Source organism: Salmo salar, chromosome ssa08 (assembly GCF_905237065.1).
Source record: "Salmo salar chromosome ssa08, Ssal_v3.1, whole genome shotgun sequence".
In the NCBI taxonomy this organism is placed as follows: Eukaryota; Metazoa; Chordata; class Actinopteri; order Salmoniformes; family Salmonidae; genus Salmo; species Salmo salar.
The window spans coordinates 320,794-464,972 of NC_059449.1; the positions used below are offsets into that span (position 1 = coordinate 320,794).

At 41.7% G+C, this 144,179-nt stretch overlaps 3 protein-coding genes and 1 pseudogene across 7 annotated transcripts; 2 read left to right on the plus strand and 2 right to left on the minus strand.

Annotated features, from left to right (window-relative positions):
• Positions 1 to 28,498: 28,498 nt before the first annotated feature.
• On the minus strand, positions 28,499 to 29,559 carry LOC123744164 (caspase a-like; annotated as a pseudogene).
• Positions 29,560 to 46,622: 17,063 nt separating this feature from the next.
• On the plus strand, positions 46,623 to 56,815 carry LOC106610030 (protein TBATA). Of its 2 annotated transcripts, XM_014209144.2 has the most exons (11): positions 46,623 to 46,860; positions 47,188 to 47,246; positions 49,798 to 49,855; positions 51,566 to 51,789; positions 52,033 to 52,254; positions 53,212 to 53,283; positions 54,165 to 54,259; positions 54,596 to 54,677; positions 55,142 to 55,298; positions 55,847 to 55,884; positions 56,006 to 56,815. In XM_014209144.2, exons 1-11 carry the CDS (start codon positions 46,760 to 46,762, stop codon positions 56,239 to 56,241), a joined length of 1,344 nt encoding a protein of 447 aa, XP_014064619.2. In that variant the 5' UTR covers positions 46,623 to 46,759; the 3' UTR covers positions 56,242 to 56,815. The 2 variants fall into 2 exon arrangements, with proteins under 2 accessions (XP_014064619.2, XP_045578587.1); XM_045722631.1 differs by lacking the exon at positions 49,798 to 49,855.
• A 1,539-nt stretch (positions 56,816 to 58,354) lies between these two features.
• Positions 58,355 to 109,732, plus strand: LOC106609996 (microsomal triglyceride transfer protein). 4 transcript variants are annotated; one of them, XM_014209081.2, is made up of 18 exons: positions 58,355 to 58,370; positions 58,547 to 58,650; positions 60,813 to 61,003; positions 62,279 to 62,422; positions 65,377 to 65,484; positions 69,897 to 70,153; positions 70,509 to 70,659; positions 71,056 to 71,213; positions 71,567 to 71,735; positions 78,395 to 78,502; positions 79,307 to 79,531; positions 82,788 to 82,999; positions 94,960 to 95,057; positions 99,672 to 99,793; positions 104,343 to 104,570; positions 104,944 to 105,068; positions 108,029 to 108,199; positions 108,343 to 109,732. In XM_014209081.2, exons 4-18 carry the CDS (start codon positions 62,399 to 62,401, stop codon positions 108,488 to 108,490), a joined length of 2,304 nt encoding a protein of 767 aa, XP_014064556.1. In that variant the 5' UTR covers positions 58,355 to 58,370; positions 58,547 to 58,650; positions 60,813 to 61,003; positions 62,279 to 62,398; the 3' UTR covers positions 108,491 to 109,732. The 4 variants fall into 4 exon arrangements, with proteins under 4 accessions (XP_014064556.1, XP_045578588.1, XP_014064554.1 ...); XM_045722632.1 differs by lacking the exon at positions 58,355 to 58,370 and having other exon boundaries at positions 58,424 to 58,650; XM_014209079.2 differs by lacking the exons at positions 58,355 to 58,370; positions 58,547 to 58,650 and adding an exon at positions 58,697 to 59,002.
• Positions 109,733 to 114,496: 4,764 nt separating this feature from the next.
• On the minus strand, positions 114,497 to 137,070 carry LOC106609998 (uncharacterized protein C4orf54-like). The gene is made up of 2 exons (XM_014209083.2): positions 132,079 to 137,070; positions 114,497 to 117,223 (listed from the first exon to the last, which is right to left on the minus strand). Exon 1 carries the CDS (start codon positions 136,689 to 136,691, stop codon positions 132,099 to 132,101), a length of 4,593 nt encoding a protein of 1,530 aa, XP_014064558.1. The 5' UTR covers positions 136,692 to 137,070; the 3' UTR covers positions 114,497 to 117,223; positions 132,079 to 132,098.
• Between the last annotated feature and the right edge of the window lie 7,109 nt (positions 137,071 to 144,179).

Here is a 144,179-nt window from a genome sequence, read left to right on the forward strand (position 1 = left end):
CCCACTCACCAAGGTCTTCCTGAAATACTGGTGGTGGCAACTTCTTCCATCACTCTCATTCCTTGGGAAAACAAAGTTAGGTGGTGCCTCACTTGGTCCTCTGCAAACTAGTTGTGTCCGAATTCTGTCAGTCAATACTGAAGGCCAGTCAGCAGGGTCTGTAGACAGTGGGTCATCCTCAGCAGCAGGATTTGGTGGGGATGCTGCTACAGGTATTTCTAATGGAGAGCACATGGGCATTAGTTTACACACGTTATTCACAGCATGTATAGTGGTGGAACATCCCACACACATACCCAGTAATAATAAAATCATCATTATTACCTACAATATGGAAACTTAAAACTTTGCAAAAGGGAAACTATTTCTTTTGTTTATGTTATGCAGGGATGCACACAAACACATGTGCGTGTACCCACACACACGTGAAGAATCCTGCTGGGGAGAAGTGGAAGAAATCCTATCCTCAGGCTCAGACAACATTTGTGAAGACACCTGTGTGGCTGAGGAGGTGGATGGCTCTTTATTCTGGCCAGTGCCAGAGGGTGCTCCAAAATATTTCAGAAGTGCCCCTGAATTTGAATTGAAATACAGTATGTAAATACAACAATATGTCTGTGAAACTATATATTCACAGTATTATGAATGAATTGTGGTTTATTTGGTAGCATTTCGTAGTGTGACTGATTTGACTAATTGCATTAGTACTGTACAAAGTTAAAGGCGTGCTATTTGTTAGATTCCCCTGCTCCCCTACCTCGGACTTCCAGTGGGGAGACCTAAGGTCAACCTACCCCTGCCCCCCTCCCCATCTCGTACTTCTGAGTGGGAGACCTTCCCAGGCCTAACTAGCTCACAAACTATAATCAGGGCGCCCACTCCGACAAGGTTAATTGGTTGGTGCTTATGTCTGCATAATGAGGAAGTAGCAAAAAAATGGCAACTTCTGACTCTTTCTAGTCTAGCGTTTGATGTCAACTGAATACACTGCCCAGCCTTACGTAATTACAAAGAGCAGATTATCGTGATTAAAAATCTAAATATAAACATTGCGAGATATTTGGTGAAATATACCAGCATGCCTCTCCATAGCAAAACAATGGGGGGAGCTCAGCGTTCCAAAGACAAAAGGTATTTCGGGGCTAGCATTTGATGACAGCAGAATACACTGCCCAGCATTACATAATTAGAAAGAGGAGATTCTCATGATTAAAATGGTGTCCAGTTTAAAAAATATATAAATTTACACATTGCGAGATATTTGGCGAAATAGACATACATACCTATATTTCCCTATAGGAAACAATGGGACGACCTCAGAGTTCCATGAGTAATTTCTAGTTGTTTACATTTTAACTACAAACAACGTCGGCAGGTCTCCATTGCCAACAACAGCAAAGTAGGCATTGTAACGTAGAACAATAAGCTGGGAACTAAACGTTCGGAAGTTGAGTTGTTCCCACGGTGCTCAATAGAACTAATAGGAGCTGGCAGGGTGAAAAATGCCCTAAAATGAGGCCTGTTTTTTCGTGATTACTTCAAAACTACAGCAGGCAGCTGAGACATATGGTAATATTATGAAACTGGGCTCCATGGCGGATGCAATAGTTTTCAACAACAAAAAAAGCATTGTTAAAAATGTCATGTGTCCAGCCTACTTGTGTGCTTGACTGCAGTTGTGATGGTCTGAACACTCAGATCAACCCTACTCCTCGGCCAGAGCGTCCAGTGTGTGCTCCGAGAGGGAAACGCTCTGAATTTACGAACGGAGGTATCCAGATTGAATTTATGAACACAACCGAAGTCGTAAAATGTCTAGCTAGTAATTTGTTATGCTAACAAGCTAACAAGAGGTTGAATAGCAACAGCATCAACTTCCGGAAGACAAGCGTAGCGCTGGAATGTTCGACTGAAAAGATACCGTTTGTTTACAGTACACTAAAATGAACTAATAGTATGTAGTATATACTCATTAAGTATGTAGTATACAGTATGTTAGTATGGGTATTCGAACACAGCTCTTTTATTGTTGTTATAGCATATACTGTAAGTTGGCTATACAGTATTTGTGCTTTTGACAACAAGAAATACCACTGTCTCTCAATAGAACATAAGAAAGAGAACACTGTTAGTATGGTTACTAAAAGTGTTCCGGATGCTGGAGTGAGTGGTCGTGCTGCACCTCGCTCCGCGGGTAATATTACATTTCATTACATTACATTACATTGGAACGATTTGATTAGTGTGTTGTTAGCTAGCTACATAGTTACATAGTTGTATCTGCTGTCTTTGTATCAAGGATAAAGGTGTAGCTCTGAGGAAATAACAAGGTTAGCTAGCCAGCTGCATTCGTTCGTTCGCGCCGTTTTCGAAACGGCGTCAACACCATAACACCACAGCCACTGCTAGCTAGCCAACTTTACCAATTAGCAGTACTGTAGAAACTATATACATTACAACGGAACGATTTGACTAGTGTAATGTTAGCTAGCTACATAGTTGTCTTTGTATCAAGATAAAGGCGTAGTACAGAGTAACTATCGAGGTTAGCTAGCCAGCTACATTTTCTAACAGTCTACAACGCGCCCACTGCTAGCTAGCTAACCCTACCAGCTAGCTGTATCATTTTTAGTCAATAAGATTTTTGCAACGTAAGCTTAACTTTCTGAACATTCGAGATGTGGAGGCCACCTGTGTAGCTAGCAGGACTGACTTTGTGTTAGCTAGCCAACGTTTAATTACTTCTGCGTTATGAACTAGACACGGACACGAATGATCCATTGGTAGCTTGTTGTTACCAAGTATTGGTGCTAACCGTGTGTTTATAGGATGCTAGCATGCTAGTTAGCTAGTTAGCTACGGCGTCATAGGACACGGTGCACTAGGTGGGTTTTCACGGAAGAATACTGTACCAAGTTATCTAGCGAAATAAACTAAGTTTGAGCCTATTCCTGGAAACATTGAACCACTGTAGTTTACATCAATTTTAATTTCTAGTGGTAGCTAGAAAAGTTATATTTTAGCGTTTTAGTGTTTCAGTGAATGGTTAGTGAGGGAGGCCCTGCTCTCTCGCTTCCCCAGTTGTTTAGTTCATTTTCATGCCAATCTCCTTTGCATTAGCGTAGCCTCTCCTTTAGCCTATCAACTATGTGTCGGTCTATCCCTGTTCTCTCCTCTCTGCACAGGCCATACAAACGCTTCACATCGCGTGGCCGCTGCCACTCTAACCTGGTGGTCCCAGCGCGCACGACCCACGTGGAGTTCCAGGTCTCCGGCAGCCTCTGGAACTGCCGGTCTGCGGCCAACAAGGCAGAGTTCATCTCAGCCTATGCTACCCTCCAGTCCCTCGACATCTTGGCGCTGATGGAAACATGGATTATCACAGAAAACACTGCTCTCTCCTCGTCTGACCACGTGTTCTCGCATACCCCGAGAGCATCTGGTCAGCGGGGTGGTGGCACTGGAATCCTCATCTCTCCCAAGTGGACATTCTCTCTTTCTCCCCTAACCCATCTGTCTATCTCCTCATTTGAATTCCATGCTGTCACAATCACTAGCCCGTTCAAGCTTAACATCCTTACCACCTCTCACCGTCCCCCCCTACTCACAAGGCAGGCAATACGCTTGACCTCATCTTCACTAGATGCTGTTCTTCTACTACTAATCTCACTGCAACTCCCCTCCAAGTCTCCGATCACTACCTTGTATCCTTTTCTCTCTCGCTCTCCTCCAACACTACTCACTCTGCCCCTACTCAGATGGTATTGCGCCGTCGCAACCTTCGCTCTCTCTCTCTCCTGCTACTCTCTCCTTTTCCATCCTATCATCTCTTCCCTCTGCTCAATCCTTCTCCAACCAATCTCCTGATTCTGCCTCCTCAACCCTCCTCTCCTCCCTTTCTGCATCCTTTGACTCTCTATGTCCCCTATCCTCCCGACCGGCTCGGTCCTCCCCTCCTGCTCTGTGGCTTGACGACTCATTGCGAGCTCACAGAACAGGGCTCCGGGCAGCCGAGCGGAAATGGAGTAAAACTAGCCTCCCTGCGGACCTGGCTTCTTTTCACTCCCTCCTCTCTACATTTTCCTCCTCTGTTTCTGCTGCTAAAGCCACTTTCTACCACTCTAACTTCCAAGCATCTGCCTCTAACCCTAGGAAGCTCTTTGCCACCTTCTCCTTCCTCCTGAATCCTCCTCCCCCTCCCCCCCTCATGCCTCTCTGCGGATGACTTTGTCAACCATTTTGAAAAGAAGGTCGACGACATCCGATCCTCATTTGTTAAGTCAAACGACACCGCTGGTCCTGCTCACATTGCCCTACCCTATGCTTTGACCTCTTTCTCCCCTCTCTCTCCGGATGAAATCATGCGTCTCGTGACGGCCGGCCGCCCAACAACCTGCCCGCTTGACCCTATCCCCTCCTCTCTTCTCCAGACCATTTCCGGAGACCTTCTCCCTTACCTCTACTCGCTCATCAACTCATCCTTGACCGCTGGCTACGTCCCTTCCGTCTTCAAGAGAGCGAGAGTTGCACCCCTTCTGAAAAAACCTACACTCGATCCCTCCGATGTCAACAACTACAGACCAGTATCCCTTCTTTCTTTTCTCTCCAAAACTCTTGAATGTGCCGTCCTTGGCCAGCTCTCCAGCTATCTCTCTCAGAATGACCTTCTTGATCCAAATCAGTCAGGTTTCAAGGCTGGTCATTCAACTGAGACTGCTCTTCTCTGTGTTACGGAGGCTCTCCGCACTGCTAAAGCTAACTCTTTCTCCTCTGCTATCATCCTTCTAGACGTATCTGCTGCCTTTGATACTATGAACCATCAGATCCTCCTCTCCACCCTCTCCGAGTTGGGTATCTCCGGCGCGGTTCACTCTTGGATTGCGTCCTATCTGACAGGTCGCTCCTACGAGGTGGCGTGGCGAGAATCCGTCTCTGCACCACATGCTCTCACCACTGGTGTCCCCCAGGGCTCAGTTCTAGGCCCTCTCCTATTCTCGCTATACACCAAGTCACTTGGCTCTGTCATATCCTCACATGGTCTCTCCTATCATTGCTACGCAGACGACACACAATTAATCTTCTCCTTTCCCCCTTCTGATAACCAGGTGGCGAATCGCATCTCTGCATGTCTGGCAGACATATCAGTGTGGATGACGGATCACCACCTCAAGCTGAACCTCAGCAAGACGGAGCTTCTCTTCCTCCCGGGGAAGGACTGCCCTTTCCATGATCTCGCCATCACGGTGGACAACTCCATTGTGTCCTCCTCCCAGAGTGCTAAGAGCCTTGGCGTGACCCTGGACAACACCCTGTCGTTCTCCACTAACATCAAGGCAGTGACCCTGTAGGTTCATGCTATACAACATTTGTAGAGTACGACCCTGCCTTACACAGGAAGCGGCGCAGGTCCTAATCCAGGCACTTGTCATCTCCCGTCTGGATTACTGCAACTCCCTGTTGGCGGGGCTCCCTGCCTGTGCCATTAAACCCCTACAACTCATCCAGAACGCCACAGCCCGTCTGGTGTTCAACCTTCCCAAGTTCTCTCACGTCACCCCGCTCCTCCGCACACTCCACTGGCTTCCAGTTGAAGCTCGCATCTGCTACAAGACCATGGTGCTTGCCTACAGAGCTGTGAGGGGAACGGCACCTCCGTACCTTCAGGCTCTGATCAGGCCCTACACCCAAACAAGGGCACTGCGTTCATCCACCTCTGGCCTGCTGGCCCCCCTACCTCTGCGGAAGCACAGTTCCCGCTCAGCCCAGTCAAAACTGTTTGCTGCCCTGGCACCCCAATGGTGGAACAAGCTCCCTCACGACGCCAGGACAGCGGAGTCAATCACCACCTTCCGTAGACACCTGATACCCCACCTCTTTAAGGAATACCTGGGATAGGATATAGTAATCCTTCTAACCCCCCCCCCCCCAACAAAGAAATATATAGATGTACTATTGTAAAGTGGTTGTTCCACTGGATATCATAAGGTGAATGCACCAATTTGTAAGTCGCTCTGGATAAGAGCGTCTGCTAAATGACGTAAATGTAAATGTATGTTCTATTGAGAGACAATGGTATTTCTTGTGGTCAGGCTGAATTGCTGTGAATAGCTTAACGGCTGTAGGGAGATAACTGGGTTTCAGGTGAACTCTCCCTCTGTTTTCAATTGACCTCAGGGTGAAATTGTGTTTCAAAACATCCTGCAACTATCAGATAAGTTTGATTTCTGCAAGAGGGCGATGTTTTCTTGTTTTGAAAGAACCAAGACCATAATTTGATAAAGGAAAATTTTGGGAAAATGATCTAAGTAATAATATAAAAATGAATAACATGAGTATGGGGGAGTTGAGGAGCTCTGGGTGTCTGCAAATGTGTGTCTGAAATATCACCCTATTCCCTAGTCACTGCTTTTGACTGGAGTTATAGCAATTTAATTCATTGCCAAATAACACACCACCTGAAGTCTACCAGTAACACCTGTTCTCAATAGCCCTATATATGATCAGATGTTGTCTTAGTACGCCTGTTAACCTCTCTAGGGTCGGCGGGACGAAATCGTCCCACCTACGTAACACCCAGTGGAATCCTGTGGCGCGTTATTCAAATACCTTAGAAATGCTATTACTTCAATTTCTCAAACATATGACTATTTTACACCATTTTAAAGACAAGACTCTCGTTAATCTAACCACACTGTCCGATTTCAAAAATGCTTTACAACGAAAGCAAAACATTAGATTATGTCAGCAGAGTACCCAGCCAGAAATAATCAGACACCCATTTTTCAAGCTAGCATATAATGTCACATAAACCCAGAAGACAGCTAAATGCAGCACTAACCTTTGATGATCTTCATCAGATGACAACCCTAGGACATTATGCTATACAATACATGCATGTTTTGTTCAATCAAGTTCATATTTATATCTGTCACGTCCTGACCAGTAGAGGGTGTAGTTGGGTCAGGATGTGGCAGAAGGGAGTGTGTGTTTTTTATTGTTTCATTGATTTTGGCCGTGTGACTTCCAATCAGGCACAGCTGTAGAGGGTTGTGGTTGATTGGGAGTCACACATAAGTTGCCTACGTTTCCTTTGTGTTTCGTGGGTAATTGTTCTTGTCATTGTGGTTGCACCTGACAGGACTGTGTTGGCTGTCAGTTTTGTTGTTTTTGTGAATTGCATAGTGTTCGTTGAATTAAATATGACGAACCCTAACTCCGCCGCATTTTGGTCCACTTCTTCCTCAGACAGCCGTTACAATATCAAAAACCAGCTTTTTACATTAGCATGTGACGTTCAGAACTAGCATACCCCCCACAAACTTCCGGTGAATTTACAAAGAATTTACTAAATTACTCACGATAAACGTTCACAAAAAGCATAACAATTATTTTAAGAATTATAGATACAGAACTCCTCTATGCACTCGATATGTCCGATTTTAAAATAGCTTTTCGGTGAAAGCACATTTTGCAATATTCTCAGTAGATAGCCCGGCATCACAGGGCTAGCTATTTAGACACCCAGCAAGTTTAGCACTCACCAAAGTCCGATTTACTATAAGAAAAATGTTGTTACCTTTGGTGTTCTTCGTCAGAATGCACTCCCAGGACTTCTACTTCAATAACAAATGTTGGTTTGGTTCAAAGTAATCCATAGTTATATCCAAATAGCGGCGTTTTGTTCGTGCGTTCAAGACGCTATCCGAATTGTAAAGAAGGGTGACGAGCACAACGCATTTCGTGACAAAAAAATTCTAAATATTCCATTACCGTACTTCGAAGCATGTCAACCGCTGTTTAAAATCTATTTTTATGCCATTTTTCTCGTAAAAAAAGCGATAATATTCCGACCGGGAATCTGCGTTTAGGTAAAAAGACGAAAGAAAATAAAGCATGGGGTCGACTCGTGCACGCGCCTAAGCCCATTGTCCTCTGATCGGCCACTTGCCAAAGGCGATAATGTGTTTCAGCCAGGGGCTGCCTCGATATCATTCCGCTTTTTTCCGGGTTCTGAGTGCCTATGGGAGCCGTAGGAAGTGTCACGTTACAGCAACGGTCCTCAGTCTTCAATAAACAGAGACAAGAAGCTCAAGGAATAGTCAGAGAGGGCACTTCCTGTAAGGAACCGTCTCAGGTTTTTGCCTGCCATATGAGTTCTGTTATACTCACAGACACCATTCAAACAGTTTTAGAAACTTTAAGGTGTTTTCTATCCAAAGCCAATAATTATATGCATATTCTAGTTTCTGGGCAGTAGTAATAACCAGATTAAATCGGGTACGTTTTTTATCTGGCTGTGTAAATACTGCCCCCTACCCCCAACAGGTTAAAAGGCACTGTGTTGGTGAGTTTGGAGGTAGGCCTTGAAATAGATTCACAGGTACACCTTCATTTGACTCAAATGATGTCAATTAGCCTATCAGAAGCTTCTAAAGCCATGTCATAATTTTCTGGACTTTTCCAAGCTGTTTAAAGGCACAGTCAATTTAGTGTATGTAAACTTTTGACCCACTGGAATTGTGATACAGTGAATTAATCTGTCTTTAAACAATTGTTGGAAAAATTACTTGTGTCATGCACAAAGTAGATGTCCTAACCGACTTGCCAAAAGTATAGTTTGTTAAAAAAGGATCGGTGTCCCGCTAACGGGACAACTTCCGGTGAAACTGGAGGGCACGTAATTAAAATAAATTCTAATAGTTATTATGGATTTTAAACATTTAGTTACATATATGTCTTATGTCGACTGAAAGTTTAATTTGTGTTAATCTAACTGCACTGTCCGATTTACAGTACCTATAACAGCGAAAACATGCCATGTTTTCGCCCACATCAAAATATTTTTCCACCGGCACAGGTTTCATACATTCACATATAATGAAAAATATTTTTTTATATCCCAAAAAGTTAGTTTAGTTGGCGGCATCAATTTGAGTAGTCCACTCGTTCAACTTGCAGAGAAAGGATTCCAAAAATCTACCCCTAAACTTTGTTTCAGCAAGTCAAAATACGTTTCTATTTACTCCTCAGACACCCTAAAATGTAATCAAACTATAATATTTATTTCGGAAAGAAGTATGTTCAATAGGAAACCCATTTTAGCAGGTGCACAACTTCATCATGGCGCACAAAGACACGGATTTCCAAGACTGTGTCCTCATACATTGTTTTTTACATTTGTTATTCATTTTTGAAGTTACAAGCCTGGAACCTTGAACATATACTGATGACACCTTGTGGAAGCCATAGGAATTGCATCCAGGGAGCTATTTTACAATATGACCTTTCTCTTGCATTTCTAAGAGGATGGTCTCTCAACAAAATAAATATTCCGGTTGGTTTTCTTTGGATTTTCTCCTACCATATCTATTGTGTTATATTCTCCTACATTATTTTAACATGTCTACAAACTTCAAAGTGTTTGCTTTCCAATGGTATCAATTATATGCATATCCTGGCTTCAGGGCCTGAGCTACAGGCAGTTTATTTTGGGCAAGTCATTCAGGCGGAAATTGATGAAAAAGGGGCCTTGCCCTAAGAAGTTTTAACAAGCAATATGTGGAGGGGTTGAAAAACGAGTTTTAATGACTCCAACCTAAGTGAATGTAAACTTCCAACTTCAACTGTACGTACAGTCAATGTGGGGACGACGTCATCAATGCATTTATTGATGAAGCCAGTGACTGATGTGGTGTACTCCTCAATGCCATCGGAGGAATCCCGGAACATATTCCAGTCTGTGCTAGTAAAACAGTCCTGTACCTTAGCATCTGCTTCATCTGACCACTTTTTTATTGACCGAGTCACTGGTGCTTCCTGCTTTAATTTGTGCTTGTAAGCAGGAATCAGGAGGATAGAATTATGGTCAGATTTGCCAAATGGAGGGCGAGGGAGAGCTTTGTATGCATCTTTGTGTGTGGAGTAAAGGTGGTCTTGAGTTTTCTTCCCTCTGGTTGCACATTTAACATGCTGGTAGAAATTAGGTAAAAATAATGTAAGTTTCCCTGCATTAAAGTCCCTGGCCACTAGGAGCGCTGCCTCTTGATGAGCGTTTTCCTGTTTGCTTATGGCGGTATACAGCTCATTGAGTACGGTCTTAGTGCCAGCATCGGTCTGTGGTGGTATGTAGACAGCTACGAAAAATACAGATGAAACTCTCTAGGTAGATAGTGTGGTCTAAAGCTTATCATGAGATACTCTACCTCAGGCGAGCATAACCTTGAGACTTCCTTAGATATCGTGCACTAGCTGTTGTTTACAAATATACATAGACCGCTACCCCTTGTCTTACCAGAGGCTGCTGTTCTATCCTGCCGATACAGTGTATAACCCTTCAGCTGTATGTTATTCATGTCGTCATTCAGCCACAACTCGGTGAAACATAAGATATTTTAATATCCCGTTGGTAGGATATATACGTGCTTTTAGTTTGTCTAATTTATTATCCAGCGATTGTATGTTGGCCAAGAGTACTGATGTCAAAGGCAGATTAGCCACTTGTCGGCAGATCCTCACAAGGCACCCCGATTTCTTTCCGCGATATCTCTTCCGTCTTTTTTCTCCTGTGAATGACGGGGATGAGGGCCTGTTCGGGTGTCTGAATTTCATTAAACAAAAATTCTTCGTCCAGTTCAAGGTGAGTAATCTCTGTTCTGATTTCCAGAAGATCTTTTCGGTCATAAGAGACAGTAGCAGCAATATGATGTACAAAATAAGTTAGAAAAAATTTGAAAAAAACTAACAAAATAGCATTGTTGGTTAAGAGCCCATAAAACGGCAGCCATCCCCATCTTTCTTAGTAAGTAAGAGTGTCCATGATTGAGTCTTTGAATTAAGAGAATGAGAGAAAACTGTCCAGTTTGAGTGTTTGTTGCAGCTCGTTCCGGTCGCTAGCTGCAGCGAACTGAAAAGACGAGCGACCCAAGGATGTGTGTGCTTTGGGGACAGGCAGAATGGGTGTTGTATGTGAATGATGACGGCTGCAGTAGATAGCTCAGATAGAGGGAGTGAGGCCTAAAAGGGTTTTATAAATAAGCATCAACCAGTGAGTCTTGCGATGGGTATATAGAGATGACCAATTTACAGATGAGTATAGTGCAGTGATGTGTCCTATAAAGAGCAGTGGTGGCAAATCTGATGGCCGAATGGTAAAGAACATCTATCTGCTCGAGAGCACACTTACCTGCCAATCTATAAATTATGTCTCCGTAATCTAACATGGGTAGGATGGTCATCTGAATCAGGGTTAGTTTGGCAGCTGGGGTGAAAGAGGAGCGATTACGATAGAGGAAACCAAGTCTAGATTTAACTTCATGCTTTGATATGTGCTGAGAGAAGGACAGTGTACCATCTAGCCATACTCTCAAGTACTTGTATGAGGTGACTACCTCAAGGTCTAAACCCTCAGAGGTAGTAATCACACCTATGGGGAGAGGGGCATTGTTCTTACCAAACCACATTGGAGGTGTTCAGAACAAGGTTAAAAGGGCAGAGAAAGCTTGTTGGACACTAAGAAAGCTTTGTTGTATAGCGTTTAACACAAAATCTGGGGATAAAATCCAGGCATAAATTTACAGTTCCCCCCATTCACACACACATGTCCCCAAACAACAATTTGACAATTGTTCAGATTACATAGTTCCAAAACAATTAAACTAATTTAGTCAAGGAAAAAGGGGGAAAAAAGAAGCGTTGCTTAGGAGTGCTAGGGCAAATCGAGTTTTGCACACAGTACTTCACAGAGTAGGCGTTCTCTTACGTAAATATGCAAATAATGCTAGAACGCCCCAATAGGATCTCGCTAGCTGGTGCTTGGCTCTGCCCCCCTTCCTAATTGTTCTGCCAACTATGACTAATTTGTTCCCACTGGAAACGACAGGCTGTGATCTATCTTGGGTTAGTTATAAACATATCTGGTATAGATCTATTGCCTCATTCAAAATAACTGGGAACTCGGAAAAATACAAGGTAAAATCATGACGTCAGTGAACTTCAGGTCAGAAAGTCGGAGCTCGAGAAAAAGGAATTCAGAGTTGGATGACCGTTCAAATCGATTTTCCCAGTTGTTTTGAACGCACTGAAGTCAGAAGTCATAGATTTCCGAGTTCCCAGTTGTTTTGAACGTAGCATATATATAGTGTTGCACGAAGTCCGTCCTAGTCATGACAGGAAAAACTCTCGTTGGTCAGCGGACACGTCTATCAAATAACAGCCATGTCTAGATCATGGACTAGACTTGAAAAACGAAAGGTTTTAATCTGGTCCGGCTCATATACTGTATGGTGGAAAAATATATATAGGATACGACATTCTATATTTGTTTTAAAGTAGATAGTTTGTGACCCTACGCGTGTCAAAGAGGAAGCAAGATGTTGAACAATTGTCAGAGCATTTCTATTGGTTGAACCGTTAACTGCGGGTTTTACGAAACGATCTGCCGAAACCAAACCAGATTGGATAAGATTTAACCCTATTCTGGTGGGCGACATTTGTAAATACTAGCCAAATGATGTCCAGAAAGCATTTCAAGGCTCATGAAGTCAGTTGCTCTATCAAATATTTCATATTTGGGCAAGTAAGTGCTATATGACGTTTTCAGTGTCTATCATCATATTGAAATGCTTTTCAACCTTGGCCTGTGTTTCACATATGGGGGCAAATGGGCAAGGAATTTGTATCATTCATGTTTTTTATGTCTTACATCAAGGGATACAATAAATAAGAGAATTGAAATCTGAATGCAGTGCACATTAGGTTATTGGTCGACCATTATTAACATTGATACGGGACTCCAATAGCCGACTCGGTGGTAGGTGCAGCAATGTTGAACTGAAATAGTAGAATTATGGTTTATTTTGATTAACGCGGGGTACGGACCTATATAGGTGTAACAGTGTAGGTTCCGTCCCTCTCTTCGCCCCAACCTGGGCTCGAACCAGGGTCCCTCTGAACACATCAACACTGACACCCACGAAGCATCGTTACCCATCGCGCCACAAAAGCCGCGGCCCTTGCAACGCAAGGGGAAACCCTACTTCAAGTCTCAGAGCGAGTGACGTCACTGATTGAAACGCTATTAGCGCGCACCACCGCTAACTAACTAGCCATTTCACATCGGTTACATAGGCAGCATTCCCCCTGCTGCTCGTTGTCATTATAAGTATCCATATGTGATTACGTCATACTGATATTTTTAGGGTCATTAAATCTGTAGGTCCTACTGCTCATGGCCTTCCTTCAATTAAATGCAAGCTATAGCAGCTTACATCAGATAACAATGAATTAAGGTTGCCAACTGTCTCGTATTAGATTACATTTACATTACATTTAAGTCATTTAGCAGACGCTCTTATCCAGAGCGACTTACAAATTGGTGCATTCACCTTATGATATCCAGTGGAACAACCACTTTACAATAGTGCATCTAAATCTTTTAAGGGGGGGGGTTAGAAGGATTACTTTATCCTATCCTAGGTATTCCTTAAAGAGGTGGGGTTTCAGGTGTCTCCGGAAGGTGGTGATTGACTCCGCTGTCCTGGCGTCGTGAGGGAGCTTGTTCCACCATTGGGGTGCCAGAGCAGCGAACAGTTTTGACTGGGCTGAGCGGGAACTGTGCTTCCTCAGAAGTAGGGGGGCCAGCAGGCCAGAGGTGGATGAACGCAGTGCCCTTGTTTGGGTGTAGGGCCTGATCAGAGCCTGAAGGTATGGAGGTGCCGTTCCCTTCACAGCTCCGTAGGCAATCACCATGGTCTTGTAGCGGATGCGAGCTTCAACTGGAAGCCAGTGGAGAGAGCGGAGGAGCGGGGTGACGTGAGAGAACTTGGGAAGGTTGAACACCAGACGGGCTGCGGCGTTCGGGATGAGTTGTAGGGGTTTAATGGCACAGGCAGGGAGCCCAGCCAACAGCGAGTTGCAGTTCTTCCAGACGGGAGATGACAAGTGCCTGGATTAGGACCTGCGCCGCTTCCTGTGTGAGGCAGGGTCGTACTCTGCGAATGTTGTAGAGCATGAACCTACAGGATCGGGTCACCGCCTTGATGTTAGTGGAGAACGACAGGGTGTTGTCCAGGATCACGCCAAGGTTCTTAGCACTCTGGGAGGAGGACACAAGGGAGTTGTCAACCGTGATGGCGAGATCATGGAACGGGCAGTCCTTCCCCGGGAGGAAGAGCAGCTCCGTCTTGCCGAGGATTATATTAGCCGGGATTCACAGTATAGCGCAAACGCGGCAATTCCTGCAAAGTAATGTCTGTTGTTCGGTCGGTTTGGCATATCAAGGAAATATGGATAAACCTGCAAAAAAGAAAAGACTGCAGCTACAACAAACAATGGGAAGCAAAAAAGACGTGGGTTAAGCCCGTGGTAGTCCGTCTTGAATTCTCAATTGGCCATGGAGGGGAGAATGACCTAACTCAGCATGCATCCACAGAAATGCACAAGAAGGCCACGCTAGCTAAATATCGGTGCATTCTTCGTAACGTCTACTGTGGAAAATGACAAAATCGTGGCAAGTGAAGCTCTGTCCTGTGGCACTGAAGAGTATGAAGAAAAAACGGAAGCTGCTGAGATTTATCTGTGCTTTTTCCACAACGTGGGGTGTGTTTTTGACCAACTCATAAAAAAGCTGGAGGAAACAACGCTCTGCATCAGATGTTGACGAGGAAATCTAAAAGTTTAAAATGAAGATGCTTCAGCGGAAACAGGACAGCTTTTTTTGGATACCAGACCAAGCAGCTGATGGACAAACAACTGTCAGCACAAAGGTCCAAGCAGCAACAGGACTTTGAAGTTCTATGACACTGCCATTACATACATTGACAAGTGGTTTGATTTCTCACCAGAATATGTAATGGTGAAACTGAAACCAATCGTCCTCTATGAGGAGCTCTCCTTCACTGACCTGGAGCAAGGTGGTGGTTGCCCTCAAAATGACAGAGACAGTATGAACCAACTCTATGAAGAGTTTTGTGCTAGCTGGGAGGAAATACAGAAAGCCAGACAGGGTACCACAACATCCACCTGAGAGAAGTGGGTGGCAGTTTTCCAAAACCTTGGGAAAGCCAACTTGATCAACATGTTCAGGATTGTCTCATTTGTCCTTAGCGTGCCAGGCTCAAATGCCTCTGTAGAGAGGATTTTCTCTCTGATGACCACTAAATGGTCAGACTCAAGAAACAGATGCAGCACAGAGCTGATCAAAAATGAGCTTCAAATATCTGTGAACTGTGACTTGTCATGTAAGGAATTCTCTCTGGCTATGCAAAGGGACAAAGGACTACTTAAATCAGTCAAGAGCAGCAAAAAATATCCATAGAAAAAGTAGACTTGGTGAGTGACTCATGCACTTCTTTTCCTGTTTTGCATTTGAATTGTTTAAAAAAAATGTAGCTGTAAAGGTCCAAATTGTGATTTCTTTGATCATTTATTTTGAGGTTTATTCACATAAGTTTACATAATGATACAGTTTTATTAAAGCTATAGACTAAATGGAATATAAAAATGTTTTGCCTTTCCAATTGAATAAGAATATGAATATACACTGTATATTCATTCACACAACACCATACCCACACCGCCATGGCATTGTGCACTGGCACGCCACCTTTTGTCCCTTATTTGGTAGTGAGAAAGTTGGCAACATCACCGTCCATGACAATTATGTCAACATGCAGGCTATTGAGAAAAATAACTACTTTATCTGATACAATGTTTCCTTCTGGCCATACATCTAATCAATTGTCAGTAGGCTGTAGAATACATGAACTGAGGCCTTGCCTCCAAATCTGTGAAAATGAATTGCATTCTCCACTGAACCCTATAGCCATACTGCATAAGGTCCTATATGTAATTATGGCCTAGAGTAGATATACATTCACTGGCCAGTTTATTAGGTACATCACCCCGTTCATGAAAATTGATTGCTCCTACAGACAGAGTCAAGTGGCCGTGGCTTGCTATATAAAGCAGGCAGACGGGTATCGAGACATTCAGTTACTGTTGGATTGAACATTTATAATTTTATTTAACCGTTATTTTACCAGGTAAGTTGACTGAGAACACATTCTCATTTACAGCAATGACCTGGGGAATAGTTACAAGGGAGAGGAGGGGATGAATGAGCCAATTGTAAACTTGGGATTATTAGGTGACCGTGATGGTTTGAGGGCCAGATTGGGAATTTAGCCAGAACACTGGGGTTAACACACCTACTCTTACGGTAAGTGCCATAGGATCTTTAATGACCTCAGAGAGTCAGGACACCCGTTTAACGTCCCATCCGAAAGACGGCACCCTGCACAGGGCAGTGTCCCCAATCGCTGCCCTGGGGCATTGGGATATTTTTTAGACCAGAGGAAAGAGTGCCTCCTACTGGCCCTCCAACACCACTTCCAGCAGCATCTGGTTTCTCATCCAGGGACTGACCAGGACCAACCCTACTTAGCTTCAGAAGCAAGCCAGCAGTGGTATGCAGGGTGGTATGCTGCTGGCAGAATGGGCAGAACAAGCAACTTTGAGCGTGGTATGACAATGCCAGGAGCTCTGGATCCAGTATTTCAGAAACGGCCGTCCTCCTGGGCTTTTCACGCACAACTGTGTCTAGGGTTTACTGAGAATGGTGCGACTAACAAAAAACATCCAGTCAGCGGCAGTCCTGTGTGCAAAAACAGCTTGTTGATGAGAGAGGTTGAAGCAGAATTGCAAGAATCGTGCAAGCTAACAAGCGGGCCACAAACAGACAAATAACATTGCAGTACAACAGTGGTGTGCAGAACGGCATCTCGGAACGCACAACTCTTCGATCCTTGTCACGGATGGGCTATTGCAGCAGACGACCATACCGGGGTTCCACTCCTATCAGCAAAAAAACAAAAATAAGCATCTCCAGTGGGCACGCCATCACCAACACTGGACAATTGAGGAGTGGAAAAACATTGCATGATCCTATGAATCGTGGTTTCTGTAGCGTCATGCTGATGGCAGAGTCAGGATTTGGTGTAAGTAGCATGATTCCATGGACCCATCCTGCCTGGTGTCAACGGCACAGGCTAGTGGCGGTGGTGTTCCGCTGTCCAATCTGCAGCAACTGCATGATGCCATCGTGTCAGCACGGACCAACATCCCTGTGGAACGTTTCCGATGTTCCACAGGGATGTTGGTCCGTGCTGACACGATGGCATCATGCAGTTGCTGCAGATTGGACAGCGGAACACCACCGGAATCCATGTCCAGAAGAATTCCGTCTGAGCTCGAGGCAACTGGGGTCCAACCCAGTACTAGATGACTGTACCTAATAAACTGGCAGGTGAGTGTAGGTAGGCTACAGTGTAACTGCAATATAGGTAGGTTTACCAACGTTTTCAACGTACATGTTTGCAACATGCAACATTTAAAATGTAATGTTAACATGTAATTACTCAAGTTGTAGTCTACTGTGACAATACTCTATCATATTAATATTTTTCTCTACGGTAATTTCATTGTGCCTGCCTACCATGGCAGCAGGTTGCCTAGTTGGACCAGTAACTGGAAGATTGCTGGTTCAAGCAAAAAAGTGGCAACTGAACTGGGAAGTATACTGGCAGGTCCCAACAGCTGCATTTGTGCATCTGAGCAAGGCATTTACACTTAAACTGCTCTCCAGCTCTGTGGCTGACACTGCACCTCTCAACATGTGTGTATATATACAGTATATGGGGGCAGGTTGAGATATACAGTATACAAATTTCAGTTTCTTATGAAATGGACAATAGTGAATCTATTCTATTTAAATCTATCCTAAGGGACAATAGAGAGAATAAAGTGGACGGCATCGGTCAAAATCGTGATTTATGACCCTATGTCCGGCTGGGGCGTACATGCCCAAATAAGGGCATCCGGTCTGGACATCCTGGCAGGAAGGTGTCACGTGGTTAGGGTCATATAGTTTTATCCTGTTCTGTCACGTGTTAGAGTGTGTGTTATATCTATATTGCATCTCTTTGAAGTTGTCATGATGATTGATGTGTAGGGCCCTCATTGAACTGGGGGGGTTGTGTTTGAACATTTCAAAGAGGATGACCCCACACCCCCCTATTTTATTGCTCTTAGTGTTGTTGTCTATGAATTAGGAATGTCCGGGGGGTTATGTGTTGGAGGCAGACGTCTTATAAATACGCCCCAGACACACATGCGGCCCCAGAACACTAAACAATATTTTAAAAATAAACATGGATTTTGGTAAAGCAGTGATGACCGTAACAACGGAAGCAGGACCGCGGTTGAAACATAGAGAAAAGACCCAGTATAAAGCAACAATATATGACGCTCCAAAAAAGCGGTTTCTATGTGTGTGTAGAACCCAAATATCGCCCGCAACTGCACTGAAAGATCAAGTGATGATGTCTAATGGACAGCACTGGGGGTATCAGTTTGATTACCCGGCCCGTAGAGTGAAACTCTATACTGTAGCCGAAGGTGGAGAATATACAGACCAGACTTTAGGAGTGGACTATGGGGCTGAAGACTGGGCGGTTTTTCGCAAGGTTTTGTGTCCTGAACTGAGAGTTATCACCAAGGGGTATAGCTTGTTCACGGGCTACAAGACCCGTTGGGAAGGTACCCCAGACTCCTCAGGAAGAGTATTTCACAGGGTGAAAATACAGAGAAAGAATGGACTTCCATGTGGCTGCGTGGAGTTCTGTATCAGCAACGAGGAAACCCGCAGCCAAAACATTCGTGATGGTGGCCTGACTGGGGATTTCAGGTTGCGCATGCTTATTCCTTTTAAAAGTTGGGATCTAATGGAATTGAGCATGTTAGTTGTTGGACGTTCTTTTTGTACAGAGCCAACAGTGGCAGAGCATTGTTCGGCTAAGGAAGTGCATAATATATACGAATCCTGAGGATTATGATTCAAAGGAATCCCAAGAAGGGTCATCCTCAGAAGGGTCAGCCCCCGAAGAAAACTAAGTACGCAGCTGCGTTAACCATGCCCTGACCCCCCCCCAAAGGCCTGGTTCTACAATAAAAGGAGGTCCCTTAAAGCCTCCACTTCTTCATTTCAGCATATACCATGGATATTCCTACAACATACCTGGACTCTGATACGTCATGGGGGCCAGACCCTAAGGACTGTATGCCTTGCAGCCAACCATTCTACTCCCCCCAGCCAAGACCCTCGACACCCCTACATGTCCACAGCCTGAGGATGTGTTTGATGGGGTGGTCAGTACTATTTTTGTGGACACCATCAAGGCCACTGTAGCCACACTTTTAAACGTGGTGATTGGAGAGTATATACGTGAAAAATGCATCGGTTGTGAGATCAATCACCCCAGCCAGCGTCGGCATCCGTGTTTATACGAGCCCCCAAAATACTACTTCTTCAACCATTTTGAGGAGCTGGTGAAAAGACTGTGGTCCTGCAGGTTTATACCTGCGCTGGTCAGAGCCCTGGAGTCTATGGGTCTTGTGCCGTCTATTCCCAGAGTTTACGGGGTAACCGAGGCTTTCCTACATGAACTGAAGGAGGCGATCTACATCCACGAGAAACTCAAAGAAATCCGACACACCCTGGTGGACGACAACAAATACCGGGAAGCTGTGGTGGAGGACGTGATGACTTTCTGGCTCAACAAAACCCCAGAGACCGAGTGACAATACCTATTTGTTATTTAGATGTAAAGCAATGGGGAACTACATACATACGTTCTTAGAGAGAATAAATACGTTTTTTCTTTTGAGAGAACTTACAAATGCGATGCATCAAATTTTTGAAAATAGAGTGAACGATGTATCAATCGACACAATCCATAATACCTGGGCTAATGTAGAGCGTGTGCTAAAAATGGAGCAAATCATGAATCATGTACGACATACGGGCGAGAGTATGCAATGGACACAACTGGTCTCCCGTCTTGTGGATGATTCTGAAGAACTAGAAACAAACTTGTCTAAGATTTTACTTTATTTGTTTGAAACACTGTTTAATTGTAACATGTATCACATTTGTTGTTTATATACTTATATAGCTGATGTGTGTGTTTAAAAATTCAGCGACAAAAGCCTGTAAATCTAAACCAAATATACAGGGTGTTGCATGCTGGGATCGATCATTGAGAAAACAGGGACAAGTATCCTGCAACGAATCCTAAATTGTCTGTATATGTAATACATGATGTTTGCAAAAATAAAAATACAAAAATGAAACTGAAATGTTGTCGTTATTTGAAAGTGGCTCATTAACGTTATTGTACCTCAGAGAGGCAGGAAGGATGGCGGAGCAGATGTTGAAAAACGTGTATTACACCCCCTCTAACCCTGGGTCTTATGGGGGTAAGGAGCGTGTACAGAGAGCTTTGGCCGAGGGAACAGGTAGCCGGTTAGGCGTTGCTCAAGTGGATGATTGGTTCGCCGCGCAGGATGCTTATACTTTGCATAAACCTGTACGAAAACAATTTCCAAGAAATAGAGTTTTTTCTATTCATCCCATGTCCCAGTTTCAGGCGGATCTATGTGACAAATGATGGAAATCGATACATGCTAACGGTTATAGATATTTTCTCTAAAATGGCCTTTGTAAGGGTCTTAAGAAATAAGAGTGGGGCAGAGGTGACCAGGGCCTTTGACTCTATCTTGAAGGAAGGAGGAGTCCCCAAGAAAGTGCAGACTGATGGCGGAAAATAATTTTTTAATAATACTTTTCAGAAACTCATGAAGAAGCACAATATAGTACATTTTGCTACAGGCTCGGATTTGAAAGCTTCAGTTGTCAAACACTTTAACAGAACTCTGAAGGAGCGGATGTGGAGATATTTTACAGCTCACAACACGCATTGATATATCGATATAGTTCAAGATTTAGTAAAGAGTTACAACTACAGCTACCATAAGAGTATAAGGATGAAGCACGCAGAGGTCTCTTCTGAAAACTCTTTTCAAGTCTTTAAAAATCTGTATGGTTTGTTCCCCCTTCGCCGTAAGAAAAAAATTGATTTTAAATTCATAGTGGGGGACATGGTACGTATATCAAAGTTGAGGGGTGTTTTCGACAAGAAATATGAGCAAGGTTATAGTGACGAAGTGTTCACCGTTACCGAATGTCTACCTCGCATACCCCCTGTCTACAAATTAAAAGATTATGACGGGGAGCTTATAGAGGGATCGTTTTATGAGAAGGAACTACAGAAGGTACAGGTAGTTAAAGACAAAGTCTTTCACGTGGAGGAAATTCTAGATCATAAGAGAGAAAGGGGTAAAAAATGGGTCTTGGTCCGTTGGAAAAACTGGCCCCAAAAGTTTAACAGTTGGGTTTTAGAGCAAGATGTGGTGGAGGCATCGGGGGTTAACTTAAACCCTCAGGCATGATAAATACAACGTCATTCGCGTGTACACAGGAGTGCATCATGGAACACAGCGGCTTCTACCTGACCCTCCCCAGTAATGCGTCTGCACACATATATCGTAAGAACCAAAGTTCTAATTATACAACCAATTTTCCAAAGCCTATAGAGTTATCCGAGGCCTGGGAAGTAGGTCTCAGCGAGATTACATACCCCCACAGCTGGTATAATTGTCACGTCCTGACCAGCAGGTGGAGTAGGTGTATAAGTGTTGGTCAGGGCATGGCAGAAGAAGTTGGGTTTTCTTTGTTCTGTCTAGGTTGGGTGTTTCTATGTAGAGGTAATTGGGGTGGACTTCCAATTGAAGGCAGCTGTGTGGTGTTGCCTTTGATTGGAAGTCCTATATTAGTTGGGTGTGTTTGTCTGTGTGTTTGTGGGGAATTGTTGTGAGCACTGCTTTTTTTTGGTTTAGCCTGCTACACTGTCGTATCGTGAGTACTGTTCATTGTTTTGTTTATTGTTTTTTCAGTGGATGCTTTACTCCTTTTTTTTAAATAAAAAATATGAGCATCCATATTCCCGCTGCGCCTTGGTCCTCCTTTCAACAGCACGATGGATTATGTGACAGAATTCCCCACCAACACAGGACCAAGCAGCGGAAGAAGAATTCTGGCGAGGACTGGGGAACACGACGGGTAAGGGAGACCAAGAGGCACCCCCAAGAATTTTTTAGGGGGGGCACAAGGGCTGTGTGACGGGGCAAGATTGGAGACCCAGGCCAGCGCCCCGTACCCTTGTTAAAAGTAAACAGACTGGACAGGTCCCGTGCTTTGGGGTAGGTGCCATGGTAGGCTCAATACCAGCACCCCGCACGTGCCAGGGGAAAGTAGGCATCGAGCCAGCACCGGAGATGCCAACCCTGCGCTTAAAACTGCCAGTGCGCCTCTACGGTCCGGTGTTTCCCGTTACACGCACTAGCCTTGAGGTGCGTGTTCCCAATCTGGTACGCCCAGTATGAGCACCACGCACCAGGCTCCAAGTGCGTAAACCCAGACTCGCCAGTCACCGGAGCTGCCCGCCAGTCAACAGTCGTCGGAGCTGCCCGCCAGTCAACAGTCGTCGGAGCTGCCCGCCAGTCAACAGTCGTCGGAGCTGCCCGCCAGTCAACAGTCGTCGGAGCTGCCCGCCAGTCAACAGTCGTCGGAGCGGCCCGACCGCCCTGAACTGCCGGAGCGGCCCGACCGCCCTGAGCTGCCGGAGCGGCCCGACCGCCCCTGAGCTGCCGGAGCGGCCCGACCGCCCTGAGCTGCCGGAGCGGCCCGACCGCCCTGAGCTGCCGGAGCGGCCCGACCGCCCTGAGCTGCCGGAGCGGCCCGACCGCCCCTGAGCTGCCGGACCGGCCCGACCGCCCAGACCGTCCCGAGCCGCCGGACCGCCCAGACCGCCCGAGCCGCCGGACTGCCCCGAGCCGCCCCGAGCCGCCGGACTGCCCCGACTGCCTGGAACGGCCAGAACCTGAGCCGCCTCCAACATGGGTGGGTTGGGGAGGGGGGGTGTAGCACAGTGCCGTCGTTGACGGCAGCCACCCTCCCTTCCCTCCCTGTAGTTAGGGGGAAATTTTCGGGTTGTTTTGGGTGTTTTGTGTTTTTTCTCTTGAAGGTGCATTCGGGGTCTGCAACTTTAGGGGGGGGTAATGTCACGTCCTGACCAGCAGGTGGAGTAGGTGTATAAGTGTTGGTCAGGGCGTGGCAGAAGAAGTTGGGTTTTCTTTGTTCTGTCTAGGTTGGGTGTTTCTATGTAGAGGTAATTGGGGTGGACTTCCAATTGAAGGCAGCTGTGTGGTGTTGCCTTTGATTGGAAGTCCTATATTAGTTGGGTGTGTTTGTCTGTGTGTTTGTGGGGAATTGTTGTGAGCACTACTGTTTATTGTTTTTTCAGTGGATGCTTTACTCCTTTTTTAAAAATTAAAAATATGAGCATCCATATTCCCGCTGCCCCTTGGTCCTCCTTTCAACAGCACGATGGATTATGTGACAATATCAAAGAGAAGGACCGGGATTTTTATTGCAAAAGGATATCGGAACCTACGAAACTTATAAAGATTAAAAAGGGTTCTATAGAACCGTCGACAGGATCGTCTCAGATTTGAATTAACTCCTAACCCAGAACAATACGGAAATACTCTTGAGCTACAACCCTATTCATAAACGTGTACAAATCTCAGGGACTGCGGATAGGGGTATAAAGACCATGGTAGTCTGTCAGGTACTCAGCAGGAAGGTCTGATTTCTCTATTGTTAAAACAAGACCCAGATGGCAAATATAAAGACCCAGTCTATCTAAAAAACTGGAGGCCCCTTACACTTCAATGTTGTGATGCAAAAATACTAGCAAAATGCATAGCACTCAGAATTAAAAGGGTTTTACCAGGTATTGTTCATCCTGAACAGACAGGTGTTTTACATGGACGATACATTGGAGATAATATACGACAACTACTAGAAATAATAGAACATCATGAAACATATAAGAAGCCAGGAATGGTATTTATAGCGGATTTTGAAAAGGCATTGGATAAAGTAAGACTGGATTTTATTTATAAACGCCTGGATCTTTTCAATTTTGGTAATTCTCTTTTAAAATGGGTAAAAATAATGTATAGCAACCCCAGGTGTAAAATAGTAAATAACGGCTACTTCTCAGAGAGTTTTGAATTGTCAAGAGGAGTTAAACAAGGGTGTCCGCTGTCCCATATCTATTCGTTATGGCCATCGAAATGCTAGCTATTAAAATCGAATCCAATAACAACATTAGAGGATTACAAATCCAAGGCTTAAAAACAAAGGTGTCCATGTATGCCGATGACTCAAGTTTTATGTTAAGTCCGCAAGCTAGATCCCTGCAATGTCTCATTAAAGATCTGGATAACTTTTCTGTACTCTCTGGACTAAAACATAATTATGATAAGTGTACAATATTACGTATTGGATCCTTAAAAAATAGAACTTTTACATTACCCTGCAGCTTACCTATAAAACGGGCTGATGGTGAAGTAGACATACTCGGTATTCATATCACAAAAGATATAAATAAGCTCTCCACAATGAATTTCAATAGAAACTTGTAAAAATAGACAAGATCCTGCAACCATGGAGAGGTAAATACCTGTCTATTTATGGAAGAATTGCCCTGATTAACTCCTTAGTCATATCTCAGTTTACTCACTTATTTATGGCGCTGCCTACTCCTGATGATTAATTTTTCAAATCATATGAGCAAAAAATATTTTGCTTTATCTGGGACGCTAAACCAGACAAAATAAAATGAGCCTATCTATATAATGAATATGAATTGGGTGGGTTGAGATGATTAAATATAAAAGCACTAAACCTCTCTCTAAAAGCGTCACTCATTCAAAAGTTTTATTTGAACCATAAATGGTTCTCAAGTAGATTAATAAGAAAAGCTCATCCATTGTTTAAAAATTGCCTTTTTGCCTTTGTGCAGATTGCCATGTCTCATTTTTGATTAATTGAAAATGATACTTTTTTCAAAGTATCTGTCTTTTTCAAACAAGCATTGCAGAGCTGGCTACAATTTCAATTTCATCCCCCTGAAAAGATACAACAAATATTATGGCTGAACTCAAATGTGCTGGTTGATAAAATACCTGTATTTATGAGAAAGATGTTTGAAAAGGGTATTTTGTTCTTAAATTATATTGTAAATTGTAATGGTAGAGTTATGTCCTTCATGGAGTTATCAGAATTGTACGGGAAGGTCTGCTCAATCCAAGAGTACAACCAATTGATAACAGCATTGCCCTAAAAATGGAGGAGGCGGGTGGCAGCGGGAGGAGGTAGGGAACTGGTCTGTCTGCCCAATATAAAGGTTCAAAACTGACGGAGGAATAAAAATAGCATAAATAGGAAAGTATACCAGTTTCATTTGAGGACCAGGATGTTGACAACTGTGCCATACAGATTGCAAAATAGTTGGGAAGAGATTTTTCATGTACCGATTCCATGGTACAGGGTGTATGAGTTGATATATAAAACAACGCAAGATTCAAGACTTTGTGCTTTTCAGCTAAAATTATTATACAGAATTCTTGCCACCAACAAAATGTTGAATATTTGGGGCATAAAATCATCGAAGCTCTGCAGATTTTGTTGTGAGGATACAGAATCAATAGACCATTTATTTTGGTATTGCCCTCAGGTAGCCTGTTTCTGTTCTCAGGTTCAGGAATGGCTGAAAATGCATAGCATTGATCTAAAATTAACCCTAGAAATAGTACTGTTAGGAGATCTGGAGAGACCGGGGTCAGTCAATTACTAATATACTAATACTCTTAGTAAAAGTATTTTTCTTCAACACGCAATCTGTAGATTCTATTCAATTAGATAGATTGAAATTGTACGTTAAACATCATAGCATAGTTGAAAGATATGTGTTGCGTAGAAACACGAAGTGGGTGGCCAGCAGAGATAGATGGGATGGGCTTAGGGTTGGTATGTGGAATTGGAGACAAGTGGGAGTGGAGTTGCTGTGTGAGAGAGAGAATGATGGTCAAAAGATAAAGGGAGAAAAAAAGTCAAAATAAAAAATAATAAAAGTACATTCGAATGACACTAAGTGACAGTGTTTTTACAACTAATGCCGGTTTGCCTGAGGCTGATGCCGTGCAGGTGTTTGTACACATGCATATACACACACTCTCATTCAAATAAACACATACAAGAACACACACATACTGTAACGGCTGTCTTCGTGAAGAGAGGACCAAGGCGCAGCGGGTTGCGTGCTCAACATTATAATTTATTAAATGTGAACACCAAAAACGACAACAGGAAACAGTTTTGCATGCTACACCAACACAATGCAAAAACAACAACCCACAAACCCCAGGTGAAAAACACACTCCTAATATATGACTCCCAATCAGGAACAACGAGAACCAGCTGTTCCTGATCGGGAGCCACACAGACCAACAAAGAAACAGACATACTAGAAAAACCATACAACACAAACCCTTCTGCCACGTCCTGACCAAAATACTAATACAATACTCCCTCTGCTGGTCAGGACGTGACACATACATGTAATAGTGCCAGACATGCACACAAACATATAAAGTAGGCATTGCTGTTATGATTTTAGTTGTCCTTGATGTCCTTTGTTTAAAATTGTTTTTTTTGCAATGTTGTTTGCTGTTTTCTTCTGTCTTTCCCTTTTTTCTCTTTAGTTCATTCTCTTGGTTGTTGGTGCATTGGGGGGTTCTTGGGGGTGGGGAATGTAATTTAATTGTATTTAAAAAAAAAAAATGTTTCGGGGGGAATGTGGGAGGGGTCTCGAATGGTTGAGGGACAGCTATTGGGGAACTGTGGGGGGGATCTTGGAGGGTTCGGGTTTCACAAAATTGTGATCATGAAAAAGGAAACTATGACAAATATTTTATATCACTATCATGCACACGCACCCTGACACAAGGATGGCTCTGTTGTGGAAAGACTGATACATGTTTGATAGTGTCTTGATGCTGTATTGTTTGTCCTTCATGTTCTAAAACTTTAATGTTACCCCTTCCTTGTGGTTTTTGTAATAAATAATAAAAAATAATAATAAATAAATAACAAAAAATATATTAAAAAAAATTAATTATGTTTACATATCTTGCATTACTCATCTCATATGTCTATACTGTATTCTATACTATTCTACTGTGTCTTAGTCTATGCCGCTCTGACATTGCTCGCCCAAATATTTATATATTCTTAATTCCATTACTTTACTTTAGATTTGTGTGTATTGTTGTGAAATTGTTAGATACTACTGTTAGATATTACTGTTAGATATTACTGCACTGTTGGAACTAGAAATACAAGCATTTCGCTACACCCGCAATAACATCTGCTAAACACGTGTATGTGACAAATAAAATGTAATTTGATTTGATTTAATGATCATGCTGTTTACACAGCTTCTTGATATGCCACACCTGTCAGGTGTATGGATTATCTTGGCAAATGAGAAATGCTCACTAAGAGGGATGTAAACAAATTTGTGCAGAACATTTGAGAGAAATAAGCTTTTTGTGTGTATGGAACATTTCTGCGATCTTTTATTTCATCTCTTAAAACATGGGACCAGAACTTTACATGTTGCATTCATATTTTTGTTCACTATAATTTACCCGAGTGGAAAATTATAGTGGCGCAGTGGTCTAAGGCACTGCATCTCAGTGAAAGAGGTGTCACTACAGTCCCTGGTTTGAATCCAGGCTGTATCACATCCGGTGTGATTGGGAGTCCCACAGGGCGGCGCACAATTGGCCCAGCATTGTCCAGGTTTGGCTGGGGTAGGCCGTCATTGTAAATAAGAATTTGTTCTTAAAACTGACTTGCCTAGTTAAAAAAAAGGTTAAATTACATTAAAAATTATAATAATAATAATTACTGCATGGTGAAGTCACCATGGATGGCTAAAACTCCTTTAAACCAAAACAGGCTAAAATTTGAGGCAGTCTTTTCAAACAGCTCTTACACTAAAAAGGAATTATCATCATGTACACAATTTGATTAGCCGAATTATGTGTGTTAGAGCAGGGCTGGAAAGAAAAGCCTACCGAGGCTACCCAGTATCTCCAGGAGGATGTGTTTCATTTTGATAATAATACATAATTTGCTTTTGATAAAATAATATGTAAAAAAGTTCATTAAAATAATAAAATCAAAGCATACTAGTGATGGTATTAACAGGAGAGTATACATAACACTTTATTGTGCTCTATGGTTTCATAGGGATTACAAAACAAATGCACTAAACCAATGTTCCTCCTTTATTCCTCCTTTGTGAATACAGTACAATTCATCAATTATCACAGATTCTCAGAGGCCCGGGAAGTCCTTTGTTAGAGTGGTTGACATCTGGTTTGGGATTCTCAGAGGCCTGGGAAGTCCTTTGTTAGAGTTGTTGGCATCTGGTTTGGGATTCTCAGAGGCCTGGGAAGTCCTTTGTTAGAGTGGTTGACATCTGGTTTGGGATTCTCAGAGGCCCGGGAAGTCCTTTGTTAGAGTGGTTGACATCTGGTTTGGGATTCTCAGAGGCCCGGGAAGTCCTTTGTTAGAGTGGTTGACATCTGGTTTGGGATTCTCAGAGGCCTGGGAAGTCCTTTGTTAGAGTGGTTGATATCTGTTTTTGATTCTCAGAGGCCCGGGAAGTCCTTTGTTAGAGTGGTTGACATCTGGTTTGGGATCTTGTTCAAAGCGATGCATGACCTGCGTGGGAGGAAATAGAAACAGCATATCTAGTTATTTTGCTTTAAAGGGATAATTCATCCCTGAAGACAAAGCACTGTTACCTGGTCTCTTTTCAGATACTTGCTTTTCTAAACAATTCATAAATATGATCCTCACAGGCATAGATATTATTTATTCTTATTTTAAATGCCTCCATGATGAGCTGTACAAACAATGTGCTATGTCTATGTCTGTAGGACTTAGTATCTGAGGTGGGAATAGAATGAGGGTTTACACTGATTTAAAAACAATATAATGCATGTTAATGTGACCCACTAATCTGGTGTGCAGGACAGAAGGGAGATGAAGCTCTTCTCTCTGTGTTACCTCCTGATAGAGTCATTCTCTTAGCCCAGACACCACATCACTGACCCAAACAGACCATTCCTTGACTGAAACAACAAACATGCAAATCATCTGTAGGCTTTCTACATAATTATATCAAAAACAGTGAATGTTTACAAACATTTTTGAAACGCTAAAAGAAAATGCAAGGATCACTTCCCCTGCAGGCCTGAATGAGAATGACTTTGGATTTGTTGCTCAAGGCTTTGCAGTTCAAATGTGTGAATATGTTGTTGATGGGGAAGACGCCAGGTTTAGGGTAGTTTATCTTTAGTGGACAAGGATGTTTCCCAGCTCCCCTGGGACATGGCGATCACGAAGACGCTGTCCGACAAGGACCACTCCTCACGTTTAGAGAAAGCTTGCACATCTCATGCAAGAGCACACTAAAACTCAGTCACAGCGGAGACAAACCTTTGACTACTAAACATATAGACATTCTTCTAGAAGCAGGAGAGATGCTTTACCCCTTGTGTACCTGGCCAGACAGGTTCCTGTGTGTCCATGTTCACCTAGTCCTTCTCCACCACTCTCCTCAGCATGTTGTCATCATCAAACTCCACATTGTTTATGAGCAGGGCCAGGTGCTTCCAACCAGATTAATGAGGATAAATCTGATAGATGACAGATGCAAAGGTTATTTAACGCCTCGATCACACCTACTGTACAGATTTATTGGGCAAAATGGTGCACAGTATCATCTGGATATGCGTGCAACAATAGTTTAACATTCACCTTCTGCTCCCATTTCTGTCAAGCCGTCTATGCATACAATTTGATGCATACGTTCAATATATCCTGCTTTACAAGTGGTGCTAAAACCACTGTGTAATAACATTGTTACTCAGTTATTGCGGTTTGTCAAAATTTGATGGTTTGTTTACACTGTTGGACTATCCTTTCACGGCAAGATGATATATACTGTATATACTTTTTATGACTTTAGATTAACTGAAATGATTGTGTTCCGTAAACACAGGTACCCCCAGGGGTTCATATGTAAGGTCGTTGGTCTAATATGATAACTATAAACAGAGGCTGGAAATTATTTTGGGGCACTCTGATATGGTAGCCAGATAAGAAATACTAGCGGCAGCCCTGATTAATTTGATTCAATGCAATTCAATCTTTGACGACTGCAACCATTGAAATACAATTTATTTATGCCAATTAATAAGCCATTATCAACATCAAATCTATGTTTATTTTGTGCACTGTCAATTGCTCACTGTCACCCTATGTTTACATATTATTGATTTCACACAGAAAAATGATTTGTTTGCAAATGCAACTGGGGCCATGTAAACAACTGTTAGGCTACTCATTTTGAATCAACCGGTGTGACCCTAAAAGTCTGTGTTCGACCGGGCACAGTAAATTGATTTGGTTGCAAAAGTTACTGGCCTGCCCTACACATTAGAAGGCCTTTCACCATATATGCGGTAAAGAGGTCAATCAAACTTGACCAAAACAATGGAATTGCCATGGAATTGCCTTGTGGGAAAGATCCCAAGTCTCCTCATTGACCCCCAGCAAAATCTGCCTACATTTTAGTGTATTTCACACTATGTTGAGGTAAAAATCGGAGTATAATGCTTGTATGGATGTCAATCCCAACACATGTTCATGTCATCATTACTATTCAACTGCATTACAGTTAAAAATGACTTTGACTACCACTTAGCTGGCGACTGCAATAGCCGGCGACGTGTAAGCATTTTAAACTTGTAACCTTGAGATGTTTGTTTAAAACACCAGGATGGGATGCAACGTTCCATCGCTCATGGGAATTAAGACATACCGGTCTTACCAACCGCTCTGTACTTCTGACGGGACCACCCAAATAGCCTGCTTTGAAGGAGAGTGTCTAACTGTGTTTATTATACCCACACCTGGATGATACGGCACTCTTGATACCCCTGAACATGAAGAACCTCTGGCAGAAACAATGTGGTTTTATGGTACCTGTCACACCCTGATCTGTTTCACCTATTACTGTGATTGTCTCCACCACCTCCAGGTGTCACTTGTTTTTCCCAGTGTATTTATCCCTGTGTTTCCTGTCTCTCTGTGCCAGTTCGTCTTGTATGTTTCCAAGTCAACCAGTGTTTTTCTCCGTTCTCCTGCTTTTTGCATGATCCTTTTTCTAGTCCTCCCGGTTTTGACCCTTGCCTGTTTCTGGACTTTGTACCTACTTGCCTTGACCATGAGCCTGTCTGCCACTCTGTTCCTCCTGGACTCTGATCTGGTTTTGATCTTTTTGCCTGTCCACGATCATTCTCTTGCCTACCCCTTTGGATGAATAAACATTAAGACTCCAACCATCTGCCTCCTTTGTCTGCATCTGGGTCTCGCCTTGTGCCTTGATAGTATCACCGTTCTGAGATCCGGCCCACGCCTGGACGATACGGCACTCTTGATACCCCTGAACACGAAGAACCTCGGTCAGAAACAATGTGGTTTTATGGTACCACCGTTCTGATATCCGGCCCACACCGGGTTTGGGGACTTTGGCAACCAGTAACTTTCCCCCACTGACCGAGCCACTTGGGAGCACTGTTGTCACAGTAAGTGCTTGGGGAGGAGGGCCCCGAGAACACGGCCCCTCCCCCGGCCTCCAGCTAGGATCGTGAGGTCTGCTTCTTCCCCCGCTCCGCAGAAGAATCTGCTTTCACCCCGTTCTCCTTTCGACCCAGCACAGCGTCTGTACCAAGATGTCCGCAGCTGTCCAGAAGCACCAAGATGGTCAGAAACCAAACCTCAAAGCCGCCCCATGGCCCGGGGCAACCCGACTCTGGCCTGGACCCTTACCTTCATGCCTCAGGAACTGCCGGCGCTAAATATTTTCGTGGGAAAAGGACCCGTAGTGCTGCGTCCAAAGTACACTTTGTCCAGCTGATCTGTCAAGAACCGGCACTGTTTATTCTGAAAAACTGTGCTAGGGTTAGCCCCCTTGTTTGAGCGAAGTAACTCACTAGATTTCCCTACACCGACGGTGTGCAAACGAGCATAAAATGTAAGAAATTTGGTGCAAAATTGTTGGAGGAGATCCTCCTGCAACTAGAATGCTTAGCATATTATAATATATAAATGGAGAACCACCCCATGGGCACACACTGGTTGAATCAAGATTGTTTCCATGTAATTTCAACAAAATTACATGGAACCAACGTGGAGTAGACATTGAATAGACGTCTGTGCCCAGTGGGACTGATCTATCCTCACACTTCCCTCGAATATTGTCCACCTTAAACTTTGGGGTGATGAGGACATCAGGCGCTCCTCCTGCTGTGATATCTGGGGCAATGATGGTGCTGCAGGGAAAACACAGCATGTTACATTTCATTTGCGGTATCTGCTAAGTTCTTACTAACTCTTATCAAGTCCTAGAGAAGTTTGGGACTGTGACAGATGTCACTGAATGTTCACGCAATCATCTGGGCAGGATGCCCGGGGGCCAGACCCGATTTGTAATGGATCGCTCTCCTGAACTCAGGCAATCATCTTCTCAATGGCTGTGCCCCCTTTCTTCCGCACCTTAAGTATGAGGCCTGATCTGCCCTAGCGCTGTTCTCTGAAACTACATTTCCATTAATTTGTCCAGTGATTTTTTTGTGTCCCGACTTCCGCCGAAGTCTGCTCCTCTCCTTGTTCGGGCGGCGTTCAGTGATCGACGTCACCGGCTTTCTAGCCATCGCCGCTCCATTTTTCATATTTCCATTTGTTTTGTCTTGTTCCATACACACCTGGTTTTCATTCCCTAATCACACTGCATGTATTTAGTCCTCTGTTCCTTTCCATGTCTTTGTGTGAAATTGTATTTATGTTATGTGGGTATTGTTACGCGCCATACTTTTGTCTATTCTTCTTTGTTTGGGCACATTTATGTACTTTTGTGCTTTCATTGGACCGGAATAAAAAGTGTGCCTGTTCTCTACACTCTGCTCTCCTGCACCTGACTTCGCCTCCAGTACACACCCTTTTATTTAATTTTTATTTGTATTATTTTTTTAGGGGAGGATCAGCTTAATATTGCGGAAAGAATATTGCTTCCATCGCTGTAATTGTCTGCATCATTTCCAATCCCCCATTTATTTTTGGGGTAAATATATATATCCATACACGCATGCATACATATACACATATATACATACACATACCTATATAGACATACATACTTTTTTAAAGAATATACCTTTATTATTATTCCCCGCAAACCCTACCGCCCAATTGGAGTAAACTAATAAACACTTCGGCTTTTACCTTCAATTTATTCATCTTATACACAATAGTTATTTTTTGTTTGTTTTTAGTCCTTCCTCTATTTCTGATGTCCATCCAGTTTGATTTCTATTTGTAACTGTGCTATATCACAAAAGTTCTGAACCTACATACATTTTACAGACCCCGTATGTTTTACATTGTTTATCTTGTTATTAGTCCCACCCTTCAGCTCCATTCAACCCCTCCCATCTATCCATCAACATCATCCATTTCGGATTTCTATTTGCCATATATTTTTCAACTGTGCTGTGATGCTTCACAAAACAATTGAACCTTTCTATTCTCATAGGTTCTACAGATTGTAAATTAAAAAATAAACATTTTTGCTAAAATAATTATTATATTATTGATTGATTGACTATGGTTTTTCAAATCACCCAGTATTGCTATCTGCAGCATTAGTTCTAGGCAAATCTTGCAATTCTTCAGCCATTCCTTGACCTGTGACCAAAAACGAGCTACATATGGACAATACCAAAATAAATGATCTAATGACTCTGTCTCCTCACTGCAGAATCTGCAGAGCTGGGAAGATTGTATCCCCCATATATATAACATTCTATTAGTTGCAAGAATTTTGTATAGTAATTTAAGTTGAAAAATTCTAAGTTTTGAATCCGCCGTTGTTTTGCGTATCAATTCATAAACCATGTGCCATGGAATGGGCACATCGAAAATCTCTTCCCAACTATTTTGCAATTTATATGGCACAGCTATCAGTTTTTTGGTCCTTGAATAAAATTGGTATATGTTTTTATTTATCACACTTTTCTTTAACCATTTATGTTCTTTAATACAGGACCGACATACAAGTTCCTTACTTTTTTCCCCTTCTACTTGCCTCTTCCATTTTTGTTGTAATGCTGCAATTAATTGGTTGTAATTTTGGGTAGAGCAGACATTTCCATATGTCTGTGTTAGCTGCATGTGACATTACTCCGCCAGTCCCATTTATAATATCATTCACTAAAATTATACCTTTTTTTAAAATTTCTTCAAAAAATACAGTTTTTTTAATCAATGACTATATTTGAATTTAACCACAATATTTGTTGTATTATTTGTTCTGTCTTTTCATGTGGATAAACTGAAATTGCAACCAACTTTCTAAGGCTTGTTTAAAAAAGAAAGATATTGGGCAGGTGTCCAGTACACACCCTTACATTTTGTCTAATATTTAGAAAGTTTGCATAGTAAATAGAAAACAATTGCCTTCTAAGGTGTTTCCAATGAACTGTCTTGTTGATAAAAACAGCTGGAACGAATGAAACACATTAAAAAAAATGTTGAATAAAAAGTGGTTGAAGTGTTTCCATTATCCATTTAGGCAGGAGTTGCTTGATCACTGGCTTCGAATGTCTTCTGAGGCTTGGACAGCTCCTTGTTTGGTGAAGGAAATACGATTTAATCAGAGCAATGATTTAAACGTTGTTGAAGTGATTTCTAAGTCTTATGCATTTGCTTTGTGCATGGATGTGCAGTCCATTTTAAGTTGTAATTACAAATGTATTCAGGATGTAAGCAAAGATTCCAAGAAATAGATAATTTTGGGGATCATGCCTTACATTACTAATGTGTTCTGGCAGTATGTGTTTGGGAGAACTGATGAGAGAGAAACAAATTACATTTACATTTTTACATTTTAGTCATTTAGCAGACGCTCTTATCCAGAGCGACTTACAGTAGTGAATGCATACATTTCATACATTTAATTTAATTTCATGCATTGTTTTGTACAAATAAAGTATCACATGCGCACACACACACACATGATCAAATTAACTGTTCAGATCGAATACAAATCGAGGTTGATGGTGCGTCTCCTGCGTAGGTATTGGTTTTGAGGGCTAAAGTGAAAGTTGTAGGCCTATAATCAGGGTTGGTAGCTTACTTTCTAAATGTAATCCATTACAGTCACTAGTTACCGTGATTTCCGGACTATTGAGCGCACCTGAATATAAGCCGCACCCACGGAATTAATATATATATTTTTTTTAACATCAATAAGCCGCACATGTCTATAAGCCGCAACACCTCGGCCGTCTGCTCTCTGTGTGTTGACCCAGTTTTCGAGCTCATTTTCTAGTTCGGGCCATCTGCTTTTTCTTCCCTCTGAAAGCTTTAGTTGTCTTTTTGCACTGAGTCAATTCCTCACGCTGCTGTTTTCAACGTCTTATCATCGACTCATTAGCCTCTATGGGCTAGGCGGGACGAATTCGTCCCACCTACGTAACAGCCACTTGAAGCCTGTGGCGCGATTTTCAAAACCTTAAAAATCCTATTACTTCAATTTCTCAAACATATGACTATTTCACAGCTATTTAAAGACAAGACTCTCGTTAATCTAACCACACTGTCCGATTTCAAAAAGGCTTTACAACGAAAGCAAAACATTAGATTATGTCAGCAGAGTACCAAGCCAGAAATAATCAGACACCCATTTTTCAAGCTAGCATATAATGTCACAAAAACCCAGAAGACAGCTAAATGCAGTACTAACCTTTGATGATCTTCATCAGATGACAACCCTAGGACATTATGTTATACAATACATGCATGTTTTGTTCAATCAAGTTCATATTTATATCAAAAACCAGCTTTTTACATTAGCATGTGACGTTCAGAACTAGCATACCCCCCGCAAACTTCCGGAGGAATTCGCTAACATTTTACTAAATTACTCACGATAAACGTTCACAAAAAGCATAACAATTATTTTAAGAATTATAGATACAGACCTCCTCTATGCATTCGATATGTCCGATTTTAAAATAGCTTTTTGGTGAAAGCACATTTTGCAATATTCTAAGTACATAGCCCAGGCATCACGGGCTAGCTATTTAGACACCCGGCAAGTTTAGCACTCACCATAATCATATTTACTATTATAAAAGTTTGATTACCTTTTGTTGTCTTCGTCAGAATGCACTCCCAGGACTGCTACATCAATAACAAATGTTGGTTTGGTCCAAAATAATCCATCGTTATATCCGAATAGCGGCGTTTTGTTCGTGCGTCCCAGACACTATCTGAAATGGTAAATCAGGGTCGCGCGCATGGTGCAATTCGTGACAAAAAAAATCTAAATATTCCATTACCGTACTTCGAAGCATGTCAACCGCTGTTTAAAATCCATTTTTATGCCATTTTTCTCGTAAAAAAGCGATAATATTCCGACCGGGAATGTCCATTTAGCTAAACTGAGGAAAGTAAACAAAGCTTTCGGTCGACGCGGGCACGAGCCTGAGGGTCACAGTACTGTAACCAGCCACTACCCAAACGCGCTACTTTTTTTCAGCCAGAGCCTGCAAAGCCACGATTCCGCTTTTTGCCGCCTTCTGAGACCCTATGGCAGCCGTAGGAAGTGTCACGGGACAGCTAAGATCCTCACTCTTCAATAAACAGAGACAAGAAGAACGACACCTTGTCAGACAGGCCACTTCCTGCCTGAAACCTTGTCAGGTTTTTGCCTGCCAAATGAGTTCTGTTATACTCACAGACACCATTCAAACAGTTTTAGAAACTTTAGGGTGTTTTCTATCCATATGTAATAAGTATATGCATATTCTAGTTACTGGGTAGGAGTGGTAACCAGATTAAATCGGGTATGTTTTTTATCCAGCCGTGCCAATACTGCCCCCTAGCCCTAACAGGTTGACCAAGTTCCCATGCAGCAGCTCTATTTCCTTTTCCAACAGCCAGATCAATCGCCTTCAACTTGAAAGCTGCATCATATGCATTTCTCCGTGTCTTTGCCATGATGAGCGTGACAAAATGACTACCGTAATCAGAATGATGGGAAGTTTGAGAGCGCTCGATTTAATCTAAACAGTAAACAAAGAAGTTGTTTGACCATAACCCGTTCGGCAATTTCATTGGTCTAATAAAAGCTTCATGCCGCCAAATAACTGAGCACGTCACAGAATGTGTTTTTTATTTTTTATTTATTTGAAAGCGGGAAAAATCCATATATTAGCCGCGCGTCATTGTTTAAGCCGCGAGGTTCAAAGCGTGGGAAAAAAGTTGCGGCTTATAGTCCGGAAATTACGGTACCTGTCCAAAATTGTAATCATTAGTAACAACTTTTGGATTACCCAAACTCAGTAACATAATTTTCTCCTTAATTTAGCAAACTTAAAATGTGCGCCTTTTTTCAATGCTCAATTGAATGTCATTGAGAAAACAGAAAGGTGCGACATGTATAATGGAAACAGTAGATATGGGACACATTTTCAAAAGAAATTGATCCAAGATGGCGTAGCAGTCAGACATCTTTGTCCTCATCTTGTCGTGTCCCATGTATATATCTTTTTATATCTTTTTTCTTCGCATATCTTTTTTATATTTTTCTAAACCTCAAATTCAGAATACTCTCCTGCAACCTGCCTCACCCAATCCATCGTGGATCTGCTTTTTTCTAAAGTATTTTTCTTTACTTTTGAACCGGAACCCCAACAGAAGCTAGCCAACTAACTAGCTACTAGCTAGTAGTCAGCTAACCACTGCTAGCGGTCATTAGCTAACCTTTAGCTCGGAAAATTCTCACCAGTTTGCACAACGCGATTCAAACCAGAGCATACCGGACTTATTTTCTCTCCATATCCCCGGATTCCTACCGCAAGCTCTGAATATTTTCAACTGGATCATCGCAGCTAACTAGCTGCAATCCGAATGGCTACTCCTGGCTAATGTCGCTGTCCCGAAGCAAGCACCAATTAGCCTGGAGCTAGCCCATGCTAGGTCCATCTCCCATCTAGCTGAAGAGGTCCATCAGCCACTCCTGGTCTACAATACCTATTTTGCCAATTGGCCTGGACCCCTTTTACTGCCGGTTTGGAGCCCCACCGATCCTTCACGACTGGACTACCGACATAATCTGCCCGAGGGGGTTCTTCAACTGGCTACAACATTGCAACATCCCCTGAATGCCCATCTGCTAGCCTGCTAGCCACGGCCCGCTAGCTGTCTAGAGCATATCAGACTGTTAGCTGAATAGGTCCATCGGCCAATTTCTTTGGCCACTATACTTATTTTGCCAATTGGACTGGACCCCTTTACTACACAGAACCCTACTAATCCATCACGACTGGTCTGCCAAAGTAACCGCACGAGGAGGCTCCGCACGAGGAGGCTATAACAGACTTCTTCCGTCGCGACGTCCCTCTAAGGCCCTTCTGCAAGCTTGCTAGCCCTGGCCCGCTAGCTGTCTGAATCGCGTGTCTCTAGCCAGCCTAACTACTCACTGGACCCCTATGATCACTCGGCTACGCATGCCTCTCCCTAATGTCAATATGCCTTGTCCATTACTGTTCTGGTTAGTGATTATTGTCTTATTTCCCTGTAGAGCCTCTAGCCCTGCTCAATATGCCTTAGCTAACCCTTTAGTTCCACCTCCCACACATGCGGTGACATCACCTGGTTTAAATTATGTTTCTAGAGACAATATCTCTCTCATCATCACTCAATGCCTAGGTTTACCACTGTATTCACATCCTACCATACCTTTGTCTGTACATTATGCTTTGAATCTATTCTATCGTGCCCAGAAACCGGCTCCTTTTAATCTCTGTTCCGAACGTACTAGACGACCAGTTCTTATAGCCTTTAGCCGTACCCTTATCCTACTCCTCCTCTGTTCCTCTGGTGATGTAGAGGTTAATCCAGGCCCTGCAGTGCCTAGCTCCACTCCTATTCCCCAGGTGCTCTCATTTGTTGACTTCTGTAACCGTAAAAGCCTTGGTTTCATGCATGTTAACATTAGAAGCCTCCTCCCTAAGTTTGTTTTATTCACTGCTTTAGCACACTCTGCCAACCCGGATGTCCTAGCCGTGTCTGAATCCTGGCTTAGGAAGACCACCAAAAACCCTGAAATTTCCATCCCTAACTATAACATTTTCTGACAAGATAGAACTGCCAAAGGGGGCGGAGTTGCAATCTACTGCAGAGATAGCCTGCAGAGTTCTGTCTTACTATCCAGGTCTGTACCCAAACAATTCGAGCTTCTACTTTTAAAAATCCACCTTTCCAGAAACAAGTCTCTCACCATTCCGGCTTGCTATAGATCACCCTCTGCCCCCAGCTGTGCCCTGGACACCAATGTGAATTGATTGCCCCCCATCTATCGTCAGAGCTCGTGCTGGTAGGTGACCTAAACTGGAACATGCTTAACACCTCGGCCATCCTACAATCTAAGCTTGATGCCCTCAATCTCATACAAATGATCAATGAACCTACCAGGTACAACCCCAAATCCGTAAACACAGGCACCCTCATAGATATCATCCTAACCAATTTGCCCACCAAATACACCTCTGCTGTCTTCAACCAAGATATCAGCGATCACTGCCTCATTGCCTGCATCCGTAATGGATCTGCGGTCAAACGACCACCCCTCATCACTGTCAAACGCTCCCTAAAACACTTCAGCAAGCAGGCCTTTCTACTCACCCCATCCTGGGTATCCTGGAAGGATATTGACCTCATCCCGTCAGTAGAGGATGCCTGGTTATTCTTTAAAAGTGCCTTCCTCACCATCTTAAATAAGCATGCCCCATTCAAAAAATGTAAAACCAGGAACAGATATAGCCCTTGGTTCACTCCAGACCTGACTGCGCTTGACCAGCACAAAAACATCCTATGGTGTACTGCATTAGCATCAAATAGCCCGCGTGATATGCAAATGAAGTTAGGAACCAATATACACAGGCAGTTAGGAAAGCTAAGGCTAGCTTTTTCAAGCAGAAATTTGCATCCTGTGGCACAAACTCCAAAAAGTTCTGGGACACTGTAAAGTCAATGGAGAATAAGAGCACCTCCTCCCAGCTGCCCACTGCACTGAGGCTAGGAAACAATGTCACCACGGATAAATCAACTATAATTGAGAATTTCAATAAGCATTTTTCTACGGCTGGCCATGCTTTCCACCTGGCTACCCCTACCCCAGTCAACAGCCCTGCACCCCCCACAGCAACTCGCCCAAGCCTCCCCCATTTCTCCTTCACCCAAATCCAGATAGCTGATGTTTTGAAAGAGCTGCAAACTCTGGACCCCTACAAATCAGCTGGGCTAGCTGGACCCTTTCTTAAATCAATAAATCAATGTAAAAGTTTACATAGCTGGCCATATTTGGATGTTAAATTGTACTTTATGGGTTGTTTATTTGGGGCGGCAGGTAGCCTAGTGGTTAGAGCATTGGGCCAGTTTCCGGAGGGTTGCTGGATTGAATCCCTGAGCTGACAAAGTAAAATTCTGTTCTTCTGAGTCTGAACAAGGCAGTTAACCCACTGGTTCCCCGGTAGGCCATCATTGTAATAACAATTTGTTCTTAACTGACTTGCCTAGTTAAATAAAGGTTACATGTTAGGCTTCTTCTAAGCCATCATTTTGTACTACATATTGTGACGACCCTCCCACTCTGTCTGCCGTATTTTCTCTCTTTGCTCGTGTTCCTTATTAGGATGCCGGTCGGCGGAGTTGGGAGGGTAGTCAGCTAGATGGGAAACACCTGGGCTCGGGTGTGTCCCAGGATAAAGGCACCTCTTCCACATTCATTGGAGAGACTCTCTCCATGCAGACACTTTGTTGATTTTGGTTGTGTAGTTTTGTGGCTTTTTGGTTATTTGCTTTGGCACCTTTCAACACCCTGCATTATTACATTCAGGTATGCAAAACACTCACTTACACTACTGATTACACACGCCATTGTTAATTATTTAGTTACTTTAGTTAATAAGTATATATTTTGATACTCGGTCTCCCTTTTGTTGCGAACTCGGAGCCGGTTCGTAACAAGTGGGGGCTCATCCGGGATCTTGAACTTGTGTTTGGGAGAAAACATGGAGGTATGTTAAATTCTGTAGGTGCTTTGTTTGTATATTTTGTTAGTTTGAGTTTGGTGCTCAGTACTGGTTTGCCTTTGTTTTTTTGGTTTGTGTGCTGCGTTGGAGAGTACATTGGTTAGTTTCCAGGCCCTGCCCAGCCTGGAAAACGCTTGTTCTACTCACTGTTGGGACATTGTACTCACCTCCTCAGACCAATCAGCTGTGTACCTCGGTGGGAGATTTGGATAGGGTAGTGAAACTTACTACCCGGAGCTAAAGCCTTTTTCCCCTGATAGGCTTAGCGACGTGTTTCATTTTGGAATATGTTGGGCATTGTTAATGTTTGTTATTTTTGTGTGGTGTCTGTGGACTGAGTGGTTGTCTCAGGGGCACATCCGTGGCTTGGTGGAATCTACCAGCGTGCTGGGGGGTTACTTCCTTGCCAGCGGGCTACAGTGCATAATTATCCACTGCAAATCTGCATGAAGACTAGGGTTGAGTTATTGTAGGTTTTGGGGAAGCTCCATATCTCATCTCTTTTCTGTGGTGCCCGGTGTGATTGTATTTTCTCTTGTTGTGGTCTGGTGTGCTCAACAGAACCGTTGGGGTGACTATGAACCGTTGGGGTGACTATGAACCGTTGGGGTGACTATGAACCGTTGGGAGATGTTGTTTGCGTTTGTAGCTGATACGGTCTCTTGTGTGCCCTGTTCCTGAGTGTTATGTGACTGACCATTGTTTGGTTTTGTCATGTTCTAACTTTCCTGTCTGTTCCCTCCTGGTCTTGTGTTCTCCTTTCCTCTTAAATGTTGCTTCCTGTGCGCAAAGGTTGCTGAGGTCTGGGGAGAAGGAGGTTGGCTGGGGCAAGTGGAAGGTGAACATGTAACCCCTCATCAGTTTGGGACACAGAGGCTGTGTCAGTTTGGGACGCAGAGGCTGTGTCAGTTTGGGACGCAGAGGCTGGTACGTTGTTCCGGGGCCCTTGTTGGTCCCTGGTTTTATGGGGGGGTGTGTGACGACCCTCCCACTCTGTCTGCCGTATTTTCTTTCTTTGCACTTGTTCCTTATTAGGATGCCGGTGGGCGGAGTTGGGAGGGTCGTCAGCTAGATGGGAAACACCTGGGCTCGGGTGTGTCCCAGGATAAAGGCACCTCTTCCACATTCATTGGGGAGACTCTCTCCATGCAGACACCTTGTTGTTTTTGGTTGTGCTAGTTGTGGCTTTTTGGTTGTTTGCTTTGGCACCCTTCAACACTGCATTATTACATTCAGGTATGCAAAACACTCACTTACACTACTGATTACACACCATTGTTAATTACTTAGTTTACTTTATTTAATAAATATATATTTTGATACTCCTTGTCTCCACGTTGTCTCCCTTTTGTTGCGAACTCTGAGCCGGTTCGTAACAATATAATAATGAAATTATATCTTTACATTAAAAACCAGTCTATCAGAATTTCAGTCATTTCAATAAATGTTATACGCCTTGATCTTCAAGAATATGACTTGGAAATATGGAAGTATAGATTGGCCAAATTGTTTTACCTGAGAATAACCCCACAACGAAGGACGTATTAGCCAGCCCTACGCTATTTATGAATGGGCTCATTGATTTGAGTTGAAAAATAAATGCTGTGCTTATGGAATGGCAGATTTGAGCACAAGTGAAAAGTGCTATATGTGAAAAATAAATGCCATATGCTGCATTTCCTATAGGCCTATTGTTTACCTTTTTAGTTGGTGACAATTTGATATCTTGATAATATGCAGCTGTTTAAAGGGCAAATCCACAAATGAAACAATAACAAAACGGTCGCCCCGCCTCTGTTTTGGTAAATAACTGAGGGATGGGCCTGGAGAAATGTAACCACGCTCAGATTTAATAGACAGAGCTATGGAAGAACTGACCATCCATGATATCACATTATTGCTTTAACCATGTTTTGAGTTGAGTTGTTTAAATGTACAATGTTTACAAACATTGGAGAAAAACAAGCTTATATTTTGGGTTCTCATGGAGTGTGACAGTTGAACTAAGCTCATGAGGCATTTATAAGTTATATTCTTCAAGAATCAATGGATATATATACAGTACCAGTTTAGACACCTACTCATTAAAAGTATCTGTAATCTCAAAATATTTTAGTTAGTAACGTATTACAGTTACTGTCTTTTTTAATCCCTTACTCCCCAACCCTGCCATGCCTACCTATGGGGCTCTGGCAAAGACCACTCCAGCATCACCTTTTGCCTGCTCACCAATGGGAAGAACATAATTATTTAAGCTTTATTTAAATAGGTAAGTCAGTTACAAACAAATTCTTATTTACAATGACAGCGTACCCCGGCCAAACCCTAACCCAGACAACACTGGGCCAATTGTGCACCGCCCTATGGGACTTCCAATCACAGCCAGTTGTGATATAGCCTGGAATCAGACTAGGGTCTGTAGTGACACCTCTAGCACTGATATGCAGTGCCTTAAACCGCTGTGCCACTCGGGAGCATGTATTACCTGTCCTGACTGCCATTGGTAATACAACAGTGACTATATGTTTGTTGGTTCACAGAAATGTGTATGGAGCAAGTTTTGAATTTTTTATTGAACTTTTATTTAACTTGCAAGCACATGGAGACTTGCAAGATGATGTGATGAAGTCCAGAATGACAGATGGGCTTGAAACTGATGTCTCTGAATGGAGAGAGACCTGGCACTCAACATTAAAATTGTACTAGACTCGTTTGACTTTTATTGTCTTTTTTAAAATTATTGAATGGTATCAGTCAATATGGGGAGTGAGAACCCCTGTGTATTCTGCAACAGGATCAGGGAACTCCTGTTGTATACGGGACAACACACAGGAAGATATTGACCACTCTGACATGTTTGCCAAGGTAGCCCCATTACCACCAGACAAAATGCCGATAGGCACAGTATCTGTATCGGCTGGGAATGAAAGGTGAGAGGTGCACATTGTTATATTATTAGAACACTGTTTCTGTAGTATTATGTAAAAGGCTTGTTTATTTTACATTGACCTGTTACTACAATTAAAAGTGATCAAAACAACTTCTCATATTACTCTGTAGGCTACTGACCTACTGAATTCAAAGTTTCCTCCAGCATCTCACCATACATCTGCCTGTAGTAATTAAACTCAACCTAGGAGGTTTGTTTATTGTGATTGAGTGGGGAGAAAAAGGTGCTGTCACAGTTCTGACAGATGTGTGTGTTTTGGTGGTGGCAAGAACACACCCAAGAAACACCCACATGAAACAAACTAATGTTTGGCTTCTGTCATGGATGCCAGCAATCCTTGAGGAGCCATAAAACAAGGTCAAATCGCTAGCGAGACACCTACGGCAACATCCAGTGAAATTGCAGAGTGCGAAATTCAAAATTCTAAAATCGTAATATTAAACATGAAAATACAAGTGTCTTACATCATTTAAAAGCTTAACTTCTTGTTAATCCAACCGCGTTGTCAGATTTCATAAAGGTTTTACAGCAAAAGCATACCATGCGATTATCTGAGGATAGTGCCCCACATCAAAATAAATAAATCACTTACCTTTGAAGATCTTCCTCTGTTTGCAATCCCAAGGGTCCCAGCTACACAATGAATGGTTGTTTTGTTTGATAAAGTCATTCTTTATATCCAAAAAAGTCTGTTTAGTTGACGCCATTGACTTCACTAATCCAAATGCAAATGAATCCAAAAAGTTACTGGTAAAGTTCGTCCAAACAAGTCAAACGATGTTTCTAATTAATCCTCAGGTACTCTAATATGTAAATAAACGATCAAATTTAAGATGGAGAATAGTATGTTCAATAGGGAAGATAAATAACGAAGAGCGCGCACCTCATTCACACGTGCATCAAGACTACTTTTCTAATGAGGTACACCTTGGAAAAACTACAACTACTTGCTCATTTAAAAAAAAACAAGCCTGGAACCTTTTAAAGACTGTTGACATCCAGTGGAAGCCATAGGTACTGCAATCTGTGTCCTTTTTGAGCCATATCGGACATAAGTTATTCTTTGCAAGAAGTGAGGATGACTGGCGATTGGTTGAAATGTCAGGAGTGGGTGGGGACTTTTCTACAGTGATGATAACTGCAACAATTTGTAGCAGACACATCTAAGTTGTTTTGTTTGCATCACATTTTTAACTCTAGCTGTAACGAGTTTGACTTTGAACTACCTTGTCAGATGGAATAAGACCACAGTGAGTAATGAATGCCGGTAGAATTATTTAAAGAGCAACTGAAAAAGCTGATTGGCACGTGTGTTTTTCTGTTGCTCCTTAGAAAAACTATTTTTCAGTCTCGGAGGTGTGTTTCCTGACCAATTATGTATGAGACACTTCCTAAAAATCACCAGAATAAATCTAAGATAACTCAAGAAATCTGTAATGAATTTTGACGTTTTTGCCGAGGATGTTTTAGTTGTGATATTTTACATCTAAGTAAGGTGTTTGGTACAGTATTTCTCAAGTAAAAAAATGCGTCACAGGTTGTTTTCTTATGTAAAAATGTAAATAATAATCGGAACTGCTGGACAGGTCTGTCTCACTGTCTATGCTATTGGATAGAGATTAATCACCGCAGTTGTTCACCCCATGTTAGTGAGTAAATGGACATTGTCAAATCAAAACCCAACCTTCATTTATTTACCCGTTGTGACACATGGATTTTCCAAACTCCGTTTTAGACTAGACTGACTTTATGACCAAAATTCTACATTTCTACATTTCTACATTTTGTAGTCAATTTTGACACTAACATAACTGTTTCTGACTTATATCGATGACAAATAGGCAGCTTTCAAAGGGATTCATTGCTTTTGAAAGGCAGTCGCTGTTTATTCAAAGTTTATTATGTCTTGAACTGGTGGCCAGCGCTGGTGCTTTTTGAAGTAGGGGTGAGTTGACTAAGCCCTTGGACAGGTTTATTATTGTTATGGAGTTCTGAACGGTTTGCGTGTATAATGATATGACAGTGATGCCAAAGTGACGCTTTGCAATAGTATTCAATTCAATTAACCTGTACTGCAGTATCATAAACTTTTTTTCTCTCCAGAAGTCAAATTAAATTTCAAGTGTTCATTAACCCACACTACTGCCTTTTTATCAAAACAATGTAATTACCAAACAAGAGAGCTGAAGGCCTGAGGGTCTGTTTACAAATTCTACCTGTCCTGGGTAAGGTTGCCGGTAGGGTTGTGATTAAACCTCCAAGTCACCGAATTTGCTAGGTCATTTGCAAGCTAAAGTTTGTGACAGTCTCTGCAGTCCTAAATATTCTATGAGAGATGGTCCCTTATTTAGAGAATCTCTCATGCTATACAATAATTCGATTTTACTATAGGCTATGGCAATGTTTTTCATAGATGTAGTCCACCCAATTTAAAAGTGCACATTTACTTCCACATTTTTTTTTTACTATCGTGTAAGATCAACATATACACAAAAATACATTAATAAATAATCAAATCAATTAAATATCCTGTCTTGTAAGGTTAGCTAACGTTAGCAGTGTTTTAGAGATGGGCTGCGTTAAAATGGAATAGCATGCATACATTGACAGCTGGGTGAGAGAGGACTCTGATACAGGAGCTCTGTTTAACGTCATCAAGCCTTTATTAACGTCAAGTCTTTATTTCGCGCGCGTCACGTTTCCATGGCGTCAATTTCAATGGAGCCAATGTATTCCAAGGATTTATGGAGCACTCCACATCTGAAGAGCGGAAGTAGATGGAACATTCCTGTGACTTCGAAAAGGTAGGGAACATTTCACTGATGAATTACGTAATTTACCTATTACACACGTATAAAACAATGGGGATACTGATTAATTAGGTTATGATGGGTTATATTTTGTGATCGAGTTGTGTTGGGTCTGTAGGTTGTCAATGTGTGCTAGCTTTACACAATACACATTGTCAGCTAGGCCACATTAATAAGGCACAAAGACAAGTGCAAGTGAGCCCCGCTTGTTGCATGTAGTGGCTTTTTCTTTGATTGTGATTGTCATCTTAAAGGCTATAGGCTCAATGTGCGATTTTCTGTTGAAACTCATTTAGACAATATTTGTATACTTCCCATTAGATCCTTTGATTCTTCAAAATGTCAGAGAGACCAATTTTCGAACCTTTCAGGGAAAATACGTGAGTCTTCTGTTTATCTGTCATTCATGTAAACTACTGGATTTCTACTGACCTTCTTTAAAAATTGTCTTTTGCCTCCCAACATTTTGTTACTTTTAGCTTTTTAAGGCTCATGGTTGTTATGAATATTTAAAACGTGATCTCATGGCCACTTTACAGTAACACAATAATTTCCTGTCACACTCAAGATCAAATTCAAATAATGTAGATGGTAGGCCTACTGTATTGCATACCAAGTAGATTGATAAACAATAACCCACCCTCTTCTCTTGTTGCTTTACTGCCCATTTAATCAGTCAATCCCATCAGTTATCAGTAGCCTACATAACACATTTTGTATTAAAGTATCACGAGCAGCAAAACAGTCAACAGACATTCCCGTTCAGCTTCTGTGAAAAGTTTGGACTCATTAGGTCTGTGTGCGATGCCCATTGAATGAAAGATGTCTGTGACTGTAGGAAGTCTGTTTAGGAAACACCAAGTTATTACAATATACTTCTTATTGTGTCTCCTTTATCATTCAAAAAACAAACGGCACCTTCCACTTTCATCTGTTGGACCTAACTGTCAAATCGTGGGAATTCCTGATCGCTGTCCTTGGTGCTGAATCCGCTTGTAGCCTAGGCTATTTTCCTATTCGTTTGTTTACCTTTTACGTGGCAAAGTCACTAACAGGCCATATCAGGCGATGATGGTAGGCTAATCTTATTATAACGTTTGGGCAATGTCCAAAACATCCAGTGAATTTCCGAAATGTGAATGCAGTGTGTGTCTCCTTCCAAAGAGCCCTTAGGCCTAGGTGTGCGCACATTGCCTCGTGCTCATGGAACAATATGATGCTTCTGACCAGATCCAATTTAGAAATATTGTTGTTTGTTTAAAAAAACAGATGTATGGTGTTTCGTTTAATTTGATTAAAAACCAAACGTATTAGAAAGATTCACGTTCCATGCGTTTATGGCAGTGGCGTGTATTCGTGGAGCTTTCATGCTTCCCCCCAAAATTGACCAATATTATTTTTTTAAATAACATAAAGTAATGTATATTTCGTCTCTCTTTGTTTTATAATTTTCCTTCAATTCACAAGAGTCTGAATGTACTGTATCTCACCGGAGAAAGCATCAGCGCGTCTCTGTATGTGTTGGCCATTGATCTGATGCTGTCTGTTCCAAAAGAGTATGACGTTGCCCGTAGCATTAAATACAAGGGAAACCCAGGGACGCCGCCAGGGATTTTGTGCCCCATGAAAAGATATCACATTGGACCACACCACCACAGGCCACACCAACCCTGCGCATTTGGTGTAACCACACACCTCCAGAACCCAATTGACCCATTGAAAGATTTCAATAACTCTACCTTTGCATGCTTGCAACTCTCTTGTAGTCCAATATTTACTGTACGATATTTACTGACAGTGAGCTGTGAAAATATAACACTGTGTAGACATGCACGCAACATTCTGCACACATTGGAATTCACTATTTGATGCAAGACTGATACCCTCTATAAAAAAAGTGCTAAAGGCCATCTTTTACAGTCTAAATGTAATTTGAATGGTAAAATGATCTTAACATTAATGAATAACTTTAAATAAATAGAACTTAAATATACACTAACCTCTTCAATTAAAATAAATTAACATTAAAATCTATGGAATGATATAACAAACCAAATAATAAAATCAGCAGCAGATTGTTGAACTAAGTATACATACCAACTAGACAATAAGCAGCTGGAAAAGTGGAAATGGGAAACAAAATGGAAATGGAAAGACCTGATGGTGGCGCTAGAGGAAAGGTCAAGTGGTCACCAAATCAATAGGTTTCTTCCACTTGGGGTCTTGATTATGCACAACAAATTTTATGGCAATCCAGCCATTACTTTGAGATATATCTTGTTCTCAGCCTGTGTATAGTGATCCAATATCCATAGCCATGCCATTTAACAGTTATCACTGGCCCTTGCTCAGTCTTACTCACCAAGAGCCCAGCACCGAGCCTTCTTGCTAGCAAAGTCACTGAAAGTCTTTGAAGTCCAGCTTTCTAGCTAACTGACTTTCAATGGACAGCATGGCAAGACTGCAAAGCCTGTCCTGGGACATAGTGGACCTTAAATCGTTTTTTATCAGTTTTAGCTTACTGAAAGCTCTCTCGTCACGAGCAACAGTCACAGGCATGGTTCAAAATATATGTAAAGCAATGCACACTTCCCAAAAAATGCTTTGCAACTGTATCTTACAAACTGCATTCAGGAGAACAAGAGGGGACAAGTTAGGGGGGAAAGTGGCAGCATATACAGTGTTCAGGTGTCTTACTTCATTTTGAAACTCAGGTGTAAGATCTCTGGAATACTTCATGATCAGTGGTTGGCACACAGAAGGGACTTTATCCTCGCTAATCTGCCCAACTTTCAGAACAGCAGAAAATTCTCGTACAATTTTTGCAGTGGTGTGGAACCTAGTGTTCTTATGATGTTGTCCATAGCAGTAAAAAACACTGTGTTCCTACATACCGTTGCTGCACTGTCCTGAGCTGTCTCCTCTTTATAGGTCTCATCATGGAATCTCTTCCTTTTCTGCTGGCGGCTGTGTTCTTTGCCAAATTGAGGTGAACCATCCATTTGCATGGCAATCAGTGTTGCCTCAGACAGGAGAGACTCCCATCCATCTCTAAGAGCCTGGATCTCTTCATTTAAGGCTTTGATATTGGCTGCCTTTGTGTCAAGTAAATGTTTTCCTGACTGGAGAATCACATTCCTTTTCTCAATGCATTGCAGTACCTGCAATTATGCCAACTGATATGTCATTCAACACAATGCTGCTCACCTCCTTCTTCAGATGGGAGTAGGGCTTGTTTAGAGGTATGGGGAGACAGGGCTGCTGAGCCTGAAGCTGCATCTGTTGGCCTTGGCACCAGGCAGGTTCAGGGACAACTGATTTAGTATGAATAGCTTGCTAAAAGTTTGCCTGCATTGATTTAATATACAGAGGCTCTCTGGATGTTTACTTTTTGCCAAAAACAAGAAAATACAAATAAAGCGTTAGCTTTATTAGTACATTGTAAATATTATATTATATTAATGATGATAGGTTAATAATTTGTTAATAATGTTCTAATAATTTTTTAGGGCTCCTGTCAGTCACAGGCTGTCACGTCCTGACCAGTATAGGGGTTATTTGTTATTGTAGTTTGTTCAGGACGTGGCAGGGGGTATTTGTTTTATATAGTTCGGGTTATGTGTGTATGTAGAGGGGTGTTTGGTTTATGTATTCCGTTTTTTTTGTAATTGTTCTATGTTAGTATATTTCTATGTTCTGTCTAGTCTATTGTAGTTCTATGTTTAGTTTATTGGGGTTGGACCTTCAATTGGAGGCAGCTGGTTGTCGTTGCTTCTGATTGAAGGTCCTATAAATTAGGAGTTTGTTTTCATGGGGGTGTGGGAGGTTGTTTGTTGCATAGCTGTGTGTTACATGCAAGACGTTCGTTCGTTCGTTCGTTCGTTCGTTCGTTCGTTCGTTCGTTCGTTCGTTCGTTCGTTCGTTCGTTCGTTCGTTCGTTCGTTTTTCTTGTTTTGTTCGTATGTGTTCTAATAAAGTTAATATGAGCACTCAACCCGCTGCGCCTTGGTCCATCCACCACGACCACCGTTACACAGGCCCTTAGAATCGTCCTAACCCCCCCCCATATGGCGCCCCTGGGGAAACCAGCGAGCGTTTGGCCTCCCTTGATAAAAAAAGTATAAACTAATAGTCAATCAGCGTTAAGCTAAACTGAGTGAGCTCAACTGTGAATGGTAAAAAAAAAAGTAAAGGGAAGCCAGTTTGGATTTGGCGTCACTCCTATCAAATTTCATTGAGAGCATACTTAATTGACAGAAACAACTTGAATTTTCGCATCTTGTTGTGTTGTCCTCTGGTGGCTAGCAAGCTAAAATCGGCCCTTTCTTAAATTAGCCAATGATGGAGAAAGTGATTTGGACTTGTCGTTTTACTTAATTCTCCGTACCGGCCAATGATTATCAAGGTGATCCAACCATTAATTTATACATTGTGCCCCTGGCCTGAGAGGATAGAAGTTCAATATGTATCTAGATGTAGAACGCTCATGTTAACTAGCTAACGTTGCCCATGAAAGGAAGTTATGCTAGCGAGCAAGCATTTTAGCCAGGTAGCCAAGGACACACACACACACACACACACACACACACACACACACACACACACACACACACACACACACACACACACACACACACACACACACACACTGCTAGCCTACCTTACCACTACACCTTAACTGTGAGACCTTTCTACCCAGGCCAGAGCCCAGTGTGTCCAGCCATCCCCACACCTCGCCCTTCTCCCTGGGTAATCGTGAGCTCACCACTGTGTCCCTGAAAGTGGCAGAGGATAGCCCGCTATGCCACAAGCCCAGAGTGATCCTCACCCCTCAGCGCAGCAGTGCCCGCTTCGGAGTGCCCAGCCACAGCCCTTTCTTCTGTAGGAACAACCCCCACCCACAGAGGGTCAGGCACATCAAGGGTTAGTTTGATACACCCAGAGACACAAAGAGGCATGCACATTTCCACACATGCAAACACACACACACACACACACACACACACACACACACACACAGTGTCTATTAATTTACTAATAGTTGAGTCACATTCCCACCTAGCAGATGATGAATAGCATTGGTACAGTGCCTCAATATTATTGAATTCAACAATGCCTCCATCCTTCATATAAGACATTTTTAATCCATGTCTGTTGTTTGCACAGGTATCAATGACAAACAAATCTGTGCTGTCAATGATGTCACCTTTGGCCAGTTTCCCCAGTACTGCTTGGGCAGGGTCCTGACCCTTGAGAAGAATCTGGTATTGCAGTCAAACATACCGACGGCGGCCATCGGCACCAACAGCACCTACCTCCCTATTGACGTCCTCACGGGCCTCCAGTTCTTCCCCCTGAAGCAGACGGATTCCCCCTCTCTGAGGTTATGTACGTTCAGACAGTCTGTCAGTCTGGTCCCAGATCTGTTTGTGTCATGTCAATGGCCATAGGAGTTGGCAAGACTCCTTCAATACAGCAAGTCTCTGTCAATATGAACCTTTCTCTCTTTTTATGGTGATGTCATTTATGTACAAACCTAGCCCTATTGATCCTGTGATATAGTGTTGTAACAAAGTAGTTCTCTTGTAAAATGGATGTGCTTTGGTTCTTGCCCAGCTGCATCCAGCTGTATTCCCGTGGAGTAGCCTATTGTACATTATTTTGTGTTTACAACTATGATGTACCTACGTACTGGTAAACAAAGTTACGATGACGTTATATTGATCTTGTATTTTAGCTGCATGTTATGCCTGGATATTATAGTGTTTCTGAAAGTAAAAATAGGCATGTAGAGTGAGAATGAAACTCTAGACCCTATAGCATTCTGCTACAGGCTACAGGTAACCAGATATTAGTGTGGCGGTTAAGCACTTCATTGTATCCATCTACCCTATCATGTTACAACTGCTGCACAAAGCAGCTCATTCAATACAAATGGTAAATTGGTAGGGATGATGAATGGAAAACAACAATTATTTAAAACTATGTTCATAATGGTGCCCTAAAGACACTCAAAATTGATGTATGTATTTGTGTGTGTGTGTGTGTGTGTGTGTGTGTGTGTGTGTGTGTACTGTATATGTGTGTCTGCATGTGTCGTTATGCTATCGGCATTGTATTTGGGAAATTAAGTTGCATAATGAAAATAATTGTATATAAAAAATAAAAAATAATCACAGTACTGTACAGTGTAAACATCGAAATCACATGTATGCAGGTGTCACACATGTTTGTCAGATCTTGAATAAGGCATATGTAGGCCTTATTGCAGGCTTATGAACAGTGCATCTCCTGTCCATAGTGTTAGCAGAGAATTAATTAGCTGCTTTTTTGTTCTCTTCCAAGTGACCGAGGCCTGGCGTGAGGAGTTGCGAGAGTTGACAGAGAGGGCAGGGCTTTTGGGACCAGGTGGAAGAGGTGAGATGGAATATTATTTTTTCTGAAGATGAAATGTTATTATTATATACTGCCCAGCCAGGTCTGGGTAAATTCCACTTCAACTCCACCACAAGAAAGGCTGAATCCTAACTGGAGATCTCTTAACTCCAGATTTTGACATCGATGAGAGAAGTGGGATTGAATTGAAATTGTATTGACTCCAACCCCAACTGCTGCATTCTGCTGCAAAATATAAAATGTTGTTTAATAATGTAATCCTAACACTTAAGAGGAAACCATCTCAGTCAAAATTATTTTGGGGCCTCCCGAGTGGCGCAGCGGTCTAAGGCACTGCATTGCAGTGCTAGAGGCATCCCTGCAGGCCTGGGTTTGATCCTGGGCTGTATCACAACCGGCCGTGATCGGGAGTCCCATAGGGCGGCGCACAATTGGCCCAGTGTTGTCCAGGTTAAGGGGGGGCTTTGGCCAGGGGGGCTTTACTTGACTCATCGTGCTCTAGCAACTCCTTGTGGCAGGCCGGACACCTACAGGCTGACCATGGTCGTCAGGTGAATGGCGTTTCCTCTGACACATTGGTGCGGCTGGCTCCCGGGTTAAATGGGCAGGTGTTAAGGAGCGTGGTTGGGGCGGTTGTTAAAGAGCGAGGATGCATGAGTCGACCTTCACCTCCTGAGCACGTTATGGAGTTACAGTGATGAGACAAGATCGAAATTGAGGGTAAAATACCCACATTATTTAAAAAATAATAATTATAACATTTATAAGTGTTATAGATGTATATTCTGTGTCTGGTGAAAAAAATTTTTGGTTTGAGGGTTAGGTTTAGGTAAGAGTTAGGGTTAATATTACAATTAGGATTAGGGTTGTTGGTTGTAACCCCATTGCCCTCTGACCTCCAGGCAGTGGTGTCCCCTTCTTCCCCCACTCCAGCTGTGTGTCAGCCCTCGGGGGGTCTAGACATGACAGAGAGGGGAACCTTAAACTACAGCTGATGGTGAGCACGAGTGATCTTCATGTTTGAAAACAATTCCAAGGCACTTCCCACTGGGCAAAGACATCAATTTAACGTCTATTCCATCTTGGTTCAATGTCATTTCATTGACAAGGCTTGGAAACAACGTTGATACAACCAGTGTGTGCCCAGTGGGTTGTCAGATACAGTAAATTACAATTTTAATGTCTTTATTACATTGGTATACTGTATATCCGCAAGGAATGTTAAAAACAATTGCAATTTGCATGTTTCAGTTATAGGTTGCCTTCATGATGGCCTTCGAGTTACAGCTTGTAACACGTTATGACATAGTTTGAACACTCTTATATGTTGTAGGTGATTGATATGTTGTGTCAGATACTGCAAACTGAGTCTATAGGGGATGTCCAGCAATGGATTCTGACAGCTGGTCAAAGAGGTAAGTGCACTGGGCTGCACATATACACCAATCCATTTAGCATGCAGTCACTGTTATCTAGAGCCCTTTTCTAGTTGTTGAAATCCAGCTGCAGAGCATAGAGAGGGAAAGACAAAATTAGATAGATAAGATAGCTCTTTATTCATACCCCAAAGGAAATTTGATAGCACCATCCAAATGAACAGTAACAAAAGGGTACATTTTCAAGAAACATTTTTATCACAACATTAAAGTGAGACTCAGCAATTAGCTTTGCCACAGGCAAAATGAACCACTAATATTGCAGATGAGCGAGATGCAAGACACCCTCACACAAAGTATATGATACACTCACACAAAGACTTTAAAAGTTCCCAAAATAGTGTTAATCGGGACCATAATCCCAAGTCCCTACTAAGATCCATCAGGATGTAAACATTGATCTGTCATGGCGTTAACCTGTGGTGGTATTTACTTTTGTCCAGAAAAGGACCAGGTTCTAAGTCTGCTGTCTTCCGCCCTGGCAAAGGACCCTGTCTCAGCCTATGAGGCTCCGGGAAGAGAGCAGCTGACAGTGAAGGAGGTTAAAAACCTCCCTCCTGCCTCCAGAATGGTTTCGATCAGTGAGGAGGATACCACCAGGTTAGTGTTTCCAACCAGAAAATGACGGCATTGTAAGACACCTATGCCAAATGTTGTCTACTGGGAGGATCGATTGTTTAAACATTTTGGTTGTTTTGGGGTCACTGGAAGATGGCAAAAGCTTTTAGTGGATCACAGCAAAAAAAGTATGTTTTGGAAATATTGCACTTTGCAAGTTGGCTGCACACTTCACAGTATACAGCCCCAGAACCAAATGCAGCCTAAAATGTAATTGATGATGTGGGGGGAGGAAATCCTAGTTCTTAAGGAAATCTATTTGAAATTGGATGAATGATGATGCAATGCCATGTAGCATGAAATCGCCATGCTGCCAAGAAATAGTACATCCCGCTATAACAATTTTCTGGCCCCTTGAATCATGTCAATATCTGGCTGCCACTTCCCCCCTGGACAAAAATTCTAAGTTGTGCACCCCTGCACTAGGTGCTGTATATCAATACTGCTGCCCACTGGCCAATACATTTAGCCTATTGAAAAAGGACAGCCTGTAATGTATTTACAAAATATATTATGTTTACTCTTCACAGATGTCATTCCCTAGAAATTATGTCAAACTGTGACTCAGGTGAGTCTCCAAGGTTAAGTACTGACAAATAATATAATTCATTGACCTAGTAATTAATATGTTGATTGATTCACTCAATATCTGGAGATCTGTCTGTCTATCTATAATACACCATTCCCAGGTAAACTGGAGGATGCAGGCACAGAGAGGGCAGAGTCCAAGACCCCCAGGGAGAGACACATTGCCAGACCCCTGAGTACCCAGAGGACCCTGGGAAGCCCAACCGTGTGTCACCTCAACCAAAAGGTGGTCCTATGTTACACCAAGCGGGCCCTGATGCTTCACACACCACCTGGAGTGTTCCAGGCCGAATGGCCCAACTATACCCAGCAGGCACCTGGCTCACTCGTGACATAAAACACAACTCTTGGCAATATACCTGGGGTTGGTTCAGGAAGTTCCAACGTCACTGAGCATTCAGATAGAAATGTATGATGTAGAATAGATACCATTGTCTGTCATGTTGAATAAGTTATTGTATCAGCTCTAGTGATTCTATTCATATCTGCAACACTCTGAACGTTGTGCCCTAATGAATGAACTTCTCCTGTGCATCTCAATAGACCTCTTATTCAGCAATCGGTAGTCATTTTGGTACTAATTTTATTCTGATTTGGTTTGAATTAGATTTTGAATTAGTGTTTCATTGAGGTGAAAAGGGAGTTAAAATGGGATTTGAGTGTAATCATTAGTTACAACAATACTTTTTACACTGTAATAACATAAGTAGTTACACAGTAATAATGGCAATGTAACGTAAGTGTAACCACATACTGCTCCACTACTAGTATTTCTAGACTGACAATTGTTCACACAAATAGAATAACATCATCTGAAAGAATATAAAGACAATAGGATCCGTAGTCAATATATCTGTATATTTATCTCACTTATTTCCTGAATGCATGAAAAAATAAAGTGAATCAATGAATTCCTATTAATGAATACAATAGACTGTGTACTACTCCCTTCACAGAACAGCGCAAACTGGCTCTAACCAGTATAGAAAGAGGAGTGGGAGGCCCGATGCACAACTGAGCAAGAGGACAAGTACATTAGAGTGTCTAGTTTGAGAAACAGACGCTTCACAGGTCCTCAACTGGCAGTTTCATTAAATAGTACCCGCAAAACACCAGTCTCAATGTCAACAGTGAAGAGGCGACTCCAGGGATGCTGGCCTTCTAGGTAGAGTTGCAAAGAAAAAGCTATATCTCAGACTGGCCAAAAAAAAGAAAAGATTAAGATGGGCAAAAGAACACAGACACTGGACAGAGGAACTCTGCCTAGAAGGCCAGCGTCCTGGACTTGCCTCTTCACTGTTGATGTTGAGACTGGTGTTTTGCGGGTACTATTTAATGAAGCTGCCAGTTGAGGACCTGTGAAGCGTCTGTTTCTCAAACTAGACACTCTAATGTACTTGTCCTCTTGCTCAGTTGTGCATCGGAGCCTCCCACTCCTCTTTCTATTCTGGTTAGAGCCAGTTGGCTGTTCTGTGAAAGGAGTAGTACACCGCGTTGTATGAGATCTTCAGTTTCTTGACAATTTCTCGCATGGGATAGCCTTCATTTCTCAGAACAAGAACAGACTGATGAGTTTCAGAAGAAAGTTATTTGTTTCTGGCCATTTTGAGCCTGTAATCCCATAAATGCTGATGCTCCAGATACTCAACTTGTCTAAAGAAGGCCAGTTTTATTGCTTCGTTAATCAGTACAACAGTTTTCAGCTGTGCTAACATAATTGCCAAAGGGTTTTCTAATGATCAATTAGCCTTTTAAAATGATACATTTGGATTAGCTAACACAACATGCTATTGGAACACAGGAGTGATGGTTGCTGATAATGGGCCTCTGTACGCCTATGTAGATGTTCCATAAAAAAATCTTCAGTTTCCAGCCACAATAGTCATTTACAACATTAACAATGTCTACACTGTATTTCTGATCAATTTGATGTTATTTTAATGGACAAAAAACGTGCTTTTCTTTCAAAAACAATGATATTTCTAAGTGACCCCAAACCTTTGAACTGAAGTGTATATAAATAGGATGAGAAAAAACGACTTCAATGTCAAGGAAATGACTTCACTGCTTGATAAATTCTAGAACAATGATTTCCCTTTCCCTCACAATGTAGTCAAAGATAAGAATCATCCATAATGTAAACCCAGATCAATTTGTCCTTGATGCAGATAGGGGTCCACAGGTCAAGGATCAGTCAGCGTCCCCTCCCACATATCCCCACATCCATCCTTACCATTAGAGTGGGAAACACAAAACTGACCTCAAATCGGTGCTTACAAATTCCTCCACACCGCCACACATACACGGCAGAACGCCAAGTACCTACCATTGGCCCATATGCTGTCTGTTATAGAGTGACGTGTATATTCCATTTCCTTCAACGGTGTGTGCAACAATGCCAGTCTGTTTATTGCAAAATTAGGTGAAAGGTTCAATCTCAAAATGACGCCGTCTCACTACCGAGGGGTAAATGTCACCATTGTTTTCAACCTTTTAGTCGTACGTTGAAAATGTAGAGTATTTTATTGTTTTGAACTTGTTTCTGAAAGTTGGGCAGAATTCGACAGTATCGCTACAGCTGTGAAACTAACGTTACTCTTTAATCCTATATGTAATTGTCTCACTGGTTTTTATCATGATAGGATACTACTTGAGGACGAAACCTCGATGTCAATTCGCACTTGTGCATGCGCTGTTGAGAAGGCTATCGTCCTCTTCTCATCCGATTGATCTTCATGACCATTAGGTATGTCGTAACATAAATGAACTGCTCGCGTACAAAGTGTCATCTCCCGCCAACAGTGGGCATTGCGCCTAGTGATAGTCGAAGGGATTGTCAAATCTCAGCTCTACAAGTTAATGATTTGCTCTTTACCTCGTACTTAGTACTTGAGCGTGGAGTTTGGATTCTGCCCTCCACACCGATTAACATAATTTGAGTAGTTTCGGGTAGCTGAGCCTTTCTTTCTGGCCTTGTGAGCACCGATCCAGTCAACTTTTACCTGCGGTCACCTTCTTGCTCCTAATAGATTGCAAAATGTTAGCTCTCTTTGTGCTTTTGCTCTGCATAACATCTTCATTTTCTGCTTCTACTAGAGGTGAGTTATTTTTCATGTACGGATATGTGTGATGAATATGTTATTTTATATTGTGTTGGTGTGTGATTTGCTTAGAGAGTATGTTAGTAGTTGGGCTCTAGTGTCCTTGGAACTTCTGTCATAAAACCTTTTGAATGGTCTTGCAACAACCAAGCAACCAACAAATCACTTTCACTGGAGATTCATCATTTCACAGCACATGTTTGTTCCTAAATTCAATAGTCAAATAGTTTCCTGGTGATGTAAGGTGGGCTCCCGAGTGGTGCAGCGGTCTAAGGCACTGCATCTCAGTGATAGAGGCGTCACTACAGACTCTGGTTCGATTCCAGGCTATATCACACCTGGCTGTGATTGGGAGTTCCATTGGGCAGTGCACAATTGGCCCAGTGTCATTAGGGTTTGCCTGGGGTAGGCTGTCATTGTAAATAAGAATTTGTTCTTAACTGACTTGCCTAGTTAATAAAAAAAGTACACAACCAATAGTAATTACTCCCCTGAACATTTGAGGCAACCTGCAGGGTAGATATTTTGGATATTACTGTAGCTGGTGGTAAAGTTGTTTTTTGGGTGTCAATTCTATTAATCATAGGCGATATGAATGAAGTAATTTCCTGTACAACTTGGTCAGTAGAAACTAAGGCAGTTGACAAAATGGTTGAATACAGCTGTCTGTGGCAGATTTTGTATGTTTGATTCAGCACTTTGTGATTGGTGATGCAACCCGAAAGTGACACGTCAGTCTTGACTCATGGCCCAATGTCAATTCTTTTGGAATGCTACACTGTATTAGAGCAATCAAGGACTTTAATAGTCCACCCACAATGTTCTCTGTCTCCAGTGTTGATTGTGTCCATCAGAAACGTAGATCATAGTAGGTTTAGCTTACAAAGGTTCTCGTAATAATGACACATTATTACAAGTTGCAATTGGACCACGATGAAGGGCTCACCTTCTGAATCCAGGATGCCTGACAGTATGAATGTATAAATATTCCGGTCTGTTTTTAAATCATCTGCTACAGAGGATAAGATGTTTGGAAGTATTTTGCAAAACGCAACACATGGTTTTACACGTGTCAGGCTCATCCACCTGCCTGATCTTTCTGTCGAACCAGTAGCAATTAGCCAGGGGACCAGTTAAGGTGTGTAATGGTTAAACAATGAATTGTTGCCTAGCCAAAACATTACAAATCTAACAGAGTAATACATTGAACCAATCTGAACTCAAGCCTTTTTGTTATGATTGACATACAAAGAGGAAGTATTTGACTGCCGTAAAGCAGATGATTTGAGGGAAATACCTTAATTCAATCACTGCTTAATGGTATATACCAACTATTTTGTTTAGATGTTTTGACAGAAATCTCACTCAGCAGTGAGGGCCATTTGGTGTTAATCAGCTTGTTGACATTGTACTGATGAAAGACCTTGATATTTATATAGAGAAACACAGGTCTAAGTGAATCCCAACCATTTGGGGTCCTCAGTGAGTTGTCAGAGTTTCAGTAGCCATGTTCAAACTGTACGTAGCCCAGTGCAAACACCCTTGGTTGTCACCAAATTGACTCCAGAAAAGTGACAGTTGGTTTCAATTAGCCAGGCTTAACAAATGCTTGTGTAAAAGGACGTTAAACTGTCCCTGGGCTAATTTTAACCCAGGGTTAAAGATAGCCCTGGGCTAAGAGAATGCAGTTTGAAAAGGCCTAGTGGGGCTCAGAAAGAAAACCGTTTGAGAACCCCTGCTCTAAGTCACTCATCACTGTAAGTTTTGATCTCACGCTGCGATTCCTGCATGGCCCCTCTTGTTTCAGGTGCTGGTGCTGCTGGACCCAGGCTGAACAATGACCAGTTGTACAAATTCAGCTACACCACCGAGGTGCTGGTGGACAGGGCCAAGGGGTCAAAGGATGGCAGTGTCGGCTATAGGATCTCCAGTGACGTGGATGTCAATTTAGTGTGGAGAGACCCCAGCAGCAAGGACGACCAGCTCATACAACTGGTGGTAAGTAATCCCACAGCACCACCTCCTCACCCTGACCCTGACTTTGCCGATATGTACTTACTATGGCTGTAATATGTGGTCGTCCCACCTAGCTATCTTAAGATGAATGCACTAATTGTAAGTCACTCTGGATAAGAATGTCTGCTAATTGACTCAAATTGAAATGTATGTTGGCTGGATGTACCTGAATCCCAAACCCCAGCCCCTAAAACCCCATGCCCCTAGATCCTATGCTCTTGTGTAGGTCTGAGAGGATTGGATAGGTGTAACTGTTTTATGGCAATAACCCTACCTCGCCATATGATAGCCAAGTTGGAATTTTTGCCATATCGCTTAGACCTATCTAGTCTTTTCAGATCTACACAAATGCAGAGAGGGCAGTGAGTAGGGGGTAGGGGTTGATTTAGGATTCATTCAGGGACAGACTGAGAGCCAGTTTTTGTCAAACCCCCACATGTTTCCCTGGGATATTGAATAAAAAAAAAAAAAAACTCTTGTTTTGGGAGGATACATGTTGGAGTTTATACATGCAAAATGTTGTTTATTTGTATTTATTATGGATCCTCATTAGCTGCTGCTCTTCCAAAATTAAGGCAATTTATACAATTTTAAAAACATTACAATACATTCAGACTGTGTGCCCTCAGGGCTCTACACCACCACTACCACATATACAGTACAAAATCCATGTGTACGTGTGTGTATAGTGCGTATGCTATTGTGTGTATGCTGTCTTTACAATGTGGAAGGAAACTCAACCACATATTGATATGATCCTGGGAAAGAGGTTCTTAATGTCTCCTGTAATTGGAAATACTAGAAAAAAAAGCATGGTCTGATTGTGTAAAAATAGTACTTAAGTTCTCACAGGCCCCTCAGGGAGTTAAAAAAAAATTGTATTTAAAAAGGCCTGGGTTCAAATAGTATTTTAATTCTGTTAAATACTTAAGTTGTGCTTAATTGTGTGTGCCTGGCCCAAAAGCAGTCATTCCTGTCTGGAATTCCAGACAGGCTAAACCAAACACTGACAGTTTTTGAATAGGTTCAAATAGTATTTGAAATCATTCAAAGTCAATACCTTCCACTCTGGTTGTATTCTATGGAGAATATTGATTTTGAGCTGCTTGAAATGTCCTAAGCTTTTTATTCACTAACTTTTCTTCTGCCCTTTGAGGAACATGCATCCATGTTATAAATTCCTCCTTTTTTCTTAATGTGACTATGTCCTCATCCTCCTCCAAATCATCTAACAAGCTCTTCCATTCCCATCCACAGATCTCAAACGTGAAGATAGAAAATGTGGCCCAACGCTCAGCCAAGAAGAACATATTCCAGGGCGCCACAACGCAAAGCCTTCTCGGAGAGAATAAGCTGGCAGCACTGGAAAGGCCGTTCATGGTGCACCTGAAAAACGGAAAGGTAAGAGCTGTGGATGTTGGTTTGTTTCTATTATAATACATTATAAAGGGGCTCATTCATGCTCATAACAGGTCTTAAAAATAATTAGAACTGCATCATAATGCATTATACTTGCAGGCGCTAAGTAAAGTGTTACTGTACGTTTTTATTGATGCATAATGCAAAATTATTGATTGAACTTAAGGCAGTTACTAGGAACATGAATGTTCTTTGGGTACACTGTAGTGGAGATTATCTGCCATAGGTAGATGTAGTAAAATGTATAGGTAGTAGGATGTTTAATTGTTACCAGAAGTATACTAGATATATTACAAATAGCTATTTTTCTATCATTGTAGTACTATTGCTGTTATATCTTCATAGGTCAATAGTCATAAAAGTGTTGTGCAATTGTACATTTATATCAACCATCACTTTTACTACAATCAGTTAAGATTTAAAGAAATTGACTAAATCTAGTATGGGAGCCATTTCTGGAGCATCATTGATGACATCTGTATTGCCGGGGACTATTATTGGAACCGTAATTGGTAATGTGTCCATGTGGTGACGCTGGAAGGGGAAATACCAGACAGATGGTGAGTACAGGGCAAGGGTCAATCCTTCAGATTGCTGGCCGGCTGGTTATCAGATCTCACGAGAGACAAGTGTGGGGGCATTGGCGTGGCAAAGGGGTGCCGTTCCTGGATGACACAGACAGGCTGAGGAGAATAGGTGAACCAGTTGATCAGTGAATGTCCTGTTGAATGCATTGTGATCAGCTAAATCTGTTATGAAAATATTACGAATTTAGCACTGGACTGTATATATTGAAATTAAATCTATCTCATAGTTTTACAAACTATTATAAGTGACTACATACACTCACTGGCCAGTTTTATTAGGTACACCCATCTACTACCGGGTCGGACGCCCCTTTGCCTTCCACAGGAATGTTCCACAGGGATGTTGGTCCATGCAGTTGATGCAGATTGAACACCTGTTAGCCTGCATGATTCTTGCCATTCTCCTTGGACCTCTCTCATCAACAAGCTGTTTTCGCCCACAGGACTGCCGTTGACTGGATGTTTTTGTTTGTCGCACCAATCTCGGTAAACCCTAGACAGGCATGTGTGAAAAACCCAGGATACCATGCTCAAAGTTGTTTAGGTCGGTTGTGTTGCACATTCTAATGTTCAATTGAACAATAACCGAATGCCTTTATGCCTGCTTTATATTACAAGCCACGGCCATGTGACTCACTGTCTGTAGGAGCAATCCATTTTCATGAACAGGGTTGTGTACCTAATAAACTGGCCAGTTAGTGTAAGATAATGAGAGAGTGACATGATTTTGAAACTTTTGTGATAGTGACCTTAGGTTGACTGTTTGTTTTTACTACAATGTGATTTATTGTCTACAACCTTTGTACTTCCGTATTGTATTTTGGACTTTTTATGCTGTAGTCTCTGCAATGTTAGACATGGTTTTTCAAATGAAGCTTTCTATCTCAAATCAAATGTATTTATATAGCCCTTCTTACATCAGCTGATATCTCAAAGTGCTGTACAGAAACCCAGCCTAAAACCCCAAAAAGCAAGCAATGCAGGTGTAGAAGCACGGTGGCTAGGAAAAACTCCCTAGAAAGGCCAAAACCTAGGAAGAAACCTAGAGAGGAACCAGGCTATGAGGGGTGGCCAGTCCTCTTCTGGTTGTGCCAGGTGGAGATTATAACAGCACATGGCCAAGTTGTTCAAATGTTCATAAATGACCAGCATGGTCAAATAATAATCATAGTAGTTGTCGAGGGTGTAACAGGTCAGCAACTCAAGAGTAAGTGTCAGTTGGCTTTTTCATAGCCGATCTTTGAGAGTATCTCTACCGCTCCTGCTGTCTCTAGAGAGTTGAAAACAGCAGGTCTGGGACAGGTAGCACGTCTGGTGAACAGGTCAGGGTTCCAGCAGGTCTGGGACAGCAGTTCTGGGACAGGTAGCACGTCCGGTGAACAGGTCAGGGTTCCATAGCCGCAGGCAGAACAGTTGAAACTGGAGCAGCAGCACGGCCAGGTGGACTGGGGACAGCAAGGAGTCATCATGCCAGGTAGTGCTGAGGCATGGTCCTAAGGCTCAGGTCCTCCGAGAGAGAGAAAGAATTAGAGAGAGCATATCTAAGTTGATAATGGCTGAATATGGACAAAAATAGGTTGAAGAATGATATTCTAAAACAAATAACTAAAACCTAATAAATCTAGTGATTTAATCTAAACCTCAAAGTGTGACTTACAGTGTGATGCCCTGAGTTGAGTGAAATACGCTGTGAAGGTGAATAAGACATGTGTTTGATAGTGTCTGACTGCAGAATGTGTCTTAGGTTGCCGTGGGCATTCCTTGCCAAGAAAATTACACTCTTATTGGCCCCTGTGCCACGCCATGGCCATAATCCAGAGAGGGTACAAAAGGTCCAGAACGGCAGGCAGTCTCAAGGTCAGGGCAGGCAGGGGTCAATAATCCAGTGAGGTGGGGCAAGGTATAGAACGGCAGGCAGAACGGTCAAAACCGGGATGGACTAGAAAACAGGAGCAGGAACAGGGGAACAAACGCTGGTAGGTTTCACAAAAGAAAATTAATTGGCAACAGAGAACAAAGGTATAAATACACAGGATAATGAGGAACATGGGTGACACCTGGAGGGGGATGGAGACAAGCACATAGACAGCTGAAACAGATCAGGGTGTGATACATACCTTGCCGAAAGAAAAGGAACTCCCACGCAAGGCACGCCCTCAAGATGCATTTCACAGTCAGACCCTACGTAGTCAGACTCTTTTCCATTTGTTGACATCTCATCATTATCTGAGGCACTTTGATAATATTAATCGGAGAAAAGTACTTCTAATTTTGCTGTTCTGTCACTTGACTCTAGTGCACTGTTTCGTATCATATTGACTTGTTTGTTGTTCCATGCCTCTGTTTCAGGTGAGCAGCTTTTACTGCTATAAGGCAGAGCCTGCTTCCATTAAGAACTTGAAAAGGGGTGTGGCTAGCTTGCTACAGGTGCAGTCCAGATCTGGGAAGGTCATAGAGGTAAATGAGACCCAATACATATACAGTTACAGGAAATTGTGGAAACATTTAATCTGCAGTCCTATTTTAGCAGGCACTTACTAAGAGATGATGTGATAACAATGAGTACTTTTGATAGACTTTTAACAAACTCAATTGGTAACCACCGCCGTGTACCAAATTGTTTGTGTATATATATATATATATATATAGGGAACACTTAAACAACACAATGTAACTCCAAGTCAATCACAGTTCTGTGAAATCAAACTGTCCACTTAGGAAGCAACACTGATTGACAATAAATTTCACATGCTGTTGTGCAAATGGAATAGACAACAGGTGGAAATTATAGGCAATTAGCAAGACACCCCCAATAAAGGAGTGGTTCTGCAAGTGGGGACCACAGACCACTTCTCAGTTCCTATGCTTCCTGGCTGATGTTTTGGTCACTTTTGAATGCTGGCATTGCTTTCACTCTAGTGGTAGCATGAGACGGAGTCTACAACCCACACAAGTAGCTCAGGTAGTGCAGCTCATCCAGGATGGCACATCAATGCGAGCTGTGGCAAGGTTTGCTGTGTCTGTCAGCGTAGTGTCCAGAGCATGGAGGCGCTACCAGGAGACAGGCCAGTACATTAGGAGACGTGGAGGAGGCCGTAGGAGGGCAACAACCCAGCAGCAGGACCGCTACCTCCGCCTTTGTGCAAGGAGGAGCAGGAGAAACACTGCCAGAGCCCTGCAAAATGACCTCCAGCAGGCCACAAATATGCATGTGTCTGCTCAAACGGTCAGAAACAGACTCCATGAGGGTGGTATGAGGGCCCGACGTCCACAGGTGGGGGTTGTGCTTACAGCCCAACACCGTGCAGGACGTTTGGCATTTGCCAGAGAACACCAAGATTGTCAAATTCGCCACTGGCGCCCTGTGCTCTTCACAGATGAAAGCAGGTTCACACTGAGCATGTGACAGACGTGACAGAGTCTGGAGACACCGTGGAGAACGTTCTGCAGCCTGCAACATCCTCCAGCATGACCGGTTTGGCGGTGGGTCAGTCATGGTGTGGGGTGGCATTTCTTTGGGGGGCCGCACAGTCCTCCATGTGCTCGCCAGAGGTAGCCTGACTGCCATTAGGTACCGAGATGAGATCCTCCGACCCCTTGTGAGACCATATGCTGGTGCAGTTGGCCCTGGGTTCCTCCTAATGCAAGACAATGCTAAACCTCATGTGGCTGGAGTGTGTCAGCAGTTCCTGCAAGAAGAAGGCATTGACGCTATGGACTGGCCCGCCCGTTCCCCAGACCTGAATCCAATTGAGCACATCTGGGACATCATGTCGCGCTCCATCCACCAACGCCACGTTGCCCCACAGACTGTCCAGGAGTTGGCGGATGCTTTAGTCCAGGTCTGGGAGGAGCGAATTACAAATTCCTCAAAAATACAAAAACTTCAATTTTTCAAACATATGACTATTTCACAGCATTTTAAAGACAAGACTCTCCTTTATCTAACCACACTGTCTGATTTCAAAAAGGCTTTACAGCGAAAGCAAAACATTAGATTATGTCAGCAGAGTACCCAGCCAGAAATAATCAGACACCCATTTTTCAAGCTAGCATATAATGTCACAAAAACCCAGAAGACAGCTAAATGCAGCACTAACCTTTGATGATCTTCATCAGATGACACACCTAGGACATTATGTTATACAATACATGCATGTTTTGTTCAATCAAGTTCATATTTATATCAAACAGCTTTTTACATTAGCATGTGACGTTCAGAACTAGCATACCCCCGCAAACTTCCGGGAATTTGCTAACAATTTACTAAATTACTCACGATAAACGTTCACAAAAAGCATAACAATTATTTTAAGAATTATAGATACAGAACTCCTCTATGCATTCGATATGTCCGATTTGAAAATAGCTTTTTGGTGAAAGCACATTTTGCAATATTCTAAGTACATAGCCCAGCCATCACGGGCTAGCTATTTAGACACCCGGCAAGTTTAGCACTCACCAATATCAGATTTACTATTATAAAAGTTTGATTACCTTTTGTTGTCTTCGTCAGAATGCACTCCCAGGACTGCTACTTCAATAACAAGTGTTGGTTTGGTCCAAAATAATCCATCGTTATATCCGAATAGCGGCGTTTTGTTCGTGCGTCCCAGACACTATCCGAAATGGTAAATCAGGGTCGCGCGCATGGCGCAATTCGTGACAAAAAAATGTAAATATTCCATTACCGTACTTCGAAGCATGTCAACCGCTGTTTAAAATCCATTTTTATGCTATTTTTCTCGTAAAAAAGCGACAATATTCCGACCGGGAATGTCCATTTAGCTAAACAGAGGAAAGAAAACAAAGCTTTCGGTCGACGCGGGCACGAGCCTGAGTCTCACAGTACTGTAACCAGCCACTACCCAAACGCGCTACTTTGTTTCAGCCAGAGCCTGCAAAGCCACGATTCAGCGTTTTGCCGCCTTCTGACAGCCTATGGCAGCCGTAGGAAGTGTCACGGGACAGCTAAGATCCTCACTCTTCAATAAACAGAGACAAGAAGAACGACACCTTGTCAGACAGGCCACTTCCTGCATGAAATCTTCTCAGGTTTTTGCCTGCCATATGAGTTCTGTTATACTCACAGACACCATTAAAACAGTTTTAGAAACTTTAGGGTGTTTTCTATCCAAAGCCAATAATTATATGCATATTCTAGTTACTGGGCAGGAGTAGTAACCAGATTAAATCGGGTACGTTTTTTATCCAGCCGTGAAAATACTGCCCCCTATCCATAACAGGTTAAGTGTTCCCTTTTATTTTTTTGATATATATATATATATACATACACACTCTACTGGTCAAAAGTTTTAGAGCACCTACTCATTCAAGGGTTTTTCTTTATTTTTACTATTTTATACATTGTAGCATAATAGTGAAGACCATCAAATCTATGAAATAACAATCATGTAGTAACCAAAAAGGTATTAAACAAATGAAAATATATTTTATATTTGAGATTCTTCAAATAGCCACCCTTTGCCTTGATGACAGCTTTGCACACTCATGGCATTCTCTCAACCAGCTTCATGAGGTAGTCACCTGGAAGGCATTTCAATTAACAGGTGTTTTATTGAATTTCTTTCCTTAATGTGTTTTAGCCAATCAGTTGTGTTGTGACAAGGTGGTGGGGGGGCATGAAGGTCAGTCAATACGGAAAATTTCAAGAACTTTGAGAGTTTCTTCAAGTGCAGTCGCAAAAACCATCAAGCGCTATGACGAAACTGGCTTTCATGAGGACCGACACAGAGTTACCTCTGCTACAGAGGATAAGTTCATTAGAGTTACCAGTGTCAGAAATTTTAGCCCAAATAAATGCTTCACAGAGTTCAAGTAACAGACACATCTCAACATCAACTGTTAAGAGGAGACTCTGTGAATCAGGCCTTCGTGGTCGAGTTGCTTCAAAGAAATCACTACTAAAGGATAACAAGAAGAGACTTGCTTGTGCCAGGAAACAATAGACATTAGCCAGGTGGAAATCTGTCCTTTCGTCTGAGTCCAAATTTGAGATTTTGGGTTCCAACTGCCATGTCTTTATGAGACGCGTTGCTGGTGAACGGATAATCTCTGCATGTGTATTTCCCACCGTGAAGCATGGAGGAGGAGGTGTGATGGTGTAGAGGTGTGTTGCTGGTGACACTGTCTGATTTATTTAGAATTCAAGGCACACTTAACCAGCATGACTGCCACAGCATTCTGCAGCGATACGCCATCCTATCTGGTTTGCACTGAGTGGGACTATCATTTGTTTTTCAACAGGACAATGACCTAACACACCTCCAGGCTGTGTAAGGGCTATTTGACCAAGAAGGAGAGTGATGGAGTACTGCTTCAGATGACCTGACCGCCACAATCACCTGACCTCAACCCAATTTAGATGGTTTGGGATGAGTTGAACCGCAGAGTGAAGGAAAAGCAGCCAGCAAGTGCTCAGCATATGTTTGAACTCCTGTTGGAAAAGCGTTCCAGGTGAAGCTGGTTGAGATTGTGCCATGAGTGTGCAAAGCTGTCAGCCACCTTTTGCCTTGATATTTGAAGAATCTCAAATTTAAAATGTATTTTGATTTGTTTAACACTTTTGGTTACTCCATGATTCCATCCATATGTGTTATTTCATAGTTTTGATGTCTTCACTATTATTCTAAAATGTCAAAATAAGAAAAACCCTTGAATGAGCAGGTGTCATGTCATCAAAAAAATAAAAATAATAATGCACTGTAAAATAAAATTTTACCAAAAACACAGTCGTAAGTTTGCAATGAATTCTCAATGTAAATCATTCGAACAAATGCTTAAAACTGTTTTTCTATGGTTTTCTGTGTGAGTACTTTTGGTTGGCTGACTGATATTTCTGGGAACAGAATGACGTGTCCGGGAGATGTACGGTAGAGTACAAGGCTGCCCAAGGCCAGGTGACAAGGACCAAGGCTTTGGAGACCTGCAAGACCGCAGAGACCGGCTTCACCACCTACATTCAGGTCCTGGGCGTGAGTGGGGAGTCCAGCTCTGTCACCGTTTTCACCCTGGAGGATGGCTTCATTAAGTCAGCCACAGCCAAGGAGACTCACATCCTAGCAGTCAACGCACGCCGCACCACCGCCGCTAAAATAGTGTCCAGGTAAGGTGTGACACAAATCAAATTTTATTTGTCACATGCGCCAAATACAACAGGTGAAGACCTTACCATGAAATGCTTACTTACAAGCCCTTAACCAACAATGCGGCTTTAAGAAAAATAAGACACAAGGGAGTCAAATGGAATTTTAATGGTGAAATTCTGCTCTAAACTTTGAGGCAATAGTTTTATTTCTTCTTTTTGTTTACTACATTAATCCAACACATGCATTCTTTCATTGTAAAGGTAATGTTATTTTTTTCACTTACTGATTTTGAGTAGGCTTTCTGAGAGCATCAATTGCAAGGAACAGAAACTGATTGATTGATTTGGATTTGTTAATTTATGTTGTCCTCAGGCAAAACTTGACGCTGGTAACAATTGAGACTGGGCCATTTGAGGCTGCAGGGAAGAATGTCGCCAGTGTTGTCAAATCACTTGATGAGAAATTGTATGCTGTTGGTGTGACAGCTGAGAAGGTCAAATCCCAATGCAAGGGCTGTCGATCGGTGAGTGGTTGTGAGAAACAAAGTAAAAAAGTGCTTCACGTTGTTTTCAACCTTGGACACTTATTTTTTTTCCTCTGAAAGGTTCCATATAACCTTCAATATAATCTTCAATTCAGCTTTTACATTGACGGTATTGACTCCCAAACTAAATGCTTCAAAAATGAGTCTTTGATAAAGAATAATTAAAAGGGGCAGAGGAAACTTGCTGGCCTGGTTGATTGCTGGAATGAAATAATCAGAACCAACACAGTACAGTTTGTTACAATAGTGTGAAAAGCCCTTGTGAAGTCTGAATTTACCAACACTGTACCACACTATCGATGCATGTCCTTGCTGACCAAACATGTAATTAAGAAATTAATTTTTTTTTCTTCCCTTTTCCTCTTCTTCCGCTAGCTGTTTGAGCACTGGCAAGAGGTCCAGAAGCAGTTTGAACCAGATAGCTTGTCAAAGGCCATTGCTCCCCGAAGCTTCCTGGCTCTCATCCAGAGCATGAGGAAAGCCTCCAAGGACGAGATCCTCCAAGTGCTGAAGAGCTCCACCAAGACCGCCCTGTAAGGCCTAGCACTTACCCACCTCTCTCTCTCTCCCTTTCTCTTTCTGTCTGCCTCTTTCTCTCACTCTCCTCTTTTTGTCACTCCTTCTCTTCTCTCTATTTTCACTTCTCTTCTATCGCTCTTTCTCTTCTCAATCTCTTGTTTTCTCTTCTTTTTTAGTATGTTTGTGTCTTTTTCTCTCTCTCTCTCAGGCTGTAATGCTTTCTTATGAGATGTAGTGACTCGTCACCCCACTGTCTCTCGCCCCGTGTTTCTTTTGGCCAGAGCCACATAGTTAACTATATAGGGAATATTGCGCCATTTTAGACTTCTGACTCACTGCCTCTCTCCAACTCTGTCGGGGTCTGCAGACCTCAGGTGGTGGACGCCGTGACCTCGTCCCAGACGCCCGCCTCCCTGGACGCCATGCTGCAGTTCCTCAACTTTGCCGACCCCAAAGGCCTGGTTCTGCACGAAAGGTTCCTGTACGCCTGCGGCTTCGCCTCGCACCCCAACGAGAGAATGCTCCAGGCTTTGGTGGTGAGTGGCTGCCACTTGCTTAAACTCTACAAACCAAAATGAATGAAATGCATGTCCAACACAGCGGAATGGGGAGAAATTATTTGGTAAAAGTCAGTTTAATGTTTTCAGTTGATTAGACAGATATGTCATTGTGACTTCTGACAGGCAACACTAGACCCTCCCCCAATGCACTGCTCCCAGTGAAAATCATTGAATTACTGTGTTTTTTATGTATCTGTTTTTTCTGGTTTGAAAGTACCCTTATGCTCATCATCAGGGCAAACATCCATACAATTAGCTTCGGTTAGAGGAGATGGAGGAGACTGAAACGAAAACATATCCTTAACGTACTTTGCTTCCTCTTTCAAATATAATTTGGTGACTCATAGGTGACTGTCATTTTCAACAAGTTTCATGAAATAATTTTTTGTAGCATTTCTATGTTGAAGATTAAACAATAATTTGGTGCATTTCTCCCCATTTTCCATCCAGTTTGCTTTATTAATATAGTATATTACTCTGGATCTTTCTTGAATAAGTTCTTCCATTTCTTTTTGTTTTTCCTCTAACTTATGCTGTACCTCTATGGTACAGTTTTTATTGCTATCTAATTGTACAGTTAGTCCTTCAATTTCCTTTGTTAATATGGAGTCTTTTGATCTAAATTGTTTTTGTTTTAGAGATGAGTACTGAATTGCATGACCTCTAAAGGCACATTTAAGTGTCCTGTACAATAAGTGGATTTGCTGTACCTATGTTATGCCCGACAAATTCAGTTATATATTCCTCTGTCCGAATTAAAAACAAGTTATCATCCAATATGTTAGATAAAATTTCCAATATCCTCGCCGACGTGGAAATTCCGTAAAAGTAATATATATGCCAATTATCTGCTGGTCCGACCGCATTCTGTCCCCTATCAACACTTGTTTTCACTTTCGGTGCCAACAAGAATGACATAAGCTAGTCGTCTTGACTACTTTCTTGATTGAGCCTCCGCCATGTATATCTCACCAGGTCAGGATATTAAACGTCCTCCATGTATATCTCAGTAGGTCAGGGTATTTAAGCCTCCATATATTCACTAGTTCCAATATATCCATGATAATCGTGATTTCCTTAAGAGCATGAGGGTGATAGTGTGATTTCCTTTACGGTCCATTGAGGTATTTAAAACAGTATTATAATCTCCCACCATGATAATATTGTATTGCTTGCAGGGTTGATAATTTATTATCAAATAAAGATGATTCACGCTTTTTTGAATATATCTACTTTGTGGATCTGTTTGGACAATTTGCACATTCGGATCAAAATTACTGTTAATATCATCAGCCCTTTTGAGTTTCTTTGCCCATGGGAGAAGTATTTTTCACCCCCAGTCCATTTTCTACTCACCTTCATCTAAAATTGTTGAATGAGTTTCCTGTAAACAATAGATATTATATTCCTTCTCTTTGAGCCAGGTAAATATTGTTCTTTTTTTATTTTCTGCTAAGCCATTACAATTATAACTGGCTATACTTATTTCACCATTTACAATAATGAGATACAAGTTTCAAATCTATTCATCATAATATGTTTGTAAATTTACCATTAAAAAGTACAATAGTGAGTGAGTGTCCATATAGCTGTACCATGATATTTGCATTGCCACTAAGTAACCCTCCAATTGTTCTCCACTACTTCACCCGCCAAAGCCCCTCCCAAGTTGGGTTGTCATTCCAGTGACCGGGAGACCACCCCCATCCCCCTGGATCCCTAGGCCCCCCCGAAAGGCCAGGACCCGTCCTTTGAAAAGAGCACACAGTGCCATCCACAGAACAGAAGCAGATCAACCGCTAAAAGTATTTCCAATGCTATCACCTAAATTTGCTTCATACATACATACATACATACATGCATACATACATACATACATACACTACCGTTCAAAAGTTTAGGGTCACTTAGAAATGTCCTTGTTTTTTTGTCCATTTAAAAAAACATAGAATTGATCAGAAATACAGTGTAGACATTGTTAATGTTGAAAAGGACTATTGGAGCTGGAAACGGCTGATTTAAAAACAATTATAATAAAAGAAAATATGAATGGAATATCTACATAGGTGTACAGAGGCCCGTTATCAGCAACCATTACTCCTGTGTTCCAATGGCACGTTGTGTTAGCTAATCCAAGTTTATAATTTTAAAAGGCTAATTGATCATTAGAAAACCCTTTTGCATTAAGTTAGCACAGTTGAAAACTGTTGTGCTGATTAAAGAAGCAATAAAACTTGCCTTTAGACAAGTTGAGTATCTGGAGCATCAGCATTTGTGGGTTTGATTACAGGCTCAAAATGGCCAGAAACAAAGCACTTTCTTCTGAAACTCATCAGTCTATTCATGTTCTGAGAAATTAATGCTATTCAATGTGAGAAATTGCCAAGAAACTAAAGTTCTCGTACAATGCTGTGTACTACTCCACAGAACTGCGCAATCTGGCTCTAACCAGAATAGAAAGAGGAGTGGGAGGCCCTGGTGCACAACTGAGCAAGAGGACAAGTACATTAGTGTCTAGTTTGAGAAACAGATGCCTCACAAGTCCTCAACTGGCAGCTTCATTAAATAAACTTGGCAAAAAAAGAAACTTCCCTTTTTCAGGACCCTGTCTTTCAAAGATAATTCGTAAAATTCCATATAGCTTCACAGATCTTCATTGAAGGGTTTAAACACTTTCCCATACTTGTTCAATGAACCATAAACAATTAATGAACATGCACCTGTGGAACGGTTGTTAATAAGACGCTATCAGCTTACAGACAGTAGGCAATTAAGGTCACAGTTATGAAAACTTAGGACACTAAAGAGTATCCCTGCTCATCTGCGTGAACGTGCCTTAGGCATGCTGCAAGGAGACACGAGGATGTCGGATGTGGCCAGGGCAATAAATTGTGAGACGCCTAAGATAGCGCTACAGGGAGACAGGACGGACAGCTGATCGTCCTCGCAGTGGCAGAACACGTGTACCAACATCTGCACAGGATCGGTACATCCGAACATCATACCTGTGGGACAGGTACAGGATGGCAACAACAACTGTCCGAATTACACCAGGAATGCACAATCCCTCCAATGCTCAGACTGTCCGCAATAGGCTGAGAGAGGCTGGACTGAGGGCTTGTAGGCCTGTTGTAAGGCAGGTCCTCACCAGACATCAACAACGTTGCCTATGGGCACAAACCCACCGTTGCTGGACCAGACAAGACTGGCAAAAAGTGCTTTTCACTGACGAGTCGCGGTTTTGTCTCACCAGGGGTGATGGTCGGATTTGCGTTTATCATCGAAGGAATGAGCGTTACACCGAGGCCTGTCCTCGGGAGCGGGATCGATTTGGAGGTGGATGGTCCGTCAGTGTGTGTGTGTATATGTATGTATGTATGTATGTGTGTGTGTATATATATATATTTTTTTTTTTGGGGGGGTTGTAATGATGACAATTATAACAATACTGAATGAACACTTATTATAACACATAAATAAAATCCATTTAGTCTCAAATAAATGAAACATGCTCAATTTGACTTAAATAATGCAAGAAGAAAGTAAAAGTGCAATATGTGCCATGTTAAAAAAAGCTAATGTTTAAGTTCCAGTAGCGGCTTTTTTTGGTCCTCCAATAATCGGTATCGGCGTTGAAAAATCAAACGGTCGACCTCTAATTTTAATGGACAAAGAATGTGGTTTTCTTTCAACAACAAGGACATTTCTAAGTGACCCCCAACTTTTGAATGGTAGTGTGTATTCATTTTACATTTGTCATTTAGCAGACGCTCTTATCTAGAGTGACTTACAGTAGTGAATGCATACATTTCATTTCACGCATTTTTTTTTTTTTTGTACTTTTTTTTTTGTACTGGCCCCCCGTGGGAACCGAACCCACAACCCTGGCGTTGCAAACACCATGCTTTACCAACTGAGCCACAGGGAAATATCCTCCGCATCTTCATTTCCATAATTTACAATCAATATGCGTAATAATGTCAGCAGTTTGTGCAAAGGATTGTTACCTATAACCAGATTGCCATTGTATTACATTACATTTTTGTCAAGCAATTATTATTTTAGCAAACAATTATTGTGATTCCTCCTATATTGTCCCTTACATCCATACCCCCTTGCAACAGATGTGGGACACACGCGCGCACACACACTCTTACACACTCAACCCCTTTCCCCCTCACTCAACCATGAGCTCAGATGCTCAGAGGTTGTTACATCCCAGAGCCCAACTCAAGAAATTCCCTGATTTTTATGAATGCATATACAGTTACAGCTGTTTGAGAAAGCATGCAAGATTGAGCAAAAATGTGAGAATTGATTAACCATTGTCCTATGTGATGGAGATCAGATTCACCCCGTTCCCCTGAAACACACACGCTGGTCCCCTGTCATTTTCCCAAGCATCGCAGACCTTTTTATTTTGTGCCACCAGTGCCACAATAGTATGCCCCTCTCTGATTGTCCGAGTGTGACCCCCCCTCCCCACGGGTTACTGCAGCCAGTGTTGCCAGCACTGCCACTGCCTGGGTGGGGGCACCCCACCGGAATCCCCACCGGCTAGATACAAGGTCGTCAAGGTTCTCATTAGCAGCTTTGAGAATTTCCTTGATATATTATGCTCTCATGGGGCTCTGGCTTTGCAGGACCAACCCTGTCAGGCAGGCTCAGAATCTTGAGGGGGCTGTGCTGCGCTAGGTCTTTGACTGCATTTATCTTTCTTTTTTGGCTGCATATAGGCAGCTTACAGCAGGCCCATAAAACAGATAGGGACTTCTCTTTTAGTGTATAGGTCGTTCAGGTGGGTGTCTAGGGAATAGGTTTGTGGACTGTTCCATCATGATAGGACAGTAAATAAATAAATATATATATATATATATAGATGTATAATTCATTTAAAAATGCATACCCCTCATCTGCACAAAATTGAAAGCTATCTCACAACACCTGCTCACAGACAAACATTGGTTCTGGGATATGCAACCATTTCCTTTCTCACTCACCTAACGCCACACTCTTCCAAACAGCAAAAACACACTCCACATCTTCCATCAGTTTGTCATTTATCAACTTTAACAGATCGCTTACCACACTTACCAGTCCTAGTGATGAAAAGGATAAATCGTTTGTATCTGTGGAGGAGTTGCGTTTCCTTTTCACCACGTTTACTTTCCTTCATGTTTGAGTGTTGCTTGTAATATTTGTCAACTTTTCTCTAGCCTTATGATTTGTTTAGTTATTATCCAGATTCAATGTAATTACCCCCAAATATATGAAGTGCTAATATTTAGTCTAACTCACTAATATTGAATATTGTGAATTTATCTTGAGGCAATTTTGCACCGACGTGTTCAGTACGCCATCCTGCCTGCAGTCAGTCAATACGGAAAATTCTAAGAACTTTGAAAATTTCTTGAAGTGCCGTTGCAAAAACCATCAAGCGCTATGATGAAACTGGCTCTCATGAGGACCGCCATAGGAATGGAAGACCCAGAGCTACCTCTGCTGCAGAGGATAAGTTCATTAGAGTACCAGTGTCAGAAATTACAGCCCAAATAAATGCTTCACAGAGTTCAAGTAACAGACACATCTCAACATCAACTGTTAAGAGGAGACTCTGTGAATCAGGCCTTCATGGTCGAGTTGCTTCAAAGAAACCACAACTAAAGGACACCAATAAGAAGAAGAGACTTGCTTGGGCCATGAAACACGAACAATGGGTATTTAGACCGGTGGAAATCTGTCCTTTGGTCTGATGAGTCCAAATTGAGATTTTTGGTTCCAACCGCCGTGTTACTTTGTGAGACGCAGAGTAGGGGAACGGATGATCTCTGCGTGTGTAGGTCCCACCGTGAACCATGGAGTAGGAGGTGTTATGGTGCGTTGCTGGTGACACTGTCTGTGATTTATTTAGAATGAAAGGCACACTTAACCAGCATGGCTACCACAGCATTCTGCAGCGATACGCCATCCCATCTGGTTTGCGCTATCATTTGATTTTCAACAGGACAATGACCCAACACACCTCCAGGTTGTGTAAGGGCTATTTGACCAAGAAGGAGAGTGAGGGAGTGCTGCTTCAGATGACCTGGCCTCCACAATCACCCGACCTCAACCCAATTGAGATGGTTTGGGATGAGTTGGACCGTAGAGTGAAGGAAAAGCAGCCAACAAGTGCTCAGCATATGTGGGAAGTTCTTCAAGACTGTTGGAAAAGCATTCCAGACGAAGCTGGTTGAGAGAATACCATGAGTGTGCAAAGCTGTCATCAAATGCAAAGGGAGGCTATTTTGAAGAATCTCAAATATAAAATATATTTTGATTTGTTTAACACTTTTTTTGGTTACTACATGATTCCATATGTGTTATTTCATAGTTTTGATGTCTTCACTATTATTGTACAATGTAGAAAACAGTAAAAATAATGAAGAACCCTTGTTGAATGAGTAGGTGTTCTAAAAACGTTTGACCGATAGTGTGTACAGAGAATTTGTGGTGCAGTTGTTTCTCTTTCTTCGATTTTTACCTACTCTTCCTCTCAAACGACTTTCAAAATTGCAATTATATTTAAAATTGTGTTTTTTTGTGTACTGTATGATAAAACATATGGTGATTAAATTACGCCATTGTTTTTTCAGGACATTTCAAAGGGCAAGATTGTCAGTAATGACATCAAAGAGTCGGTGGTGATCATCATGGGTGCCCTTGTGCACAAGCTCTGTCAGAAAGGAGGTTGTGAGCTACCAGTGAGTATCGAATATGTTTGATCCTATGTCTGTAATGAGGGGAGTTGTACAAAGTTCTTAAAGGGATTCACACATTCTGTTTACTTCATATTCATCTCCAGCACCACCCCAACATCAACATATGTGAAAATGGCGTGTTTCATAGTTCAAAAGATGGAGGAAGATAACTGTTTCTGATGACATCATCTGTTGTGCATCATGTAATTTTAAACCAACTATGAGTAGGCATTGTGAGTAGGCATTGTCTCGATGAATGTGAAGTAGAAATTTGTTTAAATTTCCCTTTTAAGCAATTGAATAATCTTCAACCAAGAGAATACTGATTGGACTTTTTTAACTGAGCCAAGTGTGATTATTGGAACGCCAGACTGGAATAGTGTAGTGATAATAGTGAGACGTAGCTGTGTCTGATGGTTCGAAAAGAAACAGAAATACAGAAAGATATCCCTCTGATGGATTTGGGCTCTGAGTGGCACAGCGGTCTAAGGCACTGCCTCTAGCACAGAGATGCAGTGCATCACTACAGACCCTGGTTCAATTCCAGGCTGTATCACAACTGTTCATGATTGGGAGTCCCATAGGGCAACGCACAATTGGCCCAGCGTCATCCGGGTTAGGGTTTGGCCGGGGTAGGCCGTCATTGTAAATAAGAATTTGTTTTTAACTGACTTGCCTAGTTAAATAAAATAAATATGATCCTGTTGTGAAATGCACCAAAGAAAGTAACAATTTCTTAAAAGGAACTATATAATGGCTGACTTATTGTGTTTTTTTTTGTTTTTTTTTGTCTCATGTACAACCCAGACTGTGGTTGAGGTGAAGAAGATGATTCTGGAAGGTCCCGACAGTACGCAGGTGGAGTCAGACGTTCAGATGTACCTGCTGGCGCTGAAGAACTCCCTGCTGCCCGAGGCCATTCCCCTGTTTTCCAAATATGCTGAGTCGGAGGTCGGAGCCTACTGCACCATCTCCCTCACAGCCCTGCAGAGATACGACGTCGCCCTCATCACAGACGAGGTGCCAGATGAGGGAAGCTGGATTGCCATTCCCAGAGCCATATATTTAGACAGATATATTTCTCTTATTTCGATATACCCTTAGTATGTATGTGGACACCTGCTGTAAAGTAACAAAACGTGGAAAAAGTCAAGGGGTCTGAATACTTTCCAAGTGCACTGTATATGCTGTTGTATGTCTTTATGTACAGTGCATTCGGAAAGTATTCCGATCCCTTGACTTTTTCACGTTTTGTTACTTGACAGCCTTAATCTAAAATGGATTCAATTGTTTTTCCCCCTCACCAATCTACACACACTACCTCATAATGACAAAGCAAAAACAGGTTTTTAGAAATGTTACCTAATTATTATTTTTTTTAAATATCACATTTGCGTAAGTATTCAGACCCTTTACTCAGTACTTTGTTGAAGCACCTTTGGCAGCGATTACAGCCTTGAATCTTCTTGGGTATGACGCTACAAGCTTGGCACACCTGTATTTGGAGAGTTTCTCCCATTCTTCTCTGCAGATCCTCTCAAGCTCTGTCAGATTGGATGGGGAGCGTCATTGCATAGCTATTTTCAGGTCTCTCCAGAGATGTTCAAGTCCAAGCTCTGGCAGGGCCACTCAGGGACACTCAGAGACTTGTCCTGAAGCCACTCCAGCGTTGTCTTAGCTGTGGGCTTAGGGTGATTGTCCTGTTGGAAGGTGAACCTTCACCCCCTGTCTGAGGTCCTGAGTGCTCTGGAGCAGGTTTTCATCAAGGATCTCTCTGTACTTTGCTCCGTTCATCTTTCCCGCGATCCTGACTAGTCTCCCAGTCCCTGCGGCTGAAAAACATCCCAAGAGCATGATGCTGCCACCACCATGCTTCACGTTAGGGATGGTGTTAGATCATAAAGGCCTGATTGGCGGAGAGTTGCAGAGATGGTTGTCCTTCTGGAAGGTTCTCCCATCTCCACAGAGGAACTCTAGAGCTATGTCAGAGTGACCATCGAGTTCTTGGTCACCTCCCTGACCAAGGCCCTTCTCCCCCGATTGATCAGTTTGACCAGACAGGCAGCTCTAGGAAGAGTCTTGGTGGTTCCAAACTTCTTCCATTTAAGAATGATGGAGGCCGCTGTTTTCTTGGGGACCTTCAATGCTGCAGACATTTCTTGGTACCCTTCCCCAGATCTGTGTCTCGACACAATCCTGTCTCTGAGCTCTATGGACAATTCCTTCATCCGCATGGCTTGGTTTTTGCTCTGACATGCACTGTCAACTGTGGAACCTTACGTAGACAGGTGTGTGCCTTTCCAAATCATGTCCATTCAATTGAATTTAACACAGGTGGACTCTAAGAAAGTTGTAGAAACATCTCAAGGATGATCAATGGAAACAGGGTCTGAATACTTAAGGTAAATAAGGTATTTCTGTTTTTTAATAAATGTGCAAACATTTCGAAGAACCTGTTTTCACTTTGCCATTATGGGGTATTGTGTGTAGATTATTATTATTTTTTTTAATCCATTTTAGAATAAGGCTGTAACGTAACCAAAATGTGGAAAAGTCAAGGGGTCTGTATACTTTCTCTGTGTGTGTGTGTGTTTTTCCGTGTTAGAGAAACACACACACACACACACACACACACACAGTTGAAGTCGGAAGTTTACAGACACCTTAGCCGAATACATTTAAACTCAGTTTTTCACAATTCCTGACATTTAATCCTAGTAAAAATTCACTGTTTTAGGTAAGTTAGGATCACCACTTTTAAGAATGTGTAATGTCAGAATAATAGTAGAGAGAATGATTTATTTCAGCTTTTATTTCTTTCATCACATTCCCTGTGGGTCAGAAGTTTACATACGCTCAATTAGTATTTGTTAGCATTGCCTTTAAATTGTTTCACTTGGGTCAAACGTTTCGGGTAGTCTTCCACAAGCTTCCCACAATAAGTTGGGTGAATTTTGGCCCATTTCCTCCTGACCGAGCTGGTGTAACTGAGTCAGGTTTGTAGGCCTCCTTGCTCGCACACGCCGAGGTCAGGGCTTTGTGATGGCCTCTCCAATACCTTGACTTTGTTGTCCTTAAGCCATATTGCCACAACTTTGGAAGTATGCTTGGGGTCATTGTCCATTTGGAAGACCCATTTGCGACCAAGCTTTAACTTCCTGACTGATGTCTTGAGATGTTGCTTCAATATATCCACCTCATTTTCCTCCCTCATGATGCCATCTATTTTGTGAAGAGCACCAATCCCTCCTGCAGCAAAGCACCCCCACAACATGATTCTGCCACCCCCGTGATTCACAGTTGGGATGGTGTTCTTCGGCATGCAAGCCTCGCCCTTTTTCCTCCAAACATAACGATGGTCATTATGGCCTAACAGTTCTATTTTTGTTTCATCAGACCTGAGGACATTTCAAAAGTACGATCTTTGTCCCCATGTACAGTTGCAAACTGTAGTCTGGCTTTTTTATGGCGGTTTTGGAGCAGTGGCTTCTTCCTTGCTGAGCGGCCTTTCAGGTTATGTCGATATAGGACTCGTTTGACTGTGGATATAGATACTTTTGTACCTGTTTCCTCCAGCATCTTCACAAGGTCCTTTGCTGTTGTTCTGGGATTGATTTGCACTTTTCACACCAAAATACGTTCATCTCTAGGAGACAGAACGCGTCTCCTTCCTGAGCGATATGACAGCCGCGTGGTCCCATGGTGTTTATACTTGCGTACTATTGTTTGTACAGCTGAACGTGGTACCTTCAGGCATTTGGAAATTGCTCCCAAGGATGAACCAGACCTGTGGAGGTATACCATTTTTTTTTTTCTGAGGTCTTGGCTGAATTCTTTTGATTTTCCCATGATGTCAAGCAAAGGGGCACTGAGTTTGAAGGTAGGCCTTGAAATACATCCACAAATACACCTCCAATTGACTCAAATGATGTCAATTAGCCTATCGGAAGCTTCTAAAGCCATGGCATCATTCTCTGGAATTTTCCAAGCTGTTTAAATGCACTGTCAACTTAGTGTGTGTAAGTGAAATAATCTGTCTGTAAACAATTGCTGGAAAAATTACTTGTGTCATGCACAAAGTAGGTGTCCTAACCGGCTTGCCAAAACTATAGTTTGTTAACAAGAAATTTGTGGAGTGGTTGAAAAACGAGTTTTAATGACACCAACCTAAGTGTATGTAAATTTCCGACTTCAACTGTGTGTGTGTGTGTGTGTGTGTGTGTGTGTGTGTGTGTGTGTGTGTGTGTGTGTGTGTATATATGTATATATATATATATATATATTTCAGGTGAAGCAGACGGTGAACCGAGTGTACCACCAGAACCGCCGGGTCTATGAGAAGAATGTGAGGGCAGCAGCTGCGGATGTGGTCTTCAGCAGCAACCCCTCTTACATGGAGGTGAAGAACATGCTCCTGTCCATCGGAAACCTGCCCAGAGAGTTGAACAAGTACATGCTCTCCAAGGTCAATGACATCCTCCACTTTGAAATGCCTGCCAGGTGGGTGATGGGATTTACATTTTGATTTGTAATTTCTTTGGTATTTTCATTTTATTCAGACAGAAACAGCACTAAATGAGTGGGGAGACTAGCGGTGGGGCTGGGATTCATATTCACACTGGGGTGGTGTATATGTGGTGCAGGCAGTAGCGTTACCTGCTAGACCAGCAGGCACTCATTTTATTTCACTTATTTGACAAATAAAAACCTAAGTTGAAGGCAGGCGTTACTTAAAGTGTGCTCCAAAAGTATTGGGACAGTGACACATTTTGTTGTTTTGGCTCAGTACTCCAGCACTTTTGGATTTGAAATGATACATGAGGTAAAAGTACAGACTGTCAGCTTTAATTTAAGGGTATTTCCGTCCATATCAGATGAACCGTTTAGAAATTACAGAAATGTTTGTAGTCACCCCGTTTTAGGGGACCTATATACGAAACATCAAGAATAGCCCCCCACCCCCACTTCACCCTCAGAATAGCCTCAATTCGTTGGGGCATTGTCTTTATAAGGTGTCAAAAGCGTCCCACTGGGTTGCTGGCCCATGTTGGACTCCAATGCTTCCCACAGTTGCTTCAAGTTGGCTGGATGTCCTTTGAGTGGTGGACCATTCTTGATACACATGGGAAACTGTTGAGTGTGAAAAACCCAGCAGCGTTGCAGTTCTTGACACAAACCGGTGCGCCTGGCACCTACTAACAGTCCTGTCTCGAGGCCACATATTGAGTGTCTCGGTCTTGTCTTGGTGTCAGATACATTTATACTTGGTCTTGACTCGGTCTCAGACAGTGAGGACTTGTAATTTCTTGCCGAGACCAGCAGAGTAAAAAAAATCATAATTATCAGCTTTAATTTAGTCAGTGCATAAAACAGCTTTCTTGTACATTATCTTAACAGCCTTTATATCTATTATAGACATGTTTGCGCAGTGGTGAATACATAGGCCTTAAGTGTGTGACAGGTTTGTTATTCTGAAAGGACAGCAACCGTAATACCAGCTCGCTCATGTAGGAGAGTGCACTTTTTGTAAAACTCAAAGGGCCAGTGGGGTATCCCTACTTCTTAATCCCTACTGATGTGTATCAAAGTAGTGTAGTGGAGGTATACGATTGATCAATTATGTAGTACAATAGAGAAATCATGCACAAAGGAGCTTCTGTGATGGTCCAGAGGGTGGTGCGGGCTGCCCAACGCATCACTGGGGGCACACCTACAGCACCCAATATCACAGGAAGGCCAAAAAGATAATCAAGGACATCAACCACCCGAGCCACGGCCTGTTCACCACGCTATCATCCAGAAGGCGAGGTCAGTTCAGGTGCATTAAAGCTGGGACCGAGAGACTGAAAAACAGCTTCTATCACAAGGCCATCAGACTGTTAAACAGCCATCACTAGCCAGCTACCACCCGGTTACTCAACCCTGCACCTTAGAGGCTGATGCCCTATATACACTACCATTCAAAAGTTTAGGGTCACTTAGAAATGTTGTTGTTTTTGAAAGAAAAACAAATTTTTTGGTCCATTACAATAACATCAAATTGACCAGAAATACAGTGTAGACATTGTTAATGTTGAAAAGGACTATTGTAGCTGGAAATGGCAGATTTTGAATGGAACATCTACATAGGCATACAGAGGCCCATTATCAGCAACCATCACTCCAGTGTTCCAATGGCATGTTGTGTTAGCTAATCCAAGTTTATCATTCTTAAAGACTACTTGATCATTAGACAACCCTTTTGCAATTATGTTAGCACAGCTGGAAATGGTTGTGCTGATTTAAAGAAGCAATAAAACTGGCCTTCTTTAGACTAGTTGAGTATCTGGAGCATCAGCATTTGTGGGTTTGATTACAAGCTCAAAATGGCCAGAAAGAAAGTACTTTCTTCTGAAACTCTTCAATCTATTCTTGCTCTGAGAAATGAAGGCTATTCCATGTGAGAAATTGCCAAGAAACTGAATATCTCGGACACAGCTGTGTACTGCTCCCTTCACAGAACAGCTCAAACTGTCTCTAACCAGAATAGAAAGAGGAGTGGGAGGCCCTGGTGTACAACTGAGCAAGAGGACAAGTACATTAGAGTGTCTAGTTTGAGAAACGGATGCCTCACAAGTCCTCAACTTGCAACTTCATTAAATAGTACCCGCAAAACACCTGTCTCAACATCAACAGTGAAGCGGCGACTCCGGGATGCTGGCCTTCTAGGCAGAGTTGCAAAGAAAAAGCCATATCTCAGACTGGCCAAAAAAAGAAAAGATTTAAGATGGGCCAAAGAACAGACACTGGACAGAGGAACTCTGCCTAGAAGGCACTCATATCATTTTTTGGTGGCTATACACAGCTAGAGATGCAGGTGTCATTTGCTTAGCTAGCAAGAACTTAAACGACTGTTATCCAGTTAGCAAATTCACTCTAGCTCTCTACTCCGATTTCCGAGCATTTGTCTGAGTGTGCCAGAGTGCAGAAATACTGATTCATTTACCAACGCGCAACGCTCTCTGAATATGACCGGTGTCAGTAAACGCAGGCAAAAAAGATATAGTTAGGCAAAAAAATATATAGTTAGCCAAGAACAGTCTGGATAACATTTAAACAGCCTATGGTCAGAGTGAGGTGTACTCTCATTTGTGTCTTTAAGTAGCTAGCCAACTTTAGCCAGCTAGCTTGGTGCTTGGTTGGGAGAAGCATGCATTGGCAGCCAAGCTGCAGAAGGACGAGGATGCTATAATTCCCCATCGTTTATCAGTGCAATTTTGATGGCCAACTAGCTGAAAAAGTTTGAGAGGGTTTATTTAATGTTGCTTCGTTAGATTTTAGCTCATCTTGTTCTGGCTAGCATTAGTTGTTGATCTTGTTTATGTGCATAACTGAGGGAGAGAGAGCCTTCCATTTCATGGTTGTTTGATCAATAGGACTGTAAAGTTCCTAAATGTAAGAGGACTCCCGTGGTGTTTACATATTTGCAGAAATCTATTCCGGTGTATTTTGTGGTTTTTGGCGAATGCGTTCCAATTATATAAACTTGCGCTGTTGCAACTGCCTGTAAACACAAAGTGAATGATGGCAGGCCGGTGTGGCAAATGACTTGTTTGTATAAAGGTATATGTACAGTTGAAGTCGGAAGTTTACATACACTTAGGTTGGTGTCATTAAAACTCGTTTTTTCAACCACTCCACAAATTTCTTGTTAACAAACTATAGTTTTGGCATTTTTCCAACAATTGTTTAGACAGATTATTTCACTTATAATTCACTGTATCACAATCCCAGTGGGTCAGAAGTTTACATACACTAAGTTGACTGTGCCTTTAAACGCTTTGAAAATTCCAGAAAATTGTGATGCTTTAGAAGCTTCTGATAGGCGAATTGACATCATTTGAGTCAATTGGAGGTGTACCTGTGGATGTATTTCAAGGCCTACCTTCAAACTCAGTGCCTCTTTGCTTGACATCATGGGAAAATCAAAAGAAATCAGCCAAGACCTCAGAAAAAGAATTGTATACCTCCACAAGTCTGGTTCATCCTTGGGAGCAATTTCCAAACACCTGAAGGTACCACTTTCATCTGTACAAACAATAGTACGCAAGTATAAACACCATGGGACCACGCGGCCGTCATATCGCTCAGGAAGGAGACGCGTTCTGTCTCCTAGAGATGAACGTATTTTGGTGTGAAAAGTGCAAATCAATTACCAGAACAACAGCAAAGGACCTTGTGAAGATGCTGGAGGAAACCGGTACAAAAGTATCTATATCCACAGTCAAACGAGTCCTGTATCAACATAACCTGAAAGGCCGCTCAGCGAGGAAGAAGCCACTGCTCCAAAACTGCTATAAAAAAGCCAGACTATAGTTTGCAACTGTACATGGGGACGAAGATTGTACTTTTTGGAGAAATGTCCTCTGGTCTGATGAAACAAAAATAGAACTGTTTGGCCATAATGACCATCGTTATGTTTGGAGGAAAAAGGGGGACGCTTGCAAGCCGAAGAACACCATCCCAACCGTGAATCACGGGGGTGGCAGCATCATGTTGTCGGGTGCTTTGCTGCAGGAGGGATTGGTGCTCTTCACAAAATAGATAGCATCATGAGGGAGGACAATTATGTGGATATATCGAAGCAACATCTCAAGACATCAGTCAGGAAGTTAAAGCTTGGTCGCAAATGGGTCTATCAAATGGACAATGACCCCAAGCATACTTCCAAAGTTGTGGCAAAATGGCTTAAGGACAACAAAGTCAAGGTATTGGAGTGGCCATCACAAAGCCTTGACCTCAATCCTATAGAAAATTTGTGGGCAGAACTGAAAAAGCGTGTGTGAGCAAGGAGGCCTACAAACCTGACTCAGTTACACCAGCTCTGTCAGGAGGAATGGGCCAAAATTCACCCAACTTATTGTGGGAAGCTTGTGGAAGGCTACCCGAAACATTTGACCCAAGTTAAACAATTTAAAGGCAGTGTATGTAAACTTCTGACCCACTGGGAACGTGATGAAAGAAATAAAAGCTGAAATAAATCATTCTCTACTATTATTCTGACATTTCACATTCTTAAAATAAAGTGGTGATCCTAATTGGCCTAAGACAGGGAATTTTTACTAGGATTAAATGTCAGGAATTGTGGAAAAACTGAGTTTAAATGTATTTGGCTAAGGTGTATGTAAACTTCTGACTTCAACTACAGCTCTTTTTTTTAAACCTTTATTTAACTAGGCAAGTCAGATAAGAACAAATTCTTATTTACAATGAAGACCTCCTGGGATGATTATTTTAAAAATAAAATATAAATATAGGACAAAACACATCGTGACAAGAGACAACACTACATAAAGAGAGACCTAAGACCACAACATAGCAAGGCAGCAACACATGACAACAGAATAGTAGCAACACAACATGGTAGCAGCACAAAACATGGTACGAACATTGTTGGGCACAGTCAACAGCACAAAGGGCAAGAAGGTAGAGACCACAATACATCACGCAAAGCAGCCATAACTGTCAATAAGTGTCCATGATTGAGTCAGCTCTGATTTGGCTATAGTGCACTGGTCTGTGTAGACTCTGGTCCTGGACAAGACAGCTGTTTTATTTACTGCAGTGCCTTAATTGTTCTAACCCACAGCCACTTTCCCACTCTAGTTTGCAATAGAATTTTCACAAATACCTTACATTCTAAGAATTTATGAAAACGTGAAAAGGACCATATCTAAGTGGTTGCTTGTCAGAAAATGTAAAACTAAAAGTTTAATTCTTCCTGGGGGTGTATATAAACATATTTGAATAAGATTTCATGTTGCTAAAATGCTGTCAGTTCCATTTTAAATGCAACAATGTTTCATTCACACAAGTTATTTTCGAACAGCAAGTGTTCTGCAATAAAAAACACAGTTCCACTCACCATATGATGATCATTTGAAACTTCTTGTTCTTGAAAAAGGAGAAGCTGTAAGGGTCCTGTGTGTAGCTGGTGTAGAGTCAGGCGCAGGACAGCAAATATGAGTAATCAACGTTACTTTGTACATTTGTCATTTTCAGTAAAAGTACATCACGAGCACACCATAACGGACCGAAAATACAATAAACAATCACTCACAAACAAGCATGGGGAACAGAGGGTTAAATAATAACCCGGTAATTGGGTGAGTGAAACCCGGTGTGCAAGACTTAGACAAAACAAATGAAAAGTGGATTGGCGGTGGCTAGAAGGCCGGTGATGTTGAACGCCGCCTGAACAAGGAGAGGGACCGGAAGTTGTGACAGAAGCTAACAAATTACCAACATCCTCTTTGATAACACCTGCTGCTTCCGCTGCAAACTAGCTGACAACAAAAGCTAGCTAGATAGACCGTGGGAAAACTACTGCTCACTATTGCGCAGTGACCTGTTGAACTTTCCGTACGTTTCTTTTGTGAAAATGGTCACATCCATTAAGTCAAAATGTGATTGGTTAATTCCACTGTCACTAAAAAATTTGCCCTAATACAGTTGAATGGCAGATGCCTTCATCTAGCTTATCAAATCAAATGTTATTGGTCACATACATATATTTAGCAGATGTTATTGCAGGTGTAGCGAAATCCTTCTGTTCCTAGTTCCTAGTGCAGTAGTATCTAACAATACACACATGTAAAAATAAAATAATGTACCACCCTCTGGAGAGCCCTGTGGTTGCGGGTGGTGCAGTTACCATACCAGATGGTGATACAGCCTAACAGGGTACTATGGTGTTGAATGCTGAGCTATAGTCAATGAACAGCATTCTGACGTAGGTATTCGTCTTGTCCAGATGGGATAGGGCAGTGTGATGGTGATTGCGGCTGTGGATCTATTGGAGCGGTAAGCAAATTGAAGTGGGCTAGGGTGTCAGGTACGGTAGAGTTGATATGATCCTAATCTAGCCTCTCAAAGAACTTCATGATGACAGAAGTGAGTGCTACAGGGCGATAGTCATTTAATTCAGTTACCTTTGCGTTCTTGGGTACAGGAACAATGGTGGACATCTTGAAGCAGGTGGGGACAGCAGACTGGGATAGGGAGAGATGAAATATGTCCGTAAACACTCCAACCAGCTGGTCTGCGCATGCTCTGAGGACGTGGCTAGGGAGGCCGTCTGGGCCGGCAGCCTTGCTTGGTTAAAACACTTAAATGTCTTACTCACGTCAGCCACGGAGAACAAGAGCCCACAGTCCTTGGGAGCGGGCTGCGTCAGTGGCACTGTGTTATCCTCAAAACAGCGAAGAGGGTGTTTAGCTTGTCCGCGACGTGGCTGGTTTTCCCTTTGTAATCCGTGATTGTCTGTAGACCCTGCCACATACGTCTCGTGTCTGAGCCATTGAATTGCGACTCCACTTTGTCTCTGTACTGACGTTCTGCCTGTTTTATTGCCTTAGGGAGGGAATAACTACACTGTTTGTTTTCAGCCATATTCCCAGTCACCGTGCCATGGTTAAATGTGGTGGTTCGCGCTTTCAGTTTTGCGCTAATGCTGCCATTTATCCATGGTTTCTGGTTTTAATAGACAGCGTGGGAACAACATCCCCTAAACACTTCCTGATGGACTCAGTCACTGTGTCTGTGTAAACGTCAATGTTATTCTCTGAGGCTACCCGGAACATATCCCAGTCCGCGTGATCAGAACAATCTTGATTAATGGATTCCGATTGGTCAGACCAGCGTTGAATAGACCTTAGCACGGGTTCTTCCTCTTTGAGTTTCTGCCTATAGGAAGGGAGGAGCAAAATGGAGTTGTGATCTGGTTTGCCGAAGGGAGGGCCATGTAGGCACCTCGAAAACGCGAGTAGCCTTTGATCTAATGTTTTTGCTAAGCGAGTACTACGGTCAATTTGTTGATAGAACTTCGATAGCGTTTTCCTCATTTGTATTGTTAAAATCCTCAGCAACAATAAATGCGGCTACAGGATATGTGGTTTCCTTGCCATGGTTAAATGTTTGCAGTTTGCATAAAGTCCAGCGTAATTCCTTGAGGGCCATTGTGGTATCGGCTTGAGGGGGAATACACACGGCTGTGACTAACCTAAAATAATTCTCTTGGAAGGTGATTGATTCTGGGTACTAACTCATAAACTTGGGATCGGGTTAATTATCAGGTATCCTATTGAAATATTGAGTGCTTAGGTTTAGAGGGTCTACACCAGAAGTTAACCTCTTAGTGACCCCTTCGAGATAGGATCCCGTTAACGGGATCGTTTGACAAAATAGCATGGCGCGAAATTCAAAACATCAAAAATCTAATAATTTCAATTTCTCAAACATACGACTATTTTACACCATTTTAAAGATACACTTCTCCTTAACCTGTTGAGGACAGATGTTCCGCTAGCGGAACCCCGTTCCGCCTGCGGAACCCCTAGCCAACAGCATCGCACGGCGCGAAATACAAAACCAACTAAAATACCACAATTGAATTTTCGCAAACAATCAACTATTTTACACCATTTTAAAGATAAGACTCTCGTTAATCAAACCACATTGTCCGATTTCAAAAAGGCTTTACAGCGAAAGCAAAACATTAGATTATGTTAGAAGAGTACATAGACACAAATAATCACAGTCATTTTCCAAGCAAGCATATATGTCACATAAACCCAAACCACAGCTAAATGCAGCACTAACCTTTGATCTTCATCAGATGACACTCCTAGGACATTATGTTATACAATACATGCATGTTTTGTTCAATCAAGTTCATATTTATATAAAAAAACAGCTTTTTACATTAGCATGTGATGTTCAGAACTAGCATACCCACCGCAAACTACTAAATTACTCATGATAAACGTTGACAAAATACATAACAATTATTTTAAGAATTATAGATACAGAACTCCTTTATGCAATCGCGGTGTCAGATTTTTAAATAGCTTTTCGGCGAAAGCACATTTTGCAATATTCTGAGTACATAGCTCGGCCATCACGGCTAGCTATTTTGACACCCACCAAGTTTGGGACAACCTAAACTCAGAATTACTATTAGAAAAATTGGATTACCTTTGCTGTTTTTTGTCAGAATGCACTCCCAGGACTTCTACTTCAACAACAAATGTTGTTTTGGTTCCAAATAATCCATAGTTATATTCAAATAGCTCCGTTTTGTTCGTGCGTTCAGGTCACTATCCGAAGGGTGACGCGCGAGCGCATTTCGTGACAAATGTCAAAATATTCCATTACCGTACTTAGAAGCATGTCAAACGCTGTTTAAAATCAATTTTTATGCTATTTTTCTCGTAAAATAGCGCTAATATTCCAACCGGGCAACATTGTATTCATTCAAAGGCTGAAAGAAAAAAATGGATTAGTCTCGTGACCACGCATCTCCAGTGTCACTGTCCCCAGGCTGACCACTTACAAATTCTGCTGCTGTTCTTTGCCCAGAGACAGCAGATACCCCATTCCACTTTCTGGCGGCTTTAGAGAGCCAATGGAAGCCTTAGAAAATGTCATGTTACAGCACAGATGCTTTATTTTCGATAGAGATGCAACAGAAGGACAACAAATTGTCAGACAGGGCACTTCCTGTATGGAATCTTCTCAGGTTTTGGCCTGCCATATGAGTTCTGTTATACTCACAGACACCATTTAAACAGTTTTAGAAACTTTAAGGTGTTTTCTATCCAAATCTACTAATTATATGCATATTCTAGGTTGTGGGCAGGAGTAGTAACCAGATTAATTCGGGTACGTTTTTTATCCGGCTGTGAAAATGCTGCAACCTATCCCAAAGAAGTTAATGTAACCACATTGTCCGATTTCAAAAAGGCTTTACAGCGAATGCAAAACATTAGATTATGTTAGGAGAGTACATAGACAAAAATAACCACACAGCCATTTTCCAAGCAAGGAGATATGTCACAGAAACCCAAAACACAGCTAATTGAAGCACTAACCTTTGACGATCTTCATCAGATGACACTCCTAGGACATCATGTTACACAATACATGTATGTTTTGTTCGATAAAGTTCATATTTATATCCAAAAACAGCATTTTACATTGGCGCGTGATGTTCAGAAAATGTATTCCCACCAAAACTTCCGGTGAATGAGCACAACAATTTACAAAAATACTCATCATAAACGTTGACAAAATACATTATTTTAAGAATTATAGATACAGTACTCCTTTATGCAACCGCTGTGTCAGATTTTCAAATAGCTTTTCGGCGAAAGCACATTTTCAATATTCTGAGTACATAGCTCGCCATCAAAGCAAGCTATACAGACACCCGCCAAGTTCTGGGGTCACCTAAACTCAGAATTAGTATTATAAATATTCTCTTACCTTTGCTAATCTTCGTCAGAATGCACTCCCAGGACTGCTACTTCCACAAGAAATGTTGTTTTTGTTTGTTATACTCACAGACACCATTCAAACAGTTTTAGAAACTTCAGAGTGTTTTCTATCCTAATCTACTAATAATATGCATATCCTAGCTTCTGGGCCAGAGTAGTAACCAGTTTAATTTGGGTATGTTTTTCATCCGGCCGTGAAAATACTGCCCCCTATCCCTAAGAGGTGGTTAAGTTAATTAATCTGTAGGAGGAAGGTAAATAGTGTGTGCAATTAAGCTTGGAATGTGCTGAGTGCAGGGAAAGCAATCACGTGGCAGGCATTGATAAGGGGAGAGAGACATGGATTAGTGATGAAGGGGGTCGAGGTCAGGTCACGTTAAGGTAGAAAGAACATTTTATTGCCGTATTGCTTAGTTTCCTGCCTAGCAGTAAAGATACAATGTTTGTTCAGATGTGTAGGAGGAGACTCAGCCTAGGATAAAGGGTTAAATATCAGCGCTTGTGTGAACAGTGTCTTTGTCTAATGCAGCTGTATTCATCCTCTGAGAAGAATAAACTTGGTTTAAGCTTTCATAGCGTCCGTTGAGTTTTTACTCTGAAATTACAGGTAATAGGTAAGGTAATACAGTCATCATTTTATTGTGAGGTATTCTAGGTCGGGTGAACAAAGGACTTTCTGTATGTTATCACAATCACACCATGAGTAGTTAATCATGAAACATACACCCCCGCCTTTCTTCTTCCCGGAGAGTTCTTTATTCCTGTCTGCGCGATGAACTGAGAATCCAGCTGGCTGTATGGACGGGGACAGTATATGTTACAGTCCCTGATGTCTCTCTGGAAGGAGATCCTCACCCTGAGCTCATCTACTTTATTGTCCAGAGACTCAACATTAGCAAGTAATATACTTGGAAGCGGTAGATGGTGTGCCCTCCTCCGCCTCCTGAGTCGGACTGAGTCCACTCCGAATACCTCTTCTCCGCTGGCGGCGTCTTGGAGCGGACTCTGGGATAAGTTCAATAGCCCTGGGGGGGTACAAAAAAGGATCCAATTCTTCTGATGGCTAGCCAATGGCTGACTTAGCTAGCTAGCTTGACTCTGTCTCAGACCCCTTGTCCCTCTCTCGGTGTTGTCGGTCTCCCCCCGGTCTTGGTCTTGACTCGGACTCAATTTTCTCCGGAATTGGTCTTGAATCATTCTCGCTTTAGGTGGTCTCGAATACAACACTGCCTCCTACCATACCCCGTTCAAAGACACTTAAATAATTTGCCTATTCACCCTCTGAATGACACACACACAATCCATGCCTCAAGGCTTAAAAAAATATTCTTTAACCTGTCTCCTCCCCTTCATCTACACTGATTTTTGAAGTGGATTTAACAAGTGACATCATCAATAAAGGATCATAGCTTTACCCTGGATTCACCTGGTCTGTCTATGTCATGAAAAGAGCAGGTGTTCATCATGTTTTGTACACTCTGTGTATGTGTATTGAAACTGTCAAAAGTTGAGTATTTGGTCCTGTATTCCAGGCACGAATGGTCCACCACCCAAAGGACATCCAGCCAACTTGACACAACTATGGGAGGCATTGGAGTCAACATGGCCAGTATTTGGTCCCATATTCCTAGCACACAATGATTACATCAAGGTTGTGACTCTACAAACATGTTGGATGCATTTTCTGTTTGTTTTGGTTGTGTTTTATATTATTTGTGCCCAATAGGAATTATTGGTAAATAATGTATTTTGTCATTTTGAAGTCACTTTTAAATAAGAATAGAATATGTTTCTAAACAGGTCTACATGAATGTAGATTCTAGCGTGATTATGGATAATCCTGACTGAATCGTGAATAATGATGAGTGAGTTAGAAAGTTATAGACGCACAAATATCATACCCCCAACACAACCTCTCACCATTACAATAACAGGGGAGGTTAGCATTTTGAGAGGGTATGATATTTATGCATCTAACTTTCTCACTCATCATTACAATTCATTCAGGATTATCGGTAATCATGGTAGCATCCACATTAACGTAGAAGTGTTTTAAAAACAAATTCTTATTTACAATAAAAGTGACTCCAAATTGACACACTACATTATTTACCATTCGTTTCTATTTGTCGCTACAATTTCCAGCAAAATTCTACGGCAAGCCATGAAGGACATGATCTCCCACAACTATGACCGCTTCTCCAAGGTTGGGTCATCCTCTGCTTTCTCTGGCTTCATGGCACGTAAGTGGCCCCCCCACATTTCTCCTGTTCAATATAAATGAAAAACTATTTCCACATTAAGGAATTTGAGTGCATTTTAAAGAATAATCGATACAGCTATAGTGGTTGCTCCACTAAAAGTTTTGTGATTATGCTGCAGTACTTAGAGGTAATTTGTGGTTTAGTACGGTACCCTGTGCCACCACTTTATTACTCCAGACCAGCTCAAGGGAGAGTTAGAACACTGATTATGCTTTTGGGTCCTACTGTGTCTCTGACAATGAATGGGCGACATAAACCTAAATAGAAGGTTCAAGGCACGAGGACAGGTGTGCACGGAATGTTCCTGCAGAGCTGTGCACATTAGACGGACCTAGCCCATGGGGAAGGAGGAGTGGGGGTGGACCCCCACCCCACCACACTGGGTAGCACAGAGCAACACTTTTTAAGGGGCATTGCACTAATAATGGCGCTGACTAGGGAAACGTTCCCACTGTTCTTAGTGCCAGTCTGTTTTAGTTTGAACGTGCAATGTAACTAATAATGGCATATTTATGCTTTCAGCTTGGAAAATTCTTCCAGCTTGGAAAATGTCATGGCTTCTGATAGGCATAATTGCAGTCAATTGGAGGTGTAAAAAGTTTTGAGAATGACACAAATATTATCACGAAGTCAGCTGCCTCAGTTTGTATGATGGCAATTTGCATATACTCCAGAATGTTATGAAGAGTAATCAGATGAATTGCAATTAATTGCAAAGTCCCTCTTTGCCATGCAAATGAACTGAATCCCCCCAAAAAACATTTCCACTGCATTTCAGCCCTGCCACAAAAGGACCAGCTGACATCATGTCAGTGATTCTCTCGTTAACAGAGGACAAGGCTGGAGATCACTCTGTCATGCTGATTGAGTTCGCATAACAGACTGGAAGCTTCAAAAGGAGGGTGGCGCTTGGAATCATTGTTCTTCCTCTGTCAACCATTGTTACCTACAAGGAAACACGTGCCATCATCATTGCTTTGCACAAAAAGCGCTTCACAGGCAAGGATATTGCTGACAGTAAGATTGCAACTAAATCAACCATTTATCGGATCATCAAGAACTTCAAGGAGAGCAGTTCAATTGTTGTGAAGAAGGCTTCAGGGCGCCCAAGAAAGTCCAGCAAGCGCCAGGACCGTCTCCTAAAGTTGATTCAGCTGCGGGATCGGGGCACCACCAGTACAAAGCTTGCTCAGGAATGGCAGCAGGCAGGTATGAGTGCATCTGCACGCACAGTGAGGCAAAGACTTTTGGAGGATGGCCTGGTGTCAAGAAGGGCAGCAGAGAAGCCACTTCTCTCCAGGAAAAACATCAGGGATAAACTGACCTTCTGCAGAAGGTACAAGGATTGGACTGCTGAGGACTGGGGTAAAGTCATTTTCTCTGATGAATCCCCTTTCCGATGGTTTGGGGCATCCAGAAAAAAGCTTCTCCGGAGAAGACAAGGTGAGCGCTACCATCAGTCCTGTGTCATGCCAACAGTAAAGCATCCTGAGACCATTCATGTGTGGGGTTGCTTCTCAGCCAAGGGAGTGGGCTCACTCACAATTTTGCCTAAGGACACAGCCGTGAATAAAGAATGGTACCAACACATCCTCCGACAGCAACTTCTCCCAACCATCCAGCAACAGTTTGGTGACGAACAATGCCTTTTCCAGCATGATGGAGCACCTTGCCATAAGGCAAAAGTGATAACTAAGTGGCTCGGGGAACAAAACATAAATATTTTGGGTCCATGGCCAGGAAACTACCCATTCTTTAATCCCATTGAGAACTTGTGGTCAAACCTCAAGATGCAGGTGGACAAACAAAACCCCACAAATACTTCAGTATTCCATAGTAACATCTGACAAAAATACAGTTAGGGGGAAAAAGTATTTGATCCCCTGCTGATTTTGTACGTTTGCCCACTGACAAAGAAATGATCAGTCTATAATTTAAGGTAGGTTTATTTGAACAGTGAGAGACAGAATAACAACGAAAAATCCAGAAAAACGCATGTCAAAAATGTTATAAATTGATTTGCATTTTATTGAGGGAAATAAGTATTTCACCCCCTCTCAATCAGAAAGATTTCTGGCTCCCAGGTGTCTTTTTATACATGTAACGAGCTGAGATTAGGAGCACACTCTAAAAGGGAGTGCTCCTAATCTCAGTTTGTTACCTGTATAAAAGACACCTGTCCACAGAAGCAATCAATCAATCAGATTCCAAACTCTCCACCATGGCCAAGACCAAAGAGCTCTCCAAGGATGTCAGGGACAAGATTGTAGACCTACACAAGGCTGGAATGGGCTACAAGACCATCGCCAAGCAGCTTGGTGAGAAGGTGACAACAGTTGGTGAGATTATTCGCAAATGGAAGAAACACAAAAGAACTGTCAATCTCCCTCGGCCTGGGGCTCCATGCAAGATCTCACCTCGTGGAGTTGCAATGATCATGAGAACGGTGAGGAATCAGCCCAGAACTACACGGGAGGATCTTGTCAATGATCTCAAGGCAGCTGGGACCATAGTCACCAAGAAAACAATTGGTAACACACTACGCCGTGAAGGACTGAAATCCTGCAGCGCACGCAAGGTCCCCCTGCTCAAGAAAGCACATATACATGCCCGTCTGAAGTTTGCCAATAAACATCTGAATGATTCAGAGGACAACTGGGTGAAAGTGTTGTGGTCAGATGAGGCCAAAATGGAGCTCTTTGGCATCAACTCAACTCGCCGTGTTTGGAGGAGGAGGAATGCTGCCTATGACCCCAAGAACACCATCCCCACCGTCAAACATGGAGGTGGAAACATTATGCTTTGGGGGTGTTTTTTTGCTAAGGGGACAGGACAACTTCACTGCATGAAAGGGACGATGGATGGGGCCATGTACCGTCAAATTTTGGGTGAGAACCTCCTTCCCTCAGCCAGGGCATTGAAAATGGGTCGTGGATGGGTATTCCAGCATGACAATGACCCAAAACACACGGCCAAGGCAACAAAGGAGTGGCTCAAGAAGAAGCACATTAAGGTCCTGGAGTGGCCTAGCCAGTCTCCAGATCGTAATCCCATAGAAAATCTGTGGAGGGAGCTGAAGGTTCGAGTTGCCAAACTTGAGTGTATGTTCATTTCTGGCCCACTGGGAATGTGATGAAAGAAATAAAAGCTGAAATAAATCATTCTCTCTACTATTATTCAGACATGTCACATTCTTAAAATAAAGTGGTGATCCTAACTGACCTAAAACAGGGAATTTTTACTAGGATTAAATGTCAGGAATTGTGAACTGAGTTGAAATGTATTTGGCTAAGGTGTATGTAAACTTCTGACTTCAACTGTATAATCAAGTTGATGGCACAGCCATATAGCCGGCACCTACGTAAAGCTGAGTGACTCACTCATTCATGGCTTTGGATCAAAATAAATAAGTACCAACTTTCTTTCTGATAGTCTTTAATAAAGAAATGTTTTGGTTATCCTGGCCTGGACCATGTACACCCATTATGGGCTATTATCAGGACAATATACCTTTACCAACACCTCTCTGTATTTTGATACTTTGTGGATGGGTGCTCCAGCAGTGCAAAATGCATTGCTACAGATGCAGGTTTGAAACCTGTGCCGGCTGCCACCGGGAGACCCATGATGCGGCTCTGGTTTAAATTTAGACTCCTCCAATCCTCTATATGTAATTATTTGCGGAGATTCGAGTCATATTTTTTGATATACTGTAGCCGACCTGAGTCTCACTAGTGTTGAGTAATGTGCTGTTAAAAGTGGTGTAGGTCTTGTTTTTTTAAGAGCATATTGAAGTTAGAAGCAATAGGATTTGAAGCAGAAGCCTACAACTATTTTACCACCGTTTCGCGCTGCTCTGAGACAAGCATGGGGACAGGTCTTGAGGTTTTTATTTTGACTGAATCTCCGTTTGGGTATTGGTTAGACTACAATTAGGGTGTAAAAATGTCATGCTCTTAGTGTAACCTTTATTTAACTAGGCAAGTCGGTTAAGAACAAATTCTTATTTACAAGAACAGCCTGCTCCTTCCTCCCCGTCGGGGAATTGAACCTCGGTCTCCCGCGTGCCTGAACGAAACAGGGATTCTTTAGCTAAATAGCCAAGTAAATAGCCTACTCCCAACTGTCACGTTGTACAGCGCCATATCTTCTGTTCCATCCTAACAGAAACTCAGAGGGATTTTCTTGGAATAGAAACACCATAAAATTAATCAAATTAATTAAGCAATATTTCTTAAAATCAGTCCCATATACTATGCTATTCCAAAAAAGGTTTTAATTTCTCTAGTACAGCCACTATTGAAGGCTATCAAATGCTTCTCAAAGATGCCCTCTGGCGGTCAAACTAGCACTAACTAGCATTAATGGTACCAGTGGTTGGTACCAGTGGTTGCCATAGAATTCTGCAGCACCACGTAAGCTGTGCTGCAGTACGCAGCAACTTTTTAAAGGAGGAACCACTGTATGTTATATAATCAGAGCTGGATGAAATTCATTCTCTTGTTGATTAGTCATTGCTGCCATGAGGCACAGTCACAGGCTCTGTTTTAATTACTGTATAATTATGTTTATAACTAAATCAACTTCCTGCAGGTACCGCTGATGCCACTACCACCTACAGTCTGGACATTCTGTACTCTGGCTCGGGGGTCCTCAGGAGGAGCAACATGAACATCTACGGAGCCAGTAACGGCGCCATGCTACATGGCCTTCAGGTAAGGAGAATGAATTGGTGAATTGATAATGAAGAAATTATATTATTATATTTACAGTGCCTTCAGAAAGTATTCCAGGGTTTGCACAAGGTGCTTGAGGTGCTTAAAGTACTTGAATTTGGCACTCTGAAATTCAAGTACTGGAATACCTTAAATCAGACATTTTCTCAAGTTGCTAGTTGAAAATACTTGAATTAAAATGAGAAGAGTACAAAAAATGATCAAATATGTCAATATGAAAAATATTAGGAAAATGTGATCTAATTTCATGGCAAGTTTTATTTCCTCATGTATTCCGCGCTCTGTTTGCCAGGCGAGCTCACTCATTCCACCCACACTGGCGCCAGGCAGGTACAGAACTGACTGATTAGGCGATGCCAAACGTCAATTCGATAGCTGAAATGCCAGGCAAATGTAGATGTAATCCTTCCTGGCAGGATATTGATGTTTATCAATGGGGTTTGCCAGACCCAACCAGGGATGTAGTAGAAAGTAAACACAATTTACACACCTTATTTATTTGTGAAATTGCGTTTACCCACTTATCATTGCGTTCCAAGCATTGATCAACGCTCAGGAGGCTTCTTGATCTGAGTTCTAATCACGCGAACGAGTGGAATCATGAGTAATTAATGTATGCTCGTTATGTTTTCCTGCTCCCCCGGAATTGGCTTGTTAGCAGTGCATTCATTCACTACTCTGTCCAACGGGAAACTCCACCCATGACCTAGAAAGGTGAAACGAACTAGCTCAGTAGAGACCTACAGTAGCAAGTGGCAGAGAGACCGCTGACAGTGGGAATTTTTTTATCATCCCTTGACTCCTGCTGTGTCAACAGACATCCCCCAAACAAAAACCACCTAACTCTTTGAGAATGAGTGTACAACTGGTAAATAGTCACAGATATTTCAGTAAGCTAGGTATCTCAAGGGCTGGCTATTAGCCAGGTAGCTAGCTATAACTATGCTGAACAAAAATATAAACGCAACATGCAACAATTTCAACAATTTTACTGAGTTACAGTTCGTATAAGGAAATCAGTCAATTGAAATGCATTCCTTAGGCTCTAATCTAGGGATTTCACATGAGTGTGCAGGTGCACAGCCATGGGTGGGCCTGGGAGGGCATAGGCTCACCCACTGTGGAGCCAGGCCCAGCCAATAAGAATATGTTGTTTTCCCACAAAAAAGGCTTTATTACAGACAGAAATACTCCTCAGTTTCATCAGCTGTCTGGGTGGCTGGTCTTAGACGATCCCGCAGGTGAAGAAGCCGGATGTGGAGGTCCAGGGGTGTAGTGGTTAAATGTGGTATTACCCTGGTATTCACACCCCTTGACTTTTTCCAAATCTTTTTGTTATTAAGTGGGATTAAAATGTATTTAATTGTCATTTTTTTTGTCAACAATCTACACAAAATACTCTGTCGAAGTGGGAACAAAAATTCTAGCATTTGTAAATATATATGAAAAATATATATGGAAAATAAATCACAAATATATCTTCATTATATAAGTATTCAACCCCCTGAGTCGATACATATTAGAATCACCTTCGCAGTGGTTACAGCTTTGCGTCTTTCTGGGTGAGTCTCTGAGAGCTTTCCACACCTGGATTGTGCAACATTTTCCCCATTTTATTATTTTCAAAATTCATATTGGTTGTTTATCATTGCAAGACAACCATTTTCAGGTCTTGCCATAGATTTTGAGGCAGATTTAAGTAATAACTTAACTTGACCACTCAGGAACATTCACTGTCTTTTTGGTAAGCATCTCCGGTTTACATTCGGTCTTTTAGGTGTTTTAGGTTATTGTCCTGCTGAATGGTGAATTTATCTTCCACTGTCTGGTGGAAAGCAGACTGAACCAGGTTTTCCTCTAGGATTTCACATGTGCTTAGCTCCATTCTGTTTCTTTTCTCTCCTGAAAAACTCCCCAGTCCTTGGCATTCCCATAACATGATGCAGCCACCACTATGCTTGAAAATATGAGGAGTGGTACTCTTATGTTTGGGGCTAATCCAATACAACACATAACACTTTGTATTCAGAACCAAAAGGGCATTGCTTTGCCACATTTTTTGCAGTATTGCTTTAGTGCCTTGTTTAAAACAGTATGCATGTTTTATAATATTTTTATTCTGTACAGGCTTCCTTCTTGTCAATTAGGTTACTATTATGGAGTAACTACCATGTTGGTGATCCATCCACAGTTTTCTCCTATCACAGCCATTAAACTCTGCAACTGTTGTAAAGTCACTGTTGGCCTCATGGTGAAATCCCTGAGCGGTTTCCTTCCTCTCTGGCAACATAGTTAGGAAGGACTCCTGTATATTTGTAGTGACTGGGTGTATTGATACACTTTAGATGGTGTAATTAATAACTTCACTACATTCTCAAAGGGATATTTAATGTCTACTTCTACCAATAGGTGCTCTATTCTGTGAGGCATTGGAAAACCTCCCTGGTCTTTGGTTTAATCTGTGTTTGAAATGCACTGCTCAACTGAGGGACCTTACAATTATCTGTATGTGTGGGGTACAGAGATGAGAGAGTCATTCAAAAATCATGTTTAACACTATTATTGCGCTCAGAGTGAGTCCATATAACTTATTATGACTTGTTAAACAAATGTTTACTCCTGAACTTATTTAGGCTTGCCATAACAAAGGGATTGAATACTTATTGACCCAAGACATTTCTGCTTTTAATTTGTAACTAATTTGTTAAAAAAAAAAAAAATGTAAGTCTGGATTTAACACAACAAAATGTGGAAAAAGTCAAGAGGTGTGAATACTTTGAAGGCACTATGTCACTATCATTGTGTTATTATATTCCATGTAATTTATCAGAAACTTTTATCCAAAGCGATTTTCTGTTATAGGGTTTTACCTCGATCATTTTAATATTATACAGTGTGTATCATAATTATTCAAATTGTGTTGCATTACAAGGGGGTCTTTTTTGTCATTGACCTAAATAAAATACTCTGTCGAAGTCAAAATAATGTTTTTATTTTTTATTATTATTATAAAAATGTAATAACTAACATATAGTCGTTGCGTAAGCCTAAATTAGCTCAGGAGTCAAATGTGTCTTAACAAATCACATAAAAAGTTACATGTGTGAACTAATAGGGGTTGACATTGTTTTTGCAGCACCTGTAAGGTCCTTCAGTCAAGTATTGAATTTCAAGCACAGATTCGACTACAAAGACCAGGGAGCTTTTCGAAAGCCTAATAAACAAGGGCAGTGATCGGTAGAGGAGTAACAATGACAAATCAGACATTAAATATCTCTTTAAGCATGGTCAAGTTAATAATTATGCTGTGGATGATGTATTAAACCACCCAGACATATCAGAGATACAGTCATCCTTCTGAACTGAGCTGCAGGATAGGAAGGAAACTGCTCAGGGGTGTCACCATGAAGCCATTGGCGATTTTAAAATAACTACGGAGTTCAATGAATGTGATGGGGGGGGAATGTAGGATGGATCAACAACATTGACGTGACTCCACAATAATGACCTAAATGAGTGAAAAGAAGATTAAAAAGATACAGAATAAAAATATTCCAAAACATGCATCCTGTATGCAGCAAGGCACTAAAGTAATACTGGGGGGGGGGAGAATGCAAAGGAATACACTTTTTGGCCTAAATGCAAAGCTTTAATGTATGGGGAAAATCCAACACATCACTGAGTAACTGCCTCCTTATTTTCAAGCATGGTGGTGGCTGCATCATGGTATGCTTGACATCGGCAAAGACTCGGGAGTTTTTCAGGATAAAATGAAAAAAGAGAGAGCTAAGGACAGGCAAAAGCCTAGAGGAAAGCCTGCTTCAGTCTGCTTTACACGTAAGGAATTTACCTTTCAGCAGGACAATAACCTACAACACAAGGCCAAATCTACATTGGAGTTGCTTACCAAGAAGACAGTGAATGTTCCTGAGTGTTTTGACTTGAATCTGCTTGAAAATCTTTGGCAAGACTTGAAAATTGCTATCTAGCCATGATCCCCAACATCTTGACAGAGCTTGAATAATTTTTAAAAGAATAATGGGCGAATATTGGTGTACAAAGCTCTTAGAAACTCACAGCTGTCATTATGATTATAACATGTATTGATTATAACATGTATTGACTCGGGTGTGAATACTTATCTAGTCAAGGAACATAAGTGTTTTAATTTTCAAATAATCGGTAACAAATGTTACTGTTTTCTGTAGATCATTGACCAAAAATGACATTGAAATCCTTTGTAACACAATAAAATGTGAAGAAATCCAAGGGGGGTGAATACTTATGATACCCACTGTATATGTAGTCATGTAGAAGAGCAGAAGCGAAGATCTTGCATGCTCTTGGGTTAAGTTTGCCTTAGATACAGCTTATTTTATTGGGAAAAATGCAAAACTGACCCAAGATCACTGTTTAGGGGCAACTTCACCTTACACTGACTTGCTGCACTCAACTAAGGAAGGTGGACCAACCAACAGTGCCGACTTGTTGACACTTAGATTGCCATATTTTATCTCTCGCTCTCCAGGTGGCGATTGAGGCGCAAGGCATGGAGTCCCTGATTGCGGCCAAGCCGGACGAAGGCGAGGAGGACCTGGAGTCCTTCGCTGGGATGTCGGCCCTGCTCTTCGACGTCCAGCTGCGGCCTGTGACCTTCTTCAAGGGTTACAGTGACCTCATGTCCAAGATGTTCTCCATGTCCGGCGAGCCCATGAACGTGGTCAAGGGCCTGATCCTGCTCACTGACCACTCCCAGGTTGGCACTCTCTTAAATCAATGACTCAACCAATGAATCAGTCAGTCAATCCATCAAACAATCAGTCAATCAAACTTCATTTCAAATGTATTTAAAAAAAACAATCACAACACACAAATGAACTGAGTTCATTCGACTTGTTCTTGTGTATCATATAAAGTCACTGATGCCTCTGACATTTTTTTTACAAATTTCTTCATATAGACTCGTATAAACTATTATATGTGTTGGTATCCGCCTAGGCCACATTTTAGTTGTCAATGCCTTGTTCAGCCACTTGGTTTCAAACCTCTCTGACACTAGCACTCACTGGCCCGGATGGGCAAGCAGCTATTGTGTTTTCACTCCTGTTTTCTCTCCTACATCATTTCAGGTCATCCAACTTCAGTCTGGGCTGAAGGCCAACGCCGAGTTCCAGGGTGGTTTGGCCATCGACATCTCAGGAGGCATGGAGGTCAGCCTGTGGTACAGGGAGTCAAAGACCAGCGTCAACAACAAGTAGGGAACCTGGGTTCAATAGTGATGGGCAGAATGCAAACAAAAACACTTTTACAATTGGAGCATTCTTCTCATATGTTGCCAACTGAATGTACTTAGTCATGCTTGTCGTTGGATAGTTTTGAATAATCATCTTTTGGTGGGCTCAGATTAGACAAAAAGGCCAAGATTCAATCCAGTGCGTTTTTATGGAATAGTGCACTATATCTGACTTTTAAGTGAAGTTATGCTTAAGTCGACATGTGCAGCATTTACAAACTCAATTGGTAATACATGATTGACGTTAACTGCACAATCTAAAAATGACACCTGATTCATTTCATCCACTGATTCATAGAGCATGCTCGCAAGTGGCGACGTGACTATTCTTGTCTCCATCAGATATATGTGAAGGTGACATCATTTCATTCAGCACTAGATTAGAGTAGTTGACTGGCTGATGCTTGCTGTCAATGCAAACACAATAGCCAGAAAACAACATCATCGGTCCAGTAGATAAATATGTGACATAATCCAGTGATGGAGATGGAACTGTAAAGCGCCTATCTAGATTCTAAGACTTTACAGGAATCAGGGACCGTATTCATAAAGGGCCCGATTTCAGATTTAGTACATTCACACCTTTTCCTACACACGCCTTTCCTACGCACGTCTCAGAAGTTGGTATTCAGACTTACCTTATGCAGGTGCGTAACGGGCCTTGCAGGCATGGTTCCCTTTTGTGCGCTGAATACATTTTGAATTCAACTGCTGAAAACCCTCCCACTTGCTGGCCAACAGATTTTCTCATGGAGTTTTCATTCAATAGGGTTTTCAGTACATTTATCTAAAGCCATCCCTTTACATTTGGTGTACCTTTTTAATTAGAATTTTCTCTACAGACTCAGTAGAATGTATGGAGACAACGGTTCAGAATATTAGGGATCAATGAAGTAAAGCCATGTAAATACACGCATATTCGTCTCCATTTCAGCACCAATTGGTAGATGAATGAAATGCAAGATCAGAGTATATCATTTAGGGTTAGGAAAGTGTTTATGAATAATAAAAAAATAAAAACTGGTTTTGAGAGACTTTACGCACAAAATATATTGGTGAATCAAAAATACAGTGATTTGATTCATCCTGAAAGTTGGCATGTTCAATTGTTCAGTCCCTGAAATATTGGAAGGTGAGAAAAGTGTACAGTGGAGGTTGAACAGTAGTCCTACAAATCTACCCTAATAATACCCACTAATCATGGAACTGTGATAAAGACGGTCCAGTCATCGTGAGCCTGGCTGCACGTTTAAAACACTGGTCTGCATTCCAGAATTATTCAAATAGGCTATACATCCTAAATTATTGCACAACTTGTAATATATTAGCCTAATATGATTCACTTTTGCTAGCGATCCTCAGGAACATCCACGCAAACATGACAGAGGAAAGAAAGGTAAACTAACAATGTAACGGAATGATGCAAAATGTAAGAAAACTAACACTAAAGTCAGTGACCGTTATAAATGTATGTAGGTATAACTGATGTTAGCTACTGATAGTGGCTAATATTTTACACGATACAAATGGTAAAAAATACAGTGAATAGTATTTTAACTATATTATAATTAAAACATTCTAGAAATCATAAATCGACTCGGTAGGTTTGGAGCTATACTGTCATTTGCGCAGAAGTCTACAAGTTTAAGCCCAGCATTTCATCAACTTCACTGTGGAAAAGGTGAAATGTTCCTCCTGGATATCATAAGGTGAATGCACCAATTTGTAAGTTGCTCTGGATAAGAGCGTCTGCTAAATGATGTAAATGTAAATGTTGACATGCTTCAGTTAGCTGCCATATGACTTGTTTTGTATTTGTCTCCAGCGTTCATAAGGTAAAATAGATCTAAAATGATTGTGATTGATTGATATTTACAATTCCCTTATCCAAAAGGTTTACTCATTTACCTAGCACTTACCATTTTTTGTAAATTACAGTGCATAGAGAATGGTGTTACTACTTTTGTAAAAAAACAAAGTAGATGTTCCACATGGAACCGACAGATTTCTGGACCTTATTCATCATTTCATTGCGCATAAAGGTGGTGGAATTATGAGGGAGTGAAGGTCAGAATACAGTGTATCTGTAGACACACCTCCACCACACCTTCTTCATTTCTTTGATCTCCACTCCAAACGAATGGCGGGTGAATAGCATGCTATTCCCCCAAAGCGTCTCAGACTAGGATCAGGTCTCCCCGGTCCATGTTGTAATCTTATTCAAAAAGGCAAAACTGATCTTAGATCAGCAATCCTACTATAAGACATTTAATTCCAGTGCTTGTATCACCTATTTGAGCCTAATGGTCTTGTCTTGACAATGTCAAGTTGTTATCCAAGAAGTGATTTGGTAGGTCTGATCTTAGTGCCATTGGGATTGTTCCTCCAAATATACTAGTTGAAGAAATGAAATTTGCTCGATTCATGACTTCCTAGAGTTGGAACGCTGATCTGGATACTGTAGATAGACTTTCTTGGTCTTTGTTTCGCGATGGCATTTTAGGTGACATTCTGTGTTGGCTCAAAGTCAACAAGGGGAATGGCAGAGGCAGGTGTATGGATCCTCTCCTCTGATAATAGACCAGCAGGCTATCTATAGTGACATCTAGGCCAAAGGCATGCTTCCACAGACAGACAGACAGGTTTTTCAGATGGCTTGGCAGTGGCCATTTTGCTTTGAGATTTCAAGCAGAGAAATATGACGATAGCGGTTTCATATTCAGGCATTCTCAAGTTTGTAAGAGATTTTTGTCACACCTCTATGTCCACCACCAGTCACCACCTGTTAATTGTATGTTGAGTTAAAAGGCATTTTACCGGTCAAAGGCTAACCAAATGCAATTGAATCTTTATTTGAGAAAAAACACATTATTCCGATCCACCCACCCACCCATTTTTAATCTGTAATTGTCTATTTGCAGGGGAGCCATGGTGGTGACCGGGAACGTGACAGTGGACATGGACTTTGTGCGCACTGGGATGGAAGTGAGCTTTGAGACAGAGGCGTCTCTAGACTTCATCACCACGGTCCAGTTCTCGGAGTACCCTTTCCTGGTGTGCATGCAGATGGACAAGACCACCTTCCCCTTCAGGTAGGCCAGGGCTAAGACCAATTGCAGCCTAGTGAATTCTACATTGTATTTTCAGTGAATTAGGAATGAGAAAATGGCTCATAATTACACCTGTACAGTCTCTGATTACATAGCTCATGAATTGACATTGTCCATTATTGCAGTGAGTCCCTAACAAAATACGAGAGCCTGCCATCAGGGAAGAGCTATGTGTCGCGCAGGGGCCACAAGCAGCTGTTGCCTGGCTCAGAGTTCCCTCTCCACCAAGAGAATTCCAACATGTGCAAGAGGGTGTTTGACTCAGACTTGTAGTCTTCTCCATGTTAATCCATCGGTAAGAAGATGGAAGATCTTTTGCAGAGTGTAGAGAGTTATGGGCCAACAATCCTATTTTGTTATAACGTCATAGTGTAAACAGTGTGTTGTATGAGGCGGATAAATGGATGCTAGCTAGCTAAGATATGACCATTTGTAAAATGGCAAAAGTGAACTGTCTTGTGCCTTTTTTGTTGATCTGATTGGAAATTGCGTACATTTATTTAATCTCTTACATCAGAGTTCTGTTTACTGCAAAATCGCTAACTAGCGGCTAACTTGCTAGCTGTTTACTACTATTTATCTCCCTTTCGATCTCCACAACACAATGCACAGTGTGACAATAGTGTAATAGGGTTATTCTTCCAATGAGTCCTACTTGACATTCTGGCTGAAGAGTTATTTATTATTATTTAAAAAAAAATGTTAAAGCTTTCCAGGAACACCTACTGTATCACACCACATGCATGTTTACATTCTTAATTCAACTTTTTTTTTTCAAATCAGGAATTTCTGTGGTGCCTTTTTATGAATTTGTTTGCATATCTATTTATATGGGTATAGGAGTCATATACATTATGTGGTATATACTCAATATAGCTAAGTGATACAACACAATATTCACCTATGTAAATATGGTACATAGCATTGGGTGAGCTGATGCTATGGTTGAATTTACTGGCATTTACATAAATGCTCACATTACAGTTTCTAGATTTTGTTTAATTGAAGACATTGACGTGGTTTCCAAGGCTGCAAAGATTGAATTACAGTAAAGTCATTGCGTAACAATGTAAAATAATGTTTACAGTACTTGATTCACTCTGTAGCTAGCTTGAAGGAGCTGTTACATGAGACCAGATAACACAGGGTTAATTTATTGAATTCATTTCTGATTTTAACTTCTAGATGTTAAACATGTATATCAATAGGAAAGTGTCTGATGAATTTATTTACACATTTGTAATTGATCCTATTTAAATAATTGTGTCCCGTATGAAATGTGACTTGATATTATAATTATTACATTAAGCCTTTGATATATTTTTTTGTACCATAGTTTGAGATCAGTTTATTAGGGTTTGTACTTGACCAACAACAAAGAGTGCACTGGAACCACTATGCCCCATTGGCTTGTAAGTGTATAAGGAAATTGTACATACAGTATGCAGTGCTTTTCTGGCATTACACTAGTGTGCATGTGTAAGATTAATTTCAATAAAGCTATGAAAACCAGAATGGAAATTGTATGTCTTTTGACCTTTCCCACTAACATTACTGACCTGTACATGGCCATTGTACCTACTTGGTTAAGCTATCAGAACACTGGTTTACCTGACATGTCTTTTAGATGATGATAATAATAACAGATTTCCTGTGTGGCTTGTTCAGTTTGACCATTTTAACGCATGTCAATCATAGTAGAAAGGTATGGTAAGAAGTACAGTACATATAAGGGATATTTACAGATAGTTCCTTCAAAGTATTCATACCCCTAGATTTATTCCACATTTTGTTGTGTTACAGCCTGAATTAAGGATGGATTAAATAAATAAAAATTCTCACCCATCTACAGACAATACCCCATAATGACAAAGTGAAAACATGTTTTAAAACATTTTTGCAAATGTATTGAAAATTAAATACAGGATTATTTACGTAAGTATTCATGCCCCTTTGTTATAACACTTCAAATTGAGCTCAGGTGCATCCAATTTCTTTTGATCATCCTTGAGATGTCTCTACAACTTGATTGGAGCCCACCTTTGGCCAATTCAGTTGTTTACACATGATTTAGAAAGAAATACACCTGTCTATAACAATTGACAGTGCATGTCAGAGCAGAAACCATACCATGAAGTCCAAGGAACTGTCTGTAGATCTGCAAGATGATAGAATTGTGATTAGGCATATAGCTGGAGTAGAAAACCATTTCTAGAGTTTCCAAAAGCACAGTGGTCTCCATCATTGGGAAATTGAAAAGGTATGGAACTACCCAGACTCTGCCTTGAGCCGGCTGTCCGAACAAACTGAGCAACCGGGCAAGAAGGACCTTGGTCAGGGAGGTGACCAAGAACCCAAAGACCACTCTGACAGAACTACTGAGTTCCTTGGCTGAGATGGGAGAACCTGCCAGAAGGACAACAGTCTCTACAGCACATCACCAATCTGGACTTTATGGGAGAGTGGCCAGATGGAAGCCACTCCTGTGAAAAAGGAATATGACAACACACCTGGAGTTTGCAAAAAGGCAAGTGAAAGACTCCGAGCATAAGGCAAAAGATTATGTGGTCCGATGAGACAAATTTTACTCTGTAGTCTGAATGCAAAGCACTATGTCTGGAGAAAAGCAGGCACAGATCATCACCCATCTAACACCATCCCTACCGTGAATCATGGTGGTGGCAGCATCATGCTATGGGGATGCTTTTCAGCGGTAGAGATTGGTAAGGATAGAGGGAACAATTAGTGGAGCCAAATACAGGAAAATCCTTAATGAGAACCTGCTTCAGTGTGCAAAGGAAGATTTACATTCCAACAGGACAATGATCCCAAGCATATAGAAAAAGCAACGCTGGAATGGCTTCAGAACAAGAATGTGAACGTCCTTGAGTGGCCCAGCCAATGCCCAGACTTGATTCCCATTGAACATTTTTGGAAAGATTTAAAAATTGCTGTTCACCTCCGCTCCCCTTCTAACAGAACTTGAGAAATCTGCAAGGAAGAATGGGAGAAATTCAGCCTTTAACACAACAAAATGTGGAATAAGTTAAGGGGTATGAATACTTTCTGAAAGCAATGTATATTTACAGGATATGGTTACAAATACTTTCATAAGCCTATTAACGTTGCACTTTAGTAATGATTTATAGTATAAAATGAACCCATCAAATGCGGGAAACCAAGTCCTGTTATGTTTTTGACACTGTGTTGATGGAAAGCAAAGTATGTCAACCAGAGGAGGGCATTGATTCTGAATCCCAAATTGACCCCTAACCCCTACACTGCAGGCGTTCCTGTTGATCTGAGATATCAGCATCATGGAAATCGCTTCATCTCGCCTTATGATTGGCTGGGTGGAAATGTCACCATATCGCCTCCACCTATCCAATCCTCTCAGATCTACGGAGTGGCTAGGGATTAAGGGCCAGGGGTTGAGTTGGAATTCAGCATGATATGTGAGTGTGTGAGTGTGTGTGTGAAGGAGCACTGAGTGAGTAGTGCACCCGTTTGCTGACCCGGGTGAGGTAATAAATCGTGTCTGGCCTTATGTCGCAGTTGTGACATCAGAGCCCCCGGTTGGCATCCAAGCACAACAACTGGGGCTTAATGGAGATTCTTTAGGAAGTGCAGAGAGCAGCTGGGAGCAAGGGGCTGTCTGCCAGTCTCACTGCCTCCATGGCAACAATGTAAACACACCAGCAAACTGTCAGGTTGAACTTAAGCCCGGGCCGGGTGAGGTTTCAGGGCCATCAGAAAGCTAACCTTGCACCCTTCAGCAGACAACAGACATTTTTATGTGTCTGTCTGAAGAAAATCAATTTGCTCTTCTTGTTTTGCTCGGGATAAATTTTTTTAGGAGCAGAAAGCTCATGCTGCTCATTCAGTGGAGCAGAAAGTTGCTGGAAAGGATTGGGGGAAATCATATTACCAGCAACAGAAATGATACAAATTGACCAGAAAAACACTGGTTGGGACACCACTTTGTGTGTTTAAAGATAGCTGTGATTCCCAATGTTTTGATCACTGTCAATATCTTATGGAAGTACCTTAGCAAAGAAAATTGGCACAAGCAAGACAACCATGATGAGCAACATACGCAACGGACAATGTTAATTAGCTTGCAATTTGATTTATTCCAAACACCTGTAGGCTTTTGTGCCTACAGTGCATTCTTTTCACCTCACTCAACTTGTCATATTTAATCACTGTCACCTTGCAAGTGCAAACACGGCACTGCTTCATCTAACAAACAAACTCTGCCTTGACCTCCCGGTCTCGTGCTCCTTCTTAGGCCATCATCTAAAGTCCATAAAGCACAAAACTTACACAACATATACATACTGTCTCTTTTGTATGACTGTCTTGCAGACTCCAAGGCTAATGTAGCCAATCAATCTTAATAGCGCCATTCTTTCTCATGCGTTCGTTCACGTACATTTCTCCCATCTCAACATTACTTCCCCATCCGTCTTTCAACATCTTTCAAAAAGCAAGCATATACACTGAATGTTTCTTTCATTGGGCATCAGGGAACCCGAAAGCCGGTAGATTTATGGGCTCGGGGAGGGATGTTGTGCTTAGGTGAAGTTGTAAACTGAGATTTCTTATTCAATGACTCATCATTTATGCTACAGTGTGTCTGGGTAGCTCTTTACTAAATGATGTTATCACTTTGACTAAGCTTTATTAGTCCACGTAAAGATATCATACACTTAACATATATAATGTCAAATCATGACTGTTCATGTTAGTGACAAATTATAACTCAGTAAGTTCTGAAATTCTAACATGCGCTAAGTTGAGCCACTGACAGTGTAATGTCATTTTTCAGAAATGGACATACAATGAACAGACTTAAAGGTAATGACATGTTAATGACAGTGTTACACATATTTCTGTTGTAGTCAGCTAGACAAGAACATCTAACATTTCAAAATGAAATACACATATTTACACAGTGCCTTCATAAAGTATTTATAACCCTTGACTTATGGTATCAGTTGTGTTACAGCCGGAATTCAAAATGTATTAAATAAATAAAGAATTCTCACCCATCTACACACGATACCACATAATGGCAAAGTGAAAACATGTTTTTCGAAATGTTTGCTAACTTATTGAAAATTAAATACAGAAATGTCTCATTCACATAAGTATTCACACCCCTGAGTAAATACTTTGTAGAAGCCCTTTTGGCAGCGATTACAGCTGTGAGTCTTTCTATTTAAGTCTCTAAGAGCTTTCCATATCTGGATTGTGCAATATTTTCCCATTATTCTTACAAAAATTATTCAAGCTTTGTCAAATTGGTTGTTAAGCATTGCGAGACAACCATTTTGAGGTCTTTGCCATAGATTTTCAAGTAGATTTAAGTCAAAACGTAACTCGGCTACTCAGGAACATTCACTGTCTTCTTGGTAAGCAACTCCAGCGTAGATTTGGCTTTATGTTTTAGGTTATTGTCCTGCTGAAAGGTGAATTCATCTGCCAGTGTCTGGTGGAAAGCAGATTGAACCTCTAGGATTTTGCCTGTTCTTAGCTCAGTTCCGTTTCTTTTTTATCCTGAAAAACTCCCCAGTCCTTAACAATTACAAGCATACCCATAACATGATGCAGCCACCACTATGCTTGAAAATATGGAAAGTGGTACTTAGTAATGTGTTGTATTGGATTTGCCCCAAACATAACACTTTGTATTCAGGACAAAAAGGTCATTGCTTTGCCACATTTTTTGCAGTATTACTTTAGTGCCTTGTTGGAATATTTTGTACTGGCTTCCTTCTTTTCATTCTATCAATCAGGTTAGTATTGTGGAGTAATTACAATGTTGTTTATCTATCTTCAGTTTTCTACTATCACAGCCATTCAACTCTGTAACTGTTTTAAAGTCACCATTGGCCTCATGGTGAAATCCCTGAGCGGTTCCCTTCCTTAGACGCTACAGAGTTAGGAAGGAAGGACGCCTGTATCTTTGTAGTGACTTAGTGTATTGATACACCATCCAAAGTGTAATTAATAACTTCACCATGCTCAAAGGGATATTCAATGTCTGCTTTTTTTTTTACCCATCTACCAATAGGTGCCCTTCTTTGAGAGGCATTGAAAAAACTCCATGGTCTGTGTTTGAAATTCACTGCTCGACTGAGGGACCTTACAGATAATTGTATGTGTGGGGTACAGAGAGGATGTAGTCATTCATCATGTTAAACACCATTATTGCACACAGAGTGAGCCATGTAATTGACAATAATAAAAAAGAATAATAACCTTTCTAAAAACATAATTCCACTTTGACATTATGGGGTATTGTGTGTGACACAAAACCTCAAATTAACACAACAAACACAACAAACATTTTGGAAAAGTCAATACTTTCTGAAGGCACTGTAAGTAGTGTGAATGTACTGTTCAGTAGAATGTGCTACTTTGTGTCAGGATTCAATTAGACTTCATTCTAGTATTCAACAATTTATCAGGATAATGCGGAACAAATGTCCTTTTGAAGGACAAGAAACATCATCAGCCAATGTTCAACTGTTATAGTATGCACTGCTATTGATTAGTGAATAAAATAATTTATCTAGCCTTCCAAGTGCACTAATGTGCCCAACAGCAATTACACACCCTTAAGAAGGAAATTCAGTTTACATACCACAGTATATGAACCATTTCATAAAAACCAACAACACAAGGAATTATATGTAAAATAAAAATACAAATAAATTGTCTTCTCTGGTTTGACATTTTGAAAGGTATCATGTTTGACGTTTGAATCCAAATGTTTGCATGACAAAGGTGAAATACCGTTAGTCAATTTAATCCACCCTTTTGTAACAGGTGAATATTTTTCAAAATGTTATAGATCCATGGCCCAGTGGCTTGTACTGTGACTATACTTTCTTCCACAGTGGAATCAACTCACAGGGTACTTTTTTATACAGTATGTTGTCACAGACAGAAAACTCAAATATATTTTTCAGGTTCATAGACTGACCAGCAGCTGAAAATACCTTTAATGCATTTTCTAATGTGTAAAACAAGAAAAACAGCAACAGCACATTCAAACACGGAACTTTAAAAAAAACTGAAGAAAGCACCATTGCTCTAAGCGTGAGTGTCTATTGTTGCACTGCAGAATTGTTCAAAAGGAAAGAAAGAGATTAGTATCTTTTTTTAAGTTTAAAGTCAATTTCATGTTAGCTCATTCATCCCTGGGTGTGAGCTGAAATTGTTTTAATAAATGTAAAAGTCCACATCCCAATTTGTTTTAATAATGAGCAATTTTCAATTAATTAATTTGATTTCAAATCATAACCTGAAATGACTGAATTGAAATTTGAATTCACCCCAACCCTGGCCCTGATTGAATATGAATATAAGCATTTTTTTTACAATTGGCATTCAGAATTATTCTGGAAGTATTCAGAATGGGCATGAATTAGCAGTATCCACTATTTTTTTAAATAATTGCCATTTAAGAAAAGGATCAAAGGGAAAGACAATTCCTTTCCCGTTCCTGTTTACAAGTAGGCAACCACCCAAAACATTGTGAAATCATAAATAAAAAAATACTTATGTATGAATGAATGATCGACTGATGCATTTCTAATTTATCTGAGTTCTTCTGTATTCTACCTCTTACCTCTTTAATGCTGAAGTAGCACGCTAGCCTGTTGTCTGTTCACATAATGCATAATACCTCACAATTACTAAACACATACAGTACATACACACACAGGCATTGTCCTTTTACACGTGAGTGTAAAAGTTAGCCAAAAGCTATAGTGGAGGTTATCCCATAAAATGTCTCAACTATAGCTGGCTCCCCTAAGCCTACAGTAAAGCTACTTGGGAAACGTTTGCCCCAAATATACTATATAGCCAACCGCTGACTCTAAACAACCACTAAATATGTGGCAGGTCCCAGGGCTCCAGCTTTTATCAGTCTATCATCATATTATTTGCATACAAGGAGAGCGCCATGCAAATGTCATATAAAAGCACATCAAATCATACAATCCAATAACTGTGTGGCTATTAGATGCAAAATGAGGAAACGAAGGGTGCAGCTAGTTCAGAGAGCGAAAGGGATCTTTTTACTGCTTCTCCGGGTCACCAAAGAGCCAAGAGAAAAAGGAAACGCATCAGTTTAGAGAATAAAAAAATCCCTTATTAAAAATAATTCCTGGATTGGATTTTCAAACTATATGATGCATTGAATTGGAATTAACCCCCCTGCACATGCAAATGTTTTCCAATGTATGGTGTAACAGGGTCTATTGTACGTCTACTGATTAAATATTTTTGTTGGGACAGTCACACTCGCGCACACACACACACAAGTGTGTGACTTTTATGGGCCTTCTATTCTGCTTTTCTGAATTACAGGTTTACTGGACTCGAGTGAATCCTAACTTCCACTTAAATTGAAATGTTTACTTATTCTCCCATTAATCATAGCAGCTTGTACATTGGATGCTACTGTATGATGAATGATACTGTATGCTGCAATATAATTTTTTCAACAATAACTGAGAAACAAACATAACTTGTTCTGAATTCAAAACAGACGTTTGCTTCGCAGGATGGGAAACGTGCTGAATTCAATGTTTGTAGATCCAATAAAGTGTCTAAAATGTTGAATCTTAATTGGAAAACAGTCTACATTATTTCCTTTTGAATCACAATATTGCAGTGCCTGAATCCAATTGCTTTTGAACAAAAGGAATGGTCTGTAATCTAAATACAGATCTGAAAGCAGTTTTACAAAGCAATTAGCTACCTTACAAACAAGCAGTAGGCATGAAGCATAGCTTTACAGATACAGACGTGCTGCAAAGACCACCGGCAGGATAGAGTTGGATGGGGCAGTGATGGTGGCAGGTGGTTGGGCTTGGAAACATTGTGGGTTCAGGTGGAATTTGGTGGACTGGGTGCGAAGAAGGCTGTGAGAAGATTACCATGAAACATCTACTTATCACAGGACAGGCTCCTCAAGAGGCACTCCTGTGTAGAAAAACAACAAAGGATGGTGGTCAGGACACATGCAATAAAACTTAATCATGATAAGGGTTCATTTGAAAAGGCTTGAATTTGTTTTTGTTTTCTTGGTAAACCTCACCCCCAATATTTTGACCACATCCACTTTTGCAACAATGGTGCAGTAAATTAAACACTCACATTAACTATTATACCTGTGTGATACTAATTACTCAATAAATTGTGTTCAGAGGCTAATTCAGTGCCTTGTGATTAGAGTGTCTTCCCTGACATTGGAAGGTTGGGGGTTCAATCCCGGTGAGTCATAGCAAAGACTCTGGGACCCGATGCTTGGCACTCGGTATTAAGGAGATGGATTGGGGGTGAGGCCCGGTGATATACTGGCATCCTGTCCAGGTGTACACCAAGCTACCTCACGCTACAAAAACAGGAGATAGGCTCCTGTCCTATGGGCTTTTCTGTCTTGGACAAGATTCATTATTTAATTGTATTGATAAAGAGACAGGACACCACTATGTTAGCTTTAGGGACGCCCTTTATGAAGATAAAACCGGATATGTAACACAGAGCATTGTGCGTGCTGTAGTAGAGTGGTTCCCAACCAGGGGTACTAGTAACCGAAAAAGGTTGGGATCCACTGCTGTAGTACATCATGCCACAGCAATAACATCGTACTAGCATGCTGTTATTTAAGTGATAATGCCCTCAAAGCCAGTGTTTGGAGGATATATTGAATTTTGAAATAATGTTGCAAATGTCAAAGACACAGACAGCAAGTTTTATACAAATGTGTTCTTAACTGACTTGCCTAGTTAAATAAAGGTGAAATAAAAAATAAAAGATGGAAGAGGCATTTTAACGTCATAGATTTAGCTGGTGGTAACTTGTGGAATAAACACTGGCTGGAATGTGGTTTTAACCTATCTGCATTCAGGATTAGACCTACCCGTTGTATGGAAGTTATTTAGTAGTTGCCTTCTGATAGAAAGTTCAGCAACTTCTGTCATTCATTATCAATAGCCATTTAACTTCATGACTATGCAATTACAAAGCAACTACTACATTAACTTATAAGATAACACAACGTTATTACTTGAGTAATTACATCATTATTAAATAGGTCTAACATTTCATATAAAGTGTTACCCTTTAATTCACAGCCCCATCATTGCGAAAGTGGACATGGTCAAAATATTGGGTGTGAGGTTCAGTGTGGTGTTATTATACAGCAATAAGAGCAACTTAATGTAAAGTGGGACCCTTAAAAGATACACTGAAACGTAGTAAAAGTATGTAACCCCTTTACGTAAGAGCTGGAGGTCAGCACCGCTCCACTTCCTCCTCCACTTTTAGGAGAGAGGGGCGACCTATAAAAACTTTAACCTGCTGCAGCCTCGCTCACCAATCTGCCCCCCCCCCAGCATCTGATCTCTCCCAGCAGCTGTCCTCCTGCATCAGCACAACAAATACTTTACATTGCCTGACCTTTTCTCTCCCGTCGCTATCCCAGCCGTGTCCAATGCTTCCACTCAACCCCATCTGACTCCCTAGCCATTGACCCAGCTGACATGTATTCCTCATGCAATTGTCTCAATACACGACACATTTGTGTGTGCGCGCGCGCGTGTGTGTGTGTGTGTGTGTGTGTGTGTGTGTGTGTGTGTGTGTGTGTGTGTGTGTGTGTGTGTGTGTGTGTGTGTGTGTGTGAAAGAGAGGATGAGGACAAGAAGGGGTAGGGGAGGGTGCATAGAGTTGAAGAACAATGAATTGATTTTAAGTTTCAATATATCCACAAACGTCAATACACAAAGGACAGTGCCAATTGAAATCTCCCTTCACATATATGATCAATTTAGTATTGAGGAACCCAAATTTTTGTATATTTCCCCCACGAAAATGTAATTAAGTTAAATGTAGACGTAAGTGATAAAATTGTATGAAATACATTTTCAACATTTAAGCTGTATTTTGTCACAATAACCAGGTTTCCATCCAACCTTTTTACGCACGTAAAGTACATGCCGGATAATGATGGAAACAGCAAATTTGTCATAAACTTTCCAAATGTCAACAAAACAAATTACGCTAGACAAGGTGGGATCTTTTTGTGTCTGTAAAATGAATTATGCTACCAATGGCAGCGAAAACACTCTTATGTGCAAATATTGATATAATAACCATCATATTGAAGTAAACTTGGAGTCACACGATGACATGTTGTGTGGTCCTCCGACTACGACTCGGGGAACGTTTATTAGGCTACAGATGATTCACAGGGTGGTGAAAGTGCAAGGTGATGATCTTGATGCTCCTTTCCAATAAATATTGAGGATCTTATTCGACCAGTTCTCTGCTGCCAATGACTGGAACGAATTGCAAAAATCACTGAAGCTGGAGACTTATATCTCCCTCTCTCTTTAAGCATCTGCTGTCAGAGCAGCTGACCGATCTCTCTACCTGTACATAGCCCATCTGTAAATAGCACACCCAACTACCTCATCCCCATATTGTTGTTTATCTTCTTGCTCTTTTGCACCCCAGTATCTCTACTTGCACATCATCATCTGCACATCTATCACTCCAGTATTAATGCTAAATTGTAATTATTTTGCCTCTATGGCCTATTTATTGCCTTACCTCCCTAATCTTCTACATTTGCACACATTGTACATTTTTCCATTGTGTTATTGACTTTACGTTTGTTTATGTGTTGTTGTTTTTGTCGCACTGCTTTGCTTTATCTTGGCATGGTCGGAGTTGTAAATGAGAACTTGTTCTCAACTGGCCTACCTGGTTAAATAAAGGTGAAATAAAATAAAATTAATTCTGGTGACATGAGGATTGATGCTTGGCTGCTGTTTGACAAATTAAAATAATCTCACTCTTTTCATTACAGACAGAATCTCAAAATGCTTGTTAAGCAAAATAAACAAGTCATTTAAAAAGAAATATAGGCTACAACAGTAGCTAGATCAAGTATGTTTGAGTGCTTCTTGAAGCCTTCAGAAGATGGACAGCTGCAGTCATGAGAGGATCTGATGATCTGGGGACCGGAGGTGGTGGCAGGGCGTCTCAGCCTTTTGCAGCTTTTCTTTACTGGGACTCTGTGATGAGCTCCCCACAGAGTACAGCCCACGCCTTACTTCAGAACTACCCCCTAAGCAATGAAAAAAGCTGGCCGCCTGTCAACTCTGCATGCATAGCCTCCTCTTGGGTCACCATTGTTGAAAAACAACCCAAAGGTGTCGTTCTAATGAAAACATTAGCTAGCTTATTGGCCTTGCTGATTTTCATCAAGTTACAGGCAGGATTCCAATTCATGATATCAAGACTTGATCTGCACGCTTTTAGCTGTTGAAAAATAAAGTTTGTAAAAAGTATTTACATAAAAACTATTAAATATGTACAGAATTTACATGAGCTCTTTGCCTAGGCTGCCACTAGGCGCCATGGCAATTATAAAACTCTGATGTTATACAGTTCATTTGGGCAAGGCATGTGGCTGGATTCTGTAAATAACTTAAGACCACTTTCGATAAACATTGGAGTGTGACTTTCATTAGTGGATTAATTGATAAAGATGACTTTATAAAATAAATCATTTGAATTAAATATTATTTGCGCCAAATACAACTGGTGTAGACTTTACCGTTAAATTGCAAGATCGCAATTTCAAGATTTCAATTTCAAGTTGCAAGATCGAATCCCCGGGCTGAAAAGGTCAAAATATGTCGTTCTGCCCCTGAACAAGGCAGTTAACCCACTGTTCCTAGGCCGTCATTGAAAATAAGAATTTGTTCTTAACTGACTTACCTAGTTAAATAAAGGTTAAAATAATATGCTTTCTTATGAGCCTTTCTCAATGATGCACAGTTTAAAAATAATTATACAAATTGAATTAAAATACTAACACGAGGAATACAGTAAAATACTTAAGAATGGAGCTATATATAGGGAGTACCAGTACCAGATCAATGTGCAGAGGTACGAGGTATTTGAGGTAGATATGTACATGAAGGCAGGATAAAGCGACTAGGCCTCAGGATAGATAATAATGAGAGTAAAATAAAGAACAGATTAGCAGCAGCAAATGATGAGTGTAAAAGTGCGTGCGTAGTGTATATGAATGTGTGTTTGTGTTGTGTTATGTGTGTGTGTGTGCGCAGTGTATATGAATGTGTGCTTGTGTTGTGTTATGTGTGTGTGTGTGCGTAGTGTATATAAATGTGTGTTTGTGTTGTGTTATGTGTGTGCGTAGTGTATATGAATGTGTGTTTGTGTTGTGTTATGTGTGTGTGTGTGCGTAGTGTATATGAATGTGTGTTTGTGTTGTGTTATGTGTGTGTGCGTAGTGTATATGAATGTGTGTTTGTGTTGTGTTATGTGTGTGTGTGTGTGTGTGTGTGCGTAGTGTATATGAATGTGTGTTTGTGTTGTGTTATGTGTGTGTGTGTGCGTAGTGTATATGAATGTGTGTTTGTGTTGTGTTATGTGTGTGTGTGTGCGCAGTGTATATGAATGTGTGCTTGTGTTGTGTTGTGTGTGTGTGTGCGTAGTGTATATAAATGTGTGTTTGTGTTGTGTTATGTGTGTGCGTAGTGTATATGAATGTGTGTTTGTGTTGTGTTATGTGTGTGTGCGTAGTGTATATGAATGTGTGCTTGTGTTGTGTTATGTGTGTGTGCGTAGTGTATATGAATGTGTGTTTGTGTTGTGTTATGTGTGTGTGTGTAGTGTATATGAATGTGTGTTTGTGTTGTGTTATGTGTGTGCGTAGTGTATATGAATGTGTGTGGGCTTTGTGTGGGAGTGTCAAATTAGTGAGTGTGCGTAGGGTCAGTGAAAGATAGAGTCAGTGGAGATAGTTCGGGTACCATTCATTGACTATTTAGCAATCTGGCTATTCATATACTTACTATTAAATAAATACTATTCAGATACTAAGCTATAATGTATGCTTAAAATATTTGGGAAATTATATTATTTTATACGAATACAATTGCTCAGAGAAAGAGATTTGTTTAACAAGTATTTTTTTTCTCAAAAAGGTAGGGGTCAAAATGATTGACACCCCTGTTTTCAATACCTTTTCAGGATAACCGCACTGAAAATGTGTTTTTGCCAGAGCTACAGACGGCTATATACAGGACTACTGTGAGAAACTTTTTTTTTTAAATAGGCGGTGCTGCAGCACCCTCAGCACCCCTACTGTACTTCCTGTGTCTTAGGGTTATTGTATTGCTGGAAGATCCACTTTCAGATCCAGTTTCAGCCTCCTGGCAGAGGCAACCAGGTTTTTGGCTAAAATGTCCTGGTACTGGGTAAAATGCATGATGCCATTGACCTTAACAAGTGCTCCAGAACTAGTGGAAGCAAAATAGCCCCATAACATCAAAGTACCACCACCATATTTTACAGTAGGTATGGGTTCTTTTCTGCTCATGCATTCTGATGCCAAACCCATCACTGGCATGCATGGCCAAAGATATTTATTTCCATGTCATCCAACAATGTCAACAGCCTGGGGCCTCATTTATCAAAGATGCGTGCTCACAAAAAAATACTCTAAATCAAATTAAATCAAATCGAATTGTATCAAATTGTATTAGTCATATGCGCTGAATACAACAGGTATTACAACCTTACAGTGAAATTCTTACTTACAAGCCCATAACCAACAATGCAGTTTAAAAAATACAAATAATAAGAAATAAAAGGAACAAGTAATTAAAGAGCAGCAGTAAAATAACAATAGCGAGACTATATACAGGGGGTACCGGTACAAAGTCAATGGGCGGGGGCACCGGTTAGTCGAGGTAATTGAGGTAATATGTACATGTAGGTAGAGTTATTAAAGTGACTATGCAAAGATAATAACAGAGAGTAGCAGCGGCGTAAAAGAGGGGGTGGGGCAATGCAAATGGTCAGGGGTAGCCATTTGATTAGATGTTCAGGAGTCTTATGGCTTGGGGGTAGAAGCTGCTTAGAAGCCTCTTGGACCTAGACTTGGTGCGCCGATACCGCTTGCCGTGCGGTAGCAGAGAGAACAGTCTATGACTAGGTTGGCTGGAGTCTTTGACAATTTTTAGGGCTTTCCTCTGACACCGCCTGATATAGAAGTCCTGGATGACAGGAAGCTTGGCCCCAGTGATGTACTGGGCCGTACACACTACCCTCTGTAGTGCCTTGTGGTTGGAGGTCGAGCAGTTGCCATACCAGGCAGTGATGCAACCAGTCAGGATGCTCTCGATGGTGCAGCTGTAGAACCTTTTGAGGATCTGAGGATCCATGCCAAATCTTTTCTGTCTCCTGAGGGGGAATAGGTTTTGTCGTGCCCTCTTCACAACTGTCTTGGTGTGCTTGGACCTTGCGTGCACCTAGTATTCCCGCAAAATTTAATATGGCTCTGATTTATCAATGAAAACATGGATATATGTTGCGTGTGACTGATACATCCCAATAGAAAAAGGCTCAGTGTCATTAACCTCGCAAGGTGAGGTATTGAAAGGTATTGAAAACAGGTGGTGTCAATCATTTTTACACCTACCTTTTTGAGATAAAAAGTATTACTTGTTAAACAAAATCTTGTTCTCTGAGAAATTGTATTAGTATAAAATAATATAATTGTAACATTTTTTGGAGTATACAATATTTTAATTATTTATTTTATACAGTCAATTTTGCTCGTATTTATCAAGGGTGTCAATAATTTCGGGCCACCACTGGACATACAATGTGCTATCCTGTATGATTATTTATCAGTTCAGTTTCTGTTGAAACAGTTGAAACTATATGTAACTTAATTGAGTTACGCAATATTTTTTTTTATACTTGATTGGACATGAAGAGCAAAAATGCTAATATGATATTATTGACTTGCATTGAATTTGGGCCACAAATGCTAAAAAGTTAGCATTTGAAACAGTGATCAGGTAAACAAAACCAAAGCATGGTGGTCATACCTTGTCCATAGACTGCTTACATGGTAAGGAGACCAATATGTCATTTTGTAATTTGGGTGAACTATTCCTTTAGGAATCTCTGTTATCACTCATTACCATCAACGAGTTGGAACTAAGGCACTGTATCTAACGGTACAGACATTGGCCTTTATTCACAATGTGTCTCAGAGTAGGAGTGCTGATCTAGGATCAGGTCCTCCCAGTCAATATAATTTTTAAACATTATGATCTAAATTAGAAACTGATTGTACATCAGCACTCCTACTCTGAGATGCTTTCTGAATACTTTACCTCGAAAGTATAGGGCAAACTGAAAACATCACACAGAAATACAATTTTTCTTTCTTTAGAATTCACTAAAACAAGCAACATCAAGTAGGCCTACCAATTGTGTATAATTATTTAAAGTACCAGAAAGTATTGTTACCACATAATCTTCTAGTAAACACTAGGAAACTACTGGAAATACTACCGTAAAGTACAGTCTGTGACTGATTACTTAGAAGCACTGATAAACTATAATACCAGATAACTCATTTGGGGCCCGAATCAGACTTACTGTAGGAAATGTACGCCTTCCCTACGCACACCATTCCTACGCACTTCTTAGTAGTTGGTATTCAGACTTACCCTATGTAGGTGCATAACAGGCTTTGAATGCGTGGTTCCCCTGCGCTTGCTGAATAAATGTAATTCAACCACTGAAAACCCTCCCACTTCGTGGCCACCAGATTTTCTCGTGGAGTATTCATTCAGTATTATTATTATACCTTTATTTCAACAAGGAACACAGACTGAGACCAAGGTCTCTTTTACAGCTGAGCTCTGCGTATACATGTTTACACATACAGTTTAGGTACAGTGATTAAGAAACTAAACAAGACAAACAAAACGATCACAGATAACACAAAAAAATACAGCAGCAGATTACATTTACACATAGGTTACCCTAACAGCACAAGAACTTGCATTACATGAAACAGTTACAAGCAATACAAAAATACAAATCCTCCAATAAATATTTAAAATGGGCAAGGGGGACAAGAGTCTCAAGTTTAAGTTTAGTCTGCAGGCTATTCCATAGGCAAGGAGCATAACAGGAAAAGGCAGCCATACCCAACTCTGCAAATCGCATGGGCTTCAAGTGTAATCCATGCTTGAGACCTGGTTTTAGGAATTATAATTCAAATATTATTGAGTGATGATAAATAAGAAGGTAGTTTATTCAGAAGTGCTTAATAGACAAACACGAGAGCATGTTGTTCTCGTCTCATGGACAGCGAAGTCCAACCCACATTTTGATATAAAACACAGTGGTGAGTTCTGTAGCTAGAACCCGTAATAAACCTAAGTGCGCAATGATAAGTAGCATCCAGCGATTTAAGTGTTGATGCCGTAGCATGCATGTAAATAATATCCCCATAATCTATAACAGACATAAAAGTAGCTTGCACAATTTGTCTTCTATTTGTAGAGGACAAACATGTCCTGTTTCTATAGGGGAAGCCTAGCTTGATTTTTTGCCATTTACAAAGTTCATCAATATGCATTTTAAAAGACAGTTTATCATCCAACCATATCCCTAAGTATTTATATGCAGAGACCTGATTAATTCGAGAACCATCTAAGCTCGTAAGTGCAAGTGTATTTTCAACCAACTTTTGGAACCTAAAGGGTTTTCAGTACATTTATCTAAAGCCATCCCTTTAAATTTGGTGTGCCTTTAATTTGAATTTTCTCCACAGACTATACTACAATATATGGAGAAAACGGTTCAGAATATTAGGGACCCGTGTGACACAGCAGTCTAAGGCACAAGTCAAGGATCATATCACCGCCACCCTAGACCCACTTCAGTTTGCATACCGCCCCAACAGGTCCACAGATGACGCAATCGCCATCACACTGCACACTGCCCTATCCCATCTGGACAAAAATAATACCTATGTAATGCTGTTCATTGACTACAGCTCAGCATTCAACACCGTAGTACCATCCAAGCTCATCATCAAGCTGGAGGCCCTGGGTCTCAACCCCGCCCTGTGTAACTGGGTCCTGACTTTCTGACAGGCCGCCCTCAGGTGATGAAGGTAGAAAATAACATTTCCACTTTGCTGACCCTCAACATTGGGGCCCCATAAGAGTGTGTGCTCAGCCCTCTCCTGTACTCCCTGTTCACCCACAACTGCGTGGCCATGCACACCTCCAACTCAATCATCAAGTTTGTAGACGACACAACAGTAGTGGGCTTGATCACCAACAACGACGAGACAGCCTACAGGGAGGAGGTGAGGGCACTCGGAGTGTGGTGTCAGGAAAACAACCTCTCACTCAACGTCAACAAAACAAAGGAGATGATCGTGGACTTCAGGAAACAGCAGAGGGAGCACCCCCCTATCCACATTGACGGGACAGTAGTATGGAAGGTGGAAAGTTTTAAGTTCCTGGGCATACACATCACAGATGTACTGAAATGGTCCACCCACACAGACAGTGTGGTGAAGAAGGCGCAACAGCGCCTCTTCAACCTCAGGAGGCTGAAGAAAGTTGGCTTGTCACCCAAAACCCCGACAAACTTTTACAGATGCACAATCGAGAGCATCCTGTCAGGCTGTATCACAGCCTGGCACGGCAACTGCACCGCCCTCAATCGCAAGGCTCTCCAGAGGGTGGTGCAGTCTGCACAACGCATCACCGGGGGCAAACTACCTGCCCTCCAGGACACATACATCATCCGATGTCACAGGAAGGCCAAAAAGATCATCAAGGACAACCACCTGAGCCACTGCCTGTTCACACTGCTATCATCTAGAAGGTGAGGTCAGTACAGGTGCATCAAAGCTGGGACAGAGAGACTGAAAAACAGCTTCTATCTCAAGGCCATCAGACTGCTAAACAGCAATCACTAACTCAGAGAGGCTGCTGCCTACATTGAGACCCAATCACTGGACACTTTAAATAATGACACTTTAATAGTGTTTACATATCTTACATTACTCATATCACATGTATATACTTTATTTTATACCATCTACTGCACCGTGCCTATGCCGCTCGGCCATCGCTCATCCATATATTTATATGTACGTATTCTCATTCACCTCTTAAGATATGTGTGTATTAGGTAGTTGTTGGGGAATTGTTAGATTACTTGTTAGATATTACTGCACTGTCGGAACTAGAAGCACAAGCATTTCGCTACACTCGCAGTAACATCTGCTAACCATGTGTATGTGACCAATAAAATTTGATTTGATCTAAGTGCTAGAGGTGTCACTACAGACCCTGGTTCAATTCCAGGCTGTATCACAACTGGCCGTGAAAGGGAGTCCCATAGGGTGGCGCAGCATCGCCCGGTAGGCCGTCATTGTAAATAAGAATTTGTTCTTAACTGACTTTCCTAGTTAAATAAAGGTTAAATACATTTTTCCAAATCAATGAAAGAAAGCCATGTAGGCCTAAATACATGCATATTTGTCTATTTTTCTGCACCAATTGGTAGATTTAAAAATACTCTGATCTTGTATATTATATATTTAGCGTTAGGAAAGTATTCATGAATAATAATAAAAGACAGGTTTGGAAAGCCTTTACGCACTAAATATATTGGTGAATCAAAATTACAGTGGTTTGATTCAAAGTGTACAATAGGGGTTGAACAGTAGTCCTATAAATCTACCCACTAATCATGGATCTGTGATGACAATGGTCCAGTCGTCATGAACTGTGCGCCAGGCTACAAGTTTAAACGGCTACATATGTGAGCTACAAGTCCCAATTTACTGCACATCTTGTAATACATTAGACTAATATGAGCCACTATTGCTAGTGATCCTCAGGAACAACCACACAAATGTGACAGAGGAAAGAAAGGTAAACTAAGTATGTAATGGAATGATGCAAAATGTAAGGAAATGAGCATTCAAGTGACAGTTATAGATATACAGTATGTGGGTATAACTGATGGTGGCTACCGAAAATGGCTAATTGTTTAGCCTGATACCGTTTTTGTTAAATACAGTAAAAAGCCCAGGGATATTTATTTTATTTTACCTTTATTTAACTAGGCAAGTCAGTTAAGAACAAATTCTTATTTTCAATGACGGCCTAGTTGGTTAACTGCCTTGTTCAGGGGCAGAACGACATATTTTTACATTGTCAGCTCAGGGATTCGAATTTGCAAACTTTCGGTTACTAGGCTACCCTGCCACCCCAATATAATTAAAACATACTAAAAATCATAAATCAACTCGGTAGGTTTGCCCCTTTAATGTCATTTGCGCATGGCTACAGAAGCCTATAGCTTAGGTCTCCAAATGTCATCATTGCAAGTAATAAGCCCAGCACTTCATAAACTTCATTGTGGAAAAGTTGAAATGTTGATATGCTTCAGTTAGCTGCCATATGACTGGTTTTACATTTGTCTCCAGCGATCCTAAGGTAAAATAGATCCAAAACAATTGACATTTCCTCACCTGTCTCTGTCTTATTTCAATAAACAAACTCGATAACTTGAAAGGCCTGATTGGAGACAGCAACGTAAAATAAAAATAAAATTCAGGGGACTTATATCAAAAGAAAAGTGTAAAAAAGGTTAATAACATCATCATTCATCACAAGGGAACAAGATGCTTATTGTGCCAAGTCAATCTGGTCTCATCATTCATTATACTAATTCATAATATCTAACATTCCTCATTCATCTTAAAGTTCAAGTAGATGGGAGGAGGTGAGGGGGACGTGGCACTTTTAATAATAATGCAATAATGGAGCATTAATTAAATTCTTTATGAAAGGCTTTATGAAAATTGTCGCAAACCCACTTACACATTTTTTAAATTACAATTTAAATAAAAAAATAAAATAAAAAACTGCAATCTGAATATGTTACGAATTCCAATTCGTACAATATGTTACAAATTTGTAAGTGCTTAAGATTTCGTTCAATCTCTTTAACCCACTTGGTGGTAATTGTAAATTGCTTATGAATTTTCTTCATTTCACAACACAAATCTCAAACCAAAAACCATTATTTCTCAGGTGGTGGATTTTTTTTTTTACAAATTTCATAGGGCCTGATTCCGACCCGAGTTAAGTGAGCATAAATGTACCGTAATCCCGTTTTTATGCACTTTTCTCTCTATGCATATTCTGACCTTGAATTTAAGTATGAGAATAGAATGCTATTCACCTGCTATTCGCTAGGGTGGAGATCTAAGAAATGAAGGTGTGGCGGAGGTGTGTCTACAGATACATCGTATTTTGACCTTGACTTAATTCTCTCATAATTCCACCACCATTACGCGCACGGAAACCATGAATAAGGTCGAGCGAACCTGATGGTTCCAAGTGGAAAAAGCATTTACTAGGTTTTTTTCCAATAGAAATAACAGCATTCTCCATGCACTGTAATTTACAACTTCATATAGCTTGGTAAATGAGTAATTCGTTTGAATAAGGGAATTGTAAATATAAATGACACTTGTTTTAGATCTATTTTAATTTATAATCGCTGGAGACAAATGTGACACAAACTGAAGCATATCAATATATCAACTTTCTCACAGAAAAGTTTATGAAATGCTGGGCCATTACGCAGAATTGAAATTGTACAGCTTTTTAACTTGCAGGGATGGGCACTCTTGAATGTCTGAATTATAGGCTACCTTGACGTTCTCTGTTTCCTATTTCTATCATGTTAAATATTTAGCCACTGTCAGTATCAACTATCAGTAGGCCTAATAACCACACATATTCAACTGCCAATTAACTGTTAGTTCACTTCAGTTGGTAAAGCCTACATTATCATTCATTGAATTACATTGTTTCGTTTATCTTCATTTGCTTCCGCTCTAAACGCCACGGCGGGGAGGATCATTAGTCACAGTTCATAATGTAAAAAAAAAGACATGTAGGCTAATTAAAATACTACGGAGTGGAGCACAGACCAAGCCGTAACAGTTTGAACCCGACGCAACGCGCAATACTTGTGTCACGTGTGCTCCCTCTCCGGCCTCTAGGTCACCAGGCCGCTCGTTATATGGCGCACACCTGTCACCATCGTTACGCGCACCTCCGCGTCATCAGACTTACCTGGACTCCATCACTTCCCTGATTACATTCCCTATATATGTCACTCCCTTTGGTTCCTTCCTCAGGCGTCATTGTTTCTGTTTCATGTCTGTGTGCTGTTAGTGTTTCTTGTTTTGTATTATTTTCCGTGTATTTTATTAAAACACTCACTCCCTGAACTTGCTTCCCGACTCTCAGCGCACTCGTTACAACTTGGCCGTGTCATTACACAGTTCCTTGGTTCGTGCAGGCAATAGCCTACTATTGTACACTATTCTCCCTATTATAATTCTATGTACACTAATATTCCAACATTATCATGGGTTGAAAAACTGAATGTGGCAATTTTTTGAATTAAAGCTGCAATATGTAACTTTTTGGGCAACCTGACCAAATTCACATAAAAATGTGTTATTGATCTGTCATTCTCATTGAAAGCAAGTCTAAGAAGTGGTCTATGTGTAATATTTCTTATGCTTCCAGTTCATAAGTTTTGTTTTTGCGTCTTTTACTTTCGGTTTTGTACACCAGTTTCAAAGAGCTGAAAATACAATATTTTTGGTTATGGAAAATATATTTTACAGTGGTTTAGATGGTACAATGATTCTCTACACTATGTCACATAAACGTAAATTAGCCTAACTATTACAATTTTAGCAACCAGGAACTGCAACTTGGTCTCAGAGCATTTCATATGATATGTATGATATGTAATGTTTCGTATGGTATGTATTAATTTGTGGATGTTCATCACCCATTCCATATGATATGTTGCAAATTATAATTCGTATTATATGTTACGAATTGCAAAACGTACAATATGTTACAAATTTGCACAACGAATGATAGGGTTAAGTTTGGGGTTAGGGGAAGAGTTAGCAAACATGCTAAGTAGTTGCAAAGTAGCTAAACATTAGTAAGTAGTTGAAAATATGCTAATTAGCTACAATTCTAAAGTTGTCCTTTGGGTTGCTAAACATTCGAGTTATACGCCCACCCATTCACCCCGACTAACAACGCTACTTTAGTTTTTGCCTAAACTAACCATCTATCTTACGCAACCATACCAAACGTAACCTATCATACTAAATGGAGTGTCTCGGATTTACATACAGAATAATACGAAATACTCTGAGAAGTTGGAAAATGGCAGAGCATCTTTAATCAAACCATCGTTTTCTTTATTTTGTGAGTAAAGAATCTCCAAGCCTGTTTTTTATGATTCATAAATACTTTCCTAAATCTAAATAATCTAAAGATCAGAGTATTTTTTTATCTACCAATTGGTGCTGAAACGGAGACTAAATACATATTGCCTATTTAGATGGCGTTCTTTCATTGATCCCTAATATTCTGAACCCGTAATCTCTAGATATTCTATTGAGTGTCGACAAAATTCTAACTAAAAGGAACACCATATTTAAAGGGTTGAATTACATTTATTCAGCATGCGCAAGGGAACCACACCTGCAAAGCGCGTTACGATAAGGTAAGTCTGAATACCAACTACTGAGAAGTACGTAGGAAAGGGGTGCGTAAGAAAGGCTTAATTTCCTAAATTGGAATCAGGGCCATACAGAGAGAATACTCACCTGCTGTTTATGCCTTCAAAAAGTGGATTTTAAAGGGGCTGTAGATTGTAAACAAAGACACTATGTAAACATTTTAATGGCATGCTTGGTGGTATTCCAGTACAGATTGGGGTCTTTGCATGTTGTCAATAAAATATATTTATACAAGTAATTTAAGGTTGTATTCCAGCCACAGACTGTACAGCTTAGAAGTGGTACAAGCATGAGTGAGAAGGAAAGACTCAAGGTGACTCACTGTGTATATTCCCTTAGTGGTTACCGATGCTCCACCACAAAGCTCATGGTCGTCCCATCGAAGAAGGGTGGTGCAATGATTCTCGGGCGCTGCTGCGACGTGATGCTGATAACCGGTGGTTTCCCTTCTGACAAGGCCGCACTCCCCCGGGTGGTGACGTGGTGGCCCAAGGTGACGGGCACTGACGCTGGCACTGACCCTCCAGTAGCACTGTAGTAGGGGCTCTCTGCCCCCGTCATGTTACCCTCCTGTCCCCCCCCACGCACCAGGGTGTATTGCCCGTGAGCCGTATCCCCGCTCTCGTCCTCCAATTGGGATGCCACGTTGGATGCGACCTGGGGTGTCATCACCGTCTGTGCAGGAAGCATGGGTGAGAGGAACCCCGGGTAGATCATGTAGGTGGGTGCGTACAGCCCCCCAGTGTTCAGCGCCAGGGGGGACACGGACATGGGGGTCACTGGCTGCAGCTGTGGCATAGGTATAGGCATGGGCACATCCACATACTGGCCCGTCTCAGGGTCGAAGAGACGCCGGGTGACTGGCTCACTCGGAGTGTCCACCAGGTAGTACTGTCCAGTGGTGGGATCAAAGAGCATCTTCCTCTGGGTAGGCTGGAAGGGGTCTCCCTCCGAAGGGGTTGTGGGCAAGGGGGCAATGGACGGGGAGAAGCAGAACACCTGCGGCTGGGGGGCTCCTTGCTTGACCACTGGTAGAGAGTGGTGGTAGATGGTGGCGGTAGTGGGGGTGGGGGACTGGATAGAATTATGCTCGGATCTCTTGGTGTCGGTGATGCCAGGTTGACTGGCAGCAGGGCTGTTTGGGAATACCTGCTCTTGAACGGGCAGTTTCACTTGACCGACATACCTGCCTTCTACAGGTATTGTTAAGTAGTTTTCAGAGTCTGGGTTGCCAGATTTGATGGGCTGTGGTGGTGTCTCTGTGGTGGGGCTGCTTTTGAACCTTCCCCTGTCCACCAGGGCTCGTTTTGGGGGGGATATTTTCAATGACACTGGAGCTTTCGGGGTCTTAGTGCTAATGCTTTTCACCATAGAGGTTGCATGTGATGGAGAACAGGGTTGTGGCCCATTCCTACTAGCAGAGCTGCTGCTACTGACAGCTGTCTTAATGCTGTTCCCCAAATGAAACACGCTCTTGTTACTAAACATTTTACTTTGTTGTGACTGGGTTTTAAATGTGTCCTTTGTGAATGGGACATGGATTATTCTTAGACAACCTTTCTCTTCTTGAATGTTGCATGTTTCTGGCAACCTGTCTGTGTTTGTCTCTGTAATAAGCCTCTCTCTGCCACCTGCTGAACCTATCTCCTCCGGGCCACCATGCTCCTCTTTAGCAATGAGTGACAGAACATGACTGTCTGTAATAGGCCAGGGAGCCTGGCTCTTGCGCTTCCATTCATTTCTGTCAAAAACATAAAGCTGTTCCATTGTTTTAACGGCCGCCTTTAGTTTCTCTAACGCCCCCTGTTTTGGTATTTTCGACTCCGGTTTGCGTTCACCTGCCTCGACCATTTTTTCCTGCTTCTGTTTAGCCTCGGACTGATCTGTGTTGGGGTGTTTAGCGAAGCCAATTGGAGGTCTGCCCGTCGCCCTGTGCAGCGACGTGGGTTCATTTTTGGCACAGTCTGGAGATGGTTTGGGGGATGACCTATCGTTCTCAATTTGTCTCTGCTTTGGAGCCTCGGTTACAAGCACAACTTGTTTAGTACTGCTATTTGTATTTACAGACTGACATTTTATTACAATTGAAGAGGGAGGCGATTTTATACCAGGTTGTTTCTTAGAAGCTTTATCATCGCGTAATGAGGCAGTTGCAGGGGCGACTGCGCCTTTACTCTCGCTGTTATCCACTGAGACTAAACGATATGAACTCTTGACCAATTTACGTACGTCTCTTACCTGATGAATTGGCGTCTGAAACTTGCACTTATTGTCTCTTATATCCCTAACTGTAAAGTGTGGCACTCTGTCTGGCGCTGGCAGCACCTGGCATTTGGAGTCACCTGCTGACTTTATTGGATCACTTATATTAGGGGTTAACAAGTTGTCAATAGTTAGCGGATTGCATTTGTTTTCTTTTACGCTCCTCAGGCGTATTTTTATCTCGGGTGCCTTTGACCCTTTCACGATTCCTGCATTGTTGTCAGGTCTAAACTTTCTCTCCCGGTCCCCTTGTTGCTCTTTTTGCGCACCGAGTAAAGTACTGTCTGACATCTGTTCTTTCAATTCTGTATTTTTAGGGAGACGCTGGGAACTTGGAACAAACAAGTGTGACAATGTAGTTAGCTTGCTACTTACAGCTCTGGTGTCTAACTCCCTTTTCCCCGTGTTATCTGTTGTGGAGTGTGTCCCATCTAAAACGGTACGAATTTCATGTTCATCTCGGGGCTCTGGCTCACCATCCCTCCATGATTTGAATGCGCTGTTTTGGCAATGGCTCAGGGATCCTCTTGTGTGCTCGCATGCATCCTTTTGAGAATCTAGTCGTGCCTCATTTATGGGCTGAAGTGTTCTAGTGCTTGCTAGTGTTCTTGTACGCTCTTCCTTGGGGTTACAAGAATTAGGTCTACTGTCCACAGCCCCTTGTTCATCAGAAGAATTGCTTGTGTATCCCGAACCCGATTCTGAGGATTGACTATGCACGCCTCTCTCTGTATCCCTCTCTCTTATCCCATCTTGATCCTTGCATTGAAAGCATGGGGAGTGCGTGGGATGCGTGTCCTGTATCTCCCCCCTCTCCATCTTGCGCTCCTGTTCAAATTGCATTTTTTTGGAAATTACATTTTTTAAGAGACTTGATGCGAAACTTGCCTTCTTATGTGTGCCTTCCATGCAATCACCCGCGTCACTGTGTTGGTAGCTCACTTCATTCCCTGGCTTGGCTGGCAAGGTGCCGGTAACTTCATCAATGGAACGTGCTCCTGACGCATTTTCTGAATATTTGGGAGACTTCCCGGGTTCAGGTGACCCCGCTTCAACATTACAGCGAAAATTCAATGTCTTTGTCAAAGTGATAACCTCACTGCCTGGTTCAAATGGGCCTGCAATCTCTACGTTTTGGGTAGAGGAAGATGCATGTTGTGGACTAGATATTTTTGTATTCAAAGAAAACATCTTGGTTTGTTGTCCTTTCTTATTGCTTATGGCAATACCATGTATACTTTTATAGTCTGCGTTCTTGCTCATTTCAAAAGTTGCAGTTGCACTCTTATGGGCGATTAGATTTTGCTCTCTGCCATGTGACATATTACCATATTTAAGGTCAACGAAAGCTGACCACTTGTTTAAGCCAAGCCCATTTTCTGACATTGAAGACTCACTTGAAGTGCTCAAATTTATAGCATCGAAATAGGGACATGCTAAACTCCTAAATGATTTGGCGGTTAAATTACGCACTTCTTTATCAGCGTCGTCCAGTTCACTTATCGAACTTGACGCACCGCTGGAATATTCGTTAACATCTTTCCCTCTTAATTTAGTTGCAAAGTGTTGACGTCCCGGGGCCGGGATAAAATATTGGGATCTATCGCACAAGGCTTCCGCTCTGGCGTCAGTGCTTGTAAAAAAGAAGTGACTCCTGTCTCCCACGTGCTTGGTATTATAACAAATGTTTTCATTCTCAATGATATTGTTAGAGTCGTTTATCGCTCTTGATGACGTCTTGATTGACAGGTGAATTTGCCCCGCCGAATTCCCACTACTGTTTTGGTTTTTACAAATGCTTTCATCTGAGCTGGGGCATTTGTCAGAGTCACAAAACTCACTCTCAGTGCTGACAACTGCACAACCAGAAACACGTTGGTGCACATTACATTGCGCCTTGCTGCTTTTTACTTTCGCCTGGCTCCTACCATCCACTAGGCCTATCAAAGTTTCCTCCGTTGTTTCATCGCTTTCAAAAGAGGCATAATCCACAAATGAATAAACCAGATTATCGTCCTCAATATCCCAACAGGTTCCCCGTCCAAAATCATAATCGACATCATGGTCAAGCTCTGTCAGTTGGATTTCGTGCGTTGTAATGTAGTGCGATTCGTCTATCACCGTATCAGGAGCACAATGGTCTGAAAATACTACGCTCTCACCGTCGTCCGATTCGGTTTTACTGTTCAAATACATGTCTGTGTATTGTAACTCCTCACACTCGCTGGGGACATTATAATCACGAGGCACAATTTCGCTCTGGGGTTCTGTCGTATTGTCATTCTCCAAGTCCACATTGCTGTTAAATTCTGTCAAATACGTGTCCATGGGGTGATCTTCCGAGACAGGCCTATCTGCCCACCTGTCCTTCGATGGTTCCTCATAGATTTGATCCACATTGTCATCAATCTCGCGAACCCCGGGGCTCCTCTCTCTGGACGTATCACTGTTGCATTTGAAAACTGCAAGCTGGTTACCGTCACCGGTAAAAGTCACTTTAACAGTTTTTGTGCCCTCTGAATTCATATCAAGTAAATCATCCAAATCAACATAATTGGATTCGTCACTTTTTGCCTTAGGGTTGCACTGGTTTTTGTCTTCATTTCCAGGGAGCAGCTTTCTATAAGGTCCGGTGTCGTCTCGGTAAGTGAGAGTTTTCTCAACTGCTTCCATTTGTGCGGTTTCTTAACGCCAGAAATGCTCTTTGTTAGCGATGTTATCCTGACACAGGACGGAAAACTGCGCGAGGGAGAGACTGGAATGAGGGAGGGAGAGTGAGAGGGTGTCGGTCTAGTCGCCCTCGGAATCCCCAGTGGTATATTCCGCCGTCCGTAATCAGCGCATGGAGTTGTTGCTCTTCACCGCTTCTCTCGAAGACAGTTGTCTGTATAACGCTCGAGTAACATTTCGGATGACATGTCAGCTACATTGGCAAAGGCTGGGGTCAAACCTTCGTCACAGAGTGCGATTTTAGGCCTACATGCTAATCTACTTGATGCTGCTCTCTTTGATAACATAGCGGTTCACAATCAATTGCGCGGTTGAGAGAGAGAGAGAGAGAGAGAGAGAGAGAGAGAGAGAGAGAGAGAGAGAGAGAGAGAGAGAGAGAGAGAGAGAGAGAGAGAGAGAGAGTGACTATGTGGATTTAACGACCCTCATGGAATGCGCGTGAACATGATCTCCCTGTGCCAAATTACAATAAATTATGCACAGCGACTTACTTACGCACAACGTGTTACTGTATTTTCGAGTAAATATTTGATGCGCCCATGCAGTCTATTAGATACTAAAACGTAAACATCAAACTCTATAGTGTTGCCTTAAACATTTGCATATGTGACAAATAGGCAATAAAAGATAACGGAATGGAAGACGCGCTATTTTTATCAGCCGTGCATGGGACTAAACCTCCGTGCCGCACAGCACAGGCACTCGCTGACTGCATAGTACTCTTCTTGAAAAATATTAGGTCCTAATTTAACTCCTAATTAAAAAAGTATTTTAGAAGTATGTTAAAGTGGTTCAACGCTAGCTGCCTCGTATTTTCAAGAGAATTGTCGCATCAGCTACTGTATGCCCAAAGTGCAGTTAAGGACATGGAATGTGCGTCACCTTTCCTACAACAACAGCTAATGTTCCTAGAAAACAGCGAAAATCTCTATCCAGATCTTTCTTTGTTTCGTTCTATACTTTCTAAATAAATACCTTCTAAATAAATAAATATTTAGGAAGGAAATATTTTCTAAAGAAAGGGAAGATGTGCATTTGTTAATTCATGGGCAAGGTAGCTGATTTAAATCAGAAATGCATAACATCAATGCTCTAACAAATTAACAAAATTGCTAGGCTACTTTGATATTAGAAGCCGAAACAGCTATATGCTGCTTGATAAATACCACTCCCGAATAGGTCAACATCTTTCTGCTCTTATTGTCAGACATTATGATTGATTGGAAAGGAGCATGAAATAGATCAGTTGGCCCCAAACCAAACCGGCCTTATGTGGTAGCTGCAAATACATTGGACTTAAAATATTTTTTGACAGCTGAATGTTATCAATGCTCCACCCACGATTTTCAACAGCTGCAAACTCTTAATAGCGAGAACCAGGAAGGTTGTCCGATAGGTTCTATTGTGGAACTCACTGCAAGGACTGAGACTCACCTAAATCCAATGCGTCAACAATGGTATATGTTTTTCTCATCTTATACAGTATGTATGGACTTTGTGATCGACCTGACTGTATATTAACTTGGTGACAAACTTGATGAAAAAATTTCACAATTTGTACAACAGTGGTATTCAAACGTCTTCACCCGAAATGCCAAAAACATTATCGGGGACAGTGGACATCAAACACAAATTTCTGCAGAATAACCATTATTCAAATATAAAACATTGATGTTCACTGGCACGATTTCTGAATGGATGCTATACTGTTTGAGCTCCTTTGTTGATCTGTCTTCTTCTGACTTTTCAATCATTGACTGGTGCCCAGAGGTCAGTAATGAATCAGTAGGCCTAATGGAGAAATAAGACATTAATGATGCTTTTAAATTCATGTTATATAGCCATTGATTCTTGAAGAATACAGCTTCTAAATGTCTCATGACCTTAGTTTAACTGTCTTACACTATTACGTACGTTTGTAAACAATGTAGGCCTAATTGTAATCAAGCACTGTATAACTTTTAAAAAAAGGAAGAAACTATCATTTGGATCTCAGGATGGTCGACCCTTGCATCCATAGCTCTGTCTATGAAATTGAGAGTGGCTGCATTTCTACAGCCCCATTCCTCAGCTGTTTTCCAAAACAAGATTTCTGAGGCATTTATGTAGTGCTTATAAAGATGCTAAGAATGCCCTGTTAAGCCTGTGTGACCACACACACACACACACACACACACACACACACACACACACACACACACACACACACACACACACACACACACACACACCTCTTATTTTTCCGAAACCACTGTCGTGTCTGTGACTATCATTAAATGTGAAGACTTATTTACATCAAATCAGTTCTCTAGGTTTAATTATTATGTGATTAAACTAATCATGTAAACATTAATTAATTAGGGAGTCGGGGCACCACGGAAAATGTTGAGATTACAAAGTTATAATTTTCTGAATATAACTCTTCAGATATTTTAATATCTGATCAATTAGTGTTCTATGAATGAATGATTATTATTACCTCAATTCTCATTACAGAACGTCGCAAACCCTTGGATATCTGCACGAACCCTAGCCAAAATCATGTATCAGCAATATGCAAATTGGCTTATTTATTTATTTACTAACTAACTAAATAATCACACAGAATTACAGAACAAACAAACAGTAGATATTGGTTACTAACAATGATAGAAATGTCCCTAGTGGGCTATGCCAATATGACGGCTTGGTAAACAATGGAAAGGGGTGGGGAAAGACAAAATGGATTCACTACACACAGTCTATAATTATATTCATTGAATGCTAATCCTTTGCACATGAACGGCCGCTCATTCGAGAATAAATTGCAATGTACATATTTACGCCTGTATGTCATTGTTGTCTCTCCGTTAAACACTCAATCGTCTTGTAGAGTTCACCAGAGTCTCTGGTTAACTTTCTCAGAAGTCACAATGTCTTTCGTGATTGTTGGTGGTTAGAATCGATACTTCAGAGTACCATTCGGAAATGTTCTCATAGATAGATGCTTCAGCGGTTGTCTGTTTTCTCACTCTAGATTTACGTCATTTCTAGCTGCAGACTCATTCTGTAGTGATCAATAGTCTCAGAGTTTAACCATTTCCAGCCGTGTAGCCAAAACTACAGCTGCATGGTCTCAGTGCCCTATAGAATTGTAGCCATTCCAACGTGGGGACGATGTCCCAGCTTTTTCTGACTTCTTAACCAATCGAGACATCCGGCTTACCGTGGGTCTCTTTGGCATGAAATGTAAATTTGGTCACGGGTGGTCTTATACTCTGGAGTAGAAAAGGGCGGTTCCATGATGCCGATGTAATGTCTATGCTCATGTGGGCATGGCCATTGATTTGGTTAGCTTTATATGAAAACCCATACTCTCATTTAGAAGGGTAACATCACATTACATCTTTTCACAAATAGTTTCATGTTTAATCACATACGTTTCACAATATTTAGATGTAAACCTGACAGCTGGGAAATGTACACTTTAAGTCATACAGTTATGTGTGTTTCCTGTCCTCCATGAGATCGCCAAATGAAACACACTTGTCAAAACTGTCCCTTAAGTGTCCACGGACCATTCCCACATTCTCAAAAATATAAATATTGTTTAGTTCTCCCATTTTGGGGATATAGGAGTTTTGAACAAAATAAGGTCTTTGTTCTCGCTCTCCCTAAATACTGCATGGCAGTTTCTACCAGGTATTTATGACCTGTCAACAGGATATGCAGATGAGGCACAGGCACAGCCTTGTATCAAGGAACGACTGTCCCCCTGGCGCCTCTAACTTGACATCAAACTGAGGGGCATGGGGGTAGACGCAGGCCTCATTCCATTCCAAAACTATGCCCACTCCCCTCTGCTCTCGTTCACTTGTCATCACAACCTTGATACAGCTAGGGGGGTGTTATGCAAAAGCTCCACCTAGTTTCCGCCATATTGCTTCGGTTTCACCTATACTGTCTTGTCAGTTCTGTGAAGGGGGAAAGCAAAAGGAAGGCAGCCGACAGTGCATGCAACTGCCGACTGACTGATCTACAAATCACCTTGCATCATAACTAACAACTCATTATTATTTGTAGATCAGTCAGTCACAATTTACCCATGATACATCACGGTTTTGATGCTCTCGAACACAGCTAAATTCTGCATGTGGGAGGAGCTCCAGTTAACAGCTCCTGTTACTCATAGGGCATATTTAAAATCTTGAAACCCCTTTCCCTCTAGCTTTGATAACATGAGGGAGAGGTGTAGGGGTTTGACTGCGTTTGTCTCTATGGTGTTGTCATGGATCCCCCTAGTACTGCTGCTCATTCCGTTCACCAGTTCCGGAAGTCTACGTCACCGGCCTTCTAGGTGTCACTGAACTGGATTCTTTACCACCAACCCCGGACTGTCTTGTCTCATTACGTACACCTGATTCCCATTCCCCCTGATTAGTATGTGTATATATGTGCCCTCTGTTCCCCATTGTCCTTGTCGGTTATTGTTACCATGTCCGCTGGTCTTGTGAGCACCTGTGCTGTTGTATCAGCTTCCATGCTACGTGTTATTGTGCACTTGTTTTACGGGTCTCGTATCGTGTATTATTGAGAGGTTTACACCTTGCTCTTTTGTTTGGGTGGAGAAAATAAAAACCCTTATTACATATTCCTGCGCTTGTCTCCTATCATTTTACAGCGTGACAGAATAACCAACCTACTAAATGGAGACAGCAGGAAAGACCGAGCTGTCGACCATCGTAGAGACAGTCCGGCATCAAGAGGACTGTCTCTCCAGACTCAGCAGTGCCATGGACAGTGTGCTGGCAACCATTCTGCATTTGGAGGGGAATGTGCAGTCCCTCCAGTCTCCAGCACCAGCACCAGTTCCGGCACCAGCCCCCACACCACTACCTGCCTCCGTCCCATCTGAGCCGGTCCGCGGAATACCCCTGTCCCTTTGACGGCGCACCAGCGAGATGCAAGGGATCCTTTCTGCACTGAGACCTGTACCTCGCTAGCTACGCCGAGGCTGTCTCCAGGAGAGACAGGGTTGCCATCTTGGCACTGACCGGACGGGCCCTGGACTGGGGTGCCGTGGTCTGGGAAACAGGCGGACCCGAGGTCTAGTCCTACGAGCACTTCACCCTCCTCTTCCGCTCGGTGTTTGATCATCCTGTGGAGGGCCGAGATGAGGATGAGCACCTACTCTGACTACACCAGGGATCAAGGACCGCCTCGGAGTTCGCTTTGGAGTTCCGGATGATCGCGGCCTCCACCGGATGAAACGAGTCAGCTCTGGTTACCGTGTTCCGCAGCGGACTGCGGGAGGAGGTACGGATGGAGAAAGCCTGCCGTGATGACAACCTGTCACTCAACCAGCTCATCAGCATGGTGATTTATTTGGACAACCTCCTGCGGTCTTGACGAAGACCTGTGTGGAATCCGGAGCCCATGGCTACACCTGCTCCGTGGCCAGAGCCGATGGAGGTGGGCTCTGCACGTTTGCCCAAGGCGTAGGAGAAGGAGGAATCTGGGCCTCTGCTCCTATTGTGGAGAAAGGGGTCATTTCTCCCCGACCTGCCCTCTATCCATTACCTGCCATCTAGTGGAAAAAATCTAAATTGCACCTGGGCTGGAATTATACATTATGGCCTTTCTCTTGGTTTTTTTCTTTGTATTATCTTTTACCAGATTTATTGTGTTATATTCTCCTGCATTCCTTTCACATTTCCACAAATTGAAAACAAATTCCACAAATTGAAAAAATGGGACAGATCCTTTTTTTCAATTTTCGCCTAAAATGACATACCCAAATCTATGTCACTAGCTCAGGCCCTGAAGCAAGGATATGCATATTCTTGATACCATTTGAAAGGTAACACTTTGAAGTTTGTGGAAATGTGGGTACTATTTCAAGGTACTGCCAGTTGAGGACTTGTGCAGCGTCTGTTTCTCAAACTAGACACTCTAATGTACTTGTCCTCTTGCTCAGTTGTGCACTGTGGCCTCCCACTCCTCTTTCTATTCTGGTTTGAGCTGTTCTGTGAAGGGAGTAGTACACAGCGTTGTACGAGATCTTCAGTTTTTTGGCAATTTCTTGCATGGAATAGCCTTCATTTCTCTTTAATCAGGACAACAGTTTTCAGCTGTACTAACGTATTTGCAAATGGGTTTTCTAATGAAAACCCATTTTTTCTAAGCCTTTTAAAATGATAAACTTGGATTAGCTAACACAACATGCTATTGGAACACAGGAGTAATGGTTGCTGTTAATGGGCCTCTGTACGCCTATGTAGATATTCCATAAAACATCTGCCGTTTCCAGCTACAATAGTCCTTTTCAACATTAACAATGTCTAAACTGTATTTCTGATCAATTTTCAGTTATTTTAATGGACAAAAAATTTGATTTTCTTTCAAAAACAAGGACATTTCTAAGTGACCCCAAAGTTTTGAATGGTAGTGGATATAAAACTCAGCAAAAAAGAAATGTCCTCTCACTGTCAGCTGCATTTATTTTCAGCAAACTTAACATGTGTAAATATTTGTATGAACATAAGATTCAACAACTGAGACATAAACTGAACAAGTTCCACAGACATTTGACTAACAGAAATGGAATAATGTGTCCCTGAACAAAGGGGGAATCAAAAGTAACAGTCAGTATCTGGTGTCGCCACCAGCTGCATTAAGTACTGCAGTGCATCTCCTCCTCATGGACTGCACCAGATTTGCCAGTTCTTGCTTTAAGATGTTACCCCACTCTTCCACCAAGGCACCTGCAAGTTCCCAGATATTTCTGGGGGGAATAGCCCTAGCCCTCACCCTCCGATCAAACAGGTCCCAGACGTGCTCAATGGGATTGAGATTCGGGCTCTTCGCTGATTCCGGATCTCAAAAAACAAACTCAAAAAACTGAAAAATCTGGATGCATCAGTCCCTCTGGGAGATAGGTAGGTAGAGGAATGAAGATAGGATTCCTGTGATGGTGGTGTGTCTGTTGAAGGTCTTGCAGGAAATCACGCAAAGAATGAGCAGTATGGCTGGTGGCATTGACATGCTGGAGGGTCATGTCAGGATGAGCCTGCAGGAAGGGTACCACATGAGGGAGGAGGATGACTTCCCTGTAACGCACAGCGTTGAGATTGCCTGCAATGACAACAAGCTCAGTCCAATGATGCTGTGACACACCGCCCCAGACCATGACGGACCCTCCACCTCCAAATCGATCCTGCTCCAGAGTACAGGCCTCGATGTAACGCTCATTCCTTCGACGATAAACGAGAATCTGACCATCACCCCTGGTGAGACAAAACCGCGACTCGTCAGTGATGAGCACCTTTTGCCAGTCCTGTCTGGTCCAGCAACTGTGAGTTTGTGCCCATAGGCAACGTTGTTGCTGGTGATGTCTGGTGAGGACCTGCCTTACTACAGGCCTACAAGCCCTCAGTCAAGCCTCTCTCAGCC

Coding starts and splice junctions, on each gene's coding strand:
- LOC106610030 (XM_014209144.2), top strand. CDS start 46,760: ATGGCGTCAATTTCAATGGAGCCAATGTATTCCAAGGATTTATGGAGC. Junction 51,790..52,032: donor GAGGGTCAGGCACATCAAGG/GTTAGTTTGATA, acceptor TTGTTTGCACAG/GTATCAATGACAAACAAATC. Junction 55,299..55,846: donor AGTGAGGAGGATACCACCAG/GTTAGTGTTTCC, acceptor TACTCTTCACAG/ATGTCATTCCCTAGAAATTA.
- LOC106609996 (XM_014209079.2), top strand. CDS start 58,942: ATGTTAGCTCTCTTTGTGCTTTTGCTCTGCATAACATCTTCATTTTCT. Junction 61,004..62,278: donor ACCAGCTCATACAACTGGTG/GTAAGTAATCCC, acceptor TCCCATCCACAG/ATCTCAAACGTGAAGATAGA. Junction 95,058..99,671: donor TTTCTCTGGCTTCATGGCAC/GTAAGTGGCCCC, acceptor AACTTCCTGCAG/GTACCGCTGATGCCACTACC.
- LOC106609998 (XM_014209083.2), bottom strand. CDS start 136,691: ATGGAAGCAGTTGAGAAAACTCTCACTTACCGAGACGACACCGGACCT.